Here is a 144,179-nt window from a genome sequence, read left to right as displayed (position 1 = left end):
CCATTAATAATTTTTCTAACTATAACTATTAATAGTTATTCTAACTATAACCATTAATAATTACTCTAACTATAACTATTAATAGTTATTCTAACTATAACCATTAATAATTATTCTAACTATAACCATTAATAATTATTCTAACTATAACCATTAATAATTATTCTAACTATAACTATTAATAGTTATTCTAACTATAACCATTAATAATTTTTCTAACTATAACCATTAATAGTTATTCTAACCATAACCATTAATATATATTCTAACTAATGTGGTGCTCTGTATTATCACTTCGATTAATATTAAGGTACACTATTTTCTCTAATTATACGCAGGGTGGAACCTCCATGTTTTTATGTTTCTGTATATTTGAATGTACTATGTATCTTGAATATGCATATAAGTGCACGTAGAAATTCAATCTCATTTAGTGGATGTTATAACTGATTTGTCTGTAAATGTATCCTTCCATTAGGTATTCCAAGGTACATGGCGTAAGAGGGTTTTGTTTGTTTGCGGGTATTTCAGTGACTATTATTTCACTTATGCTATTTCATCCTACTTTCTACCAATTTAAATTTCACTTCCTTGCTTATTTTGTGATAAAACTTTATTGAACATATGGTCTATTGTAAGTCTTTAAAAAAGAAGGTAATTTTCAGTGATAATATAGTAATACAATAATAATACACTAGAAGTAATATATTTAAGGGTAGACTGATGTGAAATTTCAATTTTCTAAATTATTCTGGGTAGATCTCAGAAATTTTGTGCAGTTGTCCGCTGCATATGAATAGGCTAATTTCTGTACAAAGTTTCATCTCATTTGGTGCAGAAATGTATGAATTATATTAACAATTTTGATTTTGGTCTGAAATTTTGCCTACATACTTGTCAGATCCTCACAAACAAAACTTACTAGCCTATACTACTTTTATTTTTATTTTACTAAAAATAATTAAACATATTATATGCACTAAAGTGCAAATACAGAAAAAAAAAAAGTTCAACTCGAGAATGAAGAAAAATTAATACTGAAAAAATATGAATGTTAGGTATAAACCTGATAGTAAGTTTTGTTAAGAACACATTCAAAAACCTCTACAAAAAATCGTGCATGTAGTACAAAATTTGTAGGAAGAATAAAATTTTTAGCAATGCAAAATTTACAGAAAATGAAAGTGGAGAAAATTAACTTCAAAGTTAGAGATGACAATAATGAACAAGATCTCTACCTTTTTGATTTTCTAGGCATTTTGAAATATATAGGCCTAGCTTATTATATGCCGAACTTACCCTTACATACACCACCACGCACTGCACACCTAACCTACACTAGTAAATGAAGATGCCGACTGAAAAAAAACTATGTAAACTTAAGAAAACACTATGCTAGATAACTATTATTTACAAATCACTATAATCTGTAGACACTATTATAACACTAACAATAAAACTGTTAGAAACTTGCAAATATTTCTTGTATCAAAAACAAAAACCGAGCATGGAAAACACGTTGTTATGGCTACTAGCAACTAGTGGAATTTTCCTTTAGACAAGACTATTTCATGTTAGACTTACATGGAACGTATTTATAAATATACCAGACGACTAATACCATAATACTGTGGTGATATACATGGAGGAATGTTACTTGTTGATGCTTCTTTCGTAGAACGAAGAAAACCTGGAATTCATAAAGTCCACATTGTAATGCATACACAAATAGAAGGTTTTAAGTTTTGTTTCTGTTTCAGAAGCACATAAATAATTGTTAATGTTGTTGTAAATATATTTTATTGATGGCAGCGATTTTGATGGTCGATAATAATGATGTAGACTATCTGATTTTCGATTGTCTTCAGATTATCGGGAAAACTTTAAGTAGCTTTGCAACATCTGATATTAAAAACACTTCTTTTATATAATTATTGTCTGATAAGAATAATGCACGGAACTTAAGAACTGAATGCATTTAGAAGAAATTTTTAGGGTTTTTATCTCACAAAAAAAAAAAACTTTCGCATTTTAATTGACTCTGATTGTAAATGCCCATTTTAGGCTTCTGTTTGTTCAAGAAAAATGTCGAAAATTATAAATCTATATTATATTCAAATCTTTGTTGACAATGAAGAACAATTTAAATGATTACATGTGATATCTATTAATTATAGGCTACGAAGGTCATTTTATAAGTCATGGGACATATGTTATATCTTCCAAATAACAAAAAATTTGGTTAGTTTAGTATATAGGGGAGATTGTTGTGCCTTGAACATAGTGTACCCACAGTCTACTATATACAGTCACATAGCTTGAGTTTTGAGGGTGCTAGAAACAATAGACTGTGACGGTACTATTTTGCATTGCCTGTAATGAGGCGATATTAGCGATCCTAGTGGTGAGCAACTATTTAATGTTTGCATATTTACTACGTATTAAGCTTCGCGACTGTATATACTAGACTGTGGTGTACCTTTGAACATTTTTTGTTTGTTATTTTTATTGCTACCTAGAGGATTCAACTGAAGAAGATTGTGGCGAAAGCCGCTGTTTAGCTCTGGTCGTAGTTTCGGTTTGATTTATTTCAAAATGTGAGTTCTGTGGACAAAACAATTTTTTTTAGTGCTAAAAGTAAATATTTCGTTCTAACACGAAACGAAATTGTATTTGTAACTATCAATGAAGAACAGTGTGTTCCCTATCAGCTGGAGAGTAATGATGTATTATGTTAATTTCCATGGTTTATTCGAACCTCTAGTTTTGGCAGCCATATTTGTTTAAACGGGCACTCTCTTGTACTTTTGAACACAAAACATCTTGTACCAAGGAAGATGTTCCAAGGTACACGATACTATCTTTTCTTTAAATTTTAAGGCCATGCCACGAACTAAGTCTAGAGTTAAGAGGCCCCCAATTGAGCCAGATGCCTTGAAGAAAGCTGTTCAAGCCGTTATGGCTCCTCCAGAAAGTAAAATCTCAATCAGAGAAGCCTGTACTGGTTTATAATGGCAAATACATTTGAAATATGATTTGAGTTTTTACAGCTATATTCCCACCTATATTCCATATATTCCAAGGTACACGAGGGAGTCCACACCTGTGGAGTAACGGTTAGCGCGTCTGGCCGCGAAACCAGGTGGCCCGGGTTCGATTATCGGTATGGTCAAGTTACTTGATTGAGGTTTTTTCTGGGTTTTTCCCTCAGCCCAATATGAGCAAATGTTGGATAACTTTCGGTGCTGGATCTCGGACTCATTTCATCGGCATTATCATCTTCATCTCATTCAGACGCTAAATAACCTGAGATGTTGATAAAGCGTCGTAAAATAATCTACAACTACTACTATTACTACTACTACTACTACTACTACTACTACTACTACTACTACTACTACTACTACTACTACTACTACTATACTGTATTTTTTTTTCATGGAGTGCAGTTTCATTGAAAGGACTTTGCCGACAGACCTTCTACTGCCCCCTACTAATTGGTTGTCATAAATAAATGTCTTCCTTACTGTGACGGAAATCTTGTCTTCTCCTGTTAGTAACCAATCACAACCCTCATTCAGAAGAATTGACAGACTCCCGTCAAATCCACGTGGAGGCAGAGTTGCCGCGTCTTTTCCGAATTCCAAGAATCCCGTCGAGGGTCACCAGGATTGTGGCAACTGTGCGATGTTGGGTCGAGGGGACAGGATGCAATTGTCAGAGGTGATTATGTAGGAAGTCATAAATCTGTAAGTGGGTGTTCAAAGGAACCACCGAACTGCACTCATTGAAATAAAATAGAGTATACAAGATGGTGTGTTCCAAGGTATATGAATCTGTTGTACCTTTGAACAAATTACATAACCCATAATTTTATTTTTTCCATTCTTAATAGGAAAATAGATACAGAAGTTGTAAAGGAATCTCCAATAATTTTATTTCAAGCACTTTTTCATTTTAAAAATCTCATTTCCAAAAAAAAATAATAATAATAATAATAATAATCTGTGAAAAGTGTTTCAAGATACAACAGTCTCCCCTACTGTACTGTACTGTACGGGATGCCACCGCCAGATTGCGTCAGTGTGCCAAGGTTGTCAGATTGGGCGATATTTCGCTGTTTGGGCTACATAAACAGAGATTTAACGACCTTTTTTTTTTAAGAATTACGACTAACGCCATTTGGGCGGCTTTCGCCCTGAATTTTGCGCAATTTTAGTCACATAGGAAAAATCACTTAATCGTTTATTAATTTTATTTTATTGAGTAGTCCATTGCTGAAGTATATGATTATGTCTCGTGACCAGAATATTGTACGAAATGGAAATATAAAAATTGGAGATTTATCCTTCGAAGGGGTGGAAAAATTTATATATCTTGGAGCAACAGTAACAAATATAAATGACACTCGGGAGGAAATTAAACACAGAATAAATATGGAAAATGCGTGTTATTATTCGGCTGAGAAGCTTTTATCATCCAGTCTGCTGTCAAAAATTTGAAAGTTAGAATTTATAAAACAGTTATATTACCGGTTGTTCTTTATGGTTGTGAAACTTGGACTCTCACTCTGAGAGAGGAACATAGGTTAAGGGTGTTTGAGAATAAGGTGTTTAGGAAAATATTTGGGGCTAAGAGGGATGAAGTTACAGGAGAATGGAGAAAGTTACACAACACAGAACTGCACGCATTGTATTCTTCACCTGACATAATTAGGAACATTAAATCCAGACGTTTGAGATGGGCAGGGCATGCAGCACGTATGGGCGAATCCAGAAATGCATATAGAGTGTTAGTTGGGAGACCAGAGGGAAAAAGACCTTTGGGGAGGCCGAGACGTGGATGGGAGGATAATATTAAAATGGATTTGAGGGAGGTGGGATATGATGATAGAGACTGGATTAATCTTGCACAGGATAGGGACCGATGGCGGGCTTATGTGAGGGCGGCAATGAACCTTCGGGGTCCTTAAAAGCCAGTAAGTAAGTAAGTAAGTAAGTAAGTAAGTAAGTAAGTAAGTAAGTAAGTAAGTAAGTCCATTGCTGACACATCGCTAATCCAATTCAATGATTGACATGAAATATTAGACTTACCATTGTTGGCACGCCGGAACTTGTTTTTTTTTTTAATACAAGAAAACTTTATTATAGTTGTTTATGTTTATTCTCAACATTATAGTTGAGCGCCGGAACTTGTCACCGAACTTTGACGCTTGTTTAAAGAAACGTATCGCTCTTTCTTCCTCGCCCCAGGAAGCAGGCCTAATGCGCTATTTTTTCTTATTCTGAGGACCAATAAACGGATCAGTACTGAAACTTATAGACGAAGCATTGTAGCATAGAATTTTATAGTAACGTGAAAAATATAAATCTAACTGTAGTTTCTACTCCAGCTCCATAAATATTTAATTCTTTCAAAGGTGTTAATTTTGAGATTGGTTTAATTTATAATGGGGGGGGGGGGTATAACAGTGACTTGTGTTGTGCAAAATTGCAGAAGTAAGGAAAATTTGAGAAGATCGGCACAAAAACCAATGCAAAGCGTATGCCATAAATACTAAATTTATAGAATTTATTACATAAATATGACACAAAGTAACGATATTATGTTATTATAAAAACGCATACATTGAGATTACTTATTTTAAAGTAGAAAATTGGCGACATTGGGCTACACTAGTACCAAGATTTGGCAACCTCAAATCTGGCAACCTTGCTGTGTGCATTGATGGCTAGTTGACACCACACGCAAAAGTTAGTATGTTAAACGACATTTCATACAAGTTGAGAGGATACGAAGGCGTTTCTTTCCCCTTCTACTTGCCCTGAGTCCGTCAGTGACAGACCGGTAGCTGTTACCTCTTATACCTGCACCCCCCAAGTTGTACACACAAGAAAATAAAAAATATTAAATAAAGTACGTAAGTGGGTATAAAATACAGTGACACAGATGTTTCACAATTACATGTTAGAGTATATTTTAATGTCGTTGTTACAATATTTTCAACTAATAATAATTATAAGATGAAAGAGTAATGGAACGGAGAAAAATTCTCTCCGGAGCCGGGATTTGAACCCGGGTTTTCAGCTCTACGTGCTGATGCTTTATCCACTAAGCCACACCACACCGGATACAACCCCGGCGCCGAATAGAATCGTCTCAGATTAAGCTCCAACTCTTGGGTTCCCTCTAGTGGCCGCCCTCTGCACTACGTCATAGATGTCTATGAACGTAGGACCGAAGTCCACACATGTGCTGAGGTGCACTCGTTAAAAAAAATTAAATTAAAATTAAATTAAAACTTGCATCGTTACGCATCATAATTATATTCTGAGTTGAAAAATAGCAAAACTTACCGTATCGGCGAGTTCAAAAATTTTGCCCATGAAGTACCACCAAGTAATGTTTGCTCCCTATAATGTAATACAGAAAACAGGATTACAAGGGTTATCGTGTAATAAATAGAGGTGAAACAATTCCTTCGTAAACACGATATCAGCGTATATGTGACTCGAGTATTGTACATTACGTCAGAGGGACGGGGGTTAGAATTGTTTTCTGTACCGTCAGGTTACAGCAACAGTGCCCAACTGTGGTGCTACGTGTCCAGTGCCGTAGTAAGTGACTAGTCAATTTCTAACCTGTACTGCAGTGTTATTGTCATTATTTTATATACAGAGTGTATCTAAATTGGTGTCAAATATTTCGGGGACGTGTTCCTAACATCAGAACAGTTAAAAAAGTTAATAAGAACATGGGTCTGAAAACCATTTGTTAGGGAGTTATTAAAGGAGTTGTCCCTTCATTGACCGCTGATTGTTTGATGGTTTTTTTGTTTGTTTGTATTTTGTAGAGGAAAGAAATCGGAAGAAAATGTATTCTGTGAGTGAACAGAACGAAATGATTTGCATCATTTAATTGATTATGTGCTTCTGGACGTCATCCAACGAATGTGTTTTAACACGATGCTGCTCCAGCTCATTTCAGTCTGATAGTTCGTAATTTTTTAATGATCGATTTCCCCAAAGATGTATTGGTCGAAGAGGATTCATTGCATGGCCTGCTCGATCGCCTGATTTGATTCCAATGGATTTCTTCGTCTGGGAACATTAAAGTCCCTGGTTTATGCGACTCTTGTACTTAATGTTGATATTCTGAGAGCTTATCCAAACTGGATTTCACGAAATACGAAACACTCCAGGAATTTTCAACAGAGTACGCCAGAGCATGTAACACAGGTTTAGGGGATACATCGAAGCAGGAGGAAGCCACTCCGAGCAATTTTTGTAACATTAAATTTTGTCTTGTAACTTTGAAATAAATTATTTTGAGACCAATGTTCATATGAACTTTTTGTAATGTTATGGTGTTAGGAACATGTCCCCGAAATATTTGACACCAATTTAGATACACCCTGTATTGTCATTGTAATATATGTAGGCTTTATTTGAATTGTACATTCAATAGAGGACTACCAAGAGTAACAACTTTCCATTGGTTATATTTCACTCCAAATATTCCCAACACTTATGTTCCAGCGAAGTATACTGTACTTCGTATGTCTGAAACCTGCTCTTGTTTACATCTGACCGCTGTGCAGAGTTGAAGCGTAGGCAACCTCGTGTCCATGGAAGGAATTGTTTCATCTCTAGTAAGAAGTAACCTTAATAACAACATTTTCAGTAAGGCCAGATTGTATAAACCATTTAATCTTAGATCAGAGGTTAAATTGATCCTTGTTTCAGCTGAACTTGGAATTTTGTGTTGTATAAAGTCTAATCTGAGATTAATTTGTCTCAAACTAAAGTCAACTTTGACTGAAGAAATTTCTGCGATTAAGTTAGATAATCCAAGTTCAGTTATTTCTTTTCTGTTTGAAATATACGAATGACAGACTGCAAATAAAATATCCATTATTATTAATATTAATAGATATGGTAGGTACATTTATATATATTTCTTTCAATTTCTTGCCTTAATACACAAACATTCTTATATTTTATAAGGCTCTATCGTGTTCAGCAGTATCAAATAACATAACCTATAATTATATTATGTTTATAACAACCATTAATTATTAATGGATATGACAGGTACATTCATAAATGTTCAATTAACTGTATTACTAAACGAAAATTGTTGTTTTATAAAGCTTTATTATGTTTAGCAGTATCAAACACCATAACATGATAACTCGGAGAACAGTCAACCTTCTTCCTATTGTCCGCCATTATTTACATTGCAAAAAAAAACAGTGTCTCCAACAGAGTGTAATGCGGAAAGTCGCGAAAAAGTAGATGTAAAGTCGCTAGATTTCTCATTATCAACAAAGAAAGATTAAATTTTGTCACTGTGGGGTGCTAAAAAGGTCACTAAATCCCTATTTAAGCAATATAAAAGTTAAAAGACATTGTTGTTGAAAAGGAGTTAAAATCGCTAGATTGGCAACACTGAACAATCCTGTATAACATGGTCCGCGCATCACGTATTTCACCTGTTTATGCGATGTTGCCAAATCCTTTTCACGTGAACTTAGATTGCATTTGAACCAAGGTAATTTGGTCGCAGAAAAGTTTTATACAATAGAAGAAGTGTCTGAACTCGGTTTACTTTTCGATCTTCGATCAAAGTTGATCTTTAGTCAGGGAGTTTTATACAATTGGGCCTAAGAGAATTAAATATTAAACAGGGTGTCCCATATTTATCTTCACCACCCAAAATAACCTTGTACGCAAGCACCGAATGAAAAATTGTTTCATACAAAAGGTGTACAACTGAAAGAGGGAATAATACTTACCTTTGGAAAGGCAAGTTTGTGGCGTTATTTATTAATGAGATACGGATATTAACATTTTTTTTTTAAATGGCACTATGTATTTATTTTTCTCTATTTCAATTAAGCTCGTCAAGACCTTTTTAAAAATCTATCACAGTGGGCCTTTTTGATAAACATAACGTTAATAAACGGAACGTTATTTGTTGCCTTGACGACGTGGTTACTGTGTATAATACGAAGTGGTTTGAGTTTAAGTTGGTGTAAACAATATGTATACTTCGTTTCTGCAATCTGTGGAGTATAGGAAACGACACAAAATACAAACGTGTGGAACGTCGAGGAACGATGAGCAACGGGTTAACCCGTACAGGGCCGAAGCGCACGCAGAACCATAAGCGGGATTTTTGAATTGGCATACAGATTTAGTGCGCCATCGATTCTAATGCGCACCCGATTTTGGAAACTTAATTCAGCTGCAGAAGTGCGCATTAGATTCAAGTGAATACGGTGTATCGCTTAACGTCCAGTATTGCCTATATTATTTAACTTGACCTGCCCCAAGCGCGAGCATTTACTTTTTTGGGTGTGAGCTGTATATTAAAAATATGTATAGGGGAAAGTTGCCTTTATCGCACCACTTTAGCATTTATAATTTTTATTGAACAATACAGCTTTTATTTTCTGAATTCCTTTACATAGATACATTCCCAGAACATTTACTTTTCATTTAAAAAAAGAATCCTCGAATTTTATTTAATATTTTTTAATTAGAATGACATTTTCGAAACACTTATCAGTGGTACCATTTAGGCTGGGTTTACACATTGCGATTTTGCAGGAACGATTTTGTGGGACCGATTTTGTGGGACGACAACAACACATTGGTTTAAATGGAACGGTGTACACATTGCCGCAGAATCGGAGTTTGCGGGATGGGACTACAGCATGCTGCAGTTATGCAGGATGCCGCACGGCGGGATGCACGACTACAACACATGGATTCAAATGGTGGCGTTTACACAGTGCAATTTTGCAGGATCCCGCACGGGGGGTTTTACAACTACAACTCAAGCATTCAGGTAGTGACGTTCACACAGTTCAGTTGTTATCTGTTTGATTGTGGTCCTCTGCGTTATGTTCGACAGACAGATTTATGAATATCGTAATAGTCGGAAGAAAATATTAAAGATTAAAATTCGATGAGAAAATTATATATATGGAAACACCCCTAATCCGTTCTGGAACAAAGCGAAATTCACAGACGAAAGCAGATTCAGTATTTTTTCTTCAGGTGGAAGATGTGACCAAACACTGAACTCTACTCATGAGTAAAGCCTTATTGGTGTCACTTATGAAGTTCCAATCTGTCTTCGGCAAGCTGACTAAACAACAACATAGTTATATTGAAATTTATTCAGTTTATTTTGTAAATTTTTATTATATATGTTATACTACAGCCCAAGTAACTGAAATGGCTGACTATTGTGTTCATAATTATTATCATTGATCGTATGGGATACTTTCCTAAAACTGAGCTTTCTGAACTATATTCTACAGTAACCTTGCATAAATACTGAACGGCTATCTGTAACTCATCATCTTAAATTGGCAAATATCACTTGTTCATCTGCAAACATTATAGAATTTAAAATCTGTGAACCTAATTAAAATGTGTTTCGAGATTGTTTTGCTGATAATAGGATGACCAGAACTCTTAACGATATTCTGAAACATAGTGCTGTAAAGATGATGATCAAGAGTTCATCGAAGAAATTGGATATTCGATGAAATTAAAAAAAGAACTTCTTTTCATATTGTTTTATCGAAGTAATTTTAAAATTTAACAAACCCTTCATTGACACAAAAAAAGAATGAACCCAGGATCTTCTTTCTATTGCTTCCTTTACGCAAACTAGCAGCTTCACACACAGAGCTTGCAGTTTTGAATGACTAGCTGTCAGACTACAATAACAGACCTTCGGCTGGGTCTCAAATTTATGATCACCCAAACGAGGGATTGCGTTTTTGTGGGAAATGTGTAGACCGATGAAGGGAATCCCGTCAGGCAGGAGGTAATAAAACGGGTCCTGCAAAATTGCAATGTGTAAACCCAGCCTTAGGCAACTAGTTTCCTAAATAGCACCTGCGGTTTGTTAAATCGCACCTCTTTATCTGCAGGGAACAGGACGAACGAAAACTTTTAATGTTGAACATATTGAACAGTATTTAATATGAATAATGTATTAAATGCAAATTACAAGTTTATTGAAATTAATGAAAGATAGTAACGCATTTTCAAATGAAACTGAAAAAAAAATAGAGCATAAATTACCTAACATTTAAACTGCCTGAATGCGTTTTTTATAGTTACACATTTGCCATGTGCTTCACCAGGCAGTTCAAACTGTAAACTGCGTCGCCTTTTCTCCACGATTATCTCGAAGCCACCTAAGAACTGCTTCATAATATAGTTGCCTGAAATGATTTGAAGATAGAAACATCTAAAGGCTTGGCCTATGAGTATTATGACGAGAAATCTGAAACAGGAGTATACCATTTTCCCGATATAATCTATAAAAATAGCTTCTAAATTTTTGGAATGGATCGTATAGGTGGACATACAGAAGCAGAACTTTTTTCTAAGGGAGGTTTGAGTGGCAAATAAAATGTGTGACTATTCGACAAATAGTTCACTGTTGATGTAACCTGACTCAGAGCAAACAATTAACGATCCTGGAAGAGCACCAGCTGATAATGTAGGATGGACTGTTTGACGTTTAAAAATTATCATAGGCGGCAAAAAATGCCTGGTGCGCTTGTACAACACACACTTGTTGTACTAATGCCCTTTTTACCACTTGATATTGCACCCACCTGATGTATTCCTCGTTCAGTTAAAATTTTTGGGGACTTCTTTTATACGACTAGAATTGCTACAGTTGCTCATATCGCACCGGTGCGAATTAGGCGCCTACAAAGTGGTGCGGATTGAGAAACTACGTCATAAGTTATTATTTCCTTCATTCTAGCCTATAATCACCACTTGTTCGAAAATCGTACAAAGTTAAATGTTCTTTAATATTTCTTTAAACCAATAACATCTTAAGATTATGGATTCCTTAGCATACAAATCCGTTATTTAGTTACAAAATGTTAACTAAATATACATCCACCCGAGCGATTATATTAGATACACTATCACAACGCTGCAGACACAAAGAAGTGGCAGAAATCAAGTGACATGGTGGAAGTTCATATGGTAGATTGTAACAATACCACTAGATGCTACACTACTACAGTAACTTGTTTTAAACTAGCAGTGGTGCCATTTAGGAAGCGGTGCGATTTATGCTACTCTACCCTATGTAATTTGTAATTTCAGTTTCAGTTTTGTAGGAAGAGTACTTACTTTACGTAACATATCTTCAGTGATAACCGTAGATTTGCATAATCCTTCGTAGGTGAAATAATTAATTCCACCTTCGGTGAAACACTGAAAAAGAAATGAAGACGTTATTCGGTGTTACAGTTCTGAATATATTATCTACAGGCCTAGAAAGAAAATACCGGTTTAAAGACGTCTTCGTGGCATCATGCAGTGCAGAGCAGTATATATTGGAGAGTACCGCATTCTTCAAATCCGACAAATGCCGACGCGGCGGCCATATTTACTCCTGCGGAGACTCTACAACGCAAGAGTTGCGTAGGAACACAAGTTTCTAATGTGATATTCCATTTTATCTTGAAGAATGTCGTGTTGTTGTGCAGTTAATCAATGTGTAATCAATTCACTTTGTACAAAATTAGCATTAAGTCACAAACAAGAGAAGGAATATAACTTTTCTCAACGACATAATATTCTCACTGCGGGGTAAAGCAAGGAGATGCACTATCACCTTTACTTCTTAACTTTGCTCTAGAATATGCCATTAGGAAAGTTCAGGATAACAGAGAGGGTTTGGAATTGAACGGGTTACATCAGTTGCTTGTCTATGCGGATGACGTGAATATGTTAGAAGAAAATCCACAAACGATTAGAGAAAACGCGGAAATTCTACTTGAAGCAAGTAAAGCGATAGGGTTGGAAGTAAATCCCGAAAAGACAAAGTATGTGATTATGTCTCGTGACAAGTATATTGTACGAAATGGAACTATGAAAATTGGAAATTTATCCTTCGAAGAGGTGGAAAAATTCAAATATCTTTGGAGCATCAGTAACAAATATAAATTACACTCGGGAGGAAATTAAACACAGAATAAATATGGTTGAGAAGCTTTTGTCATCAATTCTGTTGTCAAAAAATCTTAAAGTTAGAATTTATAAAAAGTTATATTACCAGTTGTTCTGTATAGTTGTAAAACTTGGACTCTCACTTTGAGAGAGGAACAGAGATTAAGAGTGTTTGAAAATAAGGTAATTAGGAAAATATTTGGGGCTAAGAGGGATGAAGTTACAGGAGAATGGAGAAAGTTACACAACACAGAACTGCACGCATTATATTCTTCACCTGACAATTAGGAACATTAAATCCAAACGTTTGAGATGGGCAGGGCATGTAGCACGTATGAGCGAATCCAGAAATGCATACATAGTGTTGGTTGGGAAGCCGTAGGGAAAAAGATCTTTGGGAAGGTAGAGACGTAGATGGGAGGATAATATTAAAATGGATTTGAGGGACGTGGGATATGATGATAGAGACTGGATTAATTTTGCACAGGATAGAGACTGATGGGGAGCTTATGTGAGGGCGGCAATGAACCTCCGAGCTCCTTAAAAGCCATAAGTAAGTAATGACATAATACACCGTGTTCCGCTTATAAGTATAACAAAAGAAATAGCTATAACTTCTGAATTAATACAAGTATATAGTTGAAACCAACTGCTACAAAGAATGAAAACTGGGAATTTTTGTTACCTTATGTTCCATAAACCTCAACATGGCTTCCATTGGTGGCACGGGAAATATCCAACCGGTATTCAACCTCGACCCAAGTGTTATGAAGCATCTGTGGTGTAACATTGTTGACAGCAGCATAAATTCTTTCTTGTAAGTCTGCCAAATCACGTACTGGCGTCCTGTAGACCTGGTCCTTAACAAACCCCCACAGGAAAAAATCAGGTGGTGTTAGATCTGGTGATCTGGCAGGCCATGTGATGTACGGTGATCCTCTTCCGATCCATCTTGCAGGGAATTGTTCGTCTAAGAATGTGCGAACCATGTTGGCAAAGTGTGGTGGAGCCCCATCTTGCTGGAAAATTGCTCCATCTGGGAGTTGTGGCACAGCATACAGTTGCAACATATCCAGGTACGTGTTTGCAGTGACTGTCTTTTCAGCAAAGAAATAGGGACCAATGATTCTGTCACGCATGATCCCACACCAAACATTCCATTTAGGGGAATCCCGTTGGTGTTCAATTACGACACTTGGATTTTCCGACCCCCAGATGCGACAATTGTGTCGGTTTACTTTTCCACTGACGTGGAAGGTTGCCTCATCTGAGAAACAGACTCGAGTTAGAAATGTGTCGTCATCGTCCACTTTATCCAACATTGTTTCTGCAAAGCGTTTTCGTTCCAGTTTATCATTCGGCGTAATCATCTGATGAAGTTGCAGCTTGTACGCTCGCAAACGCAATCTTTTATGGAGCACTGTATGCACTGTTGTTGGTGGGATGTTCAACTGCACACTAGCCTGTCGAATGGATTTCCGCGGGCTTCTCTGAAATGCCTCGCGAATGCGTTCGACATTTTCGTCAGACACTTTACGCTTGGAATGTTCACCTGCATTAGACAACAAACTTCCTGTTTCTCTGAGCTGCCTATCCCATTTCATTATTGAGACGTACGTCGGTACAGCTTCCCTCGGTCTAAGATTGTACTGACGGCGAAACAAGCGCTGTACACGAATTATGGATCTATGTTCTGCTAATGACAGCACACAAAAGGCTTTCTGCTGTGGCGTCCACATGCTGACTGACTAAAGATACGATACGAATTCTCTTATTTAATGATCTGCGCATGCGTGAGTCTTCTAAAAATAAGTAACAACAATGGATTAAAACTTCCCAATTTCCTCTTTACAATGGTACCAATCTTAACCCATTTGCATGCATTGTTATGAAATTATAACTATTTCTTTTATTATACTTATAAGCGGAATTGAACATATCAAGGTGGGCAGAAGCGGACGTTGGAAACCATTCCAAACTGGTATAATACTGGTAACAAAAACAGTTCTTGATTTTAAAAAAAGTTGTCTTAATAAAGCGAACTTGAAATATCTTAAGCTAGATAGATCCACGCAGGATGCGTTAAAAAATTATTTTCTACTGTCCGTTCCATAAATCCAAACCCGGATACAAAAGAATTCAAACCTGCATTACGATTTCTCAATTTTTTCTCAAAAACGAAGCATGGAAATTACGCAGTTTGCGATTCAGCAGTAGCTCGTTTTTCAATCTTAGCATGAAGATTTGTTATTCAAACTTTCAAGTCGCAATCACAATGGAGAGGCACAATGTATGATGTGTAGACAGTGGATGCGGGATGACTTAAGGAAAAGTGAAGTTGTTTCGTATCAGAGTATATGGCACGTGCCGCGCCGTCCGTCTTTTGTGTACCTGGCGAGTATAGCAGCGTACAAAATGAAGGAACCCCGATGCGTTCATAGTGACATTGCAACGCAATGTGTGCAGTTGTGTTATCCTGCTCAAGTATTTAGTACGCGTTGAATATGTTTTACTGATCCATTCATAATGGCAAAACGTTAAATTCGCTCAGAGATACGAAATGCAATTAAGAAGTATGAGAGTGACATTTTATGTATTAACGAAGACAATATCGCGTGTAATGTATGTAAAACTGAAATAAAAACCAGAACTCAGGCTATAGAGAAACATTGCAGCAGTACATCGCACAGAAAATGCGTTGAAATGAAATCTGAGGAACCTCCACATCATCATCATCATCATCATCATCATCATCATCATCATCATTTAGTTGTGCGGGTCTAAACGACACATGCAACATGATGCTCAGTACAAATATTCCTCTAAAGAAATTGAGTGATCCCCATTTTAGACGTTTTCTTCAGAAATTCTCTCGATACAAAAACGTTTAGCGATAGGCGAAGACGATTCAGCTTCGACAACTTACGAGAATATATCGTCGTTTACTGCAACGCTGGTAATTGCATCAATGATGACGAGGACTGAACCTTGCAAGGTATGTACTACAGTACGTTATTTTTCTTTTCCTTCTGACTGTACGGAGATAAAGTAGCATGTTGACGTCGTCTGTTTACGTTTAAAACCTGTTCAGCCAATGGTCTGAATGAAAAATGTAACGTATAGTAAATGTGCACCTACATTCAACGATAAGTCATCCCGCATCCACTGTCTAATAATGTGTAAAAACACATTATCTGTAACAAATTTCATGTACAGTGATATTACGATGTATATAATTTCTATGAATACAAGAATGTCACGAAAGATGTTAGGATGAAGATGATTGATGATTATAAAAAAACAAACTCTGCTGGACCGAAGTAGCTAAAGAAAAACTTAAAAATCTAAACAAAGAATATGTACGTGTATGTATATATATGTGCATAGTGTTCTGCCCAAGAGCAGGTCTTTAACTGCAAACCCAGCATTTTCCATTCTTTCCAACTTCTTGCTTTCTTCTTAATCTCCCCATATGACACATATACCTTAACGTTGTCTGTCAGCTGACATCTTTTGCCCCGAACTCTTCTGCCGTTCACCATTCCTATGTATATTATATTCCTACTCACTAGTTCCCTACAAATATCGCAAATTAACAAATTAGGCCTACACGGAAATAAAAGGAATCAATCACTACACTCACGCACCTACTGGCACTTATGCCAGAAATAGTCTCATATGTGTGTATATATATATATATATATATATATATATATATATATATATATTGTTATTTATGTACAGTGGATACAAAAGGTATTTGCACACCCTTTTTTTAATGTTCAAAGAAATAATAACGATGATTTTCTGACTACAATTTTAATAAGTAACAACATGGAAAGAACGACATATATAATCAAGAAAAAATTCTTATAGTTACAAAATAAAATTACAAACTAAAACCCACATTTTTAGATGTCAAAAAAAGTATTTGCACAGCCAGTAAATTAAATAATAAATTCAAACAAAACTAGAGAAATCTCTTTCAGTACTTTGTGTGCAATCCATTGGCTTCAACCACGGCTTCTGGTCTTCGTGGCATGGAGTGCACTAACTTTCTTGTTGTATCGGGAGGAATTTTAGTTCATTCTTCCATAAGCGCATTATGAAGGTCTGTTTTGTTTGATATGCGGTGTTTTCTAATTTCTTTGCCCAATTCTCAATTGGATTGAGATCAGGTGATTGAGATGGGGTCACACGCCTTCTGGGTGTGTTATACAGCAACCACATCTTTGTTATTTAAGCAGTGTGCTTCGAGTCGTTGTCTTGTTGAAAATAATAATTTTCACTGACGCCCAATTTTTCTGCGCTAGCTGGTAAATTATGGCGCAACAGCTCGATATACATTCTGGAATTCATTATTCCATCAGTTATTGCTAAATTTCCCATCCCAGAAGATCTCATGCAATCCCAAACAAGATATGACAGCCACCGTGTTTTACTGTGACTGTAAGATTTTCCACACAGAACTGCACGCATTGTATTCTTCACCTGACATAATTAGGAACATTTAATCCAGACGTTTGAGATGGGCAGGACATGTAGCACGTATGGGCGAATCCAGAAATGCATATAGAGTGTTAGTTGGGAGACCGGAGGGAAAAAGACCTTTAGGAAGGCCAAGACGTAGATGGGAAGATAATATTAAAATGGATTTGAGGGAGGTGGGGTATGATGATAGCGACTGGATTAATCTTGCACAGGATAGGGACCGCTGGCGGGCTTATGTGAGGGCGGCAATGAACCTTCGGGTTCCTTAAAAGCCATTTGTAAGTGAGTAAGTAAGTAAGATTTTCCTTTTTCAGTTCCTGATTAGGTCTCCGCCACACTGACTTTCTTCCATCAGAACCGAATAGATTGTACTTGCTCTCGTCGAAAAAATAACCTTGAACTAAAATTCCAGGGACTTATCTTTGTATTCTTTAGGGAATTCTAACCTTTTCTTCCTATTAGTTTCACTAATGTAGGACTTTTTTCTCGGAGTTCGGCCATGAAATTTAGTACTATGCAAAACATTCCTGATAGTCTGAGGACTAACCTGTGTGCCCGACGTTGTAGAAATGTCAGCAGCTAAGGCTGCAGCGCTTCGGAACGGATCTTTGATGACAGTATGGATTATTTGGCGCCTCTCCCTAACTGTAAGAATCTTTGGTCTTCCTGTTCGCGGTTTATTGTCTGTTGTTCCAGTCTCCTCGTACTTCTTGCACACGTAACGCACAGTAGAAAAAGGTAGGGACAGATATTTTCCAGTTTGGCGGTAACACTGGCCTTGCGAACATTAAAAATCAATTGAGGACCGTAAAACTAAATTTTACAGGAGAGACAAAACACTATAGTAAACAAGTTTTGCTGTATGTCTCAATTATAGCAGAAAGCAAGTTTTGAAAAAACGATCACACTTTGACACATTACAATGAAGAGAAATAACCCAATTTTACTAAGACGCTTTGAACATCATGTAGAGGCCTGCCTTATGGTAACGAATCCATAAAAATCTCAATTTTGCAAATTTTGCAGTTAGCAAGTTTTGCAAAAACGGTCCTCAATTCTATCCTGCACGGACTCTGGTAGCTCTTGTGCTTTCGGACTCATTTCGCTTATTGATATTCTGTCCTTCAATACACATACTAATCCCCACTACAACATTAAAATATTTAATTGGATGGGATTCAGCCAATAAAATAGGACTTACCCATTGACAGTTTTAATGTGCAAATACTTTTTTTACTACAAGAAATTGAATTTTTCTCATTCTTATTTCAATTTGTAGCTGTAAGCAATTCTTATCAAGTACATAAGTCTGAATTTTACTACTGTTACCTGTTACAATTGTGTTTATAAAATTTTCCTTGATATTTATTTAAGGGGAGTTGGTCATAATCGCATGCAAAATAATGGTAAAAATAGCCTATCTTCAAGCAGTTCATAAATATAATACTATTTATCAGAGATCTTTCATTTTTGTTAGCTATGTGTGTATACATATTACGCTATAAAATGAAAAAGAATGGTTACTCTAGAGTAAATCTCTAGCCTTAAATTATTTTTTTTAATTAAGCACATTTCTTTTTATAAATTCACTACATGTCTGTGATTAGGTACACTCTATTCACTTATTATAGGACATATTGAATTGAAAATTTGACCACTTACTGCTAATAGATACTAAAACATACCCTACTAAAATTATTAATGTATCTGTAATATTATGGGCATAGGGCTTATAGCAATCATCACCGTCAGTAAAATAAAAAAAAAATGACGAAGATTAGTATAAGCCCTATGTTTAAATTAAACAATTAATTTAAGGGTAAGAATTACACTAGATTAACCATTCCTCTTTCATTTTAAAGCTTAATGTGTATACATATATCATTAAAAAAATTAAAGGGCTGTGATAAATAGTATTACATTTATGACTGCTTGAAGATAGGCTATTTTTACCATTACTTTGCATGCGATAACGTCCAATTCCCTTTAAATATTAAGAAAAACAAGGGTGTGCAAATACTTTTTGTGTCCACTGTACAATGGCTGGAGAGGTCGTCCTGCGCGTATAAGACCCTAAAACGGCCTCTGGCTCAAAGCCAGAAATGTCAATAAACTACTACTGCCCTTGTCTTTGACATGCCTTGTCATACAGTGTTTATGATTCCGGCTGCGAACCGCCTCTCGTCCCCGGTCTGTAAATAAACAACCCGTCTTGTCCCCGGCTTAAATATATTCCTAATATTTCAATCTCATGCACCGACTACTCGTATACATGACTGAGTGAAATGTTCGCGGGGTCTGAAGCGTCTATACGGTTTCAGAATTGTGCAAACAAAGGTTAAACTACCGTTATCTGACGTGACATTAGCCGTGTATCTATGAACTGTGTGTTAGGACTTAATAGGTTCAATGAAATACAACGCCACTTACCTTGGTGACGATAAATAGACTATACAAGGCTAGAAATAAGTTGTAAATGACGAGGATGGCTTGTAGACTGTAAGGTTTTCGTTTAGCCATGAAATCTGGTCCCACTTTAAAGACAAAAACGAGATACGCCGCCACTATAGAAATTACTGGTAGTGGTCCTTGCATGAAAAGCCAATTGTGAACCTCAGGATCTGTAAAGAAATCAAGAAACGTAATTAAAAACTCAATTTAAATTTTATTTTTATCTAGTTTGTACGTGCTTGGACTTTTTACTGAAATAGGCATAGGCCCTGTACTGCTGCCGAAATTTGAAACCAGTTTTTCCATTGATGGAGATATTGCACTGAGTCCTTATCTAAGAACAATGTCTGTGGAAAATACACCTAATATGACATTGGAAAAAAAAAATGTTTCTCCGAAATCAAATTGTACTTTATTTTTAAATTTATCATTGTTCCGTATTCTCTCCGCAATCATATTGTATTTTTAATTTAACCTCTGCTTTGTTTTCTGGATCCTAGTGGTCAGCCGTAGATTTCGGCCAGATGTCCAAAATTGTGGAATTTGTGTGAAGGATCATATAGAGAGCCTAATAGGAAGGCCGGATATAGGAAAGATTGTATCATGCTGCATTTGCAGTGAATGACTTCCCTTTGGGCAAAAAACTATGAATTAATTAATGAATCAATGTTCATTACGAGTACGCTGCATTCAATAAAGATTTTTATTTATTTATTTAGGCCTATTTAGTTATTTTTGTCTGTTTTTTTGTTTGTTCGTTCTTTCGTTTCTTCGTTCATTAATTGGTATATTCTGTACGCATTATCATGGCGGATGGATGCCGTCCAGTTCTTGATCCGCCATCACCCACTACACAATTATTACAGATTGGCAACGAATCTGACAACATATAAGTAAGTCGAACTTATCCGTTTAACATTTTTTAGACTTAAATATAATACTATTAATTCTTCAGTTACTAATCTAATACCATCAATTTTCTTGCTAATTTATAATACTCTCCATCATCATATAATGAAAATAATGAACCCTTATATTTAAAAGCATTAACTTACCTCTTTTTTTCAGTATATTAAATGAATTACTTAAACGCTTCCTATCACTATCTACTCTATATTTATGTCTAGTCTATTTATATAGTAAACACCCCGCCTTCGTAATGAATTAATAGTACATTATGCAACGAGCCTATAATCATAGTAATTAAGACGTAAGTATGATTGTTTATGAAACGAGCGTAAGCGAGTTTCATAATTTTCATACGAGCGTCTTAATTAATATTATAGGCAAGTTTCATACGACGTTTTATGCTCGACCATATTTCTAACTTGAAATTATTCAGAAGTATTCATTTTATTCGTATCTAACTGAAGAGTGAAAGTGACCTTGTGCATAGCTCGTGAATTGTGAGATGTGCTCAGACGCGAAAGTATTGATTTCTTCCGAGGAACAATAATGTCACTGACCTTGATGTAATGTAGAGAATGTATAACCTGGGAATTGATTTAGAATTGAAAAACGAGATGACAAATTGAATTTATTTGAATAGTATTTACAATTAACGCTAATTATTATAGTAACATAACATAACCTTCTGCCACAGTATTGGATTTCCAGCCTCCGTGACGTTTCCCTCGTCTTTCGATTGCATATCCGAGAATAATCGAAAACCTGAACTTTAATGAATAGCTGTACTTTAACGACATGCATTAAAGGACTGCTACCAGGTGTATAATTACTACATTTCGGCATGGTCGAGCATAAAAATTATTTTGTTATTCGTCATGAGTTCCTGTCGATATTTTAATTGTGTACTTTTCATAACTTTGTATCGGGTTCGAATACTGAAAACCTATAATCCCATTTCAGTCAGAGCTTTGACCTTACTTACTTGCAAATGGCTTTTAAGGAACCCGAAGGTTCATTGCCGCCCTCACATAAGCCCGCCAGCGGTCCCTATCCTGTGCAAGATTAATCCAGTCTCTATCATCATACCCCACCTCCCTCAAATCCATTTAATATTATCCTCCCATCTACGTCTCGGCCTCCCTAAAGGTCTTTTTCCCTCCGGTCTCCCAACTAACACTCTATATGCATTTCTGGATTCGCCCATATGTGCTATATGCCCTGCCCATCTCAAACGTCTGGATTTAATGTTCCTAATTATGTCAGGTGAAGAATACAATGCGTGCAGTTCTGTGTTGTGTAACTTTCTCCATTCTCCTGTAACTTCATCCCGCTTAGCCCCAAATATTTTCCTAAGCACCTTATTCTCAAACACCCTTAACCTATGTTCCTCTCTCAGAGTGAGAGTCCAAGTTTCACAACCATACAGAACAACCGGTAATATAACTGTTTTATAAATTCTAACTTTCAGATTTTTGGACAGCAGACTGGATGATAAGAGCTTCTCAACCGAATAATAACACGCATTTCCCATATTTATTCTGCGTTTAATTTCCTCCCGAGTGTCATTTATATTTGTTACTGTTGCTCCAAGATATTTGAATTTTTCCACCTCTTCGAAGGATAAATCTCCAATTTTTATATTTCCATTTCGTACAATATTCTGGCCACGAGACATAATCATATACTTAGTCTTTTCGGGATTTACTTCCAAACCGATCGCTCTACTTGCTTCAAGTAAAATTTCCGTGTTTTCCCTAATCGTTTGTGTATTTTCTCCTAACACATTCACGTCATCCGCATAGACAAGAAGCTGATGTAACCCGTTCAATTCCAAACCCTGCCTGTTATCCTGAACTTTCCCAATGGCACATTCTAGCGCGAAGTTAAAAAGTAAAGGTGACAGTGCTTAACTCTAAAAAGTAATTTTCGTACTTCATTCCGATGGTGCGCGCACGATGGCTTTTAAGGAACCCAGAGGTTTAGTGCCGTCCTCACATAAATTCGACATTGTATGTATTAACCGAGGAGGAAGTAGCTCGTATTTTATTTTGTGTTTGTTATTTATTTGTGTTGTGTTATCTCTGTTTGTTGCGTTTGTGAACATATTCTGCTTCGCTGTAGCTTTTCTTGTATGCTTTTTCTTGATTTTGTGTTAGAGTTTGTCAGGTTTGTGTGTTTTACTTGTGTTTGTGTGCTTCTTGTGCTTCGTCATGTTCGTGTACTGCTTGGTGTATCTGTGTTTTCGCCTTTTTTTTCCATTTCTGTCCTTTTTGTGGACGTCAGGTTCCGGCAGACCCTCATGCGCATGCGTGGGCAACTCGTGCTCTCGAAGTGTGAACACAACCTCAGTGCAGGTAGAACGGACTCTGTACTGTAGTGTCTGTATAAAAGTTTGCTCGCGTCTGCAATAAGTGGCGGCTGTTTTAATTGAAAAACAATATAATCTCCAGATCATTTCCCTTTAGTGATGAGTCGAAAGAGAAAGATTTTTTATTGAGAAAGGAGGTAAAACTTGTATCACAGTCTACTATATACATTCGCGAAGCTCAATATGTAGTAAAAATGCAAACATGGATAGTTGCCCACCACTAGGATCGTTACTATCACCTCATCATCGCAGATCTCTCTCCTAGCAGACGACAAAATATGTTACACTTTCGTTGTCGTGTTCTTTTGGAAAAATTAACAACTTCCTTCCATTATTGAAATATTAAATGCATAAAGTTAATTTATTATTTTAATGAAGTATGTTAAATTCCACCATACTTCGAAGATGCCTGCAAGAAATAGGTTAATATAATTTTTGTTTGTGCAAAACGAACTGAAATTTACTATAATAGCTTCACTCATTCAAGATTATAGCGATAATTAACTATGAAACCAATAAATATTAATTTGCATTTCCCTTTACAACAATAATAATGGAAATATGAATTAATAATAATAATAATAATAATAATAATAATAATAATGATTTATTTTAGCTGGCAGAGTTAAGGCCGTAAGGCCTTCTCTTCCACTCAACCAGCAAAAAGTGTATATACATATGCATGAACTTACAAAGAATCCAACAATTTGATTTAGATGAGAGTTACATGTATACAAAAGTTATTTACAAATTAAACAACAAAATACTATGAACTATTAATTAAACACTGAAATAAACTGTGTAGCAGAATTAAACTAAAATACATAGTATGTTAATATATTTCAAATAATATTAGATAATAGAAAGAGATTATTACGAGACAATTAAAATACAGCACAATCAGGATGATGTCTAAAGAAAAAAGTAACAATGTAGTCAGTGATAGTTTAAATCAGTATGATTGGAGTGAAATGCTAATAAGGTTATCTTTTAAGCTGTTCTTAAAGGTGTTTATTGTCTTGCAGCCCCTAATACTTTGTAACAAGGAATTCCATTGACGCGAGGTGGATATTGTAAAAGATGATGAATAACAAGATGTTCTATGAAGAGGTATACTTAGCGTGCCACAGATAAGTGATCTGGTATTTACGTCGTGGTTAGAGTATAGATAAGAGAAACGAGACAAAAGGTAATTTGGTGTTGAAGTGTGCAGAATTCGAAAGAGTAAAGACAAAGAGTGTAAAGTTCTACGTTCTTTAAGTCGGAGCCACGAGAGACTTGCGAAGGACGGTGATATGTGATCATACCGTCGGATGTTGCACACGTATCTGACGCACATATTCTGAGCTCGCTGTAACTTGACTGACAATTCAGAACTTAGGTCACTTAACAAAACGTCACAATAATCGAAGTGCGGCGTTACTAGGGTTTGCACTAGGGTAAGTTTTAGTTGCTGGGGCAAGAAGTTTCTCAAGCGACTCAAACAGTGAATGGAGGAACAGATTTTTTTATCGTTTCTTTAACTTGAAAATTCCAACTTAGATTATTATCAAAAAAGAAGCCGAGATTTTTTACGACAGATGAATAAGGGATTAGCGTGTTGTTAAGGGTAACAACTGAAAGATTACTGTTATTAAGGGAGTTAACTAAACGCTTATGTCCAATAATTATGGCTTGAGTCTTACTTGGGTTAAGTGCGAGTCCGAAATTGGCCGCCCAAGTGGAGACAGTGGCTTGGTCACAATTTAACTTGTCAATCGATTCATTGATCGTATTGGGTCTGGAATGTATGTAAAGTTGTAGGTCGTCGGCATAGAGGTGATATCGGCAATACTGTAAGTTCTTTGATACGTCATAAATGTAGATAGAGAAAAGTAGTGGTCCTAATACGGAGCCCTGCGGCACTCCCGCCTTTGTGCATCTCCATTGGGAGAATTGATTATCAAGTGAAACACACTGTTGGCGGTCACGTAGGTAGGAGTCCATCCAGCTCAAGGTATTGTCTGACAGGTGCAAAGCCTTCATCTTTACAAGAAGCAAGTCGATATCAACAGAACCAAAGGCATTGCTGAAATCGAGAAGAGTTAGTGCCGTTACTTCACCCCTATCCATAGCTTCACGGATGTCCTCAGTCACTTTAAGTAGGGCTGTAGAAGTGCTGTGTCCATGTCTAAAACCCGATTGATAGTCATCAAGGAGTTTGTGTTCGTCGAGATAGTTCATAAGTTGTCCATGTACAATATGTTCTAATGCTTTTGAAAGAGTGGGAAGAATTGATATCGGTCTGTATTGGTTTACTGTAGAAGGTGTGTTAGATTTAGGTAAAGGTTTCACTAATGCCATTTTCCAGAGTGAGGGGTAGGACCCAGTCATAATAGATGCATTGAATATATGTGTGACGGTCGGCAGGATCACATCTATTATTTTATACAGGAGAGTGATATTTATATTGTCTATACCTTGGGCTTTAGATTTCATACGTCGCAGCGTCTTCATTACGTCAGTCGGGTTAATGTATTTAAAGAAGAATTTATCCCACACAGGTTGGGGGTAAGATCTGAGAAATTGAAGAGCCTCTTGCTTATGTAATGGTTCAGGTGGAGCAGTGACAAAATGTTCATTTAGACTATTGAGTGACAAGTTGATGTTATCTACCCGAGGCTTTGCTTTTGTTAGACCCAGGTTATTAAGGTTACGCCACAATTCTTTCGCACTGACCGAAGGTAGAATAAGGAATGTGCATGGCGTAATTTAGCATTTCTTACTGCTTGATTACATTTATTTCTTAAAACTTTGTAAGTATTAAAATCTAATTCGTCCTTGCTCCGTCTGTATTTACGATAAGCAGTGTCTCTGTCTGTCATGAGTAATTTTATGGCATCGCACATCCAAGGCGCAGGGCGTCTACCAACTCGTCTGGTTTTCAAGGGTGCGTGTTTATCGTATAACTGAATTTCTAGGTCGTTAAATTTTTCGATTTTGTCGTCAATGTCTGGTAAATTCCACACTTCAGTCCAAGGCAGGCTAAGTGCGTCATTGATTAATTCATCATGCTCAATATGCTTTAAGTCCCGGTATGATGTGATGCGAGGTTTATATTTTGGACAATACAAGGAATATTCTAAAAAGATTATGTCGTGTGCTGAGATACCCGGCGCTGGTAGTTGTCCATTCGTTAATACTAGCTGAGGATTAGTCGTGGCAATAATGTCAAGAAGTGTCTCCGATTCCTGGGTGTGGTGGGTAGCTGCGGAAGGAAGGATGGATATATTGTAAGACTCAAACATGTTCTTAAGTTGAACTGTAGCGTAATTACTTGAATTTAATAAGTTTGTATTGAAATCGCCTAAAATAACAGTATGGTCATAGTGAGGCACAAGATTAAGCAAAGGTGTTTCAAGGTCACTTAAGAATCCTGATTTAGGGGGTTTGTATACAACTCCAAGGAGGCACTTTTTGTTGCTTGCACCGACTTCGATGAATAGATATTCAGTATGTTCTAAGACTTCATAGTGTACCGGTACTTGTAGTGTAGGCTTACGTAGTTAACAAAGTGGGATGAGGTTAAGCAATAATAATCACACCAGAATTGAAAATAAAACGTGATCAATAAATTTTATTGTAACAGACTTTTTCTACGTCTCTAGTAAAGCAACAAATAAAAATAACAACAAAATTAACAGCTATAATTAAAAACATATCCTTTCAAAAAAAGTAGGCCTAAGCAAAATAATCTCACCAGAATTGAAAACAAAACGTGATCAATAAATTTCATTAAAACAAATTTAATTTTTTTCTACGTCTTTAGTGAAATAACACATCAAAATAATAACAAAATTAACAGCTACAATTAAAAATATATCCTCTGAAAAAAAGTAGACCTAACCTTTATTTCCCTGGAAATTTAGCAGCCTAAGTGACAGAACTTTAACCGGTATCTAATGTCCTTTCGTTTAGACTGAAACATTTCATTGTGAAATTTAAGGATATAATGTATTCTAACAGTCACAAAGAACTTCAAAATTAAGAGTTTTGTTTCTGCACAGCATTGTGGAAAGCCAGGAACCTTTCTCAATCTTTCGGAAATCGGAAAAAGGATAACTCTGGCATCTTTCTCTTACTGTTGCTACAATTTATATCACTACAAACGTCTCCTCCTTGACCCATATTATTATTCCAATTATTATATTTTATCCATTAACATTTTCATTACAACCAATAACGAACATTTCACAAGCATCAATGTGAAATACGCAACGAGCTAGCACTCGATAGAAATACGACACAGTCCAAAGTCGACCATGGACAGTCTATTTGTTTCTAGTTGCTGACCGCTTGGAGCGCTTTATCACGAGATTTGCAAAAAAAACACCTCAAGCTTCGCGACTGTATATAGTAGACTGTGCTTGTATTATGTTCTATTAACTTTCTTACGCATGACATTTTATGTTACAAATAAACACAGTGAAGGCTTCAGTAAAGAAATACTGTCTAGATATTCTGCTTTAGAATAGCTAAAGGTAAAAATGGGATATCAAAAAGGTGAGACTGATATCAAATATCGTTAGCACGTTGTGCTTGCAAGTTACAGAATTGCACGACATATGATCGACTAGCTAAGAGCATTTATGGATAAATTTGAAATGTGGCAGTATCATGTAGAACATAGACAACTTCACTTTCTTTGGCTATAAACTATCTTGAAGAGTGATAAGAAAATCATCTTATCAAATATAAGACCCTACTTCAAGACCTACAGCAGAATTCCCTGGTAAGATTGGAGAAACAGTGACAATTGACAAGGAATCTATATTTTTCTGAAATACTTTTGGATTATAGCCGATAGAAGATCTTGAAAGTTTATAGCTTGAATTGATAAATCGACAGAACAGCACGCCACTCAGATTCCAGCGAAATCAGGAATCGAACTCTTCGTAGTGCTGCCTAAGTCAGAATTTCCAAATATACTCTTTGCTTCCATATACTGTATATACTGTATGTGCTTCAGTCAGAGTTTAATACAAAAAAGAAGTGTAAAAGCTCTCAATGTACAGAAAGAGCTTAGAAGTAAGTTTATTTCATCTCCCGTGACATGTGAAAAATACTTCCTTGAATTTGTGTTTGTTTCCGAATATAGACTTTTACATTTCTGAGAACAGAGGAATACTCTTTAATGTGTAAAGACTTGTAAATTCTCGCGGTCTATGTTTCAAATGAGACATATAATAATCAAAGCTCGGAACTTGGGGACTTGTGTCTTTGAACGTGGCTAAGCGACCGGACTTCAATGTCAACAAACTCCCGCTTCCAGCACAGAGGTACTGTCAGGTCTGCTATAAAAGTGGTTCCTGGCTGGAACAACATATTGATAATATTATGATAGGTTGAAACAAGTAATTTTATAGCATATATATAAATAAACATGCAAAATATATCAAATTTACAGTTCTGCTCTGTATATTTTATTACAGTGTATGACTACATACATTCGAATATTTTTCGAACCCATACCTTCTTCGTCTGTTAGTTAAACATGATTTGAAACGAAAGAAACTTATTTCCACGTCACGTGAAGTGACGGGAGCAAAATTAATTTTTTTATTTTATTTATTTTAACTAGCTACCTACTGAATACAAATTACATTTATAAAACAAAAATGTTTCTAGCCACTACCGTAAGAGCCAGGCTCGTGTACGGTGTGGTCTTAGTGAATTATATAACATAAAATTTACAAGGACACTTTAATAAATACAGTAAGTAACTTAATTCAAACCAATAAATACAACACAAGAGCAAGAATAAAGAAGAAAGAGAAAAAGAGAGAAAAATACACATTTAATATAAATTGACAATCCGACAGAAGCCAGTGATATTCAATAAAAACAAGAATATAGTAGACAGAAATAAAAGGTAAAAAAAAAATACATTTGTTAATATTATATTATATCGTGGATAATTTTACAAATTTATTTTTTAAAAGCTTCAATTTTTAAAAATTTCAAATTTGGAAAATGGTTTGTAATTGTATTATAAAGTCTTAGGCCGAAATAAAGTATTGAATGTTTTCACTGTCACTGTTTCCTGTCGATGTTCAGTAGTTGCTAGCTGATCTGGTATCTGAGAAAGATAAGTATACTAAATTTGTCTCGAAAATAGTTTTCAATTTCTATGTCACTACTAGGGAAGGTTCCACTACGACTTGATCTATGGCTATGGACAAATTTTCCACCGATTTAAGGGACTGCAATGTATTTCAATGAATGCCCGTTTCCAATCTCTAGTTTGTGTTTGACACAAGTTACAAAATATAAACTCTGCATTCGAAGAAAATAATGTATCTCCTCAGAATTCCTCCACGAAATTCTGTACCTAAATTTCAAGAAATATATTTTCAAACGTATACAATACCCATTCGAATAATACGTATTTTCTTATTTTCAAACAGACCGTTTACCTCTAATTAATTATCTGAATGTCATTGGCTTCGACACTACACAGTTTCCTCGTCCGTCTTCCTGTCATTCGATGTGACCACTTTCTTAGTACGCACGACTGTCCCTGAGCACTTGTAGCGTGAGCTTTGTGTACGTTGTAAACTGTAACCTTACTCATGCACACGACACACAAGTCCCCAAGTTCCGAGCTTTGATAATAATAAATATTAAAAATAGTATAATAATAAATAAGTGTTGCAGCTATGTTTGTTGTCTCTTAAAAAGGTGTAGCCTATTCAGGTTGTGTTTCCAGTATTAAACTAATTTACAAAGCTAGGAAATAATATAATTTTGTTATGTGTGTTTAGGTACAGTTTGTCTAAAATTACTGTAATTATTGTACTATGCGTCATTCTTAAATTCAAATCATGGAGTAGATATCACGACCGCCTGCATGAGCCGCCAGAGCGCACCCTGCAGTGAACTGCTTTTGCAGCGAAACTACAAACAATTTGTAACTGCTGTGGCTGGCTCCGTCTGTCTTTCTCTCTTTCAAGGTTTTTTAGCACTTTGTGAGCACGAGTTGCCCATCCATGCTCATGTGTAGTGTGACCCTCATCCCAGACTACAGACTACAGTAGGTACTCACAAGTGCGTTCTCTGTAGTAATCATCGTATCCGCCCATTGCAGGAGGCGCAGTTGTCGTGGAGACTTAGATTCTGAAAAGAATAACCCATGTCAAGTACAGTAATTGAAGTTGAACACCGATGTTTAGTCAGGATAATTTGTGGAAACAACTTAGTAAACTCCTTCGGTCTGCGCATGCGTCAATGTTAAAGAGTGGCACAATGTACTATTAACCTCCTCCTCCCTAACTGTCAGCCAATAACGGTAGAAGACGGTAGTTACTTACAGTACGTAAACTTTCAATGAAGCAGCATTTTTTCATATTTTATTTATTTATTTATTTATTCTGGCCATCAGGCCTTCTCTTCCACAACACCAGAAATACAAATACAATAATAGAAATAAACAGAAAAAATACACTATATATTTATTTTATTGGGTTATTTTACGACGCTGTATCAACATCTAGGTTATATAGTGTTTGAATGAAATGAAGGTGATAATTGATAATGCCGCTGAAATGAATCCGGGGTCCACCACCGAAAGTTATCCAGCATTTGCTCGTATTGGGTTGAGGGAAAACCCCGGAAAAAAACTCAACCAGGTAACTTGCCCCGACCGGGATTCGAACCCGGGCCACCTGGTTTCGCGGCCAGACGCGCTGACCGTTACTCCACGATGTGGACTACACTATATACAAAGTAAAGCTACACAAGGAATAAAGAGAGAGAGAGAGAAAAGAAACACTATAAACAAAGTAAAGCCACACAAAAATAACCACAGGTTGCAGTCACACAAACTTTAAATGAGTGATTAAGTATCATAATTAATTGTATCCTAACTAATTAACTAACATAAACAAGAAACTTGCAATTTTAATCTAGATTAAAAAAGAAAAACAAAAAAAACACAAATCAATACTTCTAGCAATACCTAAAAAAACGTTAACTAAGACAACATTTTCCAATTTAATTTTGAATTGCGATAAAGTCCGGCAGTCCCTGACGTCATTAGGTAACGAATTCCAGAGGCGAGGTATTTCTACAGTATAGGAAGATGAGTATAAAGACGTTCTATGATGAGGGATAGAAAGAAGTGCTTGATGTCGGTTTCGAAGAGTTGTAAGAAATTGAAAGCGCGATAACAGATAATTCGGAGTAGAAGTATGCATGATTCTAAACAGAAGAGACAGTGAAGGTATTGTCCTTCGTTCCTTCAGACGCACTCATGAAAGTAACTGGAGGGAAGGTGTTATATGGTCAAATTTACGACTATTGCAGATGAATCTAACAACTCAAAAAGCAGTAGTCAGATTCTAATATGGAAAAAAGCATGTTGAAGAGTATTTTTTGCAAATTTTTAAGATGTTTGAGTCACCGCAATATATAAAAAATGTAAGACTTCTTAATTGAGGTTTGTTTCATACTATTATAATGTGGGAAAATATGTTTTTGAAGTAGAGAAATCAATTAGCGATAAACTTTTTTTCTTGAAGTGATAAGTGGGTAGTTGCAGTGTTTGAAACCGTCTAAATAGATTATAATTCATGTTGAAAAAAAAAGCATGTTAATAGAATGAGTCAACAAATTTTATCCATCTTGATTACACAACTTTTAACACTGTATCACTTCGGAATATGTATGATATGAACTTTCTTGTGTTAAATATTATTAACATACCTTGTTAACATATTTCGACCTATTTTCGGTCATCTTCGGAACTGGCCGAAAATAGGTCGAAACATGATAACAAGGTACGTTAATAATATTTAACACAAGAAAGTTCATATCATACATATTCCGAAGATATTATCACTTGCAAATCTAGTCTTTCAGATAAAGCTCCCTGTAAAGCAGATTTGAATAATTTCAAGGGAAAAATTGTTCCGTGGCCGGGTATCGATCCCGGGACCTCTGGTTGAACGTACCAGCGCTCTACCACTGAGCTACCCGGGAACTCCACCCGATACCGTCTCAACTTTTCCCTTTATATCCACACAACTCGCGTGGGCTGACGAAACGCCAGAGACCCACAACGAGTGCACACAATCTCTGTGTGACTTGGAATTGTGGTATTCTGTTAACGTACACAGTAACGTATATATTAATATATACGTTACTGTGTACGTTAACAGAAAACCACAATTAATATATACGTTACTGTGTACGTTACTGTGTACGTTAACAGAAAACCACAATTCCAAGTCACACAGAGATTGTGTGCACTCGTTGTGGGTCTCTGGCGTTTCGTCAGCCCACGCGAGTTGTGTGGATATAAAGGGAAAAGTTGAGATGGTGTCGGGTGGAGTTCCCGGGTAGCTCAGTGGTAGAGCGCTGGTACGTTCAACCAGAGGTCCCGGGATCGATACCCGGCCCCGGAACAATTTTTCCCTTGAAATTATTCATATTATCACTTGTTAAACATTCATGTCTGACTGTTCTCGGTCCATCAAGTAGCGCGTACATAAACATTATTTATCTTCAAAACCCAACCATGCTTTAAAAATAAGGATTTATTGTTTTGATTGGTTTCGTTTACTTAAAGGGACAGACTAAAATGTTTAGTCTGTTGTCTCCAGTCTTTTCGATTGAATTTTTGTAACAGAAATTGGGTCCCCACGTAACGTGAAGGAACGATTGTGTTGCCGCCTTTTCTTTTCTTTTTTTTTATTGGGTTATTTTACGACGCTGTATCAACATCTAGGTTATTTAGCGTCTGAATGAAATGAAGGTGATAATGCCGGTGAAATGAGTCCGCCAGCACCGAAAGTTACCCAGCATTTGCTCGTATTGGGTTGAGGGGAAAACCCCGGAAAAAACCTCAACCAGGTAACTTGCCCCTACCGGGATTCGAACCCGGGCCACCTGGTTTCGCGGCCAGACGCGCTGACCGTTATTCCACAAGTGTGGACGCCTTTTCTTAGAATATGGAAAAGACAGTGGATGAAATGTGATCACGGTAAAAATAATGATGAACAATATAGTTCTAATGCTAATGTAATAGACAGTGAAATTGACAATTTCGTTAGGAGAATATTTAACTGATACCAGTGATGCATCACATGACTTGAAAGTCAGTAGCGACAATGGTTCAGATTAATGAAGGGAAACTCCGACTTCGACTCCAGCGGAGCGGTGAGATTTAGTAACCTCCCGTAGAGGAGTTTTGCCAGTTGTTAACTTACAAGGAGAGGACACGCTCTGTACATCACCGAATGAAATAAGATTGTGTAAGATGAAAGTACAAGAAGTACTGTTTAAAGTCATACCTGGTATGGGTGGCCAATGACCCCTCGGTTTGGAAATATTGGCTATTGTTTGTGATATACTTCCGTTAGGTGCCTTACAGAGAAACATTAGACTATGTAGCTCATATTTTGTCCATTAATACCCTTTATTTTTTACTTGGTTATTTAACGACACTGTATCAACTACGAGGTTATTTAGCGTCGATGGAGTTGGTGATAGTGATATGATATTTGGCGAGATGCGGCCGAGGATTCGCCATAGATTACCTGACATTTGCCTTACGGTTGGGAAAAACCTCTGAAAAAACCAACCAGATAATCAGCCCCCGCGGGAATCGAACCCGCGCCTGAGCGGAACTCCGGATCGGCAGGCAAGCGCCTTAACCGAGCTGCACCAGTGGCTAATACCCGTTATTTTATATAATACTTTAATCGTTTTTCTACAGAAATATTGCTCTTTCATTGCAGTACACCCCATGTAATGGATCAGTCCAACCACCCCTTCAATATAGTAGACTCCTCTATACCTGCTAATTCCGGATAAGAGTGGCCTTGTGGTGGACTACATGGAAACTATATCAGGTAAAATAATTAATTAAAGTGTACTTACGTACTTACTTACTTACTTATGGCTTTTAAGGAACTCGGAGGTTCATTGCCGCCCTCACATAAGCCCGCCATTGGTCCCTATCCTGAGTAACATTAATCCATTCTCTATCATCATATCCCACCTCCCTCAAATCCATTTTAATATTATCTTCCCATCTACGTCTCGGCCTCCCTAAAGAGTCTTTTTCCCTCCGGCCTCCTAACTAACACTCTATATCCATTTCTGGATTCGCCAATACGTGCTACATGCCCTGCCCATCTCAAACGTCTGGATTTAATGTTCCTAATTACGTCAGGTGAAGAATACAATGCGTGCAGTTCTGTGCTGTGTAACTTTCTCCATTCTCCTGTAACGTCATTCCTCCTAGCCCCAAATATTTTCCTAAGTACCTTATTCTCAAACACCCTTAACCTATGTTCCTGTCTCAAAGTGAGAGTCCAAGTTTCACAACCATAAAGAACAACCGGTAATATAGCCTAACTGTTTTATAAATTCTAACTTTCAGATTTTTTGACAGCAGACTGGATGATAAAAGCTTTTCAACCGAATAATAACAGGCATTTCCCATATTTATTCTGCGTTTCATTTCCTCCCGAGTATCATTTATATTTGTTACTGTTGCTCCAAGATATTTGAACTTCTCCACTTCATCAAAAGATAAATTTCCAATTCTTATATTTCTATTTCGTACAATATTCTGGTCACGAGACATAATCATATACTTTGTCTTTTCGGGATTTACTTCCAAACCTATCTCTTTACTTGCTTCCAGTAAAATTACTGTATTTTCCTTAATCGTTTGTGGTTTTTCTCCTAACATATTCACGTCATCCGCATAGACAAGCAGCTGGTGTAACCCATTCAATTCCAAACCCTCTCTGTAATCCTGGACTTTCCTAATAGCATACTCTAGAGCAAAGTTAAAAAGTAAAGGTGATAGTGATAATTAAAGTGTACTACTTAGAAAAATTATGTAAAATTAAATAAACTTAAATGTTGGTACTAGAATTTAATTTTATTACTAGTCTAAGTATTAAGTGGCACTTTTCATACTAAGCCAATTTTAGAATGTAAGATCAATTTTTAGGGAATTTTTAAGGGCATTTTTTAAAGCTTTTTAGGTAATAAATGCATTGTTTTAGGACATTTTTTATGATTTATAGGTCATCAAAATCCTAGCCCTAGTACCTAATGTTGAATATATTTTCCAAAGTTGTGTTAAATTTTAGCAGTAAGGAGAATGACTATTAAGCTATTTTTTTCATAATCATGTTGGTAACAGTAGTAATATAATTTTTTAACATAAAGGCCTACTGTATTGTAGGTTTCAACACCTCAATTCAAACATCCCTCAAGAGCTGAGAAATTATAAAATACATCTCAAGTGGGAATAACTTACTTTAAGTTAGAAAATTGATGAACATGGTCAATTTGTTTCGTAGTAAACATAATGTAATAATTAATTGATGAACTAGTGGACTTACTCGTGTTAAATATTTAAAATGGATTCAAAGATTCAAAATGGATAATATAATAATAGCCCTCCTTGTTAGCACAATAATAAAATTACTGTTGGCTTTTGTCATCTAGTCTGCTGTCAAAAAATCGGAAAGTTAGAATTTATAAAACAGTTATATTACCGGTTGTTCTGTATAGTTGTGAAACTTGGACTCTCACTTTGAGAGAGGAACGGAGATTAAGGATGTTTGAGAATAAGGTTCTTAGGAAAATATTTGGGGCTAAGAGGGTTGAAGTTACAGGAGAATGGAGAAAGTTACACAACGCAGAGCTGCACGCATTGTATTCTTCACCTGACATAATTAGGATCATTAAATCCAGACGTTTGAGATGGGCAGGGCATGTAGCACATATGGGCGAATCAAGAAATGCATATAGAGTGTTAGTTGGGAGGCCGGTGGGAAAAAGACCTTTGAGGAGGCCGAGACGTAGATGGGAAGATAATATTAAAATGGATTTGAGGGAGGTGGGATATGATGATAGAGACTGGATTAATCTTGCTCAGGATAGGGATGAATGGCGGGCTTATGCGAGGGCGGCAATGAACCTGCGGGTTCCTTAAAAGCCAGTAAGTAAGTAAGTAAGTAACAGTCCGATAAGGAGGTAACAATTTATTAATTATTAAACTAAAATTGTTAGGTAAATAAGTAAAAATATATATATACACATATAATTTTTTAACATAAAGGCCTACTGTATTGTAGGTTTCAACACCTCAATTCAAACATCCCTCAAGAGCTGAGAAATTATGAAATACACCTCAAGAGGGAATAACTTACTTTAAGTTAGAAAATTGATCAACATGGTCAATTTGTTTCGTAGTAAACATAATGTAATAATAGCCCTTCTGGTGTATCATAATAGCCCTCCTTGTTAACACAATAATAAAATTACTGTTAGACTGCTCAACATTCAGAGCTTTTCTTTAGAGAAAAGTTAAACTGACACTATTCTGAGTAAAAGGGGAAATAAAAAAGACATCCCATCTTTATTCATTCAACTGCAATAACAAAAGTAACCAATCATCACATCATATTTTTGTAAGAGACAAAGCTGCCTTTTTTTTAATACGCTTCTGAGGCTGATAATGTTTTTTTTTTAATTTGTTTAATATTGCTCCTTAAAATGTACTTCCATAATCGCAGTTTTAAATACTTTCAAACCGAGTCTTCAGTACATTTTTAAGCCTGTATCAAATTAGCCCGACTTTTTTTACTGTATGTTCGCCCTGTTTGATCCTACATTTCTTTCTCTATTATTTGTTTCGTAACAACTACGAAAACTGGAATACTTATCACGAGTTGTGAAGGTAACAATTTTCATATCTATGTCTTTGAAAAATTGTTTTGTCCTTGCTTACATAACTGTGCGTCCAATCATAACTTAAATGTTAAGCAACACGGAAAGAGAGCAAAAAAGTTAATTAATTATTTCTACAGTATTATTCTTCCAAATCAGTAATAATTAATATTATTGCAATCGACAAAAAAGTTGATGACGTATGTGTGTATCGAATGCCTTATTCATTGATTACGATTGCTGGCGTATGAGATGTGGTGGGGAAACAATTATTGGCATGAACTGTTAAAAATAATGTTAAAATACTTTTCGTACTAATGTTAAAGGCCATATTTTCAATACTAGTTTAACTATCTTTCAACTTTCCTTGAGTTTGAACTGTGGCGCAAACGAAAACAGGTTAATAGTTACCATAACAGATATATTCTGTAGAACAAAAAAGAAATAATAATCTTTACCTAGATTAAAAACAGCCTAGCTGTCTTTCTAAGTTTAATCGCTAATCCAGTTTGAACCACCAAGTTTGATAGCTTAAACCAGCGTTTCTCAAACTATGGTCCGCGGACCACCTGTGGTCCTCGAGGTCTGCCCTTGTGGTCCTTCAAAAAAGACAGAAGAAAAATAAAATTCAAACCAATTTCGTATCACACCATAGCTGAAAATCTCAGAGTTTGTAAATGATACATGGCAATCGCCTTTCACTTTTTCACCAGTACTGAAATTTTATAAAATTTATTTACCCTACCGGTCTATCGACTTCCCACTGTACTCTGAGCGAAAAAAAAGAGGAATTTACTATGAACGTGGTGTTTCTCGCCTATCTTTTCCCTGCACATCTGGCGCCGTGCCTGTAACCCAACTAGGGACTACCCGAATTTATAACAGGACCAAAGTACCGAACTTTTCATGTGTTTATGACTTTCTTAATAGTTTGCACATTGAAATGGTCACGTCTGTACGTCGTACACTAATAATAGAACATGCAAAATTGCATCTTTACTTGTTGAAAATCGGGCATGTTTCTGTATTAATTTTTTTATTTCTCTTTTTGCAGATGACGATATAAGGAATTTTCTTCTACTAACATTAATTTAGTTAGTTAATATTGATATAAAATTAATTGAATTAAATTAATTCTAATTAATTATTTCTACATTAAAATGTAAGTATATTGATATTAAAATATGCTACATAAATGATAAATTTGCTTTCGAAGGGAACAAGAGTAAGGTAGTCCGCGGAACTGTTCTGACTTAAAAAAGTGGTCCGCACTTCAGAAAAGTTTGAGAAACGCTGGCTTAAACTGTGCAAAATGTGGAAAGAAGCTTCTAATTGTAGCTATAACAATTTTCTCATTCACATTCAAGAATCTTCGGGTGTACACTGTCATCTATTGCAATGGAAAGGACAACTTTTAATTTCATTTGAGGTAGGATTTTTACTATTTATGTGTAGGATTGTTTACTTTTAGATCATTTTTTTCGGCATTTTAGGTCGTTTTCTAAAATTTTTTGGTCATATTATAGGTCACTTTTAGGAATGTTTTTAGGTAATCAAAATCCGCGTCCTGGTTATGACTTGTGAACTATAATAGTAAAGTAAAATTTTCGGAATATGTATGGCAAGACTTTCTTGTGTTAAATTCTAACGTACCTTGTTTACATGTTTCGACCTATTTATGGGTCATCTTCAGAACTGGTCGTTGTTGATCTTGGCGCCATTTGTTCTGTTTCCTGTGAGGGTGTGTTCCTGTGGTATAGTGTAGAGTCAAAGAGTGTGTGTGTTTTGAAGTTGAGTTGTGTGTTGAGAATTTCGTTGGGGTGTGTTTTTGTGTGTCTGTATATTTCATATTGTTCTAGTGACACACAAAAATATACCCCAACGAAATTCTCAACACACAACTCAACTTCAAAACACACATACTCTTTGACTCTACACTATACCACAGGAACACACCCTCACAGGAAACAACAAGTGGCGCCAAAACCAACTACGACCAGTTCTGAAGGTGACCCATAAATAGGTCGAAACATGTAAACGAGGTACGTTGAAATTTAACACAGGAAAGTCTTACCATACATATTCCGAAGTGATACAGTGTTAAAAGTTGTGTAATGAAGATGTATAAAATTTTCGGTTTATATTGGCCTAGATCCCCTCCAGCTTCGTCGAAAAATAATGTACTTCTATTTAGATTTCGGTCCCCTGCGGTGGTAGAGTAGTCAGACCTCCGGCCTGTCACGCAGGCGTCTCGGGATCGAGTCCCGGTCAGGTCTGAGATTTTCCATTGAAAAATCCATAGTGACACTCGTGGCGGACAAGGTCGCAGTTGGGGTTTTTCTCGGGATTCTCCCGTTTTTCCTCATATTAGGGATATACATAATTCCGTCACCATTTCTCCATTTCGTCATCATTTCATAGGATTCCCCGAACGCCGGCTGGCGACGCACGGAGGGGGCTGGTCTAGGGACGAGGGAGTTGCCTACTCGAAACCTGGGTACACAGCAAACCTTAGTATAGTCAGCCGGTGTAGTTTTGGAATGCGTCTAGCTTGAGGGTTAGTGCAATGGATCGTAACAGGTCGCAGTGCTGGGCCATAGTGCCTTCCTCCCGTAAATTTCATTCCATCCCATAGGTTCCAGTCTGTTAATAATACAGGGTGATCCGTTTGGGAACGGACAAAATAAAAACACCGTCAAACATTTACTACTGAACTTTATTTGTTGAAACTTTGTGCATACAACACTGAAAGATGGGAGATTCCTCAGAGCTCAACATGACCCCCATTGCGCACCCTGCACAACTCATAACGGTGATGCAATTCAATCCATGTCCGTTGTAACATAAGAGGGGTGATTTGTTGAAAAGCTTGAGTAATTTTTACTCTCAGATCTTCAATGTTCCTGGGTTTCTGTGAATAGACAATGTCTTTAACAAACCCCACACAAAGATGTCAGGAGGGGTTAGATCTGGGGAGTTTGGGAGCCAAGCCAAGAGATAGCTGCTTCTCATACTGAGTTTCGCCTGCGACCTCCTGCATGTTTTTTTTTTAACACAGAACCTGTTTCTTCAAATGTTCTATACCACAACATTATGGAATCGTATTTAGGTACATTACGCACACCATAATCACGTCGAAATTCCCTTTGAACTCTTTTAACACTCTCAAATTTAGCATACCAAAGAACACATTGTGCCCGCTGTTGATTTGCAGTATCCATTTTAAACATCTACGATTTTCATTTGTCCTTTCAGATTATGCATTGTTAATTGTCATATATGGAAACTTCCATCTTTTAATCGTAATATAATAATAATAATAATAATAATAATAATAATAATAATAATAATAATAATGGTTTATTTTAAGTGGCAGAGTTAAGGCCATTCGGCCTTCTCTTCCACTCAACCAGTATGATAAAAAATTACTACAATACTATGAATATAACATAATTAATACAATACAATACAATTCAAAGCAATACAATACTACAAATACAAGACAATATAATACATAATTAATATAATACAATGCCAATTCTTTTCGTCTTCACAACACCAATAAAATAATTATGTAATAATAATAATAATAATAATAATAATAATAATAATAATAGTAATGATAGTCATATCTAAATTAAATAAAATTATTAAGCTCGATCACAAGTATAATTTCAATTTGACTGCGCCCGTAAGAAATCGTTTAGCCTTTTCTTGAAAGTGGTTATTGTCTGGCAGCCCCTAATCTTCTGAGGTAGAGAATTCCATTCACGGGGAACTGAGACAGTAAAAGAGGATGAATAGTGGGATGTTCTATGGGCAGGAATTGCTAGGATTTGGCTCTCCTGTGACCTGGTGTTTAGATTTTGACTGGAGGATAAGTAGTTAAACCGGGAACGAAGGTAATTTGAAGTAGAAGTGTGGAGAACTCGAAACAAAAGAGAGAGCGAATGAAGTGTTCTACGGTTACTAAGTTGAGCCATATAACCAGCAAGAAATTTTTCCTACTATTATAATAGCTTTATAATAATAAATTCATATTATCCATATCCAAACGGATCAGACTGTAGCCTAGCCTATAGTAGTGAGACCATGTACGCAATATTTTTATAACCTACCTACATGGCGCATCAAACAATATCATGCTCTCCTATCTTTAAGAAAGGGAAATTAGCCTATATGACTACTCACCCGGCAGATAAGTTAAGTTTACTGCAGCTGTTATTCTTAACACTTCGGTGACTTCGGTCTTACCATACCGCAATGATAAATAATGGAACATTTCTGAATATATGTATGGTGGGAGCTACGGTAAAGTTGATACCAAGGCTAAACTGGTCTGTTGGAAAATCGCTCAAGGTCTGATGGTGTAATTTATGTTAATGACATTATTTATCTACCTCGAAACTTTAAAAGTTGTCCTTTTGTTTATCGCTAGTTTTCCTAAGTTGTCTTAAAATTTGTATGAAGAGAAAGAGGGCTGAATTCCGTAAAGTTTCCGTCAAATTGAATCTAAATTTCTTTGTATAAAGTGGATTCTCTCTATTTCTTTCAATAAAGCCAAGCTAGTAAGTCGGTAGATTCCGGAGACAGCAAATAATTAGGTAATATTATGTTGTAAATATAAGGATTTTAGTATAACTTTCCTGTCATAACTTGTTTCACGAACAAAACATAATTTATTTTTTTCTTCTTCAAATTTTCTAATATTACATTGAGTTTACTTCCCATAGAGGCTGATGATAGATTTTACACCTCCTTCGTGATTGTGTCTTGATGAACAGTCAAAAGTGAACTGTAAACTGGTTACATCCTCAGAACAATATGGGAAGCATCTGTGACGGTGCGTCAATAAGAGCACAAGAGCACGTGAACACCTTGTTTCCATTGAAGCACGGCTACTTTTATTATTTAATACCGTATTGACGTGGAGGGGGATGTATAATATCAGAATCGTGTATTTTAAACTTCCCGCATCTTGCATGAACTTATGTAAACTTGGCAACGTGCGTTCACCTTTAAGCCGTGCTCTTTGCAAGGAGGTTACAGGAATTACACGCATGCGCGGGACAAACTTGTATTTAGCTGGCTGCTTATGACTCGTCATGAGTACAAAGGGTTAAGTGAACATTGAATCTACCCTACAGATGTCAGGTGCATCGATGCCTATCTTTCACTTGCAATATTTCGAGACAGGGAATTTTTAGCCCTGTAGGTGTCAGCATTTCTCACTGTTGGAACGTTTACTTTGTGTGGCTCTGTGTACAGTGCTGCTGCGAGAGTTTAGTTTGTGAATTACTATAGTTTAGTGTTAGCATAAGAGCATAGCGTAGCTTTCAAACACGTGCTGGCAGACTGTGATAGTAGTATGAATTTAAGCCAATATATATAATAATATAATATTTAAGAATAATATTTACTAACTAGCATGTATTTATAGTAATCAATCTATGGGAATGGGATTACAGTAGTGGTATAAGCTATAGTGTATCAGTGTGTTTTGAACCAAAATATATTACACAACACACGCTTTTTTAAATAACGGTATGGTGGTAGGCTATGTATTAGTTTTTAACAAACATAAACAATGAATCTGTTCAAGCAATTTTGAACATAAAGAACTGGGTAAACTGACTTACTAGGAAAAATTGGAAATAAAAAGATTGGGTTTCATTATTATTATTATTATTATTATTATTATTATTATTATTATTATTGTTGTTGTTGTTGTTGTTATTATTATTATTATTATTATTATTATTATTATTGTTATTATTATTATATATTTTGAATTTATACATGATTTTTGTCGATAGTGAAACATTGGAATCATGACATTTCATATTAAACGTATGAATTCAAATTCTCTTCGGTTTTGGAACACAAAATTGTGAACACGCGTAATATTTTATCACGAGCCGCCACTGGGAAGCACTCTAAAGGGCCACTTACACGGTTTGGCCTGCTGTGTCAGGAATACACTTGCTTCCTTGACAAGTAGATCTAAAGGCCCATTCACAATGAAAATTAAACATAACCGTAACATAAACACAGAAGTTTGCGCCCAGGCTACCAAATGGGATCCTTCACAATGATTCACATGAGTATTGACATAAACATTACCGTAAGACGTTAACATAAAAGTTTGCAAACTCCAAACTTTCATGCTTATGCTTACGTGATTTGCAAACAGAACACAATCGTGGAGCGCTTAAGTATACGACAGAATATGAGGAAATGGCGTCGTTGTTATGTTTCCATGGTTACCAGGTATGTTTGCGGTTATGTTTATGTTCCATCGTAATGATGGTATGACTTCTTGATTTTACCGTAACGTTTATATTCTTAAGTTAACGCTTACGTTATGTTTAATTTTCATTGTGAATGAGCCTTAAGTCTATATGGTTAGAATGTAATACAGATGTTGTTTCATAAGTAATGTCGGTTCTGGAGGAAAAATTTATTTTTAGAGTTGTTGTGACAAGAAATTAATCTAATCTTCAAAGTAAAGCCATTATATTCTATGCTCTTGAGGCACCTTTCAGCGAGGTTTGCAATCCCTGGACGGTACCAGTTTCTGATTTGTGATGCAAAGAATTTGGTGATATTTATTTCAACGGCTTCCAAATTTTGGAAGTTTATTCCACACAGGAAGTGGACTATGAATCGAAACAAATGGTAATCTGAAGGCGTAAGATTAGGGCTACATGCTGGGTGTGGTAGCAGTTCGATTCCTTAAAATTCCCTGATTTTTTCCATGGTTGTTCGAGAGGTAAGGGATCTCGCGTTGTCCTGTTGGAAGATAATTCTATTTCTATTAACTAATGCCGCGTACCTCTCTCTTAAAACTTAACGAACTCATTCTAGTAATTGAGAATAAAGATTCAATCGACTGTACGTCCGTTTGAAACAAACTCCCAGTGAATCACATCTTCAAAATTCCACCAGACACAAATAACATTACTTGGGGTCGAATCTATTTTGTTTAACGATGACTTTGGCAAGCTGAAGGGGATCGAACCATTGTTTCGAGGTGCCAGGATTGCGGAAATATACCCATTTTTCATAACATGTAACAATTCTTCCTGTAGATCTATCATCTGTGAAATAAACGATAAGCTGACGATAGACACCCACTTTGCGTTGAGCCTGTTCGGGTGTCAGTTGATGAGTTACAGATCTAGAACTTTTGTATAATAATTATATCTTTTGAACCACCAAATTTTTCTGACAACCTAAGAGTATTTTTTTTGTGTGATTTTCGTCCAGAACTCTGCTTGTATTGTCAATATACCATACTTTAGATGTTCCAGGACGTTATACATATTTAATGTCTCCTTCTCTACTATTGAAACGTTAGTACCAGTGTTATGCTACACACTCACTAACGACACCTTCGTCCTCGACTCCACATAATTTTCGTGCCTGGCAGCTTTATGCTCTTGTTTCCATTAGTGCTTTTGAAGGACTCTAACTTCAAACTTTATCGCCTCCATATTATATTATTTGCATATAAGCACAGGATCCTCTAAATTATATTATTTGCATATAAGCACAGGATCCTCTAAATTTCATTGCCAATCTAAAGGAAATAATTAAAATCGACAAAACGCAAAAAAAAAAAAAAAAAAAAAAAAAAAACCGACGTTCCTGATGTTGTGACCTAATAAAATGTAAATGAATCACACCATTAGTTGCCCGACACATTGATATTTCTATTTTCTATCTCAGATATTATAATATTTATAACATTTCAAAATTTGAACTGACTTTTGAATTACCTTTAATATGTCCGAACTTTTACAAAAATTCCATGCAAAAGTGCTCTAAATGGTCCATTATTGTTTTCAGATTTAGGATGAATGTACAGTACGTAGGTATCTACGTAAAGATTAATTTCTGGTCCTACAGACCAAGGACCTGGGTTCGATATCCGGCGCCGGAGAGAATTTTTCTCCTCTAATAACCACATTATGTAGGTAGTTTATTAACGGTTTACAATTAAAATTGAAGATTTTTACTTATAATAATAATAATAAATTTAGCTTCCCTTATGAAAAGGATGCCAGACCTGACAAAGCGTATTACATATAATTTGGAAACACATCTAAAAGGTAAAATGATATACATTTGAAACGGTTAGGGAATCGAATATACAAAATGTCAGAAAAATTTACACCTAAGTAACGTTTGTGCTCATTTACAGTTAAGAAAGGGGGAAAAGAAATATCATCAGATAGGTTAGAATGATTTGAATGCCATATACCGCGAGAATTTTTCTCGTACTTAATGGTAATAAAACAAACTGACTAGTTCACACTAGTCATGTAATATGCAATGAGGTGGGCGAGACCTCATTCATATTCGATACATATATAGGCCTAATGTTAACAGTTTTCAGAAACTGTTGTTGAATATGGCCATAAAATCATTTAATATGCGCTCCTGTATATATATATATGACGTGTATCGTCTTAAATGCAGGTAGTAAGGCTGTAACATAATACTACGAGAGGAGTTCGGCCGGCGCCGTGGATCATGTCCCGGCATGGCTCAGTTGGTTAAGAGCACTCAGCGCGCACAGCTGAGAGGTCCTGGGTTCGATTCCCGGTGCCGGTACGAATTTTTCTCGTATTTAATGGTAATAAAAATAATAGTACGGATTTACTGGCATTGATATCTAAACCAATCAAGAGCCATTGGTTAAGATAACTTGAAATTTCCATTATCACTCCCATACAAATGATTTCTCAATATCTGAACCGAGCCTTTGAGGGCACTAATGGCTATTTCTTTCACAATGCTGATATTCATGCTATTTAATTCTATAAATTATTTCTCATATATTCCAATTAAATCATCAACAGAAAAAATAATTAATATAAAAGTATGTGTTATCCCCAGGTTTTCACATTTGTTGGCAAAGAAGGAGGGTATGGTACCTCGTGCTCCCACCATCAGACCTATTACATCAATGTGGGACAGGCTATATTTATCTTTATAGAACGGGATTGTTGGTTCATAGATCCTTTTCTTTTCACTGTCCACCTCATGCGGTTGATCTGCGTGTGTCTCAGATCTGATGGTGGGATCGAGAATGTATGCCGAGTTGTTCTTAATGGCAATGATATCAATTCGCCGAACTCTTCCTTGTGTGGCTAGTCCCTGCACCTCTTGATGGACTGTAAACCCTACCTCCTTCAATGCCTCCATATGAATAAACGTTCCAGAGTAAGTGATTAGAAATTAATTTGATATCTCATTTATCGATATCGTCTTTATTTAATTCTGTTATAATGTTGTACAAAAACAGCGTTTGAGACTCGTTTATGACGTTTATACTGGTTGATTTAACGACGCTGTATCACTAGGATATTTAGCATCGATGAGATTGGTGATGGCGAGATGGTATGTGGCGACATGAGGCCGAGGATTCGCCATAGCTTACCTGACATTCGCCTTAAGGTTGCAGAAAACCTCGGAGAAAGCCCAACCAGGTAATCAGCCCAAGCGGGAATCGAACCCACGCCCGAGCGCAACTCGGGATCGGCAGACAAGCGCGTTAGTCGACTGAGCTACACCGGTGGCTTATACAGTTATTGTATTCCAAAAAATTAACATTAGTGAGTATAATATTAGGCCTGTAAACTAATTTCATAACAGACTACGTATTTCCATGTACTTCTTGGACTCTCAGTCACCTAAAAATATGCAAACCCGAATTTCGAAAGATGATTTTTTATGATTCAGTAGTTGTACAAATGTTCAGTGGACTACGTGCTCTGAATAAGCAACTCTGGTCCTTGAATGTCGTTATGTTTAATTTATTAATTAATTTATTTAACTTGCTAGCAAGCTAATGAGTACAAATTAAATTTATAAACAAAAATGTTTCTAGCCACTACCGTACGAGCCAGGCTCGTCTACGGTGTGGTCTTAGCCAATAATATAACATAAAATTTACAAGGACAGTTTACTAAATACAGTAAGTAACTTAATTCAAACCAATAAATAACACACAAGAGCAATAAAAAAAGAAGAAAGAGAAAAAGAGAAAAAAACACATTTAATATATATTGACACTCAGACAGAAGCCAGTGATATTCAATAAAAACATGAATATAGTCGACAGAAATAAAAGGCAAAGAAATACATTTATTAATGTTATATTATATCATGAACAATTTTATAAATTTCTTTTTTAAAAGCTTCAATTTTAAAATACACTCAGGGACAAAAAAAACCGGACACTTTAATATTTGCTGGTATTTTGCAAAACATTATCTTCTCATACAATATTATGGTAGCCATCTGTTGTTATGGAGACGTGTATACATTTCTGATTGTTTTTGTGTTTTATAAACAAGCCATTACAACCAAATATTCCAATTTTGCTTTCGGAGTCTCATCTATAACAATTTTGTCTCAACCATTTTGTACTTCATTATCGTTATCATTCGTTATTTCTTTATTTTTACATTTTCTGAGTTTAAGTGGGGTTGTAACATTTGTCTTAAAACAAGATGCGATCTGAAGATGTGGCTCGAGCTGTAGCCCTTTACGATGATGGACGCAGTGTACGTTACATTGCAAATGTTATGAATATGGCTAGAAGCACAACCCATGATGCCATAAAATGGTATAGAGTGACCCTAGAATATACCAGAAGACCAGATTCGGGTCGTCCAAGAGCTACAAATCCAAATGAAGACAGGTATATGGTGTTGAGAGTTCTTAGGGAGCGCAACCTGCCAGCTACTAGTGTAGCCCAGCAATTTGTTAACATGCATGGACGCCCAATTTCGGCCAAAACAGTTAGAAGGAGGTTGAAAGCAAGTGGACTGATATCAAGTAGACCTGCAACTGGTCCCAGACTTCTCAGGATGCATCGAGTTGAACGACTGCGTTTTGCAAATGATCATAGGGATTGGAGAAATGGACAGTGGAGCTGTGTTCTGTTCACCGATGAGTCCCGTTTCAATCTGTGCTCACTTGATGGATGTGAAAGAGTTTGGATAAGGAGGAGAGAACGATTTTCACAGTGTTGCATTTCCGAAAATGTGCCGTATGGAGGTGGTGGAGTGATGGTTTGGGCAGGAGTGTGTACGGATGCTCGTACAGAGTTGGTTTTTGTTGAAAATGGAAGACTAACAGCTGATAGGTATATAAATGAATGTTTGGCTGATCATGTTGTGCCATTTGGCCAATTTGTAGGTGATAATTTTGTTTTTATGCATGATAATGCACGGCCGCATATTGCCCATGCGGTCGGAGATTATCTCCAAGAAGTGGGAATCCATGTTCTTCCATGGCCAGCAAGGAGTCCAGACATGAACCCAATTGAACACGTGTGGGACATGCTGGGACGGCGTGTTAAGAATAGACGACGGAGACCAGAATCGTTACAAGAGTTGAGGCGAGCACTTGGCGAAAACTGGGAACTTATTCCTCAAGAAGACATTGCTAACCAAATTGAGAGCATGCCAAGACGTATGGATGCACTTATTCAAGCCAGAGGGGGTAATACCCGTTACTAAAAAGAGTTTTTAATGTTTAAGGCACCATAAAATGAAAAAACAGTTAGACCAAACGATGCCATAGTTATACGCCCTTTGTAATTTTTTGTAAATTTTCTCATCAGAGTTTTTTTTTTTTTTCAAATGCTGTCGTAGGCCTATAAGGTGCTAAATGAAACATTATTTTGTTTAAATTGGTTTTGTTTCATTTTGAAATAATTGGCAACAAAATACAAGCAAATATAGAAGTGTCCGGTTTTTTTTTGTCCCTGAGTGAACGAGTATTTCAAATTTGGAAAATGGTTTGTAATTTTATTATAAAGTCTTGGGCCGAAACTAGCACCATGTTTAAGAGCTGCACTTGTATGACATTTAGGCTCAATTAATGGGAAAGTAGACTTTTGTCTTCGAGTACAATATTCATGTCGATTAGATTTTATTTGATTTCTGTGATAGTAACTTAGTAAACCAAATAATAAATTTCTTCAATTCTTAATACTTTAAAATCTGGGTAATCCATATTTTTGGTTAACAAATTTTTATTAATCTTCTGTGTAATAAAATTAATGGATTAAGTACAGATGATGCTATTCCACCCCTATTTATTACACCATACTGTATTAATGATTGTACTAAAGCTAAAAATATTATTCTTAATGCCTCCTTAGTGATAAAATTTCGAAGTTTTATGAATTTATAAATTGTCTTTCTTATACTTGTACACATAAAATCAATTTGTTTATCCCAACGTAAATGCTGATCTATAATAATTCCTAAATATTTGACTTGTGTGGAAGGTGTTAGATGTGGGAAATTACAATAATTATTTGTTAATTCATTACATGAAATATTATGTATTACTAAGTGATAATTATTCATAGGTGGAGGTAAACCTTTCGTTGTTAAAGAAAATGGAGGAGGAGTGTCAGGAGTTTTAGCGAAACTGAAGATAAATTTCTTACTTACAGGATACAACAAATCCAACACTCGTTTTCTCCTACGTGGTATTGTTTGATCACTGAATAAGGATTATTCCCTGCTCTTGTAATGTAACTCTCTTCTATACAGTACGTGCGTTACTAAATTATATTTTTTTAACCAGTCAAGCAAGGGACTGCTGTTACTTACCTTACATACGTAAAAGTGACTTTCTTTATCTAAATAAGGTCGGCCCCATGTGCTGACGTATGCGTGCAAGCCGACGAAATAAGAACATTTTTTTTCAAGGATGAAATTTTTCGAAACATATTGTTCAACAAAAGAATAGGCCGTTACCTTAACTTATGCAACCATTGTCACAGATTAGTGTCATGCAATGTTCGAACATGAGAGGAGCTATCAAGATACTACGCCTGGGTAGCCCAGTCGGTATAACGCTTGACTTCTGTGCTCGAGGTTGCGGGTTCGATCCCGGCCCAGTCGATGGAATTTTAGTGTGCTTAAATGCGACAGGCTGAAGTCAGTAGATTTACTGGTATGTAAAAGAACTCCTGCGGGACAAAATTCCGGCACACCGGCGACGCTGATATATCCTTGGAAGTTGCGAGCGTCGTTAAATAAACCATAATTAACGAACTTCGCCCTATTCCTTAGACATAAACAGTACGTAAAAGCGAAGCATGTAAATTAAAATATCGTAAAATGGGGTAACTTTGTACCTGGAAGGGTAACTTTGCACCTGGAAGGGTAACTTTGTGCCTGGAAGGGTAACTTTGCACCTGGAAGGGTAACTTTGCACCTGGAAGGGTAACTTTGTACCTGGAAGGGTAACTTTGCACCTGGAAGGGTAACTTTGCACCTGGAAGGGTAACTTTGCACCTGGAAGGGTAACTTTACACCTGGAAGGGTGACTTTGTACCTGGAAGGATAACTTTGTACCTGGAAGGGTAACTTTGTACCTGGAAGGGTAATTTTGCACCTTGAAGGGTAACTTTGCACCTGGAAGGGTAACTTTGCATCTGGAAGAGTAACTTTATACCTGGAAGGGTAACTTTGCACCTGGAAGGGTAACTTTGTACCTGGAAGGGTAACTTTGCACCTGGAAGGGTAACTTTGTACCTTGAAGGGTAACTTTGCACCTGGAAGGGTAACTTTGCACCATCTATGAAAATCTTTTTATACAGGTCTAGGGGTATTTACGTGAACCAAATTTATCTCTCCATCACTTCCACCAATAGATGGTATATGTGTACAGTATTTTGCCACTGTTCGTGGTCATAGAATTCGTTTATAGTATTTCTACAGGGACATCATTTTATTTTTACTTCAATTTTTATTGTACCTTAGTTTTTGAATGTACTTCACTCCCACCCCTTCTACTAATGAAGTTCAACCGTCCTCCACACAGATCCAAGACCGCATATACAGTCATAGTAGCCTAACGGTCATAGTAAACAGTACGTTCCAAAAATATGTTCGCGTTTTCTAGTGACGAAAGAGCTTTCAATATTGAATCATTTTCGCACAGGTACTGTCGTCCATTTTCCTACGTCGCATCGCGGTTTCACCCACCTGCTTCTATTCGCCTCTCTGTAAAGACTAGTGGCTGGGCTGTCTTAGCTCTTTTCTGAGAACATTAATTTCTGTTAGGAATTGGACGTCTACGTAATATTATACCCATACAATTGTTTAAAATAACTCAAATAAAAGAGCCTCGTTAAGTAATTAACTCTCACGTGATTTCCTCCTTTTCTACGACACTGCGATATAACCACTTGGACGGACAGTAGATAGCATGTCTGAGTAATTTTATCTTTTCGGATCGGGCAGAAGTGAAGATTGAATTTACAGTACGTAAGGTACTCTTTTATAGAGTAGGTACAGAATTATTTCAACATGAGTTACTGATACGAAGTACGAAACTGGTAATTGGAATTACGTACAATAGTCTATAGTGCGATAATATGAACAAAAGAACTGAAGCCTGTATCGAAATGAACGGCCACCATTTTCAAAAATGTGTTTAAATATCCATATTATGATTATTTTTCAATTTAACTTAATTCTCTTCATTCTCTATAGTGTACGCTAATGTGTTGTAGACAGTATAATATACACTGCATAATGAATACATCCGAATGGATAGCTCAGTTCGTGAGTAAAAACACTAAGTGTTAATACAGTACTCTATTTTGATTAAACAAAAACCTAATGAAAATTATCAAACTCAAAAGCTTGATATTTCCTAGTTTACGTAAATGGATGAACTACTTTTCTTCCCTCCTATATCTAGTAAAGTGATATGTTTGTATTTTACGCCAGTATCATCGAACTCCAGTCGTGGAAGGGGGTAGCAAACGGTGTTTGCGGTTCTCAGTCTTGATCCAAAGGTATAGCCAGGTTAATATTAAAAATGTTAGTAAAAATAAAATGATGTCCCTGTATAAATAACAGAACGTGTGCATAATTTGATTGAAATATAGATCAAATTAATTACCTTTCATCATAGATGGTGTGAACAATCTCAAGATAAGTTACACGTGTATCTGTTCCGTATTCATCCATTTAGACTTTATAGTTTCGCTTGTGCAGCTGTTTTGTTGGTAAATGGTGTTACAGAATAATTTTCTAATCAAGGTGAATTTGAGGCTAAATTGGGGTTACTTTGCACCATAACACAAACGAGGAATTTTTAAATTTTAATTGCATTGTTTTCATTTGAGAACCTTCCATGAAGATTTAAAAACGCTTACTATAATTCACACTTTGTATTACAGCTAAATTACTTTAATTTGTTTTTCTTTTTATTACATATTAAAGTCATACTTGTCTCTCACTGCAAAACTTGGTAACAATCTCCAAATATGCCAAAGGAAAATGTTGAGAAGGATGCTAAGCTTACCACTGAGGGACAAAGTTCCAAATGAAGTGCTCCAAAAGATGTCAGCAATTGATTCGGCGTGGACAGGTACCAGAAAATACGAGGCGCATCCAGAAAGTAAGTTTCCCGACTTTTTTCCCTTCAAAGTAAACGTAATTAGCCGTGTCAATTGCGCATGCGTAACAGATCTATGATGTATCAATCATATGCCAGCCGGACAGGTCCCGCCTGGTGCCAGTAGCGTGGCAGCAGTGGTCCGAAATGGAAGCTCTTATTCCTTCTCCCGCCGCCGCATTGCGCCAATTGAAATTCATCGGCAGCTCTGTCAGGTCTATGGGCCGAACATCATGAGTAAGCAGATGGTGCGTCGCTGGTGTAGGCAGTTTCCCGAAGGTCGTCAAAGTGTCCATGATGAAGAGCGCAGTGGACGACCGTCCCTCATCAATGATGATCGTGTTGAGCTGGTGTGGCAGTGCATCATGGAGAACCGTCGCTTCACGATTACGGAGCTGAGCAGCCATTTTCCGCAGATATCGCGATCCTTGTTGCATGAGATTGTCACTAAGCACCTGCTGTTCAAAAAAGTGTGTGCCAGGTGGGTGCCGAAGAACCTGACACCCGAACACAAAATGCAACGTTTAGGAGCAGCACTGACATTTCTGCAACGGTATCACGATGACGGCGACGAGTTCCTCGACAGGATCGTCACGGATTTCTTGGATTTCGCACTTCACCCCGGAAACCAAGCAGCAGTCAATGCATTGGCGGCATAGTGGATCTCCGGTCAGGACGAAATTCAAACAGACTCTGTCGGTACGGAAAGTGATGTGCACGGTATTCTGGGACAGGAAGGGCATTCTGCTCATTGACTTCCTTCCAAGAGGTGAAACAGTGAACGCTGACCGTTACTGTGAAACACTGCGAAAATTGCGACGTGCCATTCAAAACAAGAGGCGTGGAATGTTTACTGCAGGTGTTGTGCTCCTCCATGACAATGCTCGTCTACATACGGCTCGGCGCACAGCAGCTGTTTTGACGGAATTTGGCTGGGAGTTGTTTGATCACCCACCCTACAGTCCTGATCTTATTCCCAGCGATTTTCACGTTTTCTTGCACCTCAAGAAATTCCTGTCCTCCGGTGAGCGTTTTGGCAACGACGAAGAGCTGAAGACTTCTGTCACACGCTGGTTCCATTCACAGGCGGCAGAGTTCTACGACAGAGGGATACAAAAGTTGATCCCACGATACAAGTGTCTCAATTCTGATGGTGGCTGTGTTGAAAAATAGCTGAAACATTGCTGTATCTGCTGCCAATAAATTTTTTCCTGAAAGTGTGTATTCCTTTTTTTAAAAAAATAGGGAAACTTACTTTCTGGATGCGCCTCGTAGAAACAAACAGTGCTGTCATCAAGGTAGTGACAAAATCAATAAAAACCTGCAAATGAACTGAAAGGGAGGATATTATGGAATATGAATGGGAGGATGTAATTGAGAGAGTAAATCCACCCAAGAAAGTATCAAGAAAGGGCTTGCTTATATTCTATTCCAGAACTTGACACAAAATAATACGTATAATTTTTTACAGTTATTCACGTGCTGTTATCTCGACTTGTCATTCGAAAGAACTGAAAATAGTTTTGAAACAACATTTTAGAAGAATGTGATCACTTGTATTGAAATTTTGTGTAGTTTTTTTTTCAAAAAGTTTTGTCCTTGTTACTATTTGTAGCAGTTTTTAAATCTCTATTTCCATTTTTTCTGTTCCTGATACATTATATTTTCATTGTTTAACACGTGTATGGTGTAATGTAACACCAGCAGTGGAAAACTTTGCACCACCCCTCTTAAAACTGGCGGTTCAAAGTGACCCCCAACTATGGGTAACTTTGCATCAATTTTTGGCAGATTATAAATTTCAAAGGACATTTAATTTCGAAGATATGACTGGCTAAATATATTCCCCCTTATCCCTAGAACGTATAAAATAAATGCCTATCTCAAAATTAGAGATTATGGGTGCTATGCATAGACATTTCGCTAGCCCGCGCTACGAGCGTGCTAAACTAGCCCCGGCTATCGACTGATTACTTGTACAGGATTCATATCATATCATATCATATCATATCATATCATATCATATCATATCATATCATATCATATCATATCATATCATATCATATCATATCATATCATATCATATCATATCATATCATATCATATCATATCGCTAACACTGGTTTATGAATACGAAAAACGTTAGTTCGCTGATCATCCACCGGAAGCCCGTGCTAAGAATGTCTATGAATATGGCCCTTAAAGACTAACGGTCTTACTAATAAAAACTCTATATACAGACGTTTAACTGTCTTATACTTATACAATGAGTAACTCGTTTATACGTCGTGTGTAAATTCCTTACTAATAATCACTACATACGTCGTGTATAACAGTATAACTGCTACACAGCTACGTCATAGTTTCATCATTACTTCCTTACGAAAGGTAATAGAATATCTGAGGTTCTCTACTGGATCCGGTAGAGCGCTCTGGTGTGGCGTGTTAAATATCGATAGTACAACTGGCTCTAATCGATTACCACACTACAATTTGGTCAAAGAGTACAAGCTGCAGCAATATTATTCTAATAATTCTATGATCTTTGGTTTATTCTTCTGTGGTTACAAGGTAAACATCATCATAAAATGACAGTCGATACGAACAGCTGTTAAAGGGGCGGCCATTTTTTCCCTATATACAACGCTTAAACAAGGGGTTACGTGTAGCCTATATAACTACTGCAAAGCAATTCCCATTGTATAGTTACAGCCTGTTTATACGTCCATAGCTTATTCACTGTTTATTAGTAACGTTTTCTGTCTCAACTCTGCATAAGTCTCGTATAAAAACTATACCCGGTTTATTAGTAAAATTGTAAATACAGACTGAAAACAAATTTTAACTAGAAAATGGTGCAAAGTTACCTATTTTACGGTAATCGAAAACTACTGAAGCTTTCCTGGCGACGCACAGTGATCCTTTTTCACTGTCTGGCCGCACAAAATTAAAAAATTGAGTATAGCATACAGTATTTTCATGTTTTATGGAGTTTTTAATTACTATAATATCCAAGGCTACCAGATTTGTTATAGTTATGTTTATTTGTGCAGCCCTTGTGTTGCAAAAGAAGTCAGAAGTATGGCGTTTCTTATCGCATTCCCCGTCTGAAGACGAGCTCATAATTTATGTTCTATAACTGTGCTTGAAAGGACGTGTTTTTTCCGACGATTTTCATCTGTTACTGGTGGATATGGGAGACCTAGGTATGAGCTATGTTTGTGACGTTTTAAAAATCTCACACAACTTACTACTTTAAAGTGAAATTCGCTTAAAAATCGAGAAGTTATTGCTAATTTAACTTCTAGTTTTGAGTATTTTTACACCCGGAAATCTATAATTGTCAACGATTTGTCAAGATATTTTCATAATACTAAAGCCAATACCTTATTCTTTCCCCTATATAAAAACTAGCTTCTACTTTTTTGCTACTTTGGCTTTTTTTTCAGGTTTTAGTACTCTCAGAAGAAATATCGCGAAACGATCTTTTTCATATTTGGCGCCATACAGATGACAAAGCAGAAAGAAGTGATGAACTATTTAACTGTTTACTGTAAAACAGCCATGGCGAAAATGTAATCTTGCGCCGAGCCACTGTGTAACTGCAACGTGCATAGCACCTATGAAGGGGGGCCAACACCCGAAGGGGAAGTGAAGCAACTATCTGACTTAACAACGGATATTTATTTTCCTTACGTCAAGCACTTAACTATAATTTTATACAGTACAAGGCTAGATACTAATGTTTAGTACGCGTAACGAAGAAAGAAATGAACAATAAAACATAGGACACATTATCACAACCTAAAATTAACTGTCTTCAGAATGTCTCTGCGACAGAGTTTCAAAATAAGGAATTATGTCACTTACTGCCAGTCGTAGTTGATCACGAAGGTATTTGTCTGTCAGTCGTGATCTAAATTTGGTTTTTACTATTTTCATTGTTGAAAATAATTTTTCACAAACGTAAGTTGTAGCGAACATGGCTTCAACAGAGCAAGCGAAAGAACAAGCTTCGGATATTTATTTTTTGGCAAAGATTTGAAAAGTTCAACATTTGTCAAGTCCTATGCTTTTCCAATTCACTGCGGGCTAAAGCAGGGAGATGCACTATCACCTTTACTTTTTAACTTCGCTCTAGAATATGCCATTAGGAAAGTTCAGGATAACAGGCAGGGTTTGGAATTGAACGGGTTACATCAGCTTCTTGTCTATGCAGATGACGTAAATATGTTAGGAGAAAATCCACACACGATTAGGGAAAACACGGAAATTTTACTTGAAGCAAGTAAAGCGATCGGTTTGGAAGTAAGTCCCGAAAAGACAAAGTATATGATTATGTCTCGTGACCAGAATATTGTACGAAATGGAAATATAAAAATTGGAGATTTATCCTTCGAAGAGGTGGAAAAATTCAAATATCTTGGAGCAACAGTAACAAATATAAATGACACTCGGGAGGAAATTAAACGCAGAATAAATATGGGAAATGCGTGTTATTATTCCGTTGAGAAGCTCTTATCATCCAGTCTGCTGTCAAAAAATCTGAAAGTTAGAATTTATAAAACAGTTCTATTACAGGTTGTTCTGTATGGTTGTGAATCTTGGACTCTCACTTTGAGAGAGGAACATAGGTTAAGGGTGTTTGAGAATAAGGTGCTTAGGAAAATATTTGGGGCTAAGCGGGATGAAGTTCCAGGACAATGGAGAAAGTTACACAACACAGAACTGCACGCATTGTATTCTTCACCTGACATAATTAGAAACTTAAAATCCAGACGTTTGAGATGGGCAGGGCATGTAGCACGTATGGGCGAATCCAGAAATGCATATAGAGTGTTAGTTGGGAGAACGGAGGGAAAAAGACCTTTAGGGAGGCCGAGACGTAGATGGGAGGATAATATTAAAATGGATTTGAGGGAGGTGGGGTATGATGATAGAGACTGGATTAATCTTGCTCAGGATAGGGACCGATGGCGGGCTTATGTGAGGGCGGCAATGAACCTCCGGGTTCCTTAAAAGCCATTTGTAAGTAAGTAAGTAATAATACTTAATCATTTAATGTTTCATCAGTAACATGTAGTATAATGCCGTTTTATGTTACACAGTCGTTTTACATGTAATATTCTCATCATATTGGCAGGAAAAAAAGCGTCCTTCCATCCTACTTGGAACTTTCGTTTCTGCAGAGGTACATCGTTTCGAGAGAGACATTGCGACGATACGCCACTCGCAGGTCAGAGACAAATAGAAATGGAACGGAGTTTGACTCCAGTGAGTGAGAGGGTGGGGGTTGTGAACGGTAGGAAGCAAGAGAAATGCACAGCTGTCATTGCGAGCCATAATGTGCTCGTGAGTAACATTTTCGCGACGACTGCTGTAAAATAATGATTTGAACACTTACAGATGATCCGTTTTAAAGATACTGTTAAGATTGTTAATTTTGCTTGTTTGTCACCGAATCCTGAGTGAATTCCAGTCACAAAAAGAAGTGGTTAGAGAGAAATTTATTTTATATGAACAAAATATAGAAAACGTTTCCATAAGTTGATTGTCATCTAATGCTGAATATACAGACCGTTCGCCTACGGTTGGGGCCAGGAAAGCGGCCTGCCTGCGGTGTCGCTTGGGGGAATCGTCTATCCGTAAGCTTCCGCTTTCTGTACTATACTCTGTAGAGTTTTAATTTTAAAAGTTTAGCAGCAGTAAAGACTGATGTTTTTGAAACACTAACTTCCTGTGAAACACATCTTAGAGATTTATTAGGAGAGCGTGTAAATTATGCACTGATTTCATCAATTTTTTCTCCCGTCAATACTCTTTGTTTTCGCTTAGGAATTGTAGCATTTATCGACCCTGTTGTCCTTAATTTGTTAACAAGACGTCTAACAGTTTCTCTACCCGGAATTGGAGCACCCGGATATTTCACTTCAAATTGCCTACGCACCTCTCTACATGACTCTGTTTTCACATATGCAGCATACATAAAAACTCTTTGTTCAAGCGTAAATTTTGCGTTTTGCATTGTTATAGTAATATACGTTACAAGAGCGGTATGTTGACGTTTTCATGGTCGAGGAAAAGATTGAAAAAGCGAAACGTAGTTGAGCTTTTTTAATTTCCGAGAACATGAAAACAAACATACCGCTCGTGTATCGTACATTATTTTGTGCGAAGATCGTTTATTACATACCTGAAAGACGAATTTCTAATTAGTTGCAATGAAATCTCCATGTTGGTTTCTGTTTAATGACGGCAACTTCGGAAAAACAAAATATATTTCTTCAACATTGTTGCTATAAAATGTTTTCTGTGTTTGCTATACTCCAGCAGGCCGTGATATACGTCTGTCTTCTCCCCCCCCAGTCTATAAATGCGAACTTAAAACAAACGGTAAGGTTATGTAATGATTTATATTTCATTTTAATATTTTAACAATATTATTTATATAACATATTGCAGTAATAACATCGGCATCTGGAATCTTGTTGATTTTTTCACGGCTTCCTTAATGTTACTTGTATCAGGAATGCAATAAGTTTCGTGGAGTAGTAGACTTTACTTAATTTTTGCAAATATTTAAAAACAATAATTAACATTGCAATTTAGGTGTAATTGCAGTGGTAAGTTTCCAATTTATAATTATTCCTATGTTAAACGTCTCTAAAAATAATATGTTAAAAGCCTAAAGCAGTAAAATGAATGTCGCGCTTAAGCGGTAAGAAGAGGGAAATTGTTATGTGTGTTACGTTGGGAATACTGAATGTGGTATTTCACACTTACCGCGTATTGGTTCTGTGCGGAAAACAAGCAAATACGCACGATCTCACACAAACAAATTTTACACACACGCTGAATATTTAAGCAACTGTGTCAAGAACCTGCACTGTACGTGTTAAATACTGCAACAGCTGGCTCACAACTGATAACTTGTCGACCTTAATGTCCTTGTTTGTCGAGCGTGTCTCAACAGCTGCGTGCACAAAGCGGCGTATCAGTACATGCCGCTTTCCTGGCCCCACCCGTAGGCGAACGCTCTGTCCTTTTGATGTCGTCAGATCGTGTAATAAGCAGTCTCACAAAGAAAACGCGAAAGAGAAGTGGACCTATACTTAATGAAGTTCTTTGTTTATCAAGAACCCCGGCCGCTTCAGGAACTTAATCTGAAGCTTACAGCAGCGCTGAGAACTAAATATTATCGAAAACTCTTTTAAAACTGAATTACATTAAAGGAAAAATTAGTAGTGACAACTGTTCGTTATTCGTGTACGTCATGACATCTTCCCCATTATTTTATACTTGTAACCTTTTCCTCACAATTTACAGTATAATCAAAAACTTGCTATGTCATAATAGAAAACACTGAAGTGATAAATGTGTGGTACATCCCTCAAAATCAGCCGTGGCGAAAATGTAACTCACGTGCACATTGTGGCTCGCAATGATAGCTGTGCATGTCTCTTGCTCCCCCAACCCCCACCCTCTCGCTCACTGGAGTCAAACTCCGTTCCATTTGTATTTGTCTCTCGAAACCATGTACCTCTACAAAAACGAAAGTTTCAAGTAGGATGGGAGGACGCATTTTTTTGCTGCCAATATGGTGGGAATATTAGATGTATTATTTGTTCACAAGTATTACGAGGAAAACAGTTGTATAACATAAAACGGCATCATACTGCATGGAACTGATGAAACATTAAAAGGTTAAGTATTGTTATTATTATTATTATTATTATTATTATTATTATTATTATCATCATCATCATCATCATCATCATCATCATCATATCCCTCACGTATTAGACCCTACAGAATCTCTTCCGAGCGACACGAGGAGGTTTTACTCACCCGGTTGAGGATTGGCCATTGTCATCTGACACACAGCCATCTCCTACGTGGCGAACCTCAGCCGGAGTACGATATGTGCCGTGTTCCACTTACGGTGGAACACTTTTTATTGCGTTGCAGGAAATATGACCATGCACGGAGGCAATATGGAATTCGGCCGACATTACGTGACGCTCTTGGAAATGATTTTAATTGTGCAAATGCAGTTCTGAGATTTTTATCAAATACAGGTTTGGATAAGGTGATTTAGTTTTTTATTGATCCGTTTTACTCATCCTCCGGACCCTTTACATCCGGAGGTTACATTTGTTGTTTTATATTTGATTTTACATTGTTGACATTTCGGACTTCATACATCGGAATATTTTATAAAATTTTATGGTTTTAAAATATGATTGACAAGTTATCTCTGGTGGCCTTAGTTTTATTGTTTTATTTGTTCGTGTTGAATACCACCTAGTGTGGTATAACTACTCACTTTTATGATTCTGTAGAAATCACATTATGTATACTGCATTTGTGTGCCTCGTTTTATCGTGACAACGCTTTTTAATTCTTTTAGCACTCTGATTATTATATTATTTATGTATTTGTTACATTAAGAATTTTAGATAAGGGCGCAAATAGCCATAGTAGCTGACGCGCCCTTCTTAAACCCTACTACTACTCTCTTCCGATCTCATGCCAGCGATTGCGTGGTCTTCCCAATTTCCTCTTTCCTCTTGGTACATAAGTAAGAATCTGTTTAGGCCATCTAGTGCGATCCATCCTTTCGACATGTTTTTTCCACTGAAGTCGATATTGTTGAACAAAATGAACTATAGGATCCATTTTGAGTTCCTGCAATATGTCCACATTTTTACGGTGTTCCAGCAAAGAGCATCCCGCTGTTCGTCCCATGAATCTCATTCATTATTATCTCTGTACGTCGATCCTTTTTCAGCAGATGTATGAATAGTGCGGTTAGGTCTTCAATTTAAAGTCACAGATTTACAATGTGATGTCAAATGAAAGCTAGATGTAAGGACTTGACAAATGTTGAACTTTTCAAATCTTTGCCAAAAAATAAATATCCGAAGCTTCGTTCTTTCGCTTACTCTGTTGAAGCCATGTTCGCTACAACTTAAGTTTGTGAAAAATTATTTTCAACAATGAAAATAGTAAAAATCTAATTTTGATTACGACTGGTAGACAAATACCTTCGTGATCAACTACGACTGGCAGTAAGTGACATAATTCCTGATTTTGAAACTCTGTCGCAGAGACATTCTGAAGACAGTTAATTTTAGGTTGTGATAATGTGTCCTATGTGGTCTTGTTCATTTCTTTCTTCGTTACACTCTAGACCATATATGTAACAGATAACTCCTCGCTACGTTAAAATCGGCAGCACTTTGAAGAGAACAACCGCCAAAATCGCCACCCGTCCGCCGTAAACGAACACGAGATGGCAGCACAGTCGCTAATGCAATTCAAATGGGTATTATGACGTGACTCCTTATGTAACAACTAGATGGCAGCGTAGTAAACCTTTGTTAACCTCAAAGCCTATAACCTCGACATATCTGTTACATATATGATCTAGGGTTACACGTACTAAACATTAGTTTGTAACCTTATACTGTATAAAATTATATTTAAGTGATTGACGTAAGGAAAATGAAAATCCGTTAATAAGTCAGACAGTTGCTTCACTTCCCCTTCGGGTGTCCGCCTCCCTCCATAGGGGCTATGCACGTCGCAGGTTACACAGTGGCTGGGCGCACGATTATATTTTCGCCACGGCTGCTCAAAATGAATGTTTGATTACAATACCACCCTCTTTAGAAGGACCACAAAAGTAGCACATAGCTGCTGGAATGGCACGCTTCTCACTGCAACTGTAGGGGTAAAATCATTGCTGTGAATATATAAGTATAGAGAACATGTAGGAATACACTCACATATATCTAGTTTTAATGTACAGAGTGAAACAAAAGTCTGGAACCATATAAATATCTTCCATATGCTTGATTTTCGATTACTCTAGGTGTTACAATTATTTGTAACACCAAATGCCCTACCAGTGACACATTCGATCCTAGTCCTCAGCTATCTCAAAAGCCGCCATTTTTAATGCAACTCTGCTTTACTGTTTGGTTAACCTGTGCCAGAGTCAATGCATTGTTGTGATTATCTGAAGCTTTCCCATAACAATTTTTTTATTTTCGTGATGACATTATCGAAAGAGGAAAGACTTGATATCATTCAGAAATGTTGCAGCAGACTAGACGAACAGTTCCCTGGACGTTGGATTGGTCGACGTGGACCAGTAGAATGGCCGGCCAGGTCTCCAGATTTAATACCCCTTCATCTTTTTCTTTTGGAGTTAACTAAAGAGCTTGGTAGGATGAAGAGATACACACATATATCTTAGCATGACGTTATTTGGTGCACTTCACCATTATATTTTAAGCTTGTTTTCTTCCAAAACAACGCCAATCCTTGTCTAAAATATTTTGTGTTATTGTGCATGACACTTGAAAACTCGCTCAGTCCGTAGACTGGTGGATAAAAAACTAGCACAGCTCTTTCATAAAAATGGACTTGACTTCGTTTGAAATGAACAGTTATTTAAACAGGGAAGTTTTGATTTGAAAGTCCTGTATAGAGTTTTTTTTATAAAATTAATACTAGGAAATCTACAAGCAGTGTTCTATACTTTTTATTCATATTGTATTACAATTGCCGTTACCGAATTCCTCACAATGTGTTTTCACAGAAGAAAGCAAATTCTTGTTCACAAGTCGTATCAATCAAATTGCCGTTGTCCACGTACAGTGCCATACAGTTCTGACTCGTACCTCCATCCGGCTCATTCGGGCCCCATTGATAATATCCTGTCCTGCTCAGAGGCTCGTCTGGAAAAGTCAACAAGCCGTCAGGTTATGAGTGAGTATTGGTTTCGCCACTGACTATAATAATAATAATAATAATAATAATAATAATAATAATAATAATAATAATAATAATAGTAATGCGTAGCTCAGTCGGCTAAGGCGCTTGCCTGCCGATCCGGAATTGTGTTCGGGCGCGAGTTCGATTCCAGTTTGGGCTGATTACCTGGTTGGGTTTTTTCCGACGTTTTCCCTAACCATAAGGCAAATGTCAGGTAATCTATGGCGAATCCTCGGCCTCATCTCGCCAAATATCATCTCGCTATCACCAATCCCATCGAAGCCAAATAACCTCGTAGTTGATACAGCGTCGTTAAATAACCAAGTAATAATAATAATAATAATAATAATAATAATAATAATAATACTTCATTGCCAGAACAAAGATACATATTGCTTTTTATACAAAAATACTCTAACACTTCCAGGAAGAGTAAGTTACATAGGTCTACTCGTGATCTGGGGACATTCCTCATAATGTTAAGAGATTTTATTAAATGACAGAGTAAAAAGTAAAAAAGAAGAAGAAAAAACACAAATATCACAATAATTGAACTTTACATTTTCTCTCTAAACAACAATTTTTAAATAGATTTTTTTAAATAAGGAGCATTAGCAATTTGTATGTTTCGGAATTTAGCTATTATCTTGTTAAAAGCCTTGGACCGAAGTTGCTGCTGTGGTTATACCTTACTATAATAATACCGGACAGCTAGCAGTTTTACGTGCGAACGACGATGGTGCTGCCACCTACCTTCCGGGATGGAGATACTCGCGAAACAAGCTGTAATCAACTGCAATGTATATTGTTACTGGGCTAGTTAATTTATTATTTGTTAATAGTTTTATGAATTAGTACTAGTGTTAAAATGTCAGGGTGTATATGTGCTGTTTATAATTGTGACAATTGCAGCATTACAAATTGCTCCAAAGTACTTTCGATTTCCGACAGTTCATAAAACGTAAGTCAATAACATTCTTTAGTAGGCCTAATTCCTTCGTCTTTGTGTTGATAGAAAAATACAAATTAGCTTTTTTATTTAGACCTAATAATAAATAGAAGTTAAAATGTATTGGATTTTAAGGTTTTATCAAATTAAGTTTTATTGTTGTGCACATGCCTTTACTAATTATTACAAGCATCAGATTACTATCAATTTTATCTTTGCAATTGTCAGCAATGCGTATACAGGGTGTTTAAAAAATACGGGGCATAATTTCAGGTATGTATTTCCCACATGTAGACAATCAAAATAGTTCATTACAACATGTGTCCGGAAATGCTTCATTTCCGAGTTATGGCCTTCACAACATTGAAATTCACCGGAACGTTTTTCTTTCCGCAGGTCGTTGTCATTACAGAAGATGTTCAAAATGTCCACCTCCTGCTTGAATACAGATCTCACATCGATGTCTCATTGACCTGCGAACACGATCCCAAACTCCAGGAGTATTGCGTATGTCCTCAGAACATGCCACAATTCGATTCCGAAGGAATTCCAAATCAGGCACCGGACACGAATAAACCAATGATTTTAAATGGCCCCACAAGTAGAAATCGAGAGGGTTCAGATCAGGTGAGCGTGGAGGCCAAGCAATTGGGCCACCTCTACCTATCCATCGATCAGGAAACCTTCGATCCAAGTACCGGCGAGCCGTACGACTGAAGTGTGCAGGAGCGCCATCATGCAAGAAGTGAATGTGTTGACGATTGATCAGGGGAGTGTCTTCTAAAACATGAGATATGGTGTTTTCCACGAAGTTTGTGTACGCCTGCCCCGTAAGTCTGTTTACAAGTACATGGGGTCCAACTAATCGATCACCAATGATACCGGCCCACATGTTGAGGGAGAACCGCACCTGGTGATGAGATGAAACAGTTGCACGTGGGTTTTCATACGCCCATACATGCTGATTGTGGAAATTTGTTATGCCATCTCGTGTGAACTGTGCTTCATGTGTAAATAATACTAAGGTAGGAAAGTTCGGATTTACACCACACTGCTGCAAGAACCACTGACAGAACCTAACTCGTGCAGGGTAATCTGCTGGTGACAGGGCCTGTACACGTTGCAAATGATAAGGATACAATTGATACTCTTTCAACAGTCTCCAGACAGTCGTATAAGGAACATTGACTTGCAACGCTACCCTTCGTGTGCTGATAGAAGGAGTCATGTTCACAGACTCCAGAATTTCCTCCTGTACTTCTGAAGTTGTAGATCTTGGTCGTCCCTTTCCCAAACCAGGAGAGTTAAATTTTCCATACTCGCACAGACGGTAATGGAGACGTACAAATGTCTTCCGATCTGGACATTGTCGCTGTGGGTACGTCTCCTGGTACAAACGACGAGCCAGCGCAGCATTGCCGTCCGCCTTACCGTACATGAAGTGTATCTCTGCCAGCTCTTGATTTGAATACATGTCGCACAGTCTAACGCCTACACAACACTGAATGTAACCTTCATCTCGGAATGAACTGTCAGAGTGCCCTCTTAATGTCTCCTTTGACGGCAACGACCTGCGGAAAGAAAAACGTTCCGGCGAATTTCAATGTTGTGAAGGCTATAACTCGGAAATAAAGCATTTCCGGACACATGTTGTAATGAACTATTTTGATTGTCTACATGTGGGAAATACATACCTGAAATTATGCCTCGTATTTTTGAAACACCCTGTATAAAACATTACTATAAATTCATTCCTAATATCAGATTGATTTTGTCTCGATAAACCAAAGAAAAAATATGTAACAATTATTAATTACGGAAAGTAATATGAAGTATGCAATATTTCTTATAATATGCAGCTTTGATATAAGATAATAATTTTACATTAAATATTATTCAACATTTCTTAAGTGTTTCATATATAATTCCACATTAGTAACTCACGTTTTAAACAATAGTCCGAATCTCGCTATGTTAATATTTGTATATGTGGACGTAATTCCATCCCTCTGCGCTAGATGTCAGGTTCGCGATTTTTCGCACTCACGCCAATGCTAGTATACAGCTGTCCGGTATTATTATAGTAAGGTATTTGGTTATATACTACAGCTGTGGTACATTTAGATTCTGTCAAGCATATTATGTTTTCTGATATTTTGGTTTTATATTTATGTGAATGTGAATTAAATATAGCCTATTTCGGTTTTTATGTACGAAATTCAATGATACATTGTTATAAATTTGATGGAAGTCAGGGTACTTTAAATTCTGAATACAGCAGCTCTGAAGGATAATCAAGAGGTTTATTAAGACATTTTTATTATTCTTTTCTGTAGCGGAGTTATTGGCATGAGGGAGGTACTATAAGCACTACCCCATCCTATAATGCCGTATTGTAATATAGCTTGTACTAATGCTAGGTAAATCAGTCGTAAAGTATGGACAGTCAAGTAATTTCTTAGGATGACAAAATAGTGAATAATTTTTCTTAATCTATTGCACAGAAAAGGAACATGTTTATCCCAACGTAAATGTTGGTCGATTATTATTCCGAGTTACTTAACTTGAGGAGATTCATTTAGAATAGGACAGTTACAACTATTAGAAGAACAATTGGATGTATGAATTTTTAAATACAGGAGCGAATCAGGAGATTTCGTACCAACAGATGTTAACGAAAATGGCACAACCGTAGTTTTAGAATGATTTAAGAGAAGTAGGTTGTAATCAAACTAATGTTTAATTAATGTGATGCCATTATTTGCATTAAAGTAGTTATCACCTGCAATAATAACAACCGTATCATACGCATAGGAAAATATCTCAGCACTGAATTTCTTTAAATTACTTGCCAATAAATCATTAATATGTTTTAGAGTGAGTCTATACATCGAATTTTAACAAAAAAAAATGAAATTTTTATTTTTTATTTTTTTTTATAGTTTAATATGTGTAAAATGATAGGCCTAATATGATTTTATTTCTTCTAATTGTCAGCTTTTAGCCTAACTTCAGCAAAAATATTGCAGTAATTCTTAATGCAATAAATGTGATCAATGAAACTTTTTTTTCATGCCAATAGCTCAGTGGAATTTTAAATTTATTTAGCTCGTTGTATACATAAAAGTATGTTACATGTATCCTATTTTTTACATTTGTATCTTTTTTTCATTTCTGAGAAAAGTACACCAAAAATTGGGGACTTTAATGTTGGAAGATATGGAAACTTTGACGCCATTTTCCTGCACTTGGTGCACTTTTCTCAGAAAGTATTGTACCCAGAAGGCTGAAATAATTATACAATATCAATGTGATGGCATTTTACATAGTCGGAAAAAAATTAAGTTTATTTCTATCTTCAGCAAAAATAAAAAAATAATAATTTGCAGTCATTCTTAATGCAAAAAAATGTTATCAATGAATTTTTTTTTGCCAGCAGCTCAGTGGAATTTTACATTTATTCAACGGGTTCTATAAATAAAAGTATGTTACATATGCCCTATTTTTTACATTTGTATCTTTTATAATTTCTGAGAAAAGTGCACCCAAAATTGAGGAATTTAACATTGTAAGATATGGAAGTACAGACTCCCCTTAAAAACAAGATTGGACGGAGGACAGTCCCCTGAGGGATTCCGATATTAATATTTCGAGTGATACTATATTTATTATCAATTTTGGTTACATGTGTTCAGTTACTAAGATAAAGAGCAAACAATTTCAAAACAATTCCGTGAATTTCTATTTTATTTCATTTTTCTAATGATATAAGGTGATTCACAGTATCAAAGACCGAGATGTTATATTTTCAGTGCACTTCAATCTTCTTTCGTCGAGGACACACTACAGCTTCTCAGACCCAATTTTATTGGTGACTAGACATCATACTCAGTAGGATGGGAGAAATGAACGAGGGGTGTTAAATGGAACACTAAAATCAATCTCAGCTTATTACCAAATGAAGAATACTATTCGGAATATGTACTATATGTCTTTCTCGAGTTAAATTTTACCGTACCTGGTTAACATGTTTCGGCCTGTTATTGGCCTTCTTCAGAATAGCCTACAGCTTGCCCAAGTCAAGTCTGCGAGTGGGGATATCGGGATGGAATGTAGAGGCAGAACACAGTTGCCACATAGGTCACTTGACGCTCAGATTTCAACGTGTGCACATCGTTTAAAATACCCTACGGAGCGCACGCATTTTTCGTCCTTGTCTTCAGATAAAGGCAACAGTTACGCTGCCTCCCCCCTCATGCAACTTTCTCTCCTACGCCCACGCTTGCCAATCAGAACGCCAAACCTCACTGTCAAGCAGAAGTAGAAGTACAGTCTATTTCAAAGCGTCTTAAATTGTTACCGCTCTATGAACTGAAGCACAGTAGGAAAACTTTGCTGTCATATGAGACTGTACTGGTCTCCTCTCGTTACCGCCTCCTTTCACTACAGAACTGCCTCCAACTTCCCCTCTCTGCTCGCAGACTTAACTTGGTCGAGCTATGCTATTGTGATAAAACCAGAGATCAGCGTTAAAACAAAAATGGTCCGGATCATGACGTACATAATATAGTAGTGTTCACGTAAAATTGGTTCCTAAAAACCTAATACGCCCGTCTTTTCAGTGTTGTCAGCTGTTATTATACTCCGTTCCACAATGTCTGACAGGATATGTAAACATTGCAGGCAGAAGAGGAGAGCAATATAACTGCTATTCAACCAATGGCAGAGCTCTCATTCCACGCTTGACTTGAAGTTGGGCAGTCTGAAGCGTTCTACCCCCGCCCATCTTCAGGTCAAGCGTGGGATGAGACCTCTGCTATTGGTTGAATAGCAATTATACTTCTCTCCTACTCTGCCGGCAATGTTTACTTTTCCTGTCAGACATTAAGGAACTAAGTACAGGTATCACAAACCAGGTGAAATCACAGGGTTAGAGGGATGAAGTTACAGGAAAATTGAAAGTTACACAACGCAGAACTGCACGCATTGTATTCTTGACCTAACACAATTAGGAACATTAAGTTCAGACGTTTGAGATGGGCAGGGCGTGCAGCACGTATGGGTGAATCCATAAATGCCTATAGTGTGTTAGTTGAAAGACCTGAGGGGAAAAGGCCTTTGGGAGGCCGAGACGTAGATAGGAGGATAATATTAAAATGGATTTGAGGCATTATGCTTCGTACTTCCCCACCTATAAACAAAGCATTGTTGTGTTGCAACGTATCCACTTCCAGTCTCTCAATATAAACTCAATTTTTTACATATTCATTATAGAAAGAGAAACGGTTATCCGAACTTATCTACTAATTTTATTCATATCTATACTAGTTGAAATTAATGCAGTTATACCTCTTTCACTCTGTGTGTATGTATATATATATATATATATATATATATATATATATATATATATATATATATATATATATATATATATGAAAGTCCACTGCAAGAATGATGGATGTCACTTTCTTGTCGAAAATGAACCAAGACTGTCAGTGCATAGCTTAAGACATATAGAATGTACATACAGAGTTATATGGCATTAACACTGATAGTCATTGTCCAGTAATGATCGGAAAATCACAGTTAAGCTTTGAGCGCTAAGCATTTCAAACTTTCAATTGCTTCTCCTGCAAAATGTATTCCAAATGACATCCATCATTCTTGCAGTGGACTCTTCATATGTATATATATATATATATATATATATATATATATATATATATATATAAAGCTTTGCTTTACAGTATAAAATACACGCCGTATTTTCAGACAAAACTCACCGAATATGGTTTCCCAGTGTCTCTCAGATCTTAAATCGCTGACTCCGAGGAATACAAATCCTTTCCTCCAGTCATTCTGCAGCTTCGGTAGTCTGTTCCACATCTCCTTCACGTAGTGGGCTTCGATTTGCGAATTGATGATTCCCAGATGAGCGCCTTCCTTCTGGCAAATGTATCTTGCTGCGAACCATTTTCTCGGTTGATTGTGTAGTTTGTAATACCCCAAATTTGGTATCAATTCATAGAAGGGTCCAGGAATTTCTGAAAGGTAAAATTCATATTTCTAGGTTTTAAATAATCTCGGAGAATAACGATGTAATATTCTCACATTCTTTTAATCCCGACATTACAAGAACATTTTCTTATCTTCATCCCATATCGTAGTTTCCCCTAACTATGGTGCACATTTTTTCACATTTTTCTTTGTATATTCAGTACTCTTCATCCAGATTAAGTGAAATTTTGGCTTCGGACTGTTGTAAGTTTATATTAAATAAATATTGACATATGTGTTTGAAATTATGTAATTACAAGTGTTAAAAAAATAATAAGCATTGGTACATAATTGTATTCTGAGTTGCCCAACTATGGTCATATTCATAACTAGCCGTACCCGTGCGCTCCGCTGCACCCGTTAGAAATAAATATAAAATAATTACATAATTAAAATAGGACATTTGATCCAGGGAACATTCGTGTTTGATATAAGGATAAATCGTTTATTATGTTACTTAATTTAAATTGTATTTGCATAATTAAAATGCGATCATTTTGATCCAGGCACCACTCATTTGGTCATAAAAATTATTTTAGGCAATACAGGAAACGAATGTACAAAATAGCCTATCAAGTTTTCTGTGCATAAGAAGCTATTTTAATCTTACCTGTCCTCGATTCACTCGGAAGTTACTGTAATAACATTATAGCATTATGTCCATCTAGAGAAACTACACTTTCCAATGGTGAAATAATAATTAATTATACAAATCGGTTAATTTAGCTTCTGATATTACTTCATACAAACACAGAAACATTATCTTTAGGCTATCTTTCATAGCTTTCCATTGTTGCTGTCCAAGGCCCCTTATAGACGAAGTCATTTGTTTTTTAATTCATTACACGGCCTTAGATGGCAGTTCTTTTAATTTTAAAACTCATTTATCTGATTAAATATCAGTCCTATCAAACTTTTTTAAGGAATAAAACTTATCGGAAATTATTTTTAAAGAAACTTTTGTTATGTAACATTTTTCACAAAAATCAATAATAAGCGAGATATTTCGATTTATTTAATTCAGGCCCCCTTATAACCCCCCTTTTAAATAATGTATTTTGAATGCCATATAGCCTAAAATCTAAGTTACAACGAACTTAATTTATATTCCAATTTTCATCGAAATCCGTTCAGCCATTATCGCGTGAAAAGGTAACAAACATACATACAGACAGACAGACAGACAGACATACAAACAAAAATTTCAAAAAAGCGATTTTCGGTTTCAGGGTGGTTAATTGTATATGTTAGGACCAATTATTTTTGGAAAATCGAAAATTGCTAGAAAAATTTCGGCTACAGATTTATTATTAGCATAGATTGAAAGCATGAATGTACTATAGCTGGAGCTGTAATTATTCGTAAATCAATACATTGAGTTTCTAATTTAAGGGTAGAAACATAATCTAGCATATAAATATTAAAAATAAATTAAAAGTACATGGATTATTTTTATTAGTACACATTACATAAACACACAATAAACAAGTAAAATCTGAAAGTCATTTTCCTCCAATAATGAACAACTACACTCACCGGCAAAAAAGCCGGGCCACCTAAAGTTTCTCAATTTTTTATGAGGTGAGAATCAGAAAACCCATTATGAAATGAAGAAAACATTGCTTCCCAGAAAAAAAAAATTTTTTTTCATTATCATTTGCGCTATTATTTTCAACGCCAAACAATGGATATAATTAAAAGGTGTAAAAACTTACAAATTACATAAATTTTTTCCAAATGTTCAACTGATTTTGTGGCCACCCAGGTGTTGGTAATAGCGGTATTGCCTCCCCATGACTGTATGACTGTTACCATTCGCCGATTCAACCCTTCGATCAGAAGAGTTCGGGGCAGAAGAAGGTATAAAATGACGTTAAGATTATATAGATCATATGCAGAGATTAAGAGGAAGGCAGAAAATAGGACAGATCAGAGAATGTTGGGTTTGCAATGAAAGACCTGTTCTTGGGCAAAAACTATGAATGAAATGAATAAAATTGTACTGCCTTAACCTCCAATCCCAGCCACAGTCATTTAAATAACGTAGCCGTACGTAAATTGCAATTATTATTACTGTATTATTATTATTATTATTATTATTATTATTATTAATATTATGTTTGTATTTAAGCTGATCTACATCTATCCGGGCCACTGAAGATATACCTCGCTGGTATTGTCTTAGAATCGATTTTAAGCAGTCCAATCCATTTCAATACATTATTAATGTCCATCGCTGTGGAGTAACGGTTAGCACGCCTGACCATGAAACGAGCGGGCACGGGTTCAAATCCTGGTTGAGACAAGTTATATGGTTGAGGTTTTTCCTAGGTTTTCCCTCAATTTCTGAAGCTTTCTCTTACAAGTACTTTATATAAAATTGTGTTGTGAAGGCGGTGATGACGTCATGTAATACTAGTTGCTAGACAACTTTTGTGGCACCAGTGCACGATTTATAGCGTAATATTCCGCGCTGGACCCTGGACACATTTCGCCGGCATTATCACATTCCTATCATTCAGACGCTACATAACGACAGCAATTGATAAAGCATCGTAAAATAACCACTAAAAACATTATTAGTAATAATTTATCACTATGCCCACCTCGATCCGGCATTTCGGAATTGTCAGGCAAGGACTCCGGCTCGGAGAGGGAAGAACAAGACGTGTCATGGTCGAAGTCCACTTCCCAGTAATGCTTTTTGTCTTGCAACATCCCCGAACCGTCCTCCAACTTGACCTGTGCGTTGAAGGAAGAAAATTCACAGTGAATTGTTACAGCCGAGAGCACTTAAGAATGCTGGTGCGCATTGACAATAAAAAACTTGTATTTTTTGAAGTTATAACTCACATTAATTTGATTATAATTTTATTTTGATGTTTGTTATAGGTAGGCTCTTATAGAAGGCTCAATTTCACAATTAGATGAGGAAAAAGCAGTTTATCTATATCTATCTATCTATCTATCTATCTATCTATCTATCTATCTATCTATCTATCTGTCTGTCTGTCTGTCTGTCTGTCTGTCTGTCTGTCTGTCTGTCTGTCTGTCTGTCTGTCTGTCTGTCTGTCTGTCCGTCCGTCCGTCCGTCCGTCCGTCCGTCCGTCCGTCCGTCCGTCCGTCTGTCTGTCTGTCTGTCTGTCTGTCTGTCTGTCTGTCTGTCTGTCTGTCTGTCCGTCCGTCCGTCTGTCTGTCTGTCTGTCTATCCATCTATCTATCTATCTATCTATTGTTCTATCTATCTGTCCTATCTATCTATCTGTCCTATCTATCTATCTGTCCTATCTATCTATCTGTCCTATCTATCTATCTATCTATCTATCTGTCTGTCTGTCTGTCTGTCTGTCTATCTGTATCTATCTAATTATTAACTTACATATGTATTTATTTACTTATTTATGTATTTATTCACTTAAGCTTATTTATTTATTTTATTTATTTATTCATATATTTATTTATCTATTCCTTTATTTATTTCTTTATTTACTTATTCATTTTTTCATTTATTTATTTGATTATTCATTCGACTATTTATTTGATTATTTATTCGATTATTTATTTATTTATTTGATTATTTATTCGTTTATTTATTTACTTACTTATTTAACTGATTAACTTTCAATGACGTCAATTCGCTCCGGCGCTGGGGATCGAACCCGGGTCCTTCGTTTAATCCATAGTACCGGATCGAATCCTTCTCCTCTAGTGTTTTTTCTCTTTGTGGCCTGACTCCAAGTTCGACATATATGTGGACATCTATTTTGTCAGCTGTCTTTATACAAGGAGCGCACTCAGTTCAGTGATTGGTGGCCGAGATTCCACAGTAATATGCACTAATGGACGAAGAATTTACGTAAAGATTAATTGATATGGTAATCATTGTTACCGTAATATAATATATTCTGTAGGACCAAAAATTAATCTCTATGTACACTAAGGTTTGTTGCGTACCCAGATTTCGAACGGGCAACCTCACTCGTCTCTGGGCCAGCCCACTCCGTGCGTCGCCAACCGGCGTTCGAGGAGTGTTATGGAATGATGACGGAGTGGAGATACACGATTTTTGGGAAATGGGAGAAGTTCGAGAAAAACCCCAACTGAACCTTGTTCGCCACAAGTGTTATTTTTCAATGAAAAAATGCAAGCATGCCCGGGACTCGAACTCGGACCATTTTTCAATGAAGAATCCTAGATCTGACCGGGACTCGAACCAGGACCATTTTTCAATGAAGGATCCTAGATCTGACCGGGACTCGAACCGGGACCATTTTTCAGTGAAGAATCTTAGATCTGACTGGCACTCGAACCGGAACCATTTTTCAATGAAGGATCCTAGATCTGACCGGGACTCGAACCAGGTACATTTTTCAATGAAGAATCCTAGATCTGACCGGGACTCGAACCGGGATCATTTTTCAATGAAGAATCCTAGATCTGACCGGGACTCGAACCAGGACCATTTTTCAATGAAGAATCCTAGATCTGACCGGGACTCGAACCAGGACCATTTTTCAATGAAGGATCCTAGATCTGACCGGGACTCGAACCAGGACCATTTTTCAGTGAAGAATCCTAGATCTGACCGGGACTCGAACCGGGACCATTTTTCAATGAAGAATCCTAGATCTGACCGGGACTCGAAACAGGACCATTTTTCAATGAAAAATCCTAGATCTGACCGGGACTCGAACCAGGACCATTTTTCAATGAAGAATCCTAGATCTGACCGGGACTCGAACCAGGACCATTTTTCAATGAAGGATCCTAGATCTGACCGGGACTCGAACCAGGACCATTTTTCAATGAGGGATCCTAGATCTGACCGGGACTCGAACCGGGACCATTTTTCAATGAAGGATCCTAGATCTTACCGGGACTCGAACAGGTACCATTTTTCAATGAAGGTTCCTAGACCTGACCGGGACTCGAACCGGACCATTTTTCAATGAAGAATCCTAGATCTGACCGGGACTCGAACCGGGACCATTTTAATGAAGAATTCTAGATCTGACTGGGACTCGAACCGGGACTATTTTAAATTAAGAATTCTAGATCTGACCGGGATTCGAACCAGGACCATTTTTCAATGAAGAATTCTAGATCTGACCGGGACTCGAACCGGGACCATTTTTCAATGAAGGGTCCTAGATCTGACCGGGACTCGAACCGGGACCATTTTTCAATGAAGGGTCCTAGATCTGATCGGCACTCGAACCGGGACCATTTTTCAATGAAGAATTCTAGATCTGACCGGGACTCGAACCGGGGCCATTTTTCAATGAAGTATCCTAGATCTGACCGGGACTCGAACCGGGACCATTTTCCAATGAAGAATTCTAGATCTGATCGGGATTCGAACCGGGACCATTTTTCAATGAAGGATCCTAGATATGACCGGGACTCGAACCGGGACCATTTTTCAATGAAGAATTCTAGATCTGACCGGGACTCGAACCGGGACCATTTTTAAATGAAGAATCCTAGATCTGACCGGGACTCGAACCGGGACCATTTTTCAATGAAGGATCCTAGATCTGACCGGGACTCGAATCGGGACCATTTTTCAATGAAGGGTCCTAGATCTGATCGGGACTCGAACCGGGACCATTTTTCAATGAAGAATTCTAGATCTGACCGGGACTCGAACCGGGGCCATTTTTCAATGAAGTATCCTAGATCTGACCGGGACTCGAACCGGGACCATTTTTCAATGAAGGATCCTAGATCTGATCGGGACTCGAACCGGGACCATTTTTCAATGAAGAATCCTAGATCTGACCGGGACTCGAACCGGGACCATTTTTCAATGAAAAATTCTAGATCTGACCGGGACTCGAACCGGGACCATTGTTCAATGAAGAATCCTAGATCTGACCGGGACTCGAACCGGGACCATTTTTCAATGAAGAATTCTAGATCTAACCGGGACTCGAACCGGGACCATTTATCAATGAAGAATTCTAGATCTGACCGGGACTCGAACTAGGACCATTTTTCAATGAAGAATCCTAGATCTGACCGGGACTCGAATCCGGACAGCCTATGTGACAGGCTGAAGGTCTGACCACTCAGCCAATGGATATTACAATAGACGTGAGTCAGTCAAAGCTACAGAAAATACAACACAAAGGTACGTGCAGTTGGTCTCTGAAACAGAGCCACACGTCAAGCGAATGCACAGCAATGCGCACAGGCAGAAAAGCTGTAGAATGCAACCACACAGCGGCGCGGCGGGTTGATGTCATCGTAAGTGCTGAGCAGTGCGATGGACTAGGAAGCGACCACGTCATTCAATGTTGGTCTTGGGTGGGCTGGGCTGCTGACGTGCTACAGAGCAATACTCTGCTTCTGTCGCACGTGTATCACATGAGACAAGGTAGATCTCCTGCGAATTTCATCATTTTGCCTTCATCTATTTGTGAATTGTAGACAAGGCATTGGTATGGTTATGTAAGAAACACTCCGTATAATAACTAACACAATGTTAAAACTGCTATAAGTCCCGTCGCTCTAATTTCCGGCAGCCAATCACGTTGCAGGTCGACTACATTTAAACGTGTGCGTCTTGTGATTCGCTGATGAAGATGTAAAGCATTTCCTAAGGCTGGATAAATACTTAATATATTAATCGCCCGCCATTTTGGCTCTTTCGTTGGCGTTCGCAGAAAGCACACGAGGACGTTATTTGCCGCTCAATTATTTGCTGAATTACAGTGCGTTTGATTTATTATCATAGGAGCTACGATAATGTTTAACGGTGTGGCAAATAGATCCCTCGTCTGGTAGCTTGGCAACGAAAGAACAAAAATGGCGAACGATACTACGTACCTAGATTTTATAGAGCTTTGACTTCCTAAGACGTAAGCAAAGAGGAGGAGTCACGCCGGGAATAACAGCGTCGCCACTTACAGTAGGCCGCTCTTTGGTCAGTAACCTTGTGGAACAGATAGCTTGTCACTGACGTCAGTAGCCTAAATATGGCATTCAACTTAATAGCAGTGAAATCATTTTGAAAGTGGATTCGATATCTTCTGAGTTCACGTGAGGGGGAAACACTGTTGATAGTCTGATTACTTGTTTTCAGTTCTCACCTACGTAACCTACCATGCGTTCATTTCTAAACTTCCCACTTTGAATAATTTAAATGTGTATGGGATACGATTTCGAGGAAAAACACATCGGTCCCTTTCTCGCATAGTTTTCCTACGAAAATGTGTTACAAATTATTGAATTTTTTAGAATAACCTTCCAACGGTAAGTAAATAAGTCATTTAGTACGAAGGATCGTGTGATGTCTGGTAACAGTTGGCAACACTGACAAGACGGCAATATTTGCTGTTTAGGATCTGTTCTTATGTGACCCTCACTATACACACAGTAATAGCAAAGTACCTTCATAATACGGTCTAATATCAACTAAAGTAAACCGTAAAGAACAACTTTCTGTGTTACCTGGGCAACCAGATGTCCTGTCTCGTTCAGTCGACTCTTGATGGAGATTTTGAGGTCCACATCTCTGGAGGGGTCGCACTCTGAGGCACTTTCGACGGAGGATATTCCAGCAGAAAGCCCACCGATACACAGAAGCAAACAATACCGGAATACCATGTCTTTGACTAGACTGAAACAACAGATCGTCGTTAAATTATACTCCGAAATCCCAGGGAGTGAAAATTCTAGCAGTTCCCTGGGTTTATATTAGTTTGAATTTATACCATTCCACCATGTTTCCATTATTTATTCTTAATCTGTAGTTGGTCTTACGGAAACTTCTTATGGGGTATCTGTTACGTGTAAGAATATTGTTATATGATTTTGAAAATGGTTTAGTTTAACGTTTTTTATTGTTTTAATATAATATAATATTTATTGCTGCGTGAAAGTACTTAATGGTTGTCCAATTACATTCCTGTTTCCTAAATATTCTCTCTAACTCTTACAATAAAATTCAATTAAAATCTTACCAGTACATTCATAATAGTACATTATGCAACGAGCCTATAATGACAGTAATTAAGAAGTGAGTATGGATGTTTATGAAACGAGCGCAAGCGAGTTTCATAATATTCATACGAGCTTCTTAATTACCATTATAGGCGAGTTTCATACGACTTTTTATACTCGACCATATTTCTAACTTGAAATTATTCTGATGTATACATTTTATTTGTATCTGACAAGATCGGAAGTGACCTTGTTCTAGGTCGTGAATTGTGAGATGTGCGCAGACGCGAAAGTATTCATTTTTTCCGAGGAACAATAATGTCATTGACCTTGTGTAATCCCGTTAAACTTGGTATAACTTTGATTATTGAATTCGACATTGAAAAACGAGATGACAAATTGAATTTATTTGAATGTTATTTACAATTAACGCTAATTATTATAGTAACAGAACATAACCTTCTGCGACAGTATTGGATTTCCAGCCTCCGTGACTTTTCGCTAATTCTCTTTCGATTGCATATCCGAGAATAATCGATACTTGCGGTTTTATAACGGTACACCTAATGTGTAGATGTCCTACTTTAATGACATGCATTAAAGGACTGCTACCAGGTGTATAATTACTACATTTCGGCATGGTCGAGCATAAAAATAATAATAGAAGAAGAACGTCGATGTAAATGCAACTACAAAAATAAGTAAATAAATAAACAGATAAATAAATAGATAAATTGAATGAATGAAGTCCACACCTGTGGAATAACGGTTAGCTCGTCTAGCCGCGAAACCAGGTGGCCCGGGTTCGATTCCCGGTCGGGGCAAGGTACCTGGTTGAGGTTTTTTCCGGGGTTTTCCCTCAACCCAATATGAGCAAATGCTGGGTAACTTTCGGTGTTGGACCCCGGACTCATTTCACCGGCATTATCACCTTCATCTCATTCAGACGCTAAATAACCTAAGCTGTTGATAAAGCGTCGTAAAATAACCAACTAAAAAATAAAAAAAAAATAAAATGAATGAATGAATGAATAACACGAAAATGAGAATAATTCCGAGGGAAAAATTGTTCCAAGGCCGGACATCGAACCCGGGACCTTTGGTTAAACGTACCAACGCTCTACCAACTGAGCTACCGGGCAACTCTACCACACACCGATCCAATTTTTCCACAGACCTCAAAGTGGACTGACAACCGTCAAGCAACCTGCAATGAGTGCACACTAACTCTGTGTGGCTTAAACTGTGCTTTTATGTTAACGAACAGTGACGTGTATTATGCAAATCAAGCTTTCAGGTATAACTTCCTGTAACATTCAACTTTACAGGGAGTTATACCTGAAATCTTGATTTGCACGAATATGAAAGTGAAGCAGAAAAGTGACGTCAAATAAAACAGGAAACAAAGAAAGAATAATACACCTGATATGCCAGTTCTTGTGGAGTTTCTGGATTTATACAGGAGATCATAAGCCATGGTTCAGTACCATAACCACTATCCGCTGGAAGCAGTGCTTTTGCTCCATTTTGACTTAATGTCCGGACGTCCAAAGCTCTCCAAATCCTTGCATCATGCACAGAGCCAGGCCATGATGCGTCAATACTAGTGAAGACTCCCTTGCAATTGCAAGTAGCTTGCACATTATTACTTGCATAGCCATTTATGTTGACATAACCATCTCAAAAATCTTTTGGATTCTTAATTTTGACACGAGTGCAGTCAAGTGCACGTATTGCTGCCGGAAAACTAAATTTTTCTTGCCATTCATGTTTTGAAGTATCAAATTCAATATCGGTCTGAAGAAATATAATTCACATCGCGACTTCGTCTATGATGACATCCATAACCTCAACAATGATTTTGATACAGTGGTTTCATATCTTCTAGAATGCCAACCTGAAACCCAGGATCGCCAACCTATCTTAAAAATGTGTTTATTTTAATAATTGTTTCCATTTTCTCCTGTCCAAACAAATACGTATTTAAGCAATCTAAATTCACTTTTGTGACGTGATAAAGGCGTTTGAAGTATTTTTATTTTACGTTTTCACGTCTCTGTCTGTGTATTTTTCCATGAGGCACTACATAGTTTATAAATTGTCATTTTTCTTTCAGAATTAACTTAATAGTGTTGTGCGACCGTCACTTAGGTCGCACTGGTTGCTAGCCGGATGGCTACTGCGTTCTACTTCTGCTCTTTCTCATCAGGATTTCTGACACCACCATTGTACACAACAATGGAAACGATTTTACTGGAAGAGCTGGAGCTCTCAGGATACTATAGGAAACTACATGACTACTAAACTAACAAGTAAACCTTCACCTGAGGTAAAAAACAATGAAAGTGAGACTTATATTTATGGAATCAGCATAATAAAATATGAGTAATCCTAAAATTTCGTAACTCGACTGCAATTATTAAGTGCGATACACAGCGCAGAAAACGAGGCTTCAAGCAGGAAGAAAAACATCTTCAACTAGCGATTAATGCATAAGAAGGAAAACGATGATGTGGTCAACATGTTACTTAACTCATCGTATTCCAGAATCTGATTTGTTTTTATCCAGAAACATTATGTCGCACAACAGTGATAGCTAATGCAAAATGTTGGAAACACAAATTGTCAGTACAACACCCTCACTTTATACACGCTGATTTTGCACATATCGTACATATTCCTTGTACATTTCGGATACAGTACTCTGTAGTGTTTTGAAAACGTTGTCCACTTCTGGATCCCAATTCAGCTAACACCCAACCATACCCATGCGCCTGTTGCAATCGTGGAGAAGGAAACTGCTGGTAAACAAGCGACTGTAGTTTCAGTATATTGTTGCGTTGTTGTAATGTATCAGATGAATCATCAGAATCTACATTATGAGAAATGTGTCAAATAATATGCTTATACATTCGAAAAAAGTACCTGTCCAAAGATTGCAACTCATAAGTCGTATTTGGTGGTATGATTTTAACTACTCGTTTTTCGAGACCATAGTCCCCTGCTTCTAACAGTTGCTTAATTGTATTTTCGTCGCAGTAGACACCATACGAGTCCAAAGCAGAAGATTGCAAGTTGGAGAATTAGGAAGGAATATTTCTCGTAAGAATTGTATCCATATTTTTTTTGGCCATTTTTCCCGATATCAAGGAATATTTCTCGTAAGAATTGTATCCATATTTTTTTGGCCATTTTTCCCGACGAAGTCCATTTTACTACCAGGTTGTCACTCCGGAAAATGCGTTCCGCAACTCTTTGACTTATACCTTTCGGTTCTTGGAAAATAAGTAGTAACTTTGGCATCAGTTTTCCAGCTTTAGAAACCACCGGCGTTATAGTATAGGAATGTGTAGTTTCCCCCTTGGATTGCACGACACCATACACTTTACTGGTTCCTTGACGTTCTAATGTTCTACCGAAAGGCATGTCCTTATGGAACCCACATTCGTCTGTATTAAACACTTGATCATCATTGTACATGTCTAAACTGTCCAAAATCATATCACCAAATACGACTTATGAGTTGCAATCTTTTGACAGTTGACTTTCGTGTGTTAACCACGTGAATTTATGCTTCATACTGCTCCATGACCTATGGTTAAACTTTTTCTTTTTGTTTGTCGGTACACCTGGTAGAATCCAATACTATTACCTTACATTTTTCTTCAGAGTCAATGACTCGGGATGTTTTGGGAGGGGATGGAGCGTATTGAGAACTGGAACTTTGTGAAGTACTTAATTCCTCTTCTGACGTAGTATTTGTTTTTTCAGTCTCCCATTCTCGTACATGAGGCATGACATTATCATTTCATGGTTCATTTTCATCAGTGTCCAGAGTATGACTTTCTTCAACTGCTTCCGATTCATAACTCTTTAATAAGTCATATATATCATCAACAATTTCAAGTTCCTTCCGCGACATTTCACTGTCTCCTTATAACCCTCTTCATTTAGTTTATCCAGAATTTTAATCAATATATTCACTGGGTTCATCTTCTTCAGCTCACTGCACATAACATTACACAATAAACTGCAAGGTACAAACTAGCTGACAGCGCGTCTATAGCAGTACTGTCTTCGCTCTCGCATCTAGCATTGCTGCGTGGTATAGTTGTTTGCAATCTAAGTAGCCCATGTCAACTTGATCTTGATTGATCGCGATCTCTGGTGTTCATTGCGTTCGAGTTGTAAAATTTACGTATTTTGCATTGCTTTTAATACTTAATCGAATGGTAATAAAGGTAAGTCTTTGTTTTTTTACCCTACCTGAAGGTTTACTTGTAAGTCTGAAATGATTGCAATATTGTAAACTCTACTTGATTTATTATATATTTACAAATGTACAAACAAAGTTACTTACAAGGTATTTCGTTTTCTGCCGCCGACGCCATCACGCTACCGTCTCTTCTTTACCAAAAAGACCTGATTTACACCTTCCGTCAATCTCAACTAACTGCAGCATATCCTCACCAACACTTTTTATGTTTCGTTATCCGTTTCCCGCCCGGGGTACCGACCAAGCCATCCACCAGGTGAGATGGGCTTAAAAGCACTTTTGATTTCACATACTTACAGATGTCGTCTTAATCAAACATCCCTTACATTTAATTTGATTCAGTGCATTATAGTGATAAGTCGCTATAATGAGACTACGCGCAAGAAAAGAGTTAGAACAGTGCGTGATATAATTTTAACCAATTAAAATGCATGCTTTGTTCTACTGGACCAATGCGATTAGTCCAGCAATGATCTGTGGCGTAAGAATACTTAGATTCTAGGCAGTGATTTACCACACGCCCGACAAGACTCTATAACGCTGGCTAAGCATCTTAAGACCGTGTATTCCGCTGACACTGTTCCTGTTTCAGATTTAATACCCCACAGGAAATCATGCTACAGGGCGTTCTTTAGCCCTGGGGCATAACAATAGTGAAGACAAATCAACAAATACTCACAACTGAACCTGGTAAAAACCAGTCACAATAGCATGAAAACGAAGCTATAAAAATGAGAATATACTAGCTTTTATTCTTACCAAACATGAGTAGGCTATATACTGTATTCTGTGCATGATGGACATTAGACTATTTCTGCTGTGCTTTCATGATGATGTTGTTTAGTCAACTGTCCGAAGACAGGTCTGTACCTCACAAGTGATACCAACAATGGCAATTATGAGGCAAATAGGCCAGGAGAATGGGGTAGGATGGCCAGTTCCTTTCCCTCTCCATTGCATACGTCTCCCACTAGCTACATGTTACTCTAGTCAGACTTCAGGTGGATACAAACAATTGTTCTTCCTCTGACACATATCGTCAAATGAGATGTGCTGCCTGATAATAGATGTACAGTAGTGGCAAAAAAACCGGACCGACCCTTGTATCTGATCTCAGAGTCACAGATTCAAATTTTGCTAGTCACAAAATACATCCATCTTGTATAATTAATTGTAACAATGAAATTCATTGCATTTGTTCGATTATTACCGTCTTTTGTTTCCTTCAGTGCCTCAAACTTACAGACGAAAAAACTTCGAGAGCTTTATTTTCATCTGGTATCAATATTACATTCCTACCTCTATTCGGCAAAGATGACTGCGTATTTTTACATTAAATAGCAGTACATACCTCTGCCTTCACTATCCATATTGAAATTACCACAATTTGACACAATACAGGATTCTTTTGTATCAGCTACAAGGGTCGGTCCGGTTTTTTTTGCCACTACTGTACATATCAGCCAGAACCTTAATCAGAGGATGCTTCCATGATATGAGCACAGTCTAGTATATACAGTCGTGAAGCTCAATACCTAGTAAATATGCAAACATTAGACAGTTGCTCACCACTAGGATCGCTAATATCGCCTCATTACAGGCAATGCAAAATAGTACCGTCACAGTCTATTGTTTCTAGCACCCTCAAAACTCAAGCTTCGTGACTGTATATAGTAGAGTATGTAATCAAAAATGAGTACTCGATTGTTTTGTTCTTATCAACAAGGGTATTTACTTAAAAATGAAGTATACTAGTGGCTTGTGCAGCAAATACTGCTGCAAACTAAGTTCGTTAGACGTTCAAATAAAAATTTTTCAGATTTATTTTCAATGAAGAGTACTTGTCTTTTTGATAGTTATTTGCTTCCATAATAATGAAACATACTCCCTCTGAATGGATTTTTTTAGGCCAAATACTATTTCTTGAACCTATCCAACTTCAGTTTTTGAGTTTCAACGCGAAAACGCAAGTATCAATGTCAGGACGATAGCAGTAGCTATTTCAGGTCATTGTGGATTGTAGGCAAAAGTTAAAAAAAGTCAGGTTTGCTAAGCTTTCGAACAATAGTATTTTCGTATAGCTGCTGCATGTATGTAGAACTTGAAATGTTGAGCGTAAAATCATTTTATCCTACTAAGAGATCTTGCTGAAATGATCTGGAGACTACAAAATTTTCTAGGCCTCTTATTTTATCAGTAAGTAATACCTTTTGATCTTTCCTTAGGAACTGTAATTTTTGCGCTCTCTCGAGCCAGTACTAAAGACAATGACATAATTATATCAATATCTACACTACACCGCTATTAAGTATATGAAAAAGACCCAACCCCACTGGGTTAATAAGTATAAAAATATTTGATTTTTAATAAAAATATTATTATCTTACTTAAGTTTTGTAGTTTATATAGCAGCCACTCAGTAAATTATAGAAATGAAGATCTAAATTAAGATATTCTCTACATTTACTTACTTAACCTCAAAACGTTTCACTTTCATGTCATCAATATAGCATCAATATTATGTACAATTAATGAAAAATATATGCGTCATGATATTAACTATAATAATATTTAATTTCTAATGGTAATAATGTCATCAAACCACCTCAAGTTTCGTAGATTTGAATATCCAGTACACAGCTGTACTCAGAAAATTATACACTGCAGAATCAGTTTTTAATAACAAATTGAATTGAGCCACAGTATAGAGAACATACAATCTCTATACTGTGATTGAGCTCTAAATATGTCGGCAATCCTGCAGGTCGTGGCCTCCGTGTAATAGCCTTTTGTTTATTGTAGTGTGTGTTTTGTTCTGAAATTCAATCAAGTCGGCCGTGATTCAATAAAATTAGTTCTCAAAACTGACAACAGATGGATTTTGGAAAATAGGAAAATTATGTAGGAAAATTGACATTTCACTGAAAATTACTACTTTTCCGAAAAACTTTGGGTTCCAAGCTTCAAAATGAGGGGCCATTTATTAAAATCCGTTCAGCCGTTTTCCCGTAATTTCCATTACCAGTTCAAATTATATATATAGATACTGTACAGGGTGGAAGGGGTGTAACTGCATTAATTTTAAGAACAGAATCTGTAAGTTGTACGTAACCGAAAAGTTAAATGTCACTTTTGTATTTGAATAACGGTTTAGTAAAAAAAAGAATTGTATCTGAAGTTTAAGATCTATTTATGGTAGAACTATTGGGTATTGAAACGTGTGTGTGGTACGACAGCAACGCGAAGAACAAGCCAAAACAAATATTCCTTTGTCATTTCTACATTTGTGTAATAACTTATAAAATTAATTGATTAAAAATGCATTTACAGTGTGACGGAACCTTCAAGGAAATCTGGCATCGCTGCACTTAAGGGTTGATCGGCAAGTGCACACTGTTCTTCTGCCTTGTACCTCAGCAGCAAGTCTTAGCCAGTCTGTTCGTAGAATTCTAAAGGTGAAGTCAAGTAAGGACAGCGCCAAAATGTGATAATTGTAAGTACTAAATATATACTTTTAATTTATGGGGAATCAAGACAGAATTCCCATGAATCAGTAGAGATTTTCTAATAGAAAAATGTCAAATCGGAGAATGTATGTTGTTGTGATACGAGTGTTAGAGACTGGATATGTTGTTCCAGGCTGTAGAATTCGAGGGCAGTGTAATTCAGCTGAAAGTATCAGTGGCGTAGCGTCAATGTAAGCTAAAAAGCTTAGCTTCCCCAGTTAATAATGATTTCATAATAAACCTGCAGTTTATGGAGAAAATTATTTATCAATTTTAATAGAATTTATATTTACGCGTTAAATGTTGTGATGCGGCAGCTCAGGATGATTTGTGATGCAACAGTAAACAAGAAGCCTAAACACACTAGCTTCCAAGCAGACCGGTTTCTTCTGTGTAATCCACCCCGCAGATTTTCCATCCCTTTCTAACTAAACTACCCTAGTCGCAAGGCTTGCAAGTAGTTTCCGAGTTATCCCTTTTCGTCAGTTGTGTCCAGTTGAAGTGTTAGTGTGCATTGTGGTTGATATAATAAATAATGAGCGAAATAACAGTTCCTGACACTAATTTACTTGAATTTTTTAGGACAATTGTATTATCAAGACTGACGAACAAAAGTGTGATTTAAAAAACAAATTACCAACTCCCTTGCTGTCAATGAAGGACACAACCAAAAGACAGACGCATACTTACGTAATGATACTAATATATTGTGATTTCTCTAAGTATGACAGGGAGTGAGCTAATGTTATACGTATACGTGTCTATTTGTTAAGAGGTATGTGTAAACCATGAAATCATATTTTACTACGTACCATTTGAGGTCATGCCTTATTGGTGTTACTTACGATGTTCCAACCAATCTTCGACTGCTGACTTGAAATTGACTACTATTTATTTAAGACCGTATTTTTGTAATACTTTTCTCATATTGCATGAAAGACAACTTTAGTTAGCTTCCCCTGCTCAAAATTTCATGCTACGCCACTGGAAAGTATGGATATGTTTATAGGCTATATATATATATTTGTTATTCACAAACTCTTAATAAAATAGGCCTACTGACGTTGAGAATTAGCCTACGTATGTTGTTCATTATAAATTGCAAGATTATCTTTAAGTATTCCGATCTGTTTACTTTTTTTTCGTAAAAATAACAGCATATATATGAATGTTCGTCTTTAGCAGTGGCGGCTTCTCAAGGGGGTTGCAGGTACACCCCCCCCCAGGAATATTCCTAATCTCCCGGGTTTGTTACTATTTAAAATATATATCTTTTTTTACAATTTCATTCATGACTATCTGCAGCTGGCGTCTTGTTTTGTACGTCTGCAGGAGCCTTCGAGCCTCTTGGTTTGCAAAGATGTTGAAAACCTATGAAAGGTAGTTTATAGAGATGTTCGCCTAATCCAGAGACAGGGGGTTAGAGGCGTGGTCTATTGCTTTCCTCATTGAGAACGGTTTGTCGCACTCCCTGGCATGGATACCAACGTCAGTGCAGAAGAAACTAAATTCACTGGGAAAGTATCTGTTTCAACTAGACATTTGTCCGAAGTAATGAGCATGAAAAATGTATTCATTCGGCTTGTGCATATTTCGCACATTACTTCTCAATCTGCATGCACACAAACGGCACAATACATAAAGGAGCTTGTATTTTTCTTTAAAGTTGTAAGAGTTGTCGTTCTGACAATAAGTGCTGCTATCTCCCGACAGCCTACGAAAGCTGCATTTGAATTTTATGAACGAAAATGTTGCACTTGGTACTTGGTAGCATTCTGATGACGATTCTGTGCTCAAATGTTTTTCATGAGGGTAAATCGCAATATAGAGAGTTCCGCCTACGACCCCTTCCACTTTTGGACTTTCTGTATAAATAGGTATGCTTGTAAAGAGTGCGGCAAAACATCCTCCCTAATTTAAAGTTTAAATAAAAAAAATAGATGGATCAAAATAAGGAAACTTTATTAATATCAAAGGTATCTTAACAGTGAGAATTTTTCATTTTTTGAATAACGTGTCTCTCATGTGGGGTCCTTCACTATCAGTGCATTGTTGAATGCGACTTCGGAAATTCTGAATCTCTCTAACTAGCATTTCTTGAGAAATAAGACCAATTTCTCCCTGTATTGCATTTCTTAGGTCTGGCAAAGTCCTCGGCCGATGTTTGAACACCTCAGCCCTAAGATGCCCCCATAGAAAAAAAATCGCAGGGTGCAAGGTCTGGTGATCGTGCTGGCCAGGGGACGTCGCCACGTGAAGAAATATTAGCGTCCGGGAAACATCTGAGCAGCGACAACGGAATTACCACTTACCAGAAACGATACCACAGCGTAAGCACGTTCTTCACCCGTCCACGGCATAGTTGGAATTCGTTACAGATTACAATTTGCACTAATTGAATGTCAATTCCGTGTATTCAATGTCCTATTCAATTCTTGTTGTTTTGCGCATGACATTTGATATCTCTATGGCAACGCATGTAAACCTAAATTTCCCACTGTTTAGATACAATGAGTAGTTCGTTTATAAGTCGTGTGTAAATTCCTTACTAATAATCACTACATACGTCGTGTATAACAGTATAACTGTTACACAGCTACGTCATAGTTTCGTCATTACTTCGTTACGAAAGGTAATAGAATATCTGAGGTTCTCTACTGAATCCGGTAGAGCGCTGTAGTGTGGCGTGTTAAATATCGATAGTACAATTGGTTCTAATCGATTACCACACTACATTTTGGTGAAAGAGTACAAGCTACAGCAATATTATTCTTATAATTCTATGATCTTTGGTTTGTTCTTCTGTGGTTACAAGGTAAACATCATAATAAAATGACAGTCGATACGAACAGCTGTTAAAGGGGCGGCCATTTTTTCCCTATATACAACGCTTAAACAAGGGGTTACGTGTAGCCTATATAACTACTGCAAAGCAATTCCCATTGTATAGTTACAGCCTGTTTATACGTCCATAACTTATTCACGGTTTATTAGTAACGTTTTCTGTCTCAACTCTGCATAAGTCTCGTATAAAAACTATACACGGTTTATTAGTAAGACTGTAAATAAGTACAATGAGAAGCGAATCCTTCGGTACATTAGGCTCTTTAGTTCCGCAGCTGTAAACAAAGCATTGCGCTATTTCAACGTATCCATTTCCAATCTCTGAATAGAAACTTTACCTCTGACTGAGGTTCTGGCTGATATCTATATTTATTATCAGGCAGTAGGCCTACATCTCACTTGACGTTATGTGTCAGAGGAAGAACAACTGTTTTTTTGTGCATCTGAAGCCTGGTTAAAGTCTGTATGATGAATTTTGTCTCACTGTGAAAAGAGAGAGAAAGGAGATATGTCTTATTTCGTCTGAGTTCTTATGGCGATGGGGGAAGTGGAGCGATGCCGTCCATCCATCCAGTGGCGGAAGGGACTAGTTGATACATTCTGTAGCCCAAATAAAATAACAAAATATCTCTCTTCGTACTGTGTAGTTCCGTCACTGAGCTTGTCTTTCAAGAAACTGAGTTCCGGTAGCCTGTACAGTAACAAGATTTTGAAAGGAATCCTGAAAATTTACAACCCTCCTATAATCTCCACCCTCATTTGAATGGACTTGGTTTTATTGCTACTGAGACAAGATAAACCAAAGTAGGTATAGTGGAATATGTAGCTAATCGGCGATATATGCATTGGAGGGGGAAAGGAACTGGCCACCCAACCCCATTATCTCATGGCCTAGTTGCCTTATGAGTGATGTCTTATTGGTGTTGTTTATGAATGAGATTCAAACCTGTCTTCGGACAGTTGACTAAAGAACAACAGCCGTAATTTTTATTAATGTAACCCGTTATGTGTATGCATAGCGGTGTTTAACATTGTTCGTTATCATGAAGCGAACAGGTCGTTAAAATAACAAAAGTCGTATATTATTAAGGAGTTGAAAAATGAGATAAATTGCTCTTGTAATCAACATGACTGGATCGACTTAATAAGGTGTAGGTCTACTGATATAGAGTTGTTGCCCTTGGACCTTCGTTATAAAAGGAATCAATAGAGATTGCCTTGAAGAAGGGTACCGGTATGATCATGGGTGGGCAACTCGTGCTCACGAAGTGCTAAAAACCTTGACATGGAGAAAGATAGAGGGAGCCACTGCAACAGTTACAAGTTGTGCTACACAAGTAGTTCACTACCACTCGGCAGGTGGTCATGATATCTACGCCATGATTTACACTCCCTCTGTTCCAAAATATGATATAGAAAGATGTCATTTATTCTGTTCCAAAATATGGTATACACTAATTGTTAAAGTTCTCAGTAATATAATGTAACTTTAATACATTTTCTAGATACTTATTTGTTACATAAATTAACATAAGAAAAATAAATACCGGTAAATAAATAAATAAATAAATAAATTACATTTCATTCTGTGTGATGTCAAATTAATAAAAGAGAAAAACGAATAAATAAATGGATGAATGAATGGATTAATTAATTAATTCATTCATTCATTAATAAGCAAGAAAGAAATAAGTAAAGAAAGAAAGAGATATAGGAAAGAAAGAAGTACTGTAAGTAAATAAATACGTAAATCTATACTAATAATAAATCTGTAGCCGAAATTTTTCTGGTAATTTTCGATTTTCCAAAAATAATTGGTCCTAACATATATAATTAACCACTCTGAAACCGAAAATCGCTTTTTTGAAATTTTTGTTTGTATGTCTGTCTGTCTGTCTGTCTGTCTGTCTGTCTGTCTGTCTGTCTGTCTGTCTGTCTGTCACCTTTTCACGCGATAATGGCTGAACCGATTTCGATTAAAATTGGAATATAAATTAAGTTCGTTGTAACTTAGATTATAAGCTATATGGCATTCAAAATACGTTATTTAGAAGGGGGGTTATAAGGGGGACTGAATTAAATAAATCGAAATATCTCGCTTATTATTGATTTTTGTGAATTATGTTACATAACAAAAGTTTCTTTGAAAATGATTTCTGATAAGTTTTATTCTCTGAAAAAGTTTGATAGGACTGATATTTAATGAGATAAATAAGTTTTAAAATTAAAATAACTGCCATCTAAGGCGGTGTATTGAAATAAAAAACAAATGACTTCGTCTATAAGGGGCCTTGGACACAACAATCGAAAGCTATGAAAGATAGCCTACAGACAATGTTTCTGTGTTCGTATGAAGTAATATCGGAAGCTAAATTAACCGATTTGTATAATTAATTATTATTTCATCATTGGAAAGTGTAGTTTCTCTGGATGGACATAATGCTATAATGTTATTACAGTAACTTGTGAGTGAATTGAGGACAGGTAAGATTAAAATAGCTTCTTATGCACAGAAAACTTGATAGGTTATTCTGTATATTCATTTCCTGTATTTCTTATAATAATGTTTATGAACATATTCATTTTTATCTCAGAGAATTAACGAACAACGAGAGTGTATTGATTTAGTATGCAGTAATAGTACATTAGCTTAGCAATCCATTATTTTATAATTCAAATTTTAACTATGCTCAATTGAATCGTGTTAAAATACATATGCAATAAATGCAATGCAAAAAAATTGGGTAATGAGCCAAGCAGATTATGTTGCGCTGTTGTAAAAGTTGTTCCTCCTGAGATTCAAGAGCTCCCACAACAAATTAAAAATTTTCTAATTCGAGTACATCCGTTATCAACACACTTTTTCATAATATAATATAATATAATATAATATAATATAATATAATATAATATAATATAATATAATATAATATAAACATAATAATAAATCTGTAGCCAAAATTTTTCTGTTAATTTTCGCTTTTCCAAAAATAATTGGTAATAACAATTAAGAAATATGTGAAAGGAATTGTCATTGCACCAAATGAGTGGGCTCTTGATCAAAATGATCGCATTTTAATATTTTAAATACAATTTAAATTAAGTAACTTATTAAACGATTTATCCTTCTATCAAGCACGAATGTTCCCTGGATCAAATGTCCTATTTTAATTATGTAATTACTTTATATTTATTTCTAACGGGTGCAGCGGAGCGCACGGTTACGGCTAGTAAATAAATAAATAAATAAATAAATACATACCTAACATACGTAAATAAATAAGGAAGAAAGATAAAATAAATAAATAAATAAAGTATGTACGGTAAATAAATAAGTGTATAAGTAAATAAATAAATGAATAAATAAATAAACAAGTAAATAAATTAAATAAATGAATACTAATAATCAGGGAAAGGATTTATATGTAAATACATGTTTACTTATAAAGCTAATATAATTTATATTTTGCATTATCTTTATGTTTCACAATGTGTAGGGTTGAAAAATCCTACTTTTATTTTCCATATTTTTCCATATTTTAGAGTTTAGTACATATTTTCGTTAATTTCCATATATTTTCCATATTTCATATAAAACAGTCCATATTATATTAGGTTTAACAATAAAACAAAACAAAATTCCATTAACTTTTAAAAATACATTTCAACAATAGAGATTTAAACACATGTTCAGTAATCCCTTTAACATCAGAGTTATTTGAAAATTAGCAGTCCTATCAACAATGGGAAAGTAAGTTACAAAACTGTATTAATTTAATTTAAAATTTTTAACAGACTTCAGTTGTGCAGCTCAACAGTTAAATGCCAGTCAGAGTACACATAGGTTCAGTTTTGTAAATCATACTATAAAGACGGTAAATATGCCAAAAGTACGTCATTCAGTCAATTTAAAATCAAAACTAACAAGTTACATTTCAGAATTTAAAGAAGATGGTTTATCAACTGACAATAAAATATTATTTTGTAATTTGTGTCAGTGTGCAGTATCATCTACACAAAAGTTCCTGGTGCAACAACACATTACAACTAGTAAACATCAGGCCAACAAACAACTAAATTCCAAGCAGAGACAATTGTTTTTAACACAACCAACAACATCGAATGTAAGATCTGAGTTTAACATCGACCTGTGCCGTTCTCTCATTTCTGCTGATATTCCTCTCTACAAACTAAAGAATAAGGTCTTCAGAGAATTCCTTGAAAAATATACTCAACATACAATCCCGGATGAGTCAACACTTAGGAAGACGTATGCTCCATCCATCTACGATGAGACAATACAGAAGATAAGAGATGAAATTAAAGATAGTTCAATTTGGGTTTCCATTGATGAGACTCCCGACAAAGAAGGTAGACTTGTTGGTAATGTAGTTATCGGTTTGTTAAGTGAACAATATTCTGAACGAATTCTTTTACATTGTGATGTTCTAGAAAAGTGCAATAACAAAACTATAGTTAAACTGTTCAACGAAGCTATGGGTATCCTGTGGCCAAAGGGTATTATGTACGATAATGTGTTATTCTTTATTAGCGATGCTGCCCCTTATATGGTCAAAGCTGGACAAGCATTATCTGTTGTATATCCTAAATTGACTCATTTTACTTGTGTGGCGCATGCATTTCATCGTGTGGCAGAAGTGGTCAGAGACAATTTCCCTAAAGTAGATTTGTTGATTTCATCAGTGAAAAAAGTATTTCTCAAAGCTCCCAGTAGAGTTAACGTGTTGAAAGAAATGTACCCTGAAATTCCATTGCCACCAAAGCCAATTTTAACTAGATGGGGTACATGGCTAGAAGCAGTTGAATATTATGCCGAACATATAGACTCTATTAACAATGTTCTCCTTGCATTGGACTCTGAAGATGCAGTCTCAATTGATACTGCGAAAACAGTTACCTGTGACATAAGTGTGAAGAATGACTTAGCTCACATTCAGCATACATTTTCATGCATCATAAAAACGCTCAAAAGTCTCCAAAATAGGCACCTTTCACTATCTGAAAGTTTTGAAATTATAAATAGTACTGTGGAACAACTGAATCGTGGTAGAGGTAAAGTTTCAGATGCAGTAAGAGCTAAGGTGGACACTGTACTTTCAAAAAACCCTGGATATGAAGAACTACAAAAGGTTGTTGCTGTGATGAGTGGTGAATCAACAGTGAAGATTAACTTGGACTTATCCCCAGCAGACATTGTGAAATTGAATTATGTACCAGTTACTTCTTGTGACGTCGAACGCTCTTTTAGTCAGTATAAATCTATCCTCAGAGACAATAGAAGAAGATTCACTTTTCAGCACTTGAAAGAAATGTTTGTAACCTATTGTTATGGTAACAGACAATAAAAATTGTGTTTTGTTGAAACTACATTGGAAGATAAGGTACGTCCATTATATTTTTTGTTTAGTTTGATTAAAATGTACCAATATTTAACGTACATAGTCATTTTTTTATAATTTTAAGTCCATATTTAATTCCATATTTTGGTAAAAATCCATATTTAATTCCATATTTTGGTAAAAATAACTACATATATATTTACATATTTCATATATTTTTAGTCCATATAAATCCGTTCCCTGCTAATAATAAATCTGCAGCGGAAATTTTTCTGGTAATTTTAGATTTTCCAAAAATAATTGGTCCTAACATATATAATTAACCACCCTGAAACCGAAAATCGCTTTTTTGAAATCTTTGTTTGTATGTCTGTCTGTCTGTATGTTTGTTACCTTTTCACGCGATAATGGCTGAACCGATTTCGATGAAAAATTGGAATATAAATTAATTGGAATATAAATTAAGCTCGCTGCAACTTAGAATTTAGGCTATATGGCATTCAAAATATTTTATCTAAATGGGGGGTTATAAGGGGGCTTGAATTAAATCAATCGAAATATCTTCCTTATTATTAATTTTCAAGAAAAATATTACATAACAAAAGTTTCTTTAAAAATAATTTCCGATAAGTTTTATTCCAAGCAGAATTTTGATAGGACTGATATTTAATGAGATAAATGAGTTTCAAAATTACAATAACAACGCCACCTAAGGCGGTGTAATAAAATAAAAAACAAATGACTTCGTCTATAAGGGGCATTGGACAACAACAATCGAAAGCTATGAAACATAGCCTACAGAGAATGTTTCTGTGTTTTTTGTAAAGTAATATCGGAAGCTAAATTAACCGATTTGTATAATTAATTATTAAGTCACCATTGGAAAGTGTAGTTTCTCTAGATGGACATAATGCTATAATGTTATTACAGTAACTTCTGAGTGAATCGAGGACAGGTAAGATTAAAATAGCTTCTTATGCACAGAAAACGTGATAGGCATTCGTTTCCTGTATTTCCTAAAATAATTTTTATGACCAAATGAGTGGTCTCTGGATCAAAATGATCGCATTTTAATTTTTTAAATACAATTTAAATTAAGTAAGGTCATAAACGATTTATCCTTCTATCAAACACGAATGTTTCCTGGATCAAATGTCCTATTTTAATTATGTAATTACTTTAGCCTATATTTATTTCTAACGGGTGCAGCGGAGCGCACGGGTACGGCTAGTAAATAAATAAATAAATAAATAAACACGTAAATAAATTAATACATACCGTACGTAAATAAATAAATAAATAAATAAATAAATAAGGAAGGAAAAGAGAAAGAAAAAGAGATAGAAAAGAAAGTAAGTACGGTAAATAAAAATGTACATAAATAAATACTGTACGTAAATAAATAAATGCATACCGTATGTACGTAAATAAATAAGGGAGTAAGAAAGAAAGAAGGATAGATAGAGAAAGAAACTAAGTGCCAAAAATAAGTATAGGCCTATATAAATAAATAACATACATACGTAAATAAATATTTGCACACGTAAATAAATAAATAAATAAATAAATACCGTAAATAATTAAGTAAATACCATTTTTGCTTTCTTCTTGTAAAGGAACTCTTTAGATGCTTCTGGTAGTATTCTCGCGTGTCGCTTCACTGTCTCTTTGAATTTTTATTATTTGTCTTTAGATTTTCGAAACCTAAAATTTTACATTCATTTTTACTTATAACTCGAAACGTTTTTTAGATATTTTAACGAAACTTTAGATGCTTGTGTGTTTCATACATCTTAACAGAGTGAACTAGGTCGTAGTGGTAGAATTTTTTATTTTTTAATATTTGAGCTATGAAAATTTAAAAATAATAGGCGTAATGCATTCTATAAAAATTGAAGATGCTTATTTCAGGAAATAAGTAAAATATTTTTGTCTGTGTTCTTTATGTGGTTCTTACAAGTGTTTTAAAGAAGGAATCATAAGTTGTAAAAAGACGTAGATTTGTAAAAATATCATGGAAATACATAATGATTATTCTTTTCTTCATTATTCAACTTTATAACGTAACCTACTCAACTTGCCTTATTGCTGACAATGCAGAAGAAATGAGGTCTCCGGTCCAATTCCCGTAGTCGATCTCTGTCTGGATGCTACTCTTCAAGCTTTAAGTATGACATTGCTATCTGCTGCAGGATATGACAGTGTAGTTCCTGGTGTGAGTATACTTAAGCCTAATGAGTAAAAACCGGAAGAAATTCATGATATTGGAGTCGATGTTGGGATCGTGAATTCAGATGTTTAGTGTGACAAAAGAGGAGAAAGAAGGTAGAAATGAGAGAAATGGAAAAAGAAGATTGACTGAAAGATGAAATACTTTGTGGAAGATAAAAGCAAGAAGGACGAATATAATGTTAAAATGAGCGGAATTAGGAATGTAAGGGGGGAGACAAAAGAAGGAAAGAAGCGTAAGGCTTACGAAGACGAGAAAGGAGGGAAGAAAGTAAGGAATAGGATGAAGAAGGGCAGGAAGATAAAATCTCATCCACTATACACGGGTACTTAGATTCTTCTGCGTGCCAACTCAGTCCTTCGGCGGGGGAAGTCGGTTCCCTCCTAGACTATCAGTTATCTGTGTGTCATAAGCAGTTTATTATTTTAGAATGATGTCAACTTCAGCTTGTTTAGCAGATAAAACAATATTAATCATCCCACTCAGACTACGGATGTGCTCTAACAATAGTAGGAGGAAAACGATAGCGTAATAAACAGAAAAAGCATCTGACTCGATCTTAAACATAGTGTATGAACGTTCTTCGATCTGAAAGTGAATATTATGGTAGTAGATCAACCATTGAGCAGCAGCAGCAGCAGCAGCAGTAGCAGTAGTAGTAGTAGCAGCAGCAGTTGTAATACTAATAGTAGCTATTATTAATAGCAACAGTAATAATACTTGTAGTAGTAGTAGAAGCAGTAGTACTACTAGTAGTAGTAGCAGCAGTGGCAGTAGTATTAGCTGTAGTAGTAATATTAGTAGTAGTAGTAGTAGTAGTAGTAGTATTAATACTAGTAGTAGCAGTTGTAATACTAATAGTATTATTAATAGCAACAGTAGTAATACTTGTAGTAGTAGTAGCAGCAGCAGTAGTAATATTAGCAGTAGTAGTAGCAGTAGTAATACCGGTAGTAGTAAGAGCAGTGGCAGTAGTATTAGCTGTAGTAGTAATAGTAGTAGTAGCAGCGTTAATACTAGTAGTAGCAGTTGTAATACCAATAGTATTATGAATAGCAACAGTAGTACTACTAGTAGTAGTAGCAGCAGTGGCAGTAGTATTAGCTGTATTAGTAATAGTAGTAGTAGCAGCGTTAATACTAGTAGTAGCAGTTGTAATACTAATAGTATTATTAATAGCAACAGTAGTACTACTACTACTACTAGTAGTAGTAGTAGTAGTAGTAGTAGTAGCAGTAGTAGTAGTAGCAGCAGTGGCAGTAGTATTAGCTGTAGTAATAATATTAGTAGTAGTAGCAGCGTTTATACTAGTAGTAGCAGTTGTAATACTAATAGTATTATTAATAGCAACAGTAGTACTACTACTACTACTAGTAGTAGTAGTAGTAGTAGTAGTAGTAGCAGTGGCAGTAGTATTAGCTGTAGTAATAATATTAGTAGTAGTAGCAGCGTTTATACTAGTAGTAGCAGTTGTAATACTAATAGTATTATTAATAGCAACAGTAGTAATACTTGTAGTAGTAGTAGTAGTAGTAGTAGTAGTAGTAGTAGTAGTAGTAGTAGCAGCAGCAGTAGTAATATTAGCAGTAGTAGTAGCAGTAGTAATACCGGTAGTAGTAACAGCGGTGGCAGTAGTATTAGCTGTAGTAATAATAGTAGTAGTAGTAGTAGTAGTAGTAGTAGTAGTAGTAGTAGTAGTAGTAGTAATATTAATACTAGTAGTAGCAGTTGTAATAATACTACTAGTAATAGCAAGTATTAATTATATTAGTATTAGCAGGAGTAATAATACTAGTAGTACTAGTTATAGTAGTAATAACTAGCAGCAATGATAATGGTAATAGTAGTAGCAGCAGCATTAATATTAGTACCAGCAGTAGTAGTAATAGAGTTGTAGTAGTATTAATACCAGTAGTAGCAGTTGTAATACTAGTAGTATTATTGATAGCAACAGTAGTAATACTTGCAGTAGTAGCAACAGCAGTACTACTAGTAGTAGCAGCAGTAGAAGTAGTAGTAGCAGTAGTAATGTAGTAGTAGTAATAATCTTTTAATAGTCAGTTAAAAATAATAATAATAATAATAATAATAATAATAATAATAATAATAATAATATAATAATAATAATAATATAATAATAATAATATAATAATAATAATAATAATATAATAATAATAATAATAATAATAATAATAATACTAGTAATAATAATATTACTGCATACTGTTCCTGTACAGTATCTGAAGCGTTCATTTCCTGAGACATTTCTTCTCAAAGTCGGTCAATAGCATATTTTTTTAGCATGTTCTTTTAATTTATAGGCCTATTTGTATATTGCAGATCTTGCCTGAACCAGAACAACAAGTTTGTCTTCATCTAATTCTATTGTAGTACTGGTGCACAATGAAATCAAATTAATCTGAATCTCCTTTCGATAATCGGCAATACTGATAATATGAAATATTGAAAGCAAAACTACGCGCATGCGCAAACTGGACTGTCTCTAGTTTCCTCGAGATGGGACGTAATTCCAGACACCTTCACTGTTTTGCCTCAGACAGTCTCTGACATTTTTATTTTTATTTATTTTTTTATTTTTACAATTCATATTGATTTTCAGATAAGCCGATTAACATGTATACTTTTATCAAGTTTCTATAATTAACAATCTTTATGACTTAATCAAATATACAAAAAAAAAAAAAACAAGTTACATAGTATGACTGTTTTCAATACATTTATATTAACATTTGTTATGAATTTATTACAAATACTGTCCATCCATAAACCACAAAAGAAGTAAATTAAAATCATCAGTACCAGTTGCAGAAGACACAGCCCTGCAGTATATATTGACTACACCCCAACTCTGGCTACTAGCAACAGGCATCTATAATGAACACCGATCAAAATACCCCTCATTTCTCGTGAAAAACAACAACTGAATAGACTACAGTGGTTTAGAGATGGGATAAACTGTTCTTTTTAAGAAACAGTTTTACGATTGTAACTGTTTCATGAACGAAGCTGTTCCAAAATAACAGTTTCAGAGAAACAGTTTCATAAGAATATGTTTACAACATCAGTGCCAAATGTTCCAACTGTTTCAACCTCTCATGTGCTACGGGAATATGTTTCAGAGCCCTTTAATCGTCTTTAAATCAGCTGTTCAGTGTATTATGACAACGAAAGTCATTTTTCGTAGGTTGCTGTTAAGGGTACAGTAAATAACTACAATTCAAAATGAATCGATTTTAGTAAAAATAACGCATATAATCCTAGGAGAGTTTAACAACGATGAAATTAGCAGATATTTTTCGCGGTACATTAGCACTGTTAGGACACCATGAACATATTCTCCATCACTGGATAGATAATAATAATTAATATCAGATTTATTAGGGAATTTGATTCGTACAATTAAATTGCGCGATGCTACATAGGCTACTGTTGCACGAAGGTCGTATGAAACATATATATATATATATATATATATATATATATATATATATATATATATAATATTATATCTACTTTCGATTGGAGGTCAATGATAGCGCTACACGTGACGTTTGCAGACAACAAAGAAGAGGAAAACTGTTTAGAAATTGAACTGTTTATCTCTTGGAACCATGTGGAACGTTGAAGTGATCACTGGAGCAGTGTTGCCACGACCTACTCACGAAAATCAGGAGAAAACCATCGAAAAAAAAACAGGAGATTACAGTAGATTAATTAAACATGAATTTTCTCTTCTTATTAGGCCTATAATATTAATTACAAAACAGTGTATACTGTAAGAAAGATGATACTGTTTTATTACTATATAGCACATCCCTAACCAATGAAATGGAACAATTTTGCTAAATATTACTACTGTCATCTTTACTCAGCGTATGTAAATAAGTCATGCAATTTTGGTTTTACACAGTAATGTCTCATTGACAAAGTTTCGCATTAAAATGTATTAATCAGGAGTTTTTTTGTATATTGACAAACGCTTTTAGATAGAACGAGATTTATTTTAAAGATGATATTAAAGACAGTACTGGATTAGCTGCGATTATAACAGACGAAAAATGATCCCTTTTCCTGTTTTTGCATAACTACCATTTAAACTGTTCATAATTTTCCCACTCTGATTTATAATTCACGGAAGAAGTAGGCCTATTTACTCTTCTTTCTAGCTGGAACAGTTTCACTCATTTTAAAACATCACTGTGCACGATATGTAACACAAAAATTCCATTACCTACACTTTACTCTCTCACTGTTTCACATGTTGTTGCTCCTTTAAGCATCATTGTGGCGACGCGCTATGATCAGGGAACCACAACGAGCTAGGCGAATATTCTTACTTCTAGATCGTTGGGGGGGGGGGCAAATGAAAACATTGTTTGACTTGTGTATAAGATGAAAAAGTAAGACATGGTGACATAATATAATATGTAATAAATTTAAAATCCGGGCATAGAACCAGGTGACTGCAGCATGCCAAAAACGAAGGAGAAATTCGGACTTTTGACAAAAAAAGAAGTAGAGCAGTAGATTCAATGGAAAAACAGGAAATCTGCTTAATCAGTAGGTATGGCAACACTGGACTGGAGCAGTGTAACACTCTTTGGAACAGTTGGAGCAGGTTATATCACGAAACTGTTTCATATCGAAACGGTTTCAATTGTGAAACAGTTTCAAATAAACTGTTGCAGCTATTTTTATCCGTCTCTACAGTGGACTATAGTGGACTTTATGTTGTCAGCAAACGGCTGGATACATTAAGAAGATTGATTGATTACAAATACGAACGTTTTCGGCCTCTTGGGGCATCATCAGGCGGTACATAACAGTATAAGATGTTTTAAAAATCAAATGTAATATGTTGAATTTGACAGCCTGAGACAAGCGCTGATCCATAACAAACCATGCTCACTTTATCCTCGAGTCGGTCTCAGACAAAAATGACTCGTCTCAAGCTGTCTCGTCCCTTCCTGTGTGTGCCCAGCCTAAGAGCGAGGTGACGTAAGAGCGGCCCGCTGGGCATTTGTACAAAAACAGAATCGTCGGGTAATAACTAGGGAGCGGATTTTTATGTGCTAAAAATTTTAAATATATTTATTTTTATGTGCTAAAAAGTACGAAAATATTTGCTAAAAATTAAAAAAATATATATATTTTTTAAATATGACAAAAATACCTTACTTAGCTTGGAACAAAAATGTTATTAGGTACTCACCAACCACACTTGAGTGCTAGTAGTTGGCCGAGAATTGCAGTGAACAACAAAGTCATCTCCAAATTCTCCATCACAGATGCATGCCGATTATCTCTGATCAACGACTTATACTGTGAAAACGATCTTTCCACATCACAGGACGTCAGACGTGCATATTTAAAGAGAGGAATGTAACAAACACATACACCGTCAATTTCACCTACAGGCACATCCTCCAATACTTGAGCAACTTTACACATTTTTTTTATATCCACTGTTTTTCCCAAACACATTCTGGAATTTGTCCCTTAGTACTTGTACTTCTGAACCTGGTAGCGAGTCTAGTTTAATTTCCACGGCACGCACCTCCCTGTTTCAGACAACAGGTTTTTGGATGTTTCGAGTTTTTTTTATGGTGTCACACAAAAATCTTAGATTTGCTAATAGGAAAGCCAAATCGTTTTTTAAACAACCATCTTTCAGTATATCTTGAAGGATATCGATTGACGAAGCCCGATAACAGGGAATCACAACAAGACGTATTGCCTTACTTGATGGACATGAGCGAGAGGCGAGAGATTTGTTTAAATTAAATAATGTTCATACCCGAGCTCTTATCTGTTGTGTTTCACAAACAAAGCGTGGAATGAAATCATCTTCAGCAACAATAAATATTCTTAATTATACGTTGCAAGATCTCTCCTTGTTCATGTTAATTTATTCTCTAATAATAACACTGATATGCTGTCTAGCAGTTCTCAGAACTTGAGGCGATACTATTACAAAAATGGATACACCACACAGCGCTTAGAAACACGAAGCAACCAAGAATTCTTAAAACAATAACGTACTTCTGAGTGGCATAATTGATTTAGTTTTAAAATGTTTAAAAGTTCTTGTAAAAAATTATTTAAGTAAAAGAACTCCAAGATTTATGTGTTTATAATAGACTAGTGGCTTGTGCAGCAAATGCTGCTGCAAACGAAGTTCGTTAGACGTTCAAATAAAAATTTTTCAGATTTATTTTCAATGAAGAATACTTGTCTTTTTAATAGTTATTTGCTTCCATAATAATGAAATATACTGCCTCTCAATGAATTTTTTTAGGCCAAATACTTTTTCTTGAACCTATCCAACTTCAGTTTTTGAGTTTCAACGCGAAAACGCAAGTATCAATGTCAGGACGATAGCAGTAGCTATTTCAGGTCATTGTGGACTGTAGGCAAAACTTAAAAAAATGTCAGGTTTGCTAAGCTTTCGAACAATAGCATTTTCGTATAGCTGCTGCATGTAGAACTTGAAATGTAGAGCGTAAAATCATTTTATCCTACTAAGAGAACTTGCTGAAATGATCTGGAGACTACAAAATTTTCTAGGCCTCTTATTTTATCAGTAAGTAATACCTTTTGTTCTTTCCTTAGGAACTGTAATTTTTGCGCTCTCTCGAGCCAGTACTGAAGACAATGACGCATATCAATATCTACACTACACCGCCATTAAGTATATGAAAAAGACCCAACCCCACTGGTTTAATAATAAAAAAATATTTGATTTTTAATAACAATATTATTATCATACTTAAGTTTTGTAGTTATATATAGCAGTCAATCAGTAAATTATAGAAATGAAGATCTAAATTAAGATATTCTCTACATTTACTTACATAACCTCAAAACGTTTCACTTTCATGTCATCAATATAGCATCAATATTATGTACAATTAATGAAGAATAGACGCATCATGATAATAATATTTAATTTCTAATGGTAATAATGTCATCAAACCACCTCAAGTTTCGTAGATTTGAATATCCAATACACAGCTGTACTCAGAAAATTATACCTTGCAGAATCAGTTTTTAATAACAAATTAATAATTATTATTATTATTAATAACAAATTGAATTGAGCTCTAAATATGTCGACAATCCTGCAGGTCATGGCCTTCGTGTAATAGCCTAATGTATGTTGTAGTGTGTGTTTTGTTCTGAAATTCAATCAAGTCGGCCGTGATTCAATAGAATTAGTTCTCAAAACTGACAACGGATGGATTTTGGAAAATAGGAAAATTATGTAGGAAAATTGACATTTCACTGAAAACTACTACTTTTCCGAAAAACTTTGGATGCCAGGCATGAAGATGAGGGGTCACTCATTGAAATCCGCTCAGCCGTTTTCCCGTAATTTACATTACCAGTTCAAATTATATATATATAGATTTCCTGAAAATATGTATTTACATAATTTCTTTGTGAAAATATGTGTTTTTATGTGAAATAAAATTCGGGTTTTAAACTTGAAACTTCATGTTCGGAATTTTTAACTTTGTTAATTGTGTTTTATCACACGCAAAAATAATATTTAATTACATAGAAATCCGCTCTTTATTAATAACACAGTTCTTATAAATGATTGTCGATCCCCGATACACAATTATGTAATTAATATAATTCATAACAGAATACAACATTAAAAATGATAATCTTGCTAGGAAACAATACCCGTTTGCATTTAATTTCATCTTAATTGATCGGACTCCTGTCTTAACGCCTCCTTAGCGATTAGAACAGGATTCTGCGCATTGCTAAGTGAATTTGTTGTACTTTGGCTTCTTGATGTATGCCTTGTAATAGAAACTGGCGAACATGTACCAGAAGAGAGTATGGAAGAAGAGAAAGAAAATCGATACAGATTTCGGATGTCTGCAGTCAAACAGCAGCAAATACGAGGAGTAGATGATGAGCAGTGAGAACTGGACCTGTAAAAAACAAGTAAAGATTACATATTAATATAAGTGCATGTTTTTATCCTTACGAGATTTAGGGAAGATTCTGGAGTTCAAAATTGATTTTTTGACATTTCATTTATATTATCAGATTTGGTGACTTTAATGTCCTCTATAGATGTGCGGAAAAAATTCAGTCGAATTCGAATTGTGAATGTGTTAAAAATAGGTTCTTTAAATGCCCGCTACTTTCATGTTCAGATGTAGATGTGCAGAAAAATTCAGTCGCATTTGAATTGTAAATGTGTTTAAAAAGGTTCTTTAAATGCCCGCTACTTTCATGTTCAGATGTAGATGTGCAGAAAAATTCAGTCGAATTTGAATTGTAAATGTGTTTAAAAAGGTTCTTTAAATGCCCGCTACTTTCATGTTTAGATGTAGATGTGCAGAAAAATTCAGTCGCATTTGAATTGTAAATTGTTAAAAAAGGTTCCTTAATTGCCCGCTACTTTCATGTTCAGATGTAGATGTGGAGAAAAATTCAGTCGAATTCGAATTGTGAATGTGTTAAAAAACAGATTCTTTAAATGCCCGCTACTTTCATGTTCAGATGTAGATGTGGAGAAAAATTCAGTCGAAATCGAATTGTGAATGTGTTAAAAAACAGGTTCTTTAAATGCCCGCTGCTTTCATGTTCAGATGTAGATGTGGAGAAAAATTCAGTCGAATTCGAATTGTGAATGTGTTAAAAAACAGATTCTTTAAATGCCCGCTACTTTCATGTTCAGATGTAGATGTGGAGAAAAATTCAGTCGAAATCGAATTGTGAATGTGTTAAAAAACAGGTTCTTTAAATGCCCGCTGCTTTCATGTTCAGATGTAGATGTGGAGAAAAATTCAGTCGAATTCGAATTGTGAATGTGTTAAAAAACAGATTCTTTAAATGCCCGCTACTTTCATGTTCAGATGTAGATGTGGAGAAAAATTCAGTCGAAATCGAATTGTGAATGTGTTAAAAAACAGGTTCTTTAAATGCCCGCTGCTTTCATGTTCAGATGTAGATGTGGAGAAAAATTCAGTCGAATTCGAATTGTGAATGTGTTAAAAAACAGATTCTTTAAATGCCCGCTACTTTCATGTTCAGATGTAGATGTGGAGAAAAATTCAGTCGAAATCGAATTGTGAATGTGTTAAAAAACAGGTTCTTTAAATGCCCGCTGCTTTCATGTTCAGATGTAGATGTGGAGAAAAATTCAGTCGAATTCGAATTGTGAATGTGTTAAAAAACAGATTCTTTAAATGCCCGCTACTTTCATGTTCAGATGTAGATGTGGAGAAAAATTCAGTCGAAATCGAATTGTGAATGTGTTAAAAAACAGGTTCTTTAAATGCCCGCTGCTTTCATGTTCAGATGTAGTTGTGGAGAAAAATTCAGTCGAATTCGAATTGTGAATGTGTTAAAAAACAGGTTCTTTAAATGCCCGCTACTTTCATGTTCAGATGGATCTGGGGGCACAATGCCTCACCCCTTTGTCAGTTTCTGTAATAAGTTCAAGCTGAACAATGACTTTATTCGTAATGTTTCCCTTGCTGCTATCAGAGCATTAAAATATCATCTGTACTTTGTTCCCTAACAAGGAAGAACTTTGTTTAAATGTTTAATCTGTTTGTTTACTATGGTTATTATATTTTATTATCTTTGCTGTTCTTAATTTTACTTTTTTGTTCGTTTCCTACGTTTCTCTTATGTCATCTTTCCTGTCTAGTATCGACTTTGTTTTCGCTCTTGTGTGTTAGCTTTGCTTTGTCCAATGAGGCAGTCTCGTTATTTGGAAAGCTGAAAGAGTGTCTTTTAAATAAATGGAAAATTTAATCTCAATTTCCCACAAATGTTTTAAAACTTCGACGCCTTCTTTTTCTTTAAAATGTTACAGTTCACTTTACTGAAGTAGACCAGTGACATTAATGTCAGTCTTTTGAAGTAAATAATTAGATTACTAATGTCTAATTTAAATTTAAGTGAATTTAAAATTGTGAAAATTCGTATATATATATATATATATATATATATATATATATATATATATATACAGGGTAGAAGTGAAATAACCCTGCAGATTTTTAGAGTGAATAGCTCAAGTTGTATGTAACAAAAATTGTAGTACCATATTGGTGGAAAGTTCATAATTTTCTCAAACGTTTAACACGCTCTTATTCGGTAACTATTTCGAGTAGGATCGTGATTTTTGTCTATATCAATAGAAGATCTAATAAAGAATCATTTATCCCTCTGGCGTATTTCAATAGCGTGGGCGGTTTTCGTGTAAATTTAATTTTAAAACCACTAATTTCAAGCCACTGAACGATGCGAGCAGCTTGCAACGTCGTAGCCAGAGAGGCTCGCGTACAGAGACAGACGTGAGTTCGTTGACCTCTTACATCTTTATTGCGAGAAGAAAGAGCAGTGTGTTAGCGGCGATGTTGCCAGACTGCTGAAACTTCCAACTTCATTTTCTAATTGTTAACCGTGCATTTAATCACAAAACGTAATATAGGTTTTCTATTGAGTTTTTACAAATATCTTACTTTGTTACTTTAGTGATCATGAAATGGTGAAGATGCGTATATTTTCAGCGTTTTCTCGACTATTGCAACTTGGTATATAAAAAAATACCTGGAATTGTTTACCAGGCTTTACTTTACAACATACATTTCAATTAATACTAGTGGCTTGTGCAGCAAATACTGCTGCAAACTAAGTTCGTTAGACATTCAAATAAACATTTTTCAGATTTATTTTCAATGAAGAATACTTGTCTTTTTGATAGTTATTTGCTTCCATAATACTGAAACATACTCCCTCTCAATAGATTTTGTTTAGACCAAATACTTTTTCTTGAACTTATCCAACTTTAGTTTTTGAGTTTCAACGCGAAAACGCAAGTATCAATGTCAGGACGATAGCAGTAGCTATTTCTACTACTTTTGCTACTTTTGCCTACAATCCACAATGATGTGGATTGTAGGCAAAAGTTAAAAAAAATGTCAGGTTTGCTAAGCTTTCGAACAATAGCATTTTCGTATAGCTGCTGCATGTAGAACTTGAAATGTAGAGCGTAAAATCATTGTATCCTACTAAGAGATCTTGCTGAAATGATCTGGAGACTACAAACTTTTCTAGGCCTCTTATTTTATCAGTAAGTAATACCTTTTGATATTTCCTTAGGAACTGTAATTTTTGCGCTCTCTCGAGCCAATACTGAAGACAATGACACATATCAATATCTACACTACACCGCCATTAAGTATATGAAAAAGACCCAATAATAAGTATAAAAATATTTGATTTTTAATAACAATATTATTATCTTAAGTTTTTAAGTTATATATATAGCAGCTACTCAGTAAATTATAGAAATGAAGATCTAAATTAAGATATTCTCTACATTTACTTACATAACCACAAAATGTTTCACTTTCATGTCATCAATATAGCATCAATATTATGTACAATTAATGAAAAAATAGATGCATCATGATATTAACTATAATAATATTTAATTTCTAATGCTAATAATGTCATCAAACCACCTCAAGTTTCGTAGATTTGAATATCCAATACACAGCTGTACTCAGAAAATTATACACTGCAGAATCAGTTTTTAATAACAAATTGAATTGAGCTCTAAATATGTCGGCAATCTGCAGGTCATGGCCTTCGTGTAATAGCCTATTGTTTATTGTAGTGTGTGTTTTGTTCTGAAATTCAATCAAGTCGGCCGTAATTGAATAAAATTAGTTCTCAAAACTGACAACAGATGGATTTTGGAAAATAGGAAAGTGATGTAGGAAAATTGACATTTCACTGAGAACTACTACTTTTCCGAAAAACTTTGGGTTCCAAGCTTCAAAATGAGGGGTCATTTATTAAAATACGTTCAGCCGTTTTCCCGTAATTTCCATTACCAGTTCAAATTATATATATAGATTTTCTTTAAAAAATTTGAGTTAGACTTCACCTCCATAATTAAAAAAAAAAAAAAAAAATCTTCGTAACGTCTCACGATAGAAACTCGAAAATTAGTGCTCCTACTTATCAATATATTGTGAACATACCTTGAAAATCTCACTAAAATTGGCCTAATATGAAAAATGTTTTTGCAAAGTCCATAGTGTCCCTCTAACGACTTGGTCATTGAATTTTATACTGTCTCATAATATGAAATAAAAAGAAGTTGCTGTTATTTTGTATAAATTAACTCGACGATTTCAAAATACACAAATTGAAAACTTTATTTTTAATACCAAGAATCTAAATATCCCCTTTTCAGTTTCTTAGGAAATCAAGATTTGAAATGTTATTCCTTCATGATCTGCGGTATAATGGTACCCCAAAACGTTTGCTTTATATTTCGTTAATGAGGAATTAAAGATTGTTGTAGTTCCTAACTATCCCAAGCCTCTGTATTTATTTTTCTCATTGCTCTTCATTTATTCATAATGTGAAGTTTACGAAGAGATTGGTACAGCTCGCGCAAGGAACGATTACCGAAAAGCAATGGTGGCTTTGCTGTCTGTTTTGACGTGTGTATGTAGGCACTCCGAGGGGGGGGGGCGAGAGGTGCGTGCCGTTGGAAGTACCGTCTCTTCCAAGAAGATGAACAAATGAGGACATCGCTGTGGAAATAAAGAACATAGCAAGAGAAAAATAATTCGAAGTTAATTAAACGCGCAACATATGTTTACCAATGAAATAATAATACCGTGCGATACAAGACACGTATTCACATGCAATGGAACAAACTAAAGTCGTAATGTAACTATCACAACGCAAGACTGATTCTATCGATGTCATTTCTCTTCCGACTGTACTCTTGAATATCATTCAAGCTATCTCGTGACCTTTCCTGTCGCTCGCTCTTCCTTATCGAATTGTTCCATTCGCAAACCTTCCGTCGGTATTCCCTGCTTGCGAGACCTATATATACTTGTCTTGTAATTGTATTGCATTTCTGGTGGTGTGGAAGAGAAGGCCTGATGGCCTTAACTCCACCACAGTAAATAAATGGACTAAATAAATAAGAAAGTAAATAAATATACAAATAAACAAACAAATATACAAATTGGAATAAAAGAAGTACTGTATCTTGAGTTTAACTGGTTTAAAATTATAGTAGCTGTATATGTAGACGATAATTATACACAGTATGTAAAGGCTGTAAATGATATTTTGTTATTGAAGTGTTGTATCAGTGAAGAATTATGTTGTGTCAGTGAAGTGTGTTGTGTCAGTGAAACGTGTTCCTGTCAGGGAAGCTTTATAGTTTATAGTGGCAGTGCAAAGTATTTGAACAGTGAAATGTTTTTGAAGTTAGATTAGATTTAGATTAGATTTATTTATTTAACCTGGTAGAGATAAGGCCGTCAGGCCTTCTCTGCCCCTCTACCAGGGGATTACAACTATAACATGAACAATGTTAGTGAAATCAGGATAGAGTCAGTGAAATGTGTCGTAGTTCCAGTGCAGTGAATGAGTTGACAGCGAAATGAGTGTAATGTGGAAAGGTACTTGTGCAGATATGAACATATCATACTCGTGGGTTTTAGTTCGAACTTAGATTTAAGATACAAATTAGATTTATTTTAAATGTTATATTTAAGTGATAGTGCTTCATTTAATTTAGGATATTCCCTATTATTATTATTATTATTATTATTATTATTATTATTATTATTATTAATTATTGTTAGTATTAATTATTAGTATTATTATTAAGTGTATTTTTAATTAACAAGTTTATTATTGTCATTATTGAGTGTAATTAGTTACCACTGCCACCGGGTATATACCCATTGCAGTGTGAATACATACATACATACATACATACATACATACATACATACATACATACATACATACATACATACATACATACATGTTTATGTTTCTGGTAGTATGTTTCTGTATGTATATATATGGGTGATCTATATATGCGATTATAAGCCTAAATGCAAGGATCCATTCTGAGTTCGTCCCTCAAACAATCAGTCAGCATGTACAGTATGTTTGTATGTACGTCTGCGTATTTGAGAATTACTGCTGTGTCTGGAACTTACCAGTTGCAGTACAGTCAAGTACTTCCTCCACCACAGATATTTCTCATATCTGGGCCCCATTGCCGCCAGCATGTAGTATAAGTACATGAATACATGGACCAACGAATTTAACTGCCCGTTTATTAAAGCCTGTTCACCTGTGAAGAGAAGAAAACATGAGATTTATACGTAAAGACTGGCGTTTGAAGGATCTACTAACCTACTTTACTTCTAGATTGTCACGTGCCCTGCCGATTCATAGGCCTACTGTTTTCCGCTTTCTGGTGTACAGTTTTGTCTTCAAACTAATATTATTGTTATCTAGAGATGCTCCATCATCGAGGAGACGGCCTCCAGATATGGAGGGTAGCTGTGAATATATTGAATAAGCAGTCGCGGACAGCCGATGAGGGGTGGTCCTCAAGCTTGGGGGTTGGACGAAGGGCTAACAACCCATCACAGTAAAAAAAAAGCTTGTTACGAATCCTTCAAATAAGAACTGCACGCATTGTATTCTTCACCTCACATAATTAGGAACATTAAATCCAGACGTTTGAGATGGACAGGGCATGTAGCACGTATGTGCGAATCCAGAAATGCATATAGAGTGTTAGTTGGGAGGTCGGAGGGAAAAAGACCTTTAGGGAGGCCGAGACGTAGAAGGGAAGATAATATTAAAATGGATTTGAGGGAGGTGGGATATGATGATAGAGAATGGATTAATCTTGCTCGGGATAGGGACTAATGGCGGGCTTATGTGAGGGCGGCAATGAACCTCCGGGTTCCTTAAAAGCCAGTAAGTAAGTAAGAGATGCTCCATCATCGCAATCCTTTATCTAATGAGAGAGTAAAATAGGTATGTAAAAGCGTCTCCTATCACTTTTAGAGTGAAGGCAATCAATTCACCTAAATCCTCTAAGTAAAAATGGATTAATGCAATAATTCCCAAATTTGAGTGTCGCGGATCCCTTGAAGCTCATATTTCATTTTCACGGACCCTCCAAAATGTTTTGTACAATTTTGGCTGGTAATTATGTTATACCCATTAAATGCTTGCATAATGTAGAGATTTAGTTGTATATTATGCAACGACCCTATAATGTTTATGAAACGAGCGTAAGCGAGTTTCATAATTTTCATACGAGCGTCTTAATTACCATTATAGGCAAGATGCATACGACTGTTTTTGTTCTACCATAGTTAAATGTCTAAGTTTTGAGTTTTTACAAATATCTTACTTCGTTACTTCAGTGATCACGAAATGGTGAACATGCGTGTATTTTCAGCGTGTTCCCAAGTAGTGCAACAGATGGCAGGCGTGTACGCCGTATTTATTGATTTTTTGCAGGAGATTTTAACCTCAAAGCAACATGCATTAAAACACAGGAAATTAACTCAGTTTATTTGAATATTTAGAATTAACATGAACAGAATTTATTTTATTTTAAATACATGTTTTTTTTTCTCACTGTTATTTATACTCTTTGGTCATATCGCGAGTTAATCTTTGGTTAAAATCCGAAGGCCTGTGTACTATGTTGAGCCTGGTTCTATTGTTGTGAACTAGATGGTGACTGTATATGTATTACTGATTTGTTATGAATGTGATTTCGGTGATGAATGAGGCCGATGATATTCAGGAATACTGTGGCCTGAATTTCCTGGCTTTTGCCGTATAGTTGAGGGAAAACCCTGAAAAACCTCAACCAGGAAATTCAACCCGACCGGGAATCCAACTCGGGCCCTCTGCGTAAGAGAACGGCATTCTGACCCGTACACCACAGAAGTGGTCAAATACATGTTGATTGTACAGTTTGCGAAATTTATCGGGGGAGTTGTATTTCTGGTGTTGTGGAAGAGAAGGCCTGATGGCCTTAACTACACCAGAGTAAATAAATAAATAAATAAATAGGCAGGCAGATAGATTAAATAAAACAAAATTAATTAATTGATTAAATTAATTGAATGAATAAATTAAACAAATAAAATTAAATGAATTAATAAAATTAATTGAATGAATAAATTAAACAAATAAAATGAAATAAATAAATGAATAATCAAATAAATAAATAAAAATGTAAATAAATACATAAATAAAAATAATTAATTAATTAATTAAAATTAAATGGATAAAATAAAATAAATTAAAATAAATGAAATTAAATGACTAAAATAAAATAAAGTAAAATAAAATAAATAAATAGGCAGCTGAGACGTTTCCGAGCGTTATTAAGTAAGTCCCTCTACATTATAACCATAGAATTTTATAACATGTTCATCTGAAAGTCCAATTACTCGTAACTCTGTGTTCTAAAGTTTTAAATAAATGTTTCAAAACTATCTGTTCAGAGGTTTTTATAGCTTGTGTATTGAAAAGTTCCCTGCCCACATAGACAGACATATGGCAGGACTCATTCAACATTACGAATTAATAAGATACAGAACTTTGTGCGAGATGACACAAAAAGCATGCCTGCATTATGCTACAGACAGGATTGGACTCCACGGGAAAATATTCGACCTTACAGTACCCGGTGCTTTGATTATAAACTTACACGGGTGGTATTTAGAAATATACCAAACTGCCAGCGTCATGATAGTGTGGTGGTAGACATGGAGGAAAGTCACTTGTTGCTGCTTCTTTCGTAGCACGAAGAAAACCTGCAAGTAATAAAATTCACAGTTGAAGAGTTGATAGCAAAAACCTGACAAGTCCAAAATATTAATTTTTCAGAAAACGAAAAAAAAAAATTGCCCCTGACGTTTGTCATACAGTATAATAATCTGACATTTTATACACGTATCTCATATATCTACCAACTTTGGTAAAATCTTTCACTGTTCTGTTATTTATGGTTTCTTGAGGGGAAAAAAATTGGACATATCCACTTTTGCAGAAAATTTTGTATGTACATACATTAATTGAGAAATCATGTTTCATGCATATTGTCAACTGTATCAACATAAAAATAAATACTTTATAAATGCTTTATTAAGTCAAAAACTTAATGTTGGAATGATTTCCTAAACAAGAAAAACAATATTGTTATGTTATGTTTCGCTTTCTAAATAAGTTTGTGTCCTTCAGCCTTTCAATTCTTGGCACGTCAGGAATATCAAGTGCTTTTCAGAAAATAATTACGTTAATAAAAACACAATAAACGATGCTCAAAATTTATTATTATTATTATTATTATTATTATTATTATTATTATTATTATTATTATTATTATTATTATTATTATTAAACAGTTATATTACCGGTTGTTCTGTATGGTTGTGAAACTTGGACTCTCACTTTGAGAGAGGAACAGAGATTAAGGGTGTTTGAGAATAAGGTTCTTAGGAAAATATTTGGGGCTAAGAGGGATGAAGTTACAGGAGAATGGAGAAAGTTACACAACACAGAACTGCACGCATTGTATTCTTCACCTAACATAATTAGGAACATTAAATCCAGACGTTTGAGATGGGCAGGGCATGTGGCACGTATGGGCGAATCCAGAAATGCATATAGAGTGTTAGTTGGGAGGCCGGCGGGAAAAAGACCTTTGGGGAGGCCGAGACGTAGATGGAAGGATAATATTAAAATGGATTTGAGGGAGGTGGGATATGATGGTAGAGACTGGATTAATCTTGCTCAGGATGGGGACCAATGTCGGGCTTATGTGAGAGCGGCAATGAAACTCCGGGTTCCTTAAAAGCCAGTAAGTAAGTATTATTATTATTATTATTATTATTATTATTATTATTATTACTATTATTATTATAATACCTGTTTTCACACGTCTTGGAATCAGTTTCCCAACATGATGTATATGTTCGTCACCTTTAACTTTGGCTTTTCTTATTCTGTCTCCTTTCCTCACCTCTTCCTCTTCTTTGGCCATTGACACTAATGTCATCTTCAAGATAACTTATTTTCTACCAAGAACCGGAAAGTCTGTGACTTGTCCGTTTTTTGCTAGAAAGACGTTGGACTAATCCGCTTTTTGCAGAAACGCTACATTTTCAAACACTCTTTTCAATGGCACAAATTCGATTTAGATAGAAACGTGTTATGTCAATACATGCCGCTTGAAATGAATTGAAGAGAACAGTACTATGCTCAAAATTTGAATTTTTGGACTTGTCCGGTTTTTACTAGCAACCCTTCAATTCATATCTGTATGTTTTTAGTCTTAAAAAGGAAGACGATTGTCCATATATATCAGCTGCGAATACATTACGTTGATGACAGGACTTCGGCTTGTGACTAGACTTGGTTTTTCGAGGATCGGACCCGGGACTCATGCTGGCTTGCTTTGGCCCCTTGTGCGCTCAATGTCTGCGATGATTGTCCAAGCTCAACAGGGGCTTTTATGAAGGCCCTATGCTTCCCGGAGGAGTGAATGGGTGCTTCCATTACATTACAATGGATTATATGATTGTGACAATGGGAAGGATGATGATGATGATGGTAATGATATTGATTTTATTTTTGAAGTTTATACAAATTTATTAGAACATTTACCCAATGCACATTTATAACTTTCATTTCCCACAAATTACAACCTTCATCATAATGCTTTTTAATTAAACTTGTAGCTTGTGCAGTAAATTCTGCAAACTAAGTTGATTAGAAGTTCAAATAAAATTTTTTTCAGATTTGTTTTCAATGAAGAATACCAGACATTTTGAAAGTTATTTGCTTCCATAATAATGAAACCCTGAATGGTGTTTTTATGCCAGATACTTTTCTTGAGCCTGTCCACCTTAAGGCCTTGAGTTCCAATGCGAAAACGCAAGTAACAATGTCAGGACGATCAGTGTGTTTTTCATGTGAGAGTAATGCAATAGCTATTTCAGGTCATTGTGGATTACAGGTGAGAGTTAAGAAAATATCAGGTTTTCCATGCTTCCCAACAATACACACAGCATCTTGGTATAGCTGCTGCATGTTTCGTGAACTACATTCAAATGTAGAGGGCAGAATTACTTTTTCCTGCTAAGAGATCTTGCTGAGGTGATGAGAGACTACAAAATATTGTAGGTTTCTTATTTTATCAGTATGTAATACTTTTGGTCTTCCTTAGGAATTGTCATTTTTGCTCTTCCTTCAGACAATATTGGTCTACCAAATATTGCTGGATTAACTTGTATGATAATGAATGTATGTTAGCATATGTTGAATCAATGACGTATAATTGGCCATAAGCTCGTAATGAATTGTTAATGGCAGGAAATCAGAGACGTAAGTTATTTATGTAGGCTGTTGTGAGGAATCTAATGCTGAGATGCGGAAAATGAGACAAATGCTATAGCCTATCAGAGTTGTAGAATCTCATATGCGCCCTAAATAAAATTTTTCATCGTAAGTCATTAGCAGTTTCAGTGTTTCATTCGTTGCTGGTTGCGGGAAATAAACTGACTCTCAATGACAGTAAGTGAAATGACCTGCTATTGTCCCTATAACAAAATGACAGGCCTATGGTTGGCAGCGATCACAAATCTAATCGATTAAACCAAAAGAATATGATACAGAGACGTAGCTAAACTAGGAAGCATGACTCAGTTACTAATGACTCTTTCATAGTATTGGACTACAGCCTAGGAAAATTAGAGAATCACACATATAAATATCTACACCACATCGCCATTAAATACATGGAAAAGACCCACACCACTTGATTAATAACTATAACAATATTTAATATTTAATAACTATATTTTTGTCTTACGTAAGTTTTGTAATTTTCAGTAACATATATAACAGTATATAGCCATTACCCAGTAAATTATAGAAATGAAGATCTAATTTAAGATAATCTCTACGTCTACTTACATAATCCCAAAATGTTTCACTTTCATATCATCAATATAGCATTAATATGTACAATTAGTGACAAATACATCATGGCATTAACTATAATAATATTTCATTTTAATGGTAAAAATGCCATCAAACATTCTTAAGTTTGATATTCTTAATACCCAATATACAGCTCTACTCAGAAAATTACACATGAATCAGATCTGTAAGTCTTGAAGTTTTTAATAATCAATATAGAGGAAAAAAATTACACAAATCAAGATCGACATATTGGCAGTATGAAGTCATAGAATCTGAGCTCTGAATAACTTATGTGAGCAATCCTGCAGGTCATGACGTTCGTGTGATATTGTTTATTGTAGTGTGTGTGTTTTGTTTTATTCTGAAAAGCCATTAGTTCTCAAAGCTGATTACAGATGGATTTTGGAAAATAGGAAAATTATGTAGTAAAATTGACATTTCACTGAAAACTACTATTTCTCCGCACATCCTTGGATGCCAAGCTTCAAAATGAGGTGTCATTCATTAAAATCCGTTCAGCAGTTTTTCCTTATTTTCCATCACCAGTTCAAATTAATATCGTCGTTGTTCCTGCAATAACTCCTATGTGACATATTTATCTATTTTCAGATTTTTGCTCTATTAAATAACTTGAATAGTGATACAGCAAATAATAAAATCTCCTATATGTAATTATATTTCTTTCTTTCGAAAATGTAAGAACTCACAATCCCCTATGTACGGCTGCCATAGGATGACTAAATGTGTTTTTTCTCCTACTGAAAAATTTTATATTTTGCACGTAGGAGTTATTTCAGGAATAACGACAATTTGTAGCTTTTACGCTAAAAGTATGAAAACTTACCGTGTCGGCGAGTTCCATAATTTTGGCTATCAGGAACCACCAAAAAATGCTTGACAACTGCAAACAAAATTTAAATGTGTATTATATGCAAGTGTATTTATCGCTTTCATACTAGGATCAGCCAATGGAATCCCAGTGGTATGTAAGATGTCGAAGGTAGAATGTTTGTAATGTTTGTGTTTCGGGGATGGTAAGTTGAACTAAAATCTACATGAGTTGCCGCGTCAAGGCCCGGCTTGCCTCCCCTGAGTTGTGCGTAAACTAAGAAGTACAGGGACATCATTTAATTTTTAACTCAATTTTTATTGTACCTGAGTTTTTGAACGTACTTCACTCCCACCCCTCCTACCAATGAAGTTCCAACTGTCCTCCGCACAGAACCAAGGCCGCATACAGTAAACAGCACTGAGTTAGTGAGTGTAGTACGTTCCAGAAATATGTTCGCGTTTTCCAGTTACGAAAGAGCTTTCAATATTGAATCATATTTTCGCACAGGTACTGTCGTCCGTTTGCCTACGTCGCATCCCGATTTCTCCCCCCGCTTCTGCTCGTCCCTCTGTCAAGGCTAGCGGCTGGGCTGTCTAGCTCTTTTCTGAAAACATTAGTTTCTGTTAGGAATTGGACGTTTACGTAATATTATACAACTGTTTAAAATAACTTAAATAAAAGGGCCTCGTTAAGTAATTAACTGTCACGAGATTTTCCCTCTTTCTACGTCCCCTGCGACATAACCACTTGGACGGACAGTAGATAGTATGTCTGAGTAATTTTATCTTTTCGGATCAGGCAGAAGTGAAGATTGAATTTACAGTACGTAAGGTACTCTTTTATAGAGTAGGTACAGAATTATTTCAACACGAGTTACTAGTACGAAGGACGAAACTGGTAATTTGAATTAGGGACAGTAGTCTATAGTGTGATAATATGCACATAAGAACTGAAGCCTGTATCGAAATGAACGGCCACCATTTTCAAAAATGTGTTCAAATATCCATATTATGATTATTTAACTTCATTCCCTATATTGTATGCTAATGTGCTGTAGACAGTATAATATAGCCTACACTGCATAATGAATACGTCCGAATGGACAGCTCAGTTCGTGAGTAAAAACACTTATTGTTAATACTGTACTGTATTTTGATTAAACAAAAACCCAATGAAAATTATCAAACTCAAAATTGCGAATTTCCTAGTTTACGTGAATGGATTACCTACTTTTCTTCCCTCCTATACCTAGTAAAGTGATTTGTTTGTATTGTATACAGTCGTGGAAGAGGGTAGCAAACCGTTAATCCAAAGGTATAGCCAGGTTAATGTTAAAATGTTAGTAAAAATAAAATTATGTCCCCGTATATGTCTAGATTAAGTTGCCTTTATTTACAGAAGGTGCTCAAAATGACGTCCCTCTGCTGCAAGAGAAGCCTGGCACCTTTTCAACACGTTATTAAACACTTGACGAATTTCGGCTGCCGAAATTGTTGAAATCACAATCTCTGAAATGCTAAGCGAGGCAACGATTTTCTCGGACCTCTTTCAATGGCCGCTCCTATCTCGTCTAATTTTTCCTCGATTAGAACCCTTGGTTTTCCACTTTTTTATGTTTAACAGGGATCCAGTCTCTTTTAAAATTTATCTAGTAATCTGCATATCATCGATTTATTGGGAACATGTACGCCGGGAAATTTCTGTATAAAAGCCAGCTAACATTCAACATACGACTCTGTTCTTGCATAGTTTAACACAATAAAAACTCGTTGCTCCCTAGTGTAGCCTATAACATAGTGATCGAAACTACACACAATAAGAATGAACAAACATGTACTCAATCACACAGCAAACGAAACTGAACGAGGTTGAGTAATACACACTGTTTACGGCTAATGCGCCTGCAAGAATAATCTTGTTACGAGAAACGGGGGAGGGCGCCAGCTGCGCAATCGGTGAGTGCTGCCTTCCTGCCGGGCTAATGCTTTCCGAGCAACGCCGGAGACCTCGAGTTGCGTCGTACGTGAGAAATCCATTAGAAGCCAAACACTTTAGTAACCCCTCGAGAGTGTATTCAAATGGAAATTAAATAACATATAAAATTTATGGTGTCTGTCAGAAGCGTAATCCTAATAAATAATGGTATCTTTATGAAGACGACTCTCACAGAAGAGCGGATATAATAGCAATAAACAGGCAACAACAAAAGGCTATTGTCATAGATCCAACTATACGCACGGAGAGAGATCTAAACCAAGTTCATCAGGTTGATCAGGAAAAGAGGGCCATATATGAACCTTGTATTCCCTACCTTAGTGCCAGGTATAACATCCTCTCTTCAATTTGTCAGTGACAGGTTTATTTTTTGGTGCTCGGAGTTCTTTACCAAAATTTACATATAATTTTTTAAAACAATTATCGACATCATCTTTTGAAATTCAAAAAATCATCTCGCAAATTCTTAACGATTCCCTGCAGATTATACAGTTTCATTTATACCACTCAGAAGGCCTTAATTAAGGATATGCTAATTTTAAATAAAATCTTTTATTTATAAGTATAATTTTATACTCATCTTCTAAGATTTTATTTTGCAATTGATAATCAATAGTGCTTAATTATTACATTTTATTTTATAACAATATTCATATTTAATTAATTATATTTATTTGCTATTAATTTCCTTAATTAAGGCCGGACGAGTTATTTCTCTCTCTCTCTCTCTCCCTCTCTCTCTAATGACTTTTAAGTCAACCATATACTTTGTAGAAAAATAGAAGTGGCTCCTAGGAATTGAATCTCAGCTTATGCTCGAATACGAATAACCAATACGGAATATACGGGATATAGTTTTTTGTATTTATATTATAGTACTTACAGAGTGTGCCAAATCTTCTGTCATGGAGTCCGATCTGCACAATCCTTTAGTGTACAAATAATTAAATCCACCAGAGACGAAATACTGAAATCAAGACAATAATCGGTGTTATGAATACGTATACATATCAGATGTGCACAAGTTGTGTGTGTTCTAACCTAATATTTGATGAAACGAAGGTATTTTAATTTGTAATGCTAATTATTTTCCAATTGCAGATTGTAAGAAGTATTTAAATGATCGTATGATCGTATTATTTCCTACATAATCTCACATCGCCTTATTACCAAACACCTTACTATAATAATACCGGACAGCTGTATACTAGCAGCATTGACGTGAGTGCGAAATATCGCGGACCTGACATCTAGCGGAGCGGCGTGGAATTACGTCCACAAATACAAATAGTAACATAGCGGGATTCGGACTATTGTTTAAAACGTGAGTTACTAATGTGGAATAATATATGAGACACTTAAGAAATGTTGAATAATATTTAATGTAAAATTATTATTCTATACCAAAGCTGCATATTATGAGAAATATTGCATACTTCATATTACTTTCCGTAATTAATTGTTACATATTTCTTCTTTGATTTAGTGAGACAAAATCAATTCTGATATTAGGAATGAATTTACAATAAAGCTTTATATACGCATTGCTGACAAGTGCAAAGATAAAATTGATAGTAATCTGATGCTTGTAATAATTAGTAAAGGCATGTGGACAACAATAAAACTTAATTTGATAAAACCTTAAAATTGACGATACATTTTAACTTCTATTCATTTATTAGGTCTAAATAAAAAAGCTAATTTGTATTTTTCTATCAACACAAAGACGAAGGAATTAGGCCTACTAAAGAATGTTGTTGACTCAAGTTTTATGATCCCTCGGAAATTGAAAGTACGATTTGGAGCAATTTGTAATGCTGTAATTTTGCAGCAATTATAAACAGCACATATAGCCTACACCCTGAGATTTTAATACAGCACTAATTAATAAAACTATTAACTAGCCCAGCAACAATATACATTGCAGTTGATTACAGCTTCTTTCGCGAGTATCTCCACACCGGCCGCCTAGGTAGCAGCACCAGCGTCGTTCGCGCGCAGAACTGCTAGCTGTCCGGTATTATTATAGTAATCATTTGTTATTACTGCACACAAGAACGGGGATTGCCATAGCAACGACTTCGTTTGTTTCTATTTAAGTTTGAGTATTTCAAGAAGCAAATGGATGTTTTATTCATTTCTATTTGTGACAGGAAATAGCTATTAGGATCTATCTCTGTAAATTTGTGTTATTACGAATGTGAAAGCAATTTTTAACAGTATTTGAGTGGTTTCTCGTCTGTAATATTTTAAGGTTAACAGTCATGTCAAACATTATGGAAAGAAGTATAGTATATTAATAGTATTTTGAGAAATGAGATACAGTGTTACTTACCATCACGATGATGCCCAGACTATACACGGCTGCAAATAAATTGTACCCGATGAGGACAACCTGCAGTTTGTAAGGCTCTCGGTTAGCCATAAAAGCAGGTCCCACTTTGTAGACGAAAACGAGATACGCGGTCAATATGCATATTATTGGAAGCGGTCCTTGCATAAACAACCAGTTGTGAAACTCAGGGCCTGTAAACAAAATTGAGGACATCGGGATATTTCCGCAAAAATTCATACTTAATTTTTCTTTCATTTAGCGTCTATACTTCGTTCCATAATGTCTGACAGGGAAAGTAAATATTGTTGACAGAGAAGAAGAAAAGAGTAATTGCTATTGAACCAATGGCAGAAGTCTCATTCCACGGTTGTCTTGAAGTTGGGCGGTCTGAAGCGTTCTACCCTTGCCATTGGTTGAATTGCAATAATTATGCATCTCTCCTTCTCTGCCGGCAATGTTTACTTCTCCTGTCAGACATTATGGAACAAAGTATAAGTTAGATATTTCGATAGAAGTACAGGTACAGTGAAACCTCTCCTTACGGACACCTCCAAGATACGGACACTCCTCATATACGGACAGATTTTTATGTCCTAACTGAAATAATATAGAAATAATGATAAATTTAACTTTCGTTTACGGACACTCCCAGACACGGACACGGACAGCTGTTTCACAGTCCTAAAGCTTGCTTTACCTCCTGATTGCGGACAGAACTTGGACATGGATAAATATATAATAGGATGCGAAACTGCGGTCAGCACCATCTGGATTTGGAGGTCTGAAATAAGGTGATCAGCGCCCAACGTCATAGGTGGTGAACATTAGAACTACGTGTTGGGTACATTACCCAGAGTTCTCTATTTATCCGTTCGAGATATTGCTCGAAGAGACAAGATGGCAGACAGAAACTTGCTAATAAGTGAACATAAAGTGATACGTGTGTGTATAAGCAGCGTATGTTAAACAGTGATGTTTATGGACGTTGTAAAAATAGTGTTGTTGAATGTATTGTAAAGTAATAGTAATATAATAAATTGAACTATCTAAGTAGTTCTTGCAGACTTTTCCATTGTGCCGTACAATAAATACCCAAAGAATACAATCCCAATTATCTAACCTTTTGCTTTATTTTTTGTCTCTGTCTGGTTATATTTTAATCGGGTAATGAAAACACATCGTCTCTTTTATCTTCCTGTTGGCTCCGGTAAGAATTTTCAGTAGAATATGCTGTGAGGAATAAAACTGTAAATGTTTTATTTTAAATTGGGTTCGTTTTGAATATCGTTGAGGGTGGGAGGGAATACTTTCTGCACAGTTTAACATTTTCGTCACCAGGTGCGCTGCTAAATGCATGGAGTAATTACTCTTTTCGCTACTTGTTGCGCTGCTAGATGTAATAACGCCCCTCCCACAAACAGATGGCAGCAAGATCAATTTCTACAATAGCGCCTCTAGTATGTGTTACGAGAAACTCAGTAAGTTTCGCATCCTATTATATATTTATCCATGACTTGGATTTCAAGACCTAATGTGTTACAAAAATGGGAAATTTAGTTTTGAGAACTGTACAGAAATTCCTTAACATGAAAGAAGACAGTAAAGGTCTTGTGGACTACCACTAGCCCACCCGGCTACCCCTTATTAGCTGGAAGCGGGTGGATAAACGAAGTCATAAATTTGTCTGATGGTCCAAGGTTTCAGCGATCGTGAAATTGTATTCGACACATGATAGAGTTAGGAGGATTATTCTCTTTACTTCAATCAGTTGTTCGATTTCCAGAGACATGGCACCTGAACGTAAAGGTTAAGTTGAAAACTGTATATTATAGTACTGCTTACCTTTAGACCTAGAATAAAATTGCATGGCACAGTTCGGTCTTATCTACTGTAGTTCAAAGCTGCAAAGAATTTACTGTAGTACAGTAGACTGTATTTAGAATTAAACTACAGTAATACATTTCATTTAAGCGTGAAGGGATACATAATGCATATTATAAATTTACTGTTAGATTGGGGAGCCTCCCTCCCAATAAAGGACACCTCCCAAATGCGGACAGATTGTTACGTCCCTTCGATGTCCGTAAATGAGAGGTTTCACTGTATATTATTGCCAACATTGGAAATAAGTTTTTCCAAAAGATATCAAGTTGCTATCTTCGATGGTATTTTGTGTTTGTGCAAATTTGTTTACGTTTGAATGTTGTGTATATTTGTTTATTGCCTCTGGGTTGTTTTGGCCTGTGGTTTTGTACGTGACCGTGTATTTTTATGGTTTTGTGACGTTGATATGGTTTTCAATTCTTTGTGTGTTTACATTCAGCCCCGTCTTTTGTAGACACTTTTTTTTGTCTTTGAGTGATTTTTGGTTTCTCAATTGTTCCTGTTTCTGTCTTCTAAGTTTGTCTTTGGGCTTTTTGTTTAATTTGGGTTTGTGTGTGTTTCTTGGCCTTGTGTGCGTTTGTTTCTTGCATTTGTATATCTGCTTTTTATGTTTCGTGTGTTTCTTGTGTTTGTTTGAGTGTGTTGTTTGTAAGTGCGCTTTCTTTTATTTGTTGTGCATATGCGTTTTTTTCTTTGCGTTACACATTTGTACTTCTAGTTTGTTTTCTTTTGTTTGTTGTGTATTTGTATTTATTTGGTTTGTTGTGTATTTGTATTTCCAGTTTTCTTTTGTTTGTTGTATATTTATATTTCTAATGTTTTCTTTTGTTTGTTACACATTTGTACTTCTAGTTTGTTTTCTTTTGTTTGTTGTGTATTTGTATTTATTTGGTTTGTTGTGTATTTGTATTTCCAGTTTTCTTTTGTTTGTTGTATATTTATATTTCTAATGTTTTCATTTGTTTGTTACACATTTGTACTTCTAGTTTGTTTTCTTTTGTTTGTTGTGTATTTGTATTTATTTGGTTTGTTGTGTATTTGTATTTCCAGTTTTCTTTTGTTTGTTATATATTCATATTTCTAATGTTTTCTTTTGTTTGTTACACATTTGTACTTCTACTTTGTTTTCTTTTGTTTGTTGTGTATTTGTATTTATTTGGTTTGTTGTGTATTTGTATTTCCAGTTTTCTTTTGTTTGTTGTATATTTATATTTCTAATGTTTTCATTTGTTTGTTACACATTTGTACTTCTAGTTTGTTTTCTTTTGTTTGTTGTGTATTTGTATTTATTTGGTTTGTTGTGTATTTGTATTTCCAGTTTTCTTTTGTTTGTTGTATATTTATATTTCTAATGTTTTCTTTTGTTTGTTATACATTTGTACTTCTAGTTTGTTTTCTTTTGTTTGTTGTGTATTTGTATTTATTTGGTTTGTTGTGTATTTGTATTTCCAGTTTTCTTCTGTTTGTTGTATATTTCTATTTCTAATGTTTTCTTTTGTTTGTTATACATTTGTACTTCTAGTCTGTTTTCTTTTGTTTGTTGTGTATTTGTATTTATTTAGTTTGTTGTGTATTTGTATTTCCAGTTTTCTTTTGTTTGTTGTATATTTATATTTCTAATGTTTTCTTCTGTTTGTTATACATTTGTACTTCTAGTTTGTTTTCTTTTGTTTGTTGTGTATTTGTATTTATTTGGTTTGTTGTGTATTTGTATTTCCAGTTTTCTTTTGTTTGTTGTATATTTATATTTCTAATGTTTTCTTTTGTTTGTTATACATTTGTACTTCTACTTTGTTTTCTTTTGTTTGTTGTGTATTTGTATTTATTTGGTTTGTTGTGTATTTGTATTTCCAGTTTTCTTTTGTTTGTTGTATATTTATATTTCTAATGTTTTCTTTTGTTTGTTATACATTTGTACTTCTACTTTGTTTTCTTTTGTTTGTTGTGTATTTGTATTTATTTGGTTTGTTGTGTATTTGTATTTCCAGTTTTCTTTTGTTTGTTGTATATTTATATTTCAAATGTTTTCTTTTGTTTGTTATACATTTGTACTTCTAGTTTGTTTTCTTTTGTTTATTGTGTATTTGTATTTATTTGATTTGTTGTGTATTTGTATTTCCAGTTTTCTTTTGTTTGTTTATTTATATTTCTAATGTTTTCTTTTGTTTGTTATACATTTGTACTCCTAGTTTGTTTTCTTTTGTTTGTTGTGTAGGCCTATTTGTATTTCTAGTTTGTTTTCTTTTGTTTGTTGTGTATTTCTATTTCTAATTTGTTTTCTTTTATTTGTTGTGTTTTCGTATATAAATGTGTTCTCTTTTGTTTGTGTGTGTTGTGTGTTTGTATTTCTAATGTTTTTTGTTTGTGTTTTGTGTATATGTGTATGTATGTATATGTGTATGTATGTAACAGCAATTGTTGCGCTTTTTCCAACATATTTCCCATTGGAATTGAGACATTTGTCATATCATGGGCTCAATATTTGTATCCTTGTGTCGTGTTGTACACCTCTCTGTTGATCCCACGATATGACAAATGTCTCAATTCTGATGTGGAATATATTAAAAAATAGCGCAATAATTGCTATATTTGTTCCAATAAATCTTTCCATGAAATTGTGCTTTTTTTCTGTAAATGGCACCAGGGAAAATCACTTTCTGGACGGCCTCGTAATTGCGGTGGAGTGGCCAAAATTTGTATAAGCATTTATTTTGACATTGTTAACATGGTGGAAGAAAAAAATTAACTCTTTTACCTGCTCCTATGAGAATGTTTACTTGTTAGTGCATTTAGACCTAATCTATGTTTTGCACTTCCGTATGTTTCTTTTGTGGACGTGACTTTTCGGCACTTAATTAACATCTTGTGCAATGTACCGGGTGTTTCAAAATAATATCGGGGCTTTAAGGCTTTTTATTATTTATTATACTTAACGTACAATTATAAATAATACACCAAATGAAAGAGCAACTCAAACAGTTTTGCTACAAGTGCTCAATGTGAGCACCATTCGTCACACGGCACACATCGAGTCGATAAGCGAGTTCTTGATCAGTGTGTCTGGAGTAATTGTTGCAACAACTGCTTCAATCCTCTGTCTTAAGTCTGATAGGTCAGCTGGTAGCGGAGGTACATACACACGATCCTTTATGAATCTCCAACGGTAAAAATCGCATGGCGTAAGATCTGGTGAACGTGAAGGCCATGCGAAACAATCTCTGTTATTCGGCCCCTTTCAACCATTCCAGCGGTCGAGTACAACGTCATTTAACCAATCGCGTACTTCCATATGCGGCTCCTTAAAATTCTCCACACAGATGTCGCTGGAATTGCTAATTCACGATTAGCCTTCCGAACAGATTTCTTGGGGCTACGCGTGAAAGACTCTCACTCGTTCAACGCGTTTTCTAACGGCAGACAGAAAAAAAAGAGTGCATGAACGTACAAAACTGTTTGAGTTGCTGTTTCATTTCATGTATTATTTATAATTAGGGACCGGATTTTTATGTAATTACATATTATATCCCTTTCAACCTAACCGTATATAAATAACAAATCTTCGCAAATCTTGTAATTACCATTAATATATTAAAATTTGATACTACATATTTTTACATATTTACCCCACATTACATATTATGGCTTGGTATTACATAAATCTACATATTTAGGGGTTTTATTCATTTTTACTTCTCTGAAATGAAAAAAAAAAAAACTTCTGCTGGGGAAGTTTACAATTTTAAATACACAGTTTTAAAAAGCCTTTTTACCTACCCAAGAAGGGATATATTTCGGGACGAAACATAACGTCCTTAATTACAGGAATTAATAGAGGCACTCTTCTCATACCGCCCACTGTAACTCGTGAACAAAAGGCAACCATTCTCATGAAATTACCTTGTATTGTAAAAATCACTCAAAGTAGCGGTGGATGGGACGAGAACGACATGATTCGTCTCGAACTATAATTTTATTGTTCTACACACGTCTTAGCAAGCCGTTCCCATGCAATTTGCAACCTTACCCACCCTCTTCCTAATTATTGCAGGGAAAGCCCGTGTCAAGTCTGACTTGAGACTTTCAGGTTATTGCTTGACCCCTATACGGAAATGGGATTTTCCGAGCAATTAGAAAGTATGGTTCTCGGCTGGAATAATCTTACCCTTCTGAATGAGACAGGAATGTCACTTTTCAAACAACAGTATGTAAATGCCTATAGTTTGAGGTTTTAGTAGGTACTTTGTTTCTTACAGGGAGCAGCTAAAATGCATGTGTCCCACATATTCTCTTATTTTCTCTTAATCCAGTAAAGCGAAACAGTGCTTGCAGTACTGTTGTGTCATTCATTTCACTCAGTTCTCTAGTTTTAGTACTTACAGTATAAAGTGCAAGTGAGTTTATCTACTGCTTTTAACTAACTAAAATGGCCCCTGTATCTTCAACCCTAACGACAAAAATATAATCATGGATTGCAATGGACCAGTGGCGGCTGGTGGTCAAAATAATGAGTGTGCTACAATTCCTATATTGGCCTACTGTATACACGTAAATGTATTTATCTTAATTTGAGACTCGCCTAGTGACGAAATATGAAATCCATACGACGTTCCTTCCTACTGCAGAACCTGTCAATTACCCTGGTGTTAAACCCTTCAACTTGGATATCATACTCTTTTCTATTGACAGTGTTACTTCACAGAATGGATCCTGTGAATTGTTGGAGGCTATGTATCGTAACAATTGAACAGCTCCATCTATATTCCGGAAGGCAGGTTTTCCATATAGAACTCAAAGTTGTGTCCTTAACACTCTTTTGTTCAGTACAGTATAGCTGTTGACAGCAACTTCAAGTTCGCGTTCAGGAAAATTAGGCTATCCAAAAATTGCCAAAAAATTTGCTGTTTAACAAGTTTGTTGCATCTAGATAGCTTAAAGATTGGAAACGGTGAGTAGTTTTCTGAATTATATGGTCACATACTTCCTTGGCTTCAGTTTTCTGGGATTCCATTCTCCGTCGCTTGCCGACTGATTCAGGAGGAACCTCAAAAACCAGGTAGACGGCAGCAGCAATCGGACACTTGAATTACCAAATAGGCCTACATTGTAAATAGTTCCGAGTTCTTCCACAAACAAGCATTCTCTCGTTACGCTTTACTTTTGCGATCTACAAGCTGTATTGTGCTGAAGCTGACTACAGCACTTCCCCGCGTAAAAATAGCCAATCAGGGTAGTGATTTCAGCTTCGCACATGCGCATTAGTTGTCTACATTCTCATGTAGAGTTCTGAGTAGCACAACGTACCCCCTGAGGCACCAAAGAGCTAAGAGCGAAGACTAAACACTCTATAACGCGTCATGAACATAACAACGGGAAATTGTCAAATGGCAGGTCAAATACTATGGTGGTATGGCAAATACATTATTTGAGCAAAAATTATCATTGTGCTGTAGCACTGTAGCACATAAGGACGGGCCGCCCCTGCAATGGACGAAGTTTTCACTACAGATGGAGAAATAGTAATGTGTCAAGTGTGCGGTAAAAAAGTCGGGTGCTCTATGAAATCACAACTGGAGAGTCTTACCTATCCTATATCTGCCAGATATTTATATTAGCTAAATATTTTCATGATTTTACATATTTTGGTACATATTCAGCTTATTTTCCTTACATAAATATGTACATATTTCACACCATGATATTACATAAAAATCCGGTCCTATTTATAATTGTACGTTAAATGTAATAAATACTATAAAACCTTAAAACCCCGATATTCATTTTGAAACAGGGTGTATTTTTAAAGCTCTTGACTGATTCCTTTCTCGTATTCTAGACCACACTGCTCACTTGAATGGCTTTTGTAATAGTCATCATATCCGTCCATTACAAGAGATGTAGTTGCCTCGGATGCTCAGATTCTGAAAATAGAAAATAAAGTGAATGAAGCTGAACAAAACAGTTGAAATAATTAACAAAACATGTGTCTATGGAAGATAACTCGAAATGATACGTGGTCACGGATAGAACTTATCTCTGTGATAAGTCACTTTTAAAATTCCCAATTGAGTATCTACTAGCGTCGTGCATTACAGGCGCTAGGTTCGGTTCAAGTTTGTTGAGGACGGCGAAGTTGCTGTTCGCCTGTCGTGTCTATTCCATCTTGTTATAAAAACATTGACTGTCCTTCACTCACGTTTTAATCGGTTAAGAATTTTAGCGCAGATATTGTGGTTAGTTTTTCATATGAAATAATTCGAAGTTTTTAATGTATTGGTTGCTTCTCTCATGTTAGAACAGAGCTGAGCACATTACGTGATTCTGAGAAATGAGCCCTGTGTGCTTTAAAGAGCGGGTCTTGCGAGCGGTCTGACATATGCATACTGTACGTCATTCAGTGTCGGTGCAGTGGTGACTCTGCAGTATGGTGGCAAACTTTGAAGACGGAGCTTCCGCTCATACACTAAACCGTCCCGCTACTCCCAATGCTTTTAATGTATCATGGGAGGAGGAGTTCTTTTTCGTAGAGAGCAGTGGATTAGCAAAGTGTTTAATTTGGTATAAAACACTCTAAGAAGTTCAATATCCAACGACATTATTCTTTACAACATGCTACTGAATATGACAAATATGTTGGTAATGAACGCCATAAATTAATACAACTTAAAATGTTTCTCAGGTACAGTATAGGCTATTAGAATATCTATTTGATATTTACATTGCATTGTAGGTTATTATACATTTAGTAATATATAATTTTAAATTATACAATTATTATGATATATCATAGTATAGTATATCATAATATTTGTATAATTTAAAATTATATATTACTAAATGTACTATAATAACTTATAATGCAATATAAATATCGAATAAATACTCTAATATAATGTACCTGAGAAATATTTTCTTTAAGTTGTATTAATTTATGGTCATATCACATCATATCATATCATATCGTATCATATCATATGAAGGGTACACGGGAAAAACGAACAATGTCACAATGCTCTTAAGGCTGATGTCATTATCTAACTCACTGTATTACTACAAACTTTAGTGTTATTTTTACCAAAGTGGTAAAGGAGAATTAAAACCACTGATACACTCATCATTTCCTTCATTTCAAGTAGAAACATAAATAAATTTTGCAGTAATATACTGAAATAGATCACTATCCCACCTCTAATGGAAATGTGACATTGTTCGTTTTTCCCGTGTACCCTTCATATATCATATCATATCATATCATATCATATCATATCATATCATATCATATCATATCATATCATATCATATCATTCATATCATATCATATCATATCATATATCATATCATATCATATCATATATCATATCATATCATATCATATCATATAATATATATCATATCATATCATATCATATCATATATTATGTTAAATATTAACATAATGACAATAATACACTTAGTGAATCGGCTATGAGAATTAGCTACAAAATTTGCCACGAAATTGCAAAGGAATTGAAAACATTCAACGAAGATGAATTCATCAAGCGATGTTTAATTATATTGGCAGATGAACTCTGTCCACAGCAAGTAGGGGAAGTGGAAGCCATACGCCTGTCTCGTAGAACCGTGGTGAGGAGATTGCAGTATGTGCGTATGGGTTATGTAAATAAGCCTAATGATTTGTGTGTGTGCATAGAGCGAAGTTTATTTCATTAAATTAATAAGAGTGTTATAAAGTCTGTACTGTACAATGGATTGATGTAATATCCTTATAAACTATTATGTACTGACAGACTGAATGACTAGAACAACCGTGGCTCTTGTTATATTAATGCAGGGAAGGTAGCTGTAATGCGAGTCCGCCACTGCGTGAGCGTTCTGCTCTGGCTTGCCTTGCGGAGCGAGAACAGCTCTGGCCGACTAATGGAGCCGCTCTCATGCCCGGCCCTGTGTTAGAACATTGCAGGACACTAGTATCTACTGTAGGCCTATTACAATTTAGGCTGCTTTTTTGTACCCCCTCCAACATTTCATTTTAACCTCTCCAGACAAAATGCATTCTACATGATCCGAGAATTAAATTACAATTACTTTAACAATCCTACTTAATTCTAGGTAAAACCGAGTGATATGACGCATATTTTTGGAAATATGCGCAAAATATAGCGCATTTTAATTAACAACGCGGGAATATAAAATATATCTTGCACATTACATACATTTATGAATTGGAGGGTTTAAAATACATTTGTTGACAAATTTATGGTAAGAACTCAATAAAACTAAAATTAAGTTTTGCGCCATATCTCCCAACCCGGGTGAGTGATTTTAGACATACGAGGTGAGTGATGTGGAATATGAAAAATAACTTTGAAATTTACAGCAAAACAGACAAAACACTATCATTAAACAATGTCTGTTTTTTGTGTGTGTTTTCCAGTCTGCCACACTAACTGCACTTATCTTCATGAACAGTACAACTTTCGTGAAGCCAGCTATCTCAATGTTTGCATTTAATCCAATCGGATTTTGAAGTTCTTTCCGTAATTCTCGAGGCACTCCACACACTCGTCGAAGGACGAGCGTCGTATCTCTCTAGCTAGCAATGCGTCATACCTACCAAAACCTCGGGAGATGTGACAGAGCAGATTACTGCAGGTACCAGACGACTGGCAGGGTCGCTGCGAATTCGTATAAAATCGTAGCAGGTATAAATATTTGAGAAATGGATATATTTTAATTTCTACAATATCAGAGAAATGGGGATATGTTAATTCCTACAATATCAGAGAAATGGAGATATGTTAGTTCCTACAATATCAGAGAAATGGGGATATGTTAATTCCTACAATATCAGAGAAATGGGGATATGTTAGTTCCTACAATATCAGAGAAATGGAGATATGTTAATTCCTACAATATCAGAGAAATGGGGATATGTTAGTTCCTACAATATCAGAGAAATGGACATGTGTTAGTTCCTACAATATTAGAGAAATGGGGATATTATGTTTAGTCCTACAATATCAGAGAAATGGAGATATGTTAGTTCCTACAATATCAGAGACATGGGGATATGTTAATTTCTACAATATCAGAGAAATGGAGATATGTTAGTTCCTACAGTATCAGAGAAATGGGGATATTACGTTTATTCCTACAATATCAGAGGAATGGAGATATGTTAGTTCCTACAATATCAGAGAAATGGGGATATGTTAGTTCCTACAATATCAGAGAAATGGAGATATGTTAGTTACTACAATATCAGAGAAATGGGGATATTATGTTTATTCCTACAATATCAGAGAAATGGAGATATGTTAGTTTCTACAATATCAGCAAAATGAATATATGTTAGTTCCTACAATATCAGAGAAATGAGGATAAGTTAGTTCCTACAATATCAGAGAAATGGAGATATGTTAGTTCCTACAATATCAGAGAAATGGGGATATTATGTTTATTCCTACAATATCAGAGAAATGGAGATATGTTAGTTACTACAATGTCAGAGAAATGGAGATATGTTTATTCCTACAATATCAGAGAAAGGGGGATATGTTAGTTCCTACAATATGAGAGAGATGGGGATATGTTATGTTAATTTCTACAATATCAGATAAATGGGGATAAGTTATGGTAATTTCTACAATATCAGAGAAATGGAGATATGTTAGTTCCTACAATATCAGAGAAATGGAGATGTTAGTTCCTACAATATCAGAGAAATGGGGGATATGTTATGGTAATTTCTACAATATCAGAGAAATGGGGATAAGTTATGGTAATTTCTTCAATATCAGAGAAATGGAGATATGTAGGAATTCAGCATCCCCGGCCTGACAGACTTCGGATTATTTCATAACAACAGTCGTTCACATTCCACAGCGTGTCGAACGACTGTTATGTCCTTTCAAACACAATTAAAATTTAACAGTTTAAAGGATCAATCTTGAGTACTTACCACTGCTCCTTTTCAGGATGACAGTATTAACAAGATCAAAATTCTGCACACACAACTTAACACGGCAAGACTGAATTCTTAATAGCCTATCCATCTACTACCATTATAAGCTTATCAAATAGCAGCGTCACGACTCCCACTGCTATGTAGGCTATCACCCGGTTTTACCTTATCCTTCTTAACACCGTTAGCTACCGAATTTATTTCCGGCACACGCTCTTTAAAAATTGTGATAATTATCGCAGCAACGAGTTTTCAAGGCTACTCTCACGTGTCTTTGTATCACAATATTTTTCTATAAACTCTACATAATTGCTTATGCAATCATGCCTCCGATTGGAAACAAGACATTTGCAATTCAAATATCATATGAACTTAATCATAACCAAACGGAGAGCAAGCGAATCCCGGTGTTCGAGTTCTTCTTGAATAATGTTAGGCCTAACTTATGTAATGTATAGCTTATGCTGATGACATAATATAGCTTATGCTGATGACATAATAATAACTGCAAGAACAAAATCGGCTATGATAGAAACATTTAACAATTTAAAAGAACTTACTTACTTACTTACTTACTTGCTTTTAAGGAACCCGGAGGTTCATTGCCGCCCTCACATAAGCCCGCCATTGGTCCCTATCCTGAGTAAAATTAATCCATTCTCTATCATCATATCCCACCTCCCTCAAATCCATTTTAATATTATCTTCCCATCTACGTCTCGGCCTCCCTAAAGGTCTTTTTCCCTCCGGCCTCCCAACTAACACTCTATATGCATTTCTGGATTCGCCCATACGTGCTACATGCCCTGCCCATTTCAAACGTCTGGATTTAATGTTCCTCATTAAGTCAGGTGAAGAATACAATGCGTGCAGTTCTGTGTTGTGTAACTTTCTCCATTCTCCTGTAACTTCATCCCTCTTAGCCCCAAATATTTTCCTAAGCACCTTATACTTAAACACCCATAGTCTCTGTTCCTCTGTCAAAGTGAGAGTCCAAGTTTCACAGCCATACAGAACAACCGGTAATATAACTGTTTTATAAATTTCAACTTTCAGATTTTTTGACAGCAGACTGGATGATAAAAGTTTCTCAACCCGAATAATAACAGGCATTTCCCATATTTATTCTGTGTTTAATTTCCTCCCGAGTATCATTTATGTTTGTTACTGTTGCTCCCAGATATTTGAACTTCTCCACCTCTTCAAAAGATAAATTTCCAATTTTTATATTTCCATTTCGTACAATTCCGAGGCTTGTTTGAAGGATTCGTAACAAGCTGTTTTTTACGGTGATGGGTTGTTAGCTCTTCGCCCAACCCCCAAGCTGGAGGACCACCCCTCATCGGCTGTCCGCGACTGCTTATTCAATATGTTCACAGCTACCCTCCATATCTGGAGGCCGTCTCCTCGATCCGCAACCTGAGGACGCGCCATGCCGTGGTGATAGGGACCCACAATACATGGAATTTAAAAGAACAGGCAATGAAATTTGGATTGATAATTAATGAGAAGAAAACAAAATTTTTAAAATGTAGCACAAAAAGAGACAAAATTAAATTAAATTAAATCCAGACGTTTGAGATGGGCAGGGCATGTAGCACGTATGGGCGAAACCAGAAATGCATATAGAGTGTTAGTTGGGAGACCGGAGGGGAAAAAGACCTTTGGGGAGGCCGAGACGTAGATGGGAGGATAATATTAAAATGGATTTGAGGGAGGTGGGATATGATGATAGAGACTGGATTAATCTTGCTCAGGATAGGGACCAATGGCGGGCTTATGTGAGGGCGGCAATGAACCTTCGGGTTCATTAAAACCAGTAAGTAAGTAAGTAAGTAAGTAAGTAAGCACAAAAAGAGAAACTTTAGGAGATTTTAAAATAAATGATATAATGATTCAGCAAGTACCAAGTTTCAAATATCTTGGATCAACTGTTAATAACAACAATACCATTGAGGAAGAAATAAGAGAAAGAATTGTAATGCGAAACAAAGCATACCATGCCAACCTGCAGTTGTTTAGAAGTGAATTGATATCTAAACAGTCCAAATTTAAGCTATACTGTACTAAAATAAGACTTGTAGTAACTTATGCCAGCGAGACATGGGTCCTTAAAACTCCATAAAACAATGACTACTAATTTTTGAAAGAGCAGTACTAAGAAAATGTTTGGTCCAACTAAAATGAATGATGGTACATGGAGAATTAAATATAACCGTGAACAGAATGAGCTGATGAAGAATAGGAACATAATAAATCATATAAAATCGCTAAGATTAGGATGGTTTGGTCATATAAATAGAATGGAGAATAATAGACTGGTCAAACAAATATACAAATGGAAACCAATAGTTAACAGAAAGCAGGGTAGACCACAAAATAGATTGGAGGATGATGTCCTGAATGATTTGAAATTGATGAAGGTGGAAAACTGGACAAAGATAGTTGGAAGCCGTAAGGAATGGAAGAAAGTTGTTGAGAAGGCCAAAACTTTCACCTCAGAGTTGTAGAGCCTGAAGAAGAAGAAGAAGAAGAAGAAGAAGAAGAAGAAGAAGAAGAATGTATAGGGTTAACTAACATAGTTGAAATATTCGTTCATTCATTTAGAGTCGATTTCTAAAACACGGACGAAATCGTGATTCCAAACCTCGGCTTTTAAACCCCGATCGAGGTCTGAATCCTTATGCGATTTCTAAAACGAAGTCGAGACGCGGCTTGAGAAAAAACCTAGGTTCGTGGGTTTTATATATGGCAACGCAGCTAAGAATCGATTTTTATTCCTGTAAATAATCGATATTAGAAAGAAATGAACATCGGGATTAATATTTTTATTGAATTGCAATAAGCACATTCTTTTGTTCTCAGCTAAGGTATTGTTGTATTCAGGGAATATACGAGTAAGTGCGTTTAAAATACTAGCATTAGGGCATACCTAGTATTTAATAGCGAACGGATTTTTAGATAACAGAATGATATTACCCAAATAATTAGCACAAATCGAGCGTTTATGTTGTAATTTATCGTTTGTTCATAACTTCTATCAACATTAACAACCTGAAAACCCGGTTTTAAAGAATTAATAACCTAAATATTAACTGGATTAAAATTTCAATTGAAACTAAAATGTAGTATGGTTCTGTTTTCACATAATTAATAGGCAGTACTACGTGGAAAGCCCCGGTAACATAAAACTTGAAATAAGAAGACAAAATCACATTTCCTTCACATTCTTCGAGTATTAAATAAAATGTCCAAAACTACTGTAAAGACTAAGAATTAAGATATATCGTCCTATAGGTATAAAGGTATAATTAATATAAAATATATCTTACGTCCTTGAAAGCAGCAAGAAGATGTAAAAAAAATTGTCAACCTGTCGCCTCTTGCATTTTGTTGCAGATTATTATTTAGCATTCTTGCTAAATTTTGCGCTGATTCCTTCGAAAATCGAAATATTCGTCTGAAATTATCGTCGTTATATAGCTACAAAGAATTATTTCTGTCTCTAAACATTCTAATCCGGGAATTTAATACTTGTAGACGCAAATTTTCCTTTGATAATCATCCAGCTGATCTACTACCTCCATCCTGTATACATGAAGCCGTGGTTTTAAACCTGCCCCAGCCGTGGTCTCTGCTTCAGACCATGGTTTCGAGCCATGGCTCAGAAAAATGAAAAAGATCTCGTTTTATAAAGCCAAACGCGGTTTAATGCCGTGGTCATGGTCTAGACCTCGTTTTAGAAATCGACCATTAGTGTTCTGTCCAAGGGCAGATCTTTCACTGCAAACCCAGCTTTCTCCAATTTTTCCTATTTTTTGCCTTCCTCCTTGTCTCCTCATGTAATTCATATATCTTAATGTCGTCTATCATCTGATACCTTCTTCTGCCCCGAACTCTTTTCCTGTTCACCATTCCTTCCAGTGCATCCTTCAGTATGCAATTTCTTCTCACCCACCAATTTCTTTTCCTCTTCCTGATCAGTTTCAGCAAAATTCTTTCTTCACCCACTTTTTCCAGCATAGTGTTATTTCTTATTTTCTCTGTCCACTTCACACATTCCATTTTTCTCCATATTCACATTTAAAATGCTTCTATTCACTTCTCTTCATTTCGTCGTAATGTCCATGTTTCTGCACCATACAATGCCACATTCCATACAAAACACTTCACTAGTCTCTTCCTTAGTTCTTTTTTCCAGAGGTCCGCAGAAGATGCTTCTTTTTCTATTAAAAGCTTCCTTGGCCATTGCTATCCTCCTTTTGACTTCCTGGCAGCAGCTCATGTTACTGCTTATAGTACACCCCAAGTATTTGAAGCTGTCCACTTGCTCTACTGTCTCATTTAGAATTCTCAAGTTTATCTTCTGTATTTTTCTATCGACAATCATGGTCTTCGTCTTATTAGCATTTGTCTTCATCCCATAGGCCTACTGTTAACAGCTGTCATTTAGCTCTAGTAGCATATTCCTTTCTATCATCTCCTCTTCTGCTAACAACGCCATATCATCAGCAAATCTTATGCACTTTATTCTTCTTCCTCCTACTATCACCCCTCCCATGTTCTGAAAACAGTTCTTTACTAAATCCTCCAAGTAAATGTTGAACAGAGTAGGTGATAAAGGACACTCTTGACGTACTCCTCTCCCAATTTCACTTCCTTCAGCCATTTCTTCTCCTATCCTGACTTTATAATAGCCTTATATTTAATAATAATAATAATAATAATAATAATAATAATAATAATAATAATTTTCTGTGCTGTTTTACAAAAATTTAAAATCATACAATTTATAATACTCATTAAATTTCCAACTTCTTTACCGTGTTAATATTAGGATATACTATAAGTGTTAAAAGTGTATACAGTATATAAAAATGAAGAATTTATAATAAATTATCTCGCTCTCGAAAAAGTCAGCTCGCGAGTGTTCTTGAAGGCACAAAAGTAAATATGTAAAAATATAAACTATGTAGCGTACATTACACTATTAATTATAATATAAAGTTAAGGCAGTACATATTCTTCAGAGTTCATTTTCTGTTAGAGAAAATTTTCCAAAAATAATTTGTACACTTCCTTTTTAAAACTAAAATTACTAATTTTATTGATGTTAAGTGTGGACTATTATGAATAAAGGAATTGTGTAGTCTTGGACCGTTATTAGAGGTATGCTTCGGACCAGATTCGATATTACATTTATGTTTAATTAGCGGGATAGAAATAACATTTCTTCTCGTAGAATAAGCGTGATGACTTGACGAGAACTTGATTTTGTTTTTATGATAATACTTTTGTTAATAATGGTGTAAAATGTCGTTATGACGAACGCCTGAAAAACGAAATAGCCTATTCAGTATTACGAAAATATTTTCTGCCTCCTTCCTTTTTCTTATATAATTTAATGTTTAATATTTTAATTTAACGATTATCGTTTTAACGAAAAAAAAAAAAAACAGTCCAACGAAATACAAAAATTTGTTCCCTTACCGAAAATATTATCATTATAGAGAAAAATATTTTATCCATGACTGGTATCTAAACTGGTCTTTATTTAATCGTCCTTAGCAACCTAAACAATGACTTTATTCACAGCATTGAATAATTAAAAGTTTTTATCCATGACCGTAACAAAAAACATGCCTTTACTAAATACTTTTGCGTTTGTAAAGTAGGCTTTTATTCAACATTACTTTATTCCACTAGTGAGATAAAGACTTTACCTCACAGTTTGTACTTTATCTCACAGTTCATTAGTATTTTCCTAGTACCCGGGTACACACGTATACTTTTCCATTGAACTATTACTCAAGAAGTTAATATATTAGTTACTAGATGTCACTACCTCTACTTCTTTATTACCATTTCTTAAATCTCCATATGAGCCGTTCAGAGCAGAAGTGGTGTAAGTCAAAAATGGGTAATGAGGGTTAAAGTAAACATTCTGTAAAATACAGCGCAAAGTAGCAATTAATATTCCATTTATTTAAACTATTATTAGTCAGTGGATAGCACGAAGGACTATCTAAGGCTATCTAATAAGTTTATGTATTTTTGTTTTAATTTTGTAATAATTTACCTTTTGGGATGCGAGGAGACTTGAACCTGCGAAGTTGGGTTTATAGGATTAAATAACAACACGCCTTAGTCAACTGAGTTAAACAGAGACGATGATTAATTACGTTTTAATATTCTTCTTAAGTTTACAGAAGTAAAATGTGAAATTATTGTAATCACATTAGTCCCGTGACCACTTCTAAATAATCCCTGAAACTTTCAAAAAAGATGAAAATACATGTTTAAAATGAAAAAATATATATTAAAATTATATAATTAACTAGGCTATAATTTATTATTTATCCAACGCTTTAGCTACCAGTCTCCAATAACAGCTCACAAATCTCGCAACATGGCGCCTCCAATCATATTTAACAAATTTTGCAACATAGCATCTCCAATCACAGCTCACAAATCTCGCAACATGGCGTCTCCAATCACAGCTCACAAATCTCGCAACATGGTAGCTCCAATCTATGTCCGTCCCTGGAATTTTGCGCAGGTGGTATGTGGGAGGGCTAGGGCCAATGACCGCTCTGGGGGGAGGTGTTAGTTGAACGAAGCTAGCAAACGCTTGCCGGGATTGGATCATTTCTATCTGAACTCCAACCAGGAGAAAGTCTCAGGGGAATGAGACGCAGCGGTGTAATGCTGTGAATGAATGTTGATGAAATAAGATGTCATAAGGTCACACACGTGAGTACACTCATCTCCATTGGCTATCTCTCAAAGCACAAACGATAACACTGATACACACATATTTATACTACTCTAGTTACAAAATCAGATCACGGTTGATCTCCTGGTCTTTTAATCCCTCCATACAGGAAATAACATATGCAGGAGAGCGCATGTTTTTTAAACTGACGTTATAACGGTAATATTATCTATCTACTTCGCTGCAATAGATGACGCAATAGTAAGCACATTCCTTCCACGGTTAATCTCCTTGTTGGAGAACAGTATCTGAACTCTACTCTACCTTCCACAACAAACATCTTACCCCTTAGCGGCCTCGAGCTGATACTGCCTGCAATACACTCCGGCACAGATAGACTCCGCCCCCATATGTTACTCCACAGATTCGTGGGACGAACCATAACTCACAAATCTCGCAATATGGCGTCTCCAGTAACAGGTCACAAATCTCGCAACATGACGCCTCCAATCACAGCTCACAAATTTTACAAATGGCGCTTCCGGGCAAATCGCAATATAGCGAACGTAGAAGCTCCGCCCACGACCCCTTCCACTTTTCCCCTACTAGCACTTCAGACACTCTACGTGATAGGCGAGTGTTGTGTCGAATGCACATTTCATGTGGGTGGGGATAACTTCCCCTACTGGCGTTCGCTATATTGCGAGTTATCCGCGCTTCCAATCACAGCTAACAAATCTCACAAAATGGCGCTTCCATTCACAGCTCCCAAATCTCGCAACATGGCGCCTCCAATCACAGCTAACAAATCTCACAAAATGGCGCTTCCATTCACAGCTCCCAAATCTCGCAACATGGCGCCTCCAATCACAGCTAACAAATCTCACAAAATGGCGCTTCCATTCACAGCTCCCAAATCTCGCAACATGGCGCCTCCAATCACAGCTAACAAATCTCACAAAATGGCGCTTCCATTCACAGCTCCCAAATCTCGCAACATGGCGCCTCCAATCACAGCACACAAATCTCACAACATGGCATCCCAAGCAACATGACACCTCATGTTCTATAGAGCGCTCCACAAAACTTGAACTTTTTACATTTGTAGGCTATGTCTTTCTTTAAACTGTAATTTTGTACATTTCCTATGCCTTCCTTCTAACTGTTTCTTTTCATATGCAATGCAAGTTCATCTTTTTATCTTAATAATTTTTTTAGACCTGCATTGCAAAATAATGGAATTTACGTCGTTCTCAGAGGTACAGCAGAGGAGACAAGACCTGCCCTGCTGTGGCTATATGACCAATGGGTATGGATGGGGAAGAGAGCTTTTAGTCTGAGAAGAACTTCCGTGTCGGTAGATTCTAGCTCATTCTTGCCCCTATCGCGCAGCTCACATGCCAGGTCTCGCCTCCTCATCTGTAAATGAACAAGCACGCTTTTCTCATCAGAAAAATGACTTCACTCGATATAAAGAAATTTCACTATAACGAAGTAATTTTATTTCAAAGGTACTGTTTTGTTCATAGGCTAATATTTTTAATGTCTAAAACTTCGAAATCTTTACAGGCTATAGGCCCTATGAAATTTGTTGAATACTCTAAATGCTTATTTAAACAAATTTTAATTGGTCTCTTATTAAGTTGATTCAGGGGAAACAGAACAGATTTCGCTGTATACCTCCCCAAATTATTATTTCATACTGAATAAGCGAGTGGATTAAATCAAAACAATTAGATCGCATTATACTACATGTCAGGAGGAATCTTAACTGGTAAAATATAGAAATATATTAATTTTCTTAATTTGGAGTAAAGATAATGTATAATCTCTGTTTTTCCCAATGTAAGTTTTGGGACATAAGCAGGGATTATTATTTGAACAATTTCCGGTATGTAAAGTTATTTTAAAAATAATTTTCACTGAGGGGAAGTCCTGTTTTATTTAAAGAAAAAGGTAGGCCTATAACGGCTGTTTTATTAATATTGAGAAGTAGAAAATTGGCATCTAACCAATATTTAACAATGTTATCTCTCGTACCATATTTATTTCACACTTTCATTCACCTCAAAAAGAATGCATAGCCAACTTTGAAATGTGATTTTTATATGATTCAGTAGCCCTTACGTAGCCCCATTTTTTTGTCCTCTGAATAATATACATTGGCCACCGGCGTGGCTTAGTTGGCTAAGGCGCTTGCCTGCCTGCCTCAAGTTGCGATCGGGCGCGAGTTCGATTCCTGTTTGGGCTGATTATCTGGTTGGACTTTTTTCCGAGTTTTCCCCCAACCGTATAGGCTAATGAATGTCAGGTAATCTATGGCGAATCCTCGGCCTCATCTCGCCAAGTACTATCTCGCTATCCCCAATTCCATCGACGCTAAATAACCTATAGTCGCGACGCTGTTATTCCCGGCGTGACTCCTCCTCTTTGCTTACGTCTTAGGAAGTCAAGGCTCTATAAAGTCTAGGTAGGTAGTATCGTTCGCCATTTTTGTTCTTTCTTTGCAGAGCTACCAGACGAGGAATCTATTTGCCACACCGTTAAACATTATCATGTCGTAGCTCCTATGATAATAAATCAAACGCACTGTAATTCAGCAAATAATTGAGCGGCAAACAACGTCCTCGTGTGCTTTCTGCGAACGCCAACGAAAGAACCAAAATGGCGGGCAATTATATATTAAGTATTTATCGAGCCTTAGGAAATGCTTTACATCTTCATCAGCGAATCACAAGACGCACACGTTTAAATGTAGCCGACCTGCAACGTGATTGGCTGCCGGAAATTAGAGTGACGGGACTATAAGAGTAGTTGATACAGTGTCGTTAAATAACCAACAAAAAAATAATGTAGGCTACTTACATTTGCTTTGTGATTAGGCAGCAGATCTATATAGTGAGGTAATATTGTTTAATAATCAATAGCTTATTTGAAGACAAGTTTCTTACTTTTTTACAGAATAATCTACAACGAATCCAACACCCGTTTTTATGTGATATGTACCTACGTATTATACTACTGAAAAAGACTTACTTATTAGCTTCTAACTTGTAGTCCTCTTATATGTTGTTTATTCACTACTAATAGTCTAAAATTGTATGTTTTCATTTCTATTGCAAGCTATCACAAGAGTAAAAGTAGGCCTATGTAATCTATGTTATCGTACTTGTTTAAAGTCGAAGGTACCGATACTTTGTATAACTGGTTTAGTAAATTGCGACATAATCGTAGATAAGTTAATTGCGACTTGTAGGAAAACAAGTGAGCAAGTTCCTTCCAACTTTCTTTCAGGCTTAGGACTGGCAGATACAGTGACTCAAAGTGAAAGTCATAACTACACTAGGATTTCAAATTTCAAATTGATTTATTTAATAAGTACATTACACTTGAGCTACATTAGGCATGCAGCCCGAAAGAGCAGAAGCTCGTGCTCGGGCGCAGTTCAGATCAGTTATACAAAATATATCACAAAATTAATCGAGTTCATTGAATACAATAACATTAATAATGGTAAAATACATACAGCAGGTAATAATATATACAAATAGAAAATAGAAAATTATATAAATATTAGAGTATCAATTTTAACTTAATTAGCTTAAAAGAAATACAAAACAATTAAATAATTAATATAATTTATTTCCTAAACCTATGTGTGTTAAGTGTACTTAGTTCAGAGTAAGCTATAATTAATGCATTATATATTCTTGGTACAAAATTTCTGCTATGTTTTAATCCAGCAGTTGTGTGGCATTTGGGGTTGTTTAAAAAGAAACTGTTGTTTTAGGATAACTCTTCTCGGGTTCTCAGCCAGGTGAGTTGGAGATTAGCTTCCAAGCTTTCGACGGCTAGCTCTGCCATCTTCTTCAGGGAATGATATCTTCTTCATTCCCTGAAGAAGATGGCAGAGCTAGCCGTCGAAAGCTTGGAAGCTAATCTCCAACTCACCTGGCTGAGAACCCGAGAAGAGTTATTCTACATCAAACGTCGGGAAAGCCTCAAGTCATATAAATTGTTGTTTTGTCTCGTAAGTTATTCATGTGGATCAAATTTAAATTTATTGTGATTTTTATGGAAGTAAATCAGCAATGTTTGTTTATAAATTTGTTCTAGATTTTATAGGGCCTACACCAAATTCCTGAAAAGTTAATTTTGTTGGGTAATCTAAAGGTTTATATAGACAAATTTTGATAATTCTGTAGTGACAATATCTTGAGA

At 35.9% G+C, this 144,179-nt stretch overlaps 3 protein-coding genes across 6 annotated transcripts in view; all 3 read right to left on the bottom strand.

The window, feature by feature from the left end:
• The window catches only part of LOC138715821 (very long chain fatty acid elongase 4-like), a 52,895-nt gene extending 3,292 nt beyond the window's left edge, over nucleotides 1–49,603 (bottom strand). Inside the window, exons 1-6 of one of the 3 annotated variants that reach the window (XM_069848922.1) lie at nucleotides 49,446–49,602; nucleotides 30,311–30,381; nucleotides 19,929–20,119; nucleotides 12,186–12,269; nucleotides 6,357–6,413; nucleotides 1,585–1,690 (exon numbers count right to left, since the gene is read on the bottom strand). In XM_069848922.1, the coding sequence (XP_069705023.1) occupies nucleotides 1,585–1,690; nucleotides 6,357–6,413; nucleotides 12,186–12,269; nucleotides 19,929–20,119; nucleotides 30,311–30,347 (475 nt within the window). In that variant the 5' untranslated portion in view covers nucleotides 30,348–30,381; nucleotides 49,446–49,602. Of the gene's footprint in view, nucleotides 1–1,584; nucleotides 1,691–6,356; nucleotides 6,414–12,185; nucleotides 12,270–19,928; nucleotides 20,120–30,310; nucleotides 30,382–41,154; nucleotides 41,222–49,445 lie in introns of those variants that run through there. The other 2 variants (XM_069848931.1, XM_069848932.1) reach the window with 2 other exon arrangements.
• A 13,340-nt stretch (nucleotides 49,604–62,943) lies between these two features.
• LOC138716144 (hemolymph lipopolysaccharide-binding protein-like) lies at nucleotides 62,944–96,719 on the bottom strand. Its single transcript, XM_069848967.1, has 5 exons — nucleotides 96,222–96,719; nucleotides 77,663–77,831; nucleotides 72,814–72,949; nucleotides 69,934–70,194; nucleotides 62,944–63,161 (listed from the first exon to the last, which is right to left on the bottom strand). Exons 2-5 carry the CDS (start codon nucleotides 77,816–77,818, stop codon nucleotides 63,004–63,006), a joined length of 711 nt encoding a protein of 236 aa, XP_069705068.1. The 5' UTR covers nucleotides 77,819–77,831; nucleotides 96,222–96,719; the 3' UTR covers nucleotides 62,944–63,003.
• A 6,467-nt stretch (nucleotides 96,720–103,186) lies between these two features.
• Nucleotides 103,187–143,176, bottom strand: LOC138715808 (very long chain fatty acid elongase 7-like). 2 transcript variants are annotated; one of them, XM_069848910.1, is made up of 8 exons: nucleotides 142,824–143,176; nucleotides 129,130–129,200; nucleotides 121,399–121,589; nucleotides 119,947–120,030; nucleotides 117,081–117,137; nucleotides 112,959–113,064; nucleotides 110,425–110,561; nucleotides 103,187–104,340 (listed from the first exon to the last, which is right to left on the bottom strand). In XM_069848910.1, the coding sequence occupies exons 2-8, from the start codon at nucleotides 129,164–129,166 to the stop codon at nucleotides 104,167–104,169; spliced, it is 786 nt and encodes a 261-aa protein (XP_069705011.1). In that variant the 5' UTR covers nucleotides 129,167–129,200; nucleotides 142,824–143,176; the 3' UTR covers nucleotides 103,187–104,166. The 2 variants fall into 2 exon arrangements, with proteins under 2 accessions (XP_069705011.1, XP_069705001.1); XM_069848900.1 differs by lacking the exon at nucleotides 142,824–143,176 and adding an exon at nucleotides 133,241–133,546 and having other exon boundaries at nucleotides 103,188–104,340.
• Between the last annotated feature and the right edge of the window lie 1,003 nt (nucleotides 143,177–144,179).

The sequence above is a fragment of the Periplaneta americana genome, chromosome 2 (assembly GCF_040183065.1).
Source record: "Periplaneta americana isolate PAMFEO1 chromosome 2, P.americana_PAMFEO1_priV1, whole genome shotgun sequence".
Classification (NCBI taxonomy): Eukaryota; Metazoa; Arthropoda; class Insecta; order Blattodea; family Blattidae; genus Periplaneta; species Periplaneta americana.
Note: the sequence above shows the minus strand (reverse complement) of the source record. Positions and strands in the feature narration are given on the sequence as shown.

Excerpts from the sequence above, each read along its gene's own strand:
- LOC138716144 (XM_069848967.1), bottom strand. The coding sequence starts at position 77,818 with ATGGTATTCCGGTATTGTTTGCTTCTGTGTATCGGTGGGCTTTCTGCT. Across the intron at positions 72,950-77,662 it reads CAGGACATCTGGTTGCCCAG|GTCAAGTTGGAGGACGGTTC; the intron begins GTAACACAGAAA and ends TTCAACGCACAG. Across the intron at positions 70,195-72,813 it reads TTCCGAAATGCCGGATCGAG|AAATTCCTGGACCCTTCTAT; the intron begins GTGGGCATAGTG and ends TTTACCTTTCAG.
- LOC138715808 (XM_069848910.1), bottom strand. The coding sequence starts at position 129,166 with ATGGACGGATATGATGACTATTACAAAAGCCATTCAA. Across the intron at positions 117,138-119,946 it reads CAGAAGATTTGGCACACTCT|TTGTCAAGCATTTTTTGGTG; the intron begins GTAAGTACTATA and ends TTTTGTTTGCAG. Across the intron at positions 104,341-110,424 it reads ACTTGACTGTACTGCAACTG|GTCCAGTTCTCACTGCTCAT; the intron begins GTAAGTTCCAGA and ends TGTTTTTTACAG.